Raw genomic sequence first — 121,823 nt, forward strand, 5'->3', positions numbered from 1 at the left:
GGGCCACCTCCTTAAGTACTCTGGGATGCAGACAATCAGGCCCCGGGGATTTATCGGCTTTCAATCCCATCAATTTCCCCAACACAATTTCCTGCCTAAAAAGGATATCCTTCAATTCCTCCTTCTCACTAGACCCTCGGTCCCCTAGTACATCCGGAAGGTCATTTGTGTCTTCCTTCGTGAACCAAAGTATTTGTTCAATTGGTCTGCCATTTCTTTGTTCCCCATTATTAATTGACCTGAGTCTGACTGCAAGGGACCTACGTTTGTCTTCACTAATCTTTTTCTCTTCACATATCTATAGAAGCTTTTGCAGTCAGTTTTTATGTTCCTGGCAAGCTTCCTCTCATACTCTATTTTCCCGCTCCTAATTAAACCCTCTGTCCTCCTCTGCTGAATTCTAAATTTCTCCCAGTCCCCAGGTTTGCTGCTTTTTCTGGCCAATTTATATGCCTCTTCCTTGGATCTAACACTTTCCTTAAATTCCCTTGTTAGCCACGGTTGAGCCATCTTCCCTGTTTTATTTTTACTCCAGACATGGATGTACAACTGTTGAAGTTCATCCATGTGATCTATAAATGTTTGCCATTGCCTAACCACTGTCAACCCTTTAAGTATCATTTGCCAGTCTATTCTAGCCAATTCGTGCCTCATGCCGTCGAAGTTAGCTTTCCTTAAGTTTAGGACCCCAGTTTCTGAATTAACTGTGTCATTCTCCATCTTAATAAAGAATTCTATCATGTTATGGTCACTCTTCCCCAAGAGGCCTCCAACAACAAGATTGCTAATTAGTCCCTTCTCATTACACATCACCCAGTCTAGGATGGCCAGCTCTCTAGTTGGTTCCTCGGCATATTGGTCGAGAAAACTATCCCTAATACACTCCAGGAAATCCTCCTCCACCGCATTGCTACCAGTTTGGTTAGCCCAATCTATATGTAAATTAAAGTTGCCCATGATAACTGCTGTACCTTTATTGCACACATCCCTTATTTCTTGTTTGATGCTGTCCCCAACCTCACTACTACTGTTTGCTGGCCTGTACACAACTCCCACCAATGTTTTCTGCCCTTTGGTATTCCGCAGCTCCACCCATATCAATTCCACATCATCCAAACCAATGTCTTTCCTTACTATTGCATTAATTTCCTCTCTAACCAGCAACCTCCTTTTCCTCTGGGTCTATCCTTCCTAAATGTTGAATTCCCCTGGATTTTGAGTTCCCAGCCTTGGTCACCCTGGAGCCATGTCTCTGTGATGCCAATTACATCATACCAATTAATTGCTATCTACGCAGTTAATTTGTCCACCTTATTCTGAATACTCCTCGCATTGAGGCACAGAGCCTTCAGGCTTGTCTTTTTAACATACCTTGCCCCTTTAGAATTTTGCTGTAATGTGGCCCTTTTTGCTTTTTGCCTTGGGATTCTCTGCCCTCCACTTTTACTATTCTCCTTTCTATCTTTTGCCTCTGTCTCCCTCTTGTTTCCCTCTGCCTCCCTGCATAGGTTCCCATCCCCCTGCCATATTAGTTTAACTCCTCCCCAACAGCACTAGCAAACACGGCCCCGAGGACATTGGTTCCGGTCCTGCCCAGGTGCAGACCGTCCGGTTTGTACAGGTCGCACCTCCCCCAGAACTGGTTCCAATGCCCCAGGAATTTGAATCCCTCCCTTCTGCACCACTGCTCAAGCCACGTATTCATCTGAGCTATTCTGCGATTCCTACTCTGATTAGCACGTGGCACTGGTAGCAATCCTGAGATTACTACTTTTGAAGTCCTACTTTTTAATTTAGCTCCTAGTTCCCTAAATTCGTTCACCCTCCCTTTTCAGAATGTCCTGCACCCGCTCCGAGACATCCTTGACCCTTGCACCAGGGTGGCAACATATCATCCTGGAGTCTCAGTTGCGGCCACAGAAACGCCTATCTATTCCCCTTACAATTAAATCCCCTATCACTATTGCTCTCCCACTCTTTTTCCTGTCCTCCTGTGCAGCAGAGCCACCCACGGTGCCATGAACTTGGCTGCTGCTGCCCTCCCCTGATGAGTCATCCCCCTCAACAGTACCCAAAGCTTCGTATCTGTTTTGCAGGGGGATGACCACAGGGGACCCCTGCACTACCTTCCTTGCACTGCTCTTTCTGTTGGTCACCCATTTACTATCTGGCTGTGTACTCTTTACCTGCGGTGAGACCAACTCGCTAAACGTGCTATTCACGTCATTCTCAGCATCGTGCATGCTCCAGAGTGAATCCACTCACTGCTCTAAAGTTGCAATGTGGTCGATCAGGAGCTGGAGGCGGGTACACTTCCCGCACACGTAGTCGTCAGGGACACCAGAAGCGTCCCTGAGTTCCCACATAGTACAGGAGGAGCATTATACGTGTCCGAGCTCTCCTGCCATGACCTAACCCTTAGATTAACTTAAATTGGCAACAACAATGCTGAATGTTACTTACTGATAAAGAAGGAAAAAGAAAAGCTACTTACCAATCACTTACCCCCTTGGCTGTGACATCACCTTTCAATTTCTTTCTACTTCTTTATTGCCTTCTCCCTGCTGCAGCTGCACAAGCTGGCCTTTATAGACCTCTCCGACCCCGGACTCTCGCCTCACTGATGCACCTCCCGACTCCTGATCTCGTGGCCTTTACAGGCCTCTCTGACCCCGGACTCTTGCCTCAGCGACGCACCTCCCAACTCCTGATCTCGCGGCCTTCCTAGGCTTCTCCAACCCCGGACCCTCGCCTCAGCGACGCCCAAGACTAACTGGAGACCAGCTCTGCTACACAGACTGAGCGCGCACACATATCCTGTATTCTGGTGATATAGAGCAGGGTGGTGATTGATGCTCTGAGGTCAGTGGAGCAGGTGATGGAAGATATAATAGGAATGCAGAGGAGGTTAGAGAATGTGACCCCAAGAAGCGAGTCGGGTGGAAGCTAGTTTGAAGAGATTTGAACAGGGAGTTTTAGGGAAGATGGACATAGTTGACAACACATTGGAGGACCTTAGAGTCAGAAAGGAGATTAAAGATGGGGCAATAGTTAGAGAGAACGTCTGGTGAATGGTTGGCTTTATGAGGAGAAGGATGATGATAATGATTTTGAAAATGAGAGGGGCGGTGTCAGATTAAAGGGAACCATTATAATGTTGGCAAGCATGAGGGCTAGGAGGGAGAAAATAATACTCTTAAATAACAAGGTCAAAAGTCAAATGGGAATGTGTTCTAAGACTAACACAAGTGAAGGGTTCTAATAATATCAAAAACTGAGATAGCTAAAGATTACCTTGAATAATTTAGAAGGTTAGCAAAACTCCAGTAGTTGTTGAGATCATTCTCATATGTTATACAATATTTATCTGGATGGTTCTTTTAAAGATAAATGTTGGGCTTCTCATTGTGTAAGTCACCTCATGACTTGTGTTGACCTTTTCTACATGTCAGTTGTTAGTGTTCCCGTATTTATTTCAGTAGTCAGTTTGAGGAGCCTATAAAAGTCCAACTGATATAGAAAGGGGATGGGGCGGGGGGTGAGCAATTATTGATTCAAATAAAACACTACTGCTATCAATGTCGAAATACAAAGAAGCAGTTTCACTGAATGTGTGACTTGGATGACATTATCTATATTATGTACGAGATCCTAACTGAACAAAATAAGAAAGTGTGTATGTTTTCTGTTAGGCTTAGTTTGCTGGAGTTATACACTATTTTGGATGATTATGGAAAAAACTTTCGGTGTTTCCGTGGGCGCTTTGAAAGTTAGTGCAATTCCACGTATATATCAATAAATTTGCTGACATGCTGTCCCTTTGTTCTCAGCCACCTCCCTGGTGCTGCAAGAAGACATCGGCAGGTAGGGAAATACCAGAGCCCATTCTTCCAGGGATACAGGTTGTGACCTGCGTTTTAAGGATAGTCATTCTTCGATCAAGTCACCTATTGGTGTTAATTGCCTCTTAAAAAAAATTCGGTCTCACAAAAGAATCTTTTCTCACCGCAACCTACGTGACGTTGAGAATCGTCTGGGCTTTGTGGATTGCCCCAAATTGAGCTTTTTGAAAGGAGGCTCCGGGCGTATTTCCGGTGGCCTGGAGGCGATGTGAGAGAGTAGATGAGCTGAAAACATCCTGTTACTGTCCAGCAGCATCCAGTGATCCTGCAGCCGGCACACCGAGCAGGATGGCATCGCTGTAGGACTACCAGCATTCAACGCAATGGCTGTGGACGGTAAGTCAGGCACAAAGAAAGGACGTAGCGCTCTTTCAAGGGATAATACTGTTTGTATTTTGATTTCCAAAGGAATTGTAACATTAATCTATGAGGATAAGCTGCTGTCACCGCTCAACCATTAGTGTCTCATTTATGGTGCCGGTTTGATACTGATTTTTTTTTGGTGCACAGATCGTGTACTCGCAATATTTGGAGACTAAAGTGTACGGCTGTTTCCAGCTGTTGCCGGTTTTGATTCATCAGGTCTCCTAACATAGTTTTAACATCAGAAAATACTATTAATAGATCCTGTAGTAAAGTGGTTATCCGGACAGGGTGGCATGAATATTGCTATACTGTATCGCCTTTTCTTCTGTTGTTTTCCGTAGCTGTAAAGCTTTTATCTTGGGTCCCTTTTGCTTGTGACGTTTATGTGTGATTCTGCTGTGATTTATTTGTTACAAATAGTACATTAATGCAAATGTTCAACATCAAGAGGTGGTTATCTGTAATCTCATCTATTTCTGTTTAAGGACCGACATCGCCTGTAAAATATAGAAATCGATCATATTTATTACTGTATTTTATATAGTTCCATTTGCTAATTTATGTACGACTTGAGATGATTAAAATGTATTTTGACTAAGTGCAAATGCGTATAGGAATGTTTAACCGGGCTTTAATAAACTCAAATTAACTAATACTGGAACCATTTGACCTCTTAAGGAAATCGCCCCCCCCCCCCCCGCCCCAAAAATAGGTAAATCTAAGGATCTTAAATGTTAATTTAACAGGGTATCAAACCGATATTGAACCTAAGGAAATGTGGTTGTTTGGCTCCTGGTTTCACTTTGTCCACTATGGGAAGGGAAATGATGTGGAGAGCCTTATCAATTCTATCAAAATGTTTCAGTGAGCTGAAATAATTGTAAGATTGAAGTTGCACACATTTCTAGCTGAACGTGCTGGCTTTTGAGTTCTGTGAAGGCAAGTAAGACTCAAAGTTAATATTGTAAAGCAGTTTTAAATTAAAATCGTGTTTAGACATTGCTGTACATTAAATTTTGCTTTTCAACATTTAGAATTTACAGATCAATTTTTTTGTAGGTATGATATTTTAGAACTTTGAATATATTGAAAGCATCAAATGATTGTGGGATTGTGGGTTAGTTAGTGGGATGAACTTTCATTATTCATCACATTGGATAATCTATAACTTAGTTTGAACTTAAATTACTTTGTGTATGTTTATTTATAGTAACTTATTTAAAAAGATTTTCCCTTGTATCTCACTATTTTCTTCAAATTATGTTTTAGATTACTTTTATGACAAGCTTGCAATCCCAGATCTTGTGTATACTAATACTAAGACCAAATGAAAAGATTGTGTTATTGTTTCTGCATGCATAGTTTTATCTTGCTTGTTTTAGAGTAATAGAAAAAAATGCTAGTTCGCTGGTGCAATCTTCATAACATCTCGAGGTAAATAAACGGATGAATCCACAGAGAAATCAGTCTATAGTAGATGAGCTCATTTATCCTTCCACTCTATCCCAAGACAGTGTTGGTGATTTAATAAGATTTGGATGATAGAATGAATCCATAATGAATTCCACATGAAGTACAGATAGCAGTTAACGAGGCACGCACATTGTGTTATTAATCAGGATATTGATGTACTATTTCAAACAAATTACACTTTTAAAGTTATATTTAAAGAAAATAAATTGGGTAAAGCAGAATTGAGATGAATTTTGGTACTATAATTTCCACTAACCGTCAGTCTTGATGACAAATGAATAAGTGAATATTGTGCCCCATCAGTTGAAAAGTTAGAATAATTATTAAAGTTAACTTTCTAAATTAAAATGTTGAAAATTAATGAATAGATTTCTATAAAAAGATACACATGTTTGCACATAAAATGTAGCTTCACGTGTGGGATAAAATGACTTAATAATCTGAGTCTGTTGCCATAATGAAGAATCTTATAAAGTCATTTGTCTTCTCAGCATTCATGAATAAAGGTAGTAAATGAGTCAAATGTAATAGAGAGGAATTGCTAGAGAAACTTACAGGGTAATTGAACTTGCTGGATGGATGTCCTGAAGTAGAAGGCGTGATTTGATTGGAAAGATGCAGGTTGGATTCCCATTGTTAATTGCTGAGTACAGACTGTTGCCAGGAGCCAAACCTAGACAAACATCTGTGAAATAAATTTTACTCAAAGGGATATGCGTTGCTTGCAATCGCTGATTCACAGCTGGAATATAAATGTAACCAGGTCAGGACCAAAAGACGAGGTGCTTGATGACCCAATCCAACTGCTTGGATATCCTTTCCCCAAATTTAAGTGGTGGTTTGGGGAGCCGGGGGAGGTGATGATGCATGTCATGTGACTTTAAACATTTTGAAAAGTCAAACTACAATTTTGGTTTAAGTCATATTAAACAGTCATGCTTTAGCAAGGTAGATGTTTTATTTGTGTTGTTTTATATTTCTTAAAATAATTGAGACAATAAAGGAAATAAAACAAAAGAAGCAGTGATGGTAAATTTACCAGTGTTTACTTGTAAATATAAAAACTGAAATAATGCTCAACACATACTCTAAAAACAGTGGATGTTCCTAACGCTCTCAAAGCTCGAATTTCTTTGGCTTTCAGTATGTAGAAAGATTGACAAAAAGGTAGTACCTTAGTTGATATTCCTTCATAGCAAGCCCAACTTAAATGGCATTTAATAAAAATAAAATGCCTGTTTTTTTCATTTTGCATACACTTGTGTACGCATAGTTTTGTTACAGGCATTCAAGTATTATACTCAGTTCTGTATGTATAAAGCTACTCTGGAAGTGAGAACATAAAGTGGGTGATTTGAGGGTGCCGTTCAATCACTTGTGTTATTGTGCTTAAGGCACTGAAGGTATCAATAATATTCCTTCATTTTAATATTGTTATCAATTTGCACCTACCCAAAGTGAAATGATCACAATAAAGGTAAACTGTTTGTTGCATTATATATTTAATTTAATCCATATATACTCTTAATGGACAGATTGCTGACCTATTTTCTAAAAGCTATTAAACAGCAATGCAGAAAATGAGAATACATCTCCCCATCCTTTCCTGTTAGAATGTGATATGAATATCAAAGGTGCACTTGACACAGAGTTATAATGTTTGAATTATGGAACAATCAGACCCATACCTATAACCCAGAAACATTTATTTCTTGGTCTTCACAAATTATACTGCCCATTTTCCTCGGGAAAAAGAGAGTGAATCCAATGCCCACTGACCATTAAAAGCGCGACTTGATAAAAGAATGAACAATGTATGAATACCAGAGAAAAAGGATTATGTAAATTGACTGAAAGTAATAGAACTGGTTAAGAGAGAGTAGAATTTTCTGAGCTTGATTGAACATCACTACTGTAAAATGAACAAGGACTTGGTACGAGCAGGCCTCCAGTAAGATCGAGAATGTGAATCTTTTAAAATTGTTCCCTAATAGCCTTCTCGTGCACATTTATGGGAAGTTGTTTCAAAACAACTCAAAAGGGTGTTGTCAGACATGCTAATTTCCTGGGATAGTGTGATCTGAGCTTTCCCTTTCAGTTACGTTTATACTGCAGCTACCGGCCTCAAGTCTGCGAGTTACAGCCAGGCAGTACCCTATTTACAAACTGCCTGGCTGGCTGGCCAATTGGCCTGTCCAGTGGTGTGCTGTATGTATATGTGGTTACAGAGCTCCTCGTCTAACAATGAAATTTTAATGTTTGAAGAGTACAAATAGGTGAGACTCTCTCTCCAAATGTTTAACATCAGCTAGTGGTCCAACAATCCCTCCAAGTGTTTTATAAACCAACGTTGACACTGCACTGGAGTTACACTCTATGAAGTGTCCAGTTAGAGTAGTGTGAGCTTTTTTTTCTCCATTTCCCACTCCTAGGGATTCTCACATTATTTCTCCCTGGAATCAGGATAGATCCCGATTCTGGATTAATGATGCAGATTTAGGCCCTGTTTTCGCCACCATCCTGCACCGTCATTTTGGCGTCCGCTGTTTTTTTTGAAACAGGCCCAAATCTGCAATTTTTGCCAAGGTTTCTGTTCCATCCTAAACTACTTACGGACGATTTTTTTAGTTCCCGATTTTTTGATGTCACTGGGGGTGCCAGCAGCACCATTTCTGGCCATTTCTGCAAGTTTGGCCAACTAGGATTTTTTCAAAAACGGCGCAGTGCACCATTCTGAAAAACCTTACCTGCACTTTAAAAAATTGGCACAGAGAAGAGAAAATCGGTGCAGAGAAGACGCCATTGTTTTAGTGAAGCTGAAGACACAGCACCGGGGCGGGGGGCCTTTTGGCTCAGGATAGGAGCGGCACTGGGGGCAGGGGGCCATTCCACCTGGGATAGGAGCAGGACCGGGGGCGGGGGGGCCATTCGGAATGGGATAATCAGAGGCACCGGGGGCAGGGGGCCATTCGGCCTGGGATAGGAGCAGCACCGGGGGCGGGGGACATACCATTCAGCCTGGGATAGTCAGAGGCACCCGGGGGGGAGGGGGGGGGGAGGTGGGTGGGGCGGGGGACCATTCGGCCTGGGATAATCAGAGGCACCGAGGGCGGGGGGCCATTCGGCCTGGGATAGTCAGAGGCACCGGGGGCAGAGAGCCATTCGGCTTGGGATAGTAGCGGCACTGGGGGCAGGGAGCCATTCGGCCTGGGATAATCAGAGGCACGGGGTGGGGGGCCATTCGTCCTGAGATAGCAGCGGCACCAGGGGCGGGGGCGGGGGGGGGGCATTCCGCATGGGCTAGTCAGAGACACCAGGGGCAGGGGGCCATTCGGCCTGGGATAGTCAGAGGCACGGGGGCAGGGGGCCATTCGGCCTGGGATAGTCAGAGGCACCGAGGGTGGGGGGCCATTCGGCCTGGGATAGTCAGAGACACCAGGGGCAGGGGGCCATTTGGCCTGGGATAGTCAGAGGCACCGGGGCAGGGGGCCATTCGGCCTGGGATAGTCAGAGGCACCGGGGGCGGGGGGGCCATTCGGCCTGGGATAGTCAGAGGCACTGGGGGAGGGGGGCCATTCGTCCTGGGATAGTCCGAGACACCGGGGGCAGGGGGCCATTCGGCCTGGGATAGTCAGAGGCACCGGGGGCAGGGGGCCATTTGTCCTGGGATAGTCATAGACACCGGGGGCAGGGGGCCATTCGGCCTGGGATAGTCAGAGGGGGGCCATTCGACCTGGGATAGTCAGAGACACCGGGGGCGGGGGGCCATTCGTCCTGGGATAGTCCGAGACACCGGGGGCAGGGGGCCATTCGGCCTGGGATAGTCAGAGGCACCGGGGGCGGGGGGTCCTTTGGCTCGGGATAGCAGCGGCGCCGGGGGTGGGGGTGCCATTCGGCCTGGGATAGTCAGAGTCTGAGTTAACAGCAGATGGAATGCCCTTTGACCATTGGTCGTAAAGGTTAATATAATAGTTCAATTAAAGCGTAATATGGGATTCTGTTTCAACACTGAATATTTGTTCTGTGTAACTTGTACGTTGTTTGTCATTTTTAAAGATCTACCTGTCATTAACTCATAGAACCAGTAGAATTGTTTAATTAAAATAAAGAGTAAAAGTAAGAATAGATCATAACTATTCGCACAATGATTAATATTGTGAGCTGGCTATAATTCATTCATGTCACTCATGAACTCACTGGCAATTTTCTTGGAGATATTTTCTCAATCCCATTGTAACAATGGGATTGCGGGAGGCATTCGGCCCGGGATAGCAGCGGCACTACAATTGCTGCTCTACAATTGCTGCATCTTATATGTTTCACTTTGCAGCCTCAGCCCTTCAGTGTGTCCCTGGCAACCTCAGCTTTTCGGCACAGACTTTAGCTCCACCCACAGAGCTTGAAGACAATCTGCGCCGCTCCAAAGTTTATTCTGGCAAAACTTGCAATTTTCTTTTTGGCGCAGTCAGCCACTAAAAAATCAGACGTACCTCTACAACTGTGCCAAAAATCGGCAATGTGGAAAATCGGCCCCTTCGTGTTTGTGTGAAGGAAACACTATTTACCTATGTTAAACTTGTCAGTATTAACATCACCTTGAACACAGTCATGTCGGTTACACCTCAGCAAATGCTAGACCCATAGAATTGCACATTGGCTACGGTGGAATTCTCTACCACAGAAAGTAGTTGAGGCCAATTCACTAAATATATTCAAAAGGGAGTTAGATGAAGTCCTTACTACTCGGGGGATCAAGGGTTATGGCGAGAAAGCAGGAAGGGGGTACTGAAGTTTTATGTTCAGCCATGAACTCATTGAATGGTGGTGCAGGCTAGAAGGGCTGAATGGCCTGCTCCTGCACCTATTTTCTATGTTTCTATGTTTCTATGTTTCGTAATTGCAGATTTTGCGATTGTTTGATTAGTTCGCATTTAATAAAATGTTATTCATTAAAAGACATTTCTAATATCTTTGAAGAAGGGTGGTATGATGACGTGGTTGCTTCATTGCATGTCTGTGTACACAGTATTATGCCTGTATAGCATTTCCATGGTGACAATACCCTTTAAAGATCCTTACAAAATAATAATAATGACCAAAGCAGCAATAATAATGAAGCAAAATTAATCATTCCCAATAGTAATTACCCCAAATGTAAAATTGCTAATTACAAATATTGAACAATTGAAATTTTGACCATACATGCCTTTACATTGCATCATCACTTATAAATAGCTGTTTAGGCTGTTGATGGGCTTTTCCCTTGTGCCACATTGAATTTTGCCAAGCCACTCACATTTTTCTGTTCGTCTCAATGTTATCCAATGTAATCTTTCATACAGAAAGAAGCCCAACATTTTAGCTGATGAATTTGCATCATTAGGTTTAATAATGGATGTATAAGTTGTCAGAATTTTAGAAAGATGCTATTAGGAACGTGAAACCTTATTATTTAACAAAAAGGTTGAACGTTTTTCTGTTGACAGTTAATTACATTGAACTTATAAATGTTTCCCGGTTACACAAAGCAAAATTGTTACTGTCCATTAAACAAGGTCATTATAGCAATCCAGTCAACCATTTTGGAAATCTAGCAATATTACTTGATGGGATGTCTGATATTTGCATAGTCAAATTTCATATTGCCAAACATAGATACATTTTCTAAACACATTCCAAACTTTACATATGTCAAATAGGCTTTGTTTAAAAAAATGAGGTTAGAAAACCCAATTACATCGAATACATATGACTAAATGGATTTTTTGCAGAACAGCATTTGGTTCTACTCTTTCATAAGGAAATTATATGTGGCTGCACAAAATATAAAGTTGCTGCTTAAAATCCTTCGAAATCCTACTTGTACATAATTGGAATCGACAAGATTAGACACAAGTTTTGTGATTGTCCTATTAGTTGGGTTTGATTTATCGTGCAAATTTTAATCTTAACTATATCCACTGTACAATATTTACATCTACTGAACATGTTGCATAAAACTCCAAAACACACGTAGAAAGCTGAAAACCTGCAGATGAAGGTCTAATGAAACTATTCAGTTGTGTTTTCATGGCCTATCTGCCAATAGCTAGGAGATCTGGGCCTAGAACTATGATGTCGCCTTGCCCATTTTTCAGGCACTAAATGGGTGCTTAAGCATCCAATATGGCAGGCAGGAAGCCCATAATCTGGAGGATCGTGGCCTGCCATATTGGTACAGGCAAAAAAATAGGCGCCCATTGCCTGGGCCTGAAACATGCCTTTTGCATATGCAAATAAGGGACCTAACACATCTGCAATATTCATTTGTCCTAAGGCAGTTAGCACTAGCACCAGCTGCAATAAAGAACAGGTCTACATGCAGCCTAACAGGCAGTTCTTAAAGGGAACACTGCAGGCCGCCACCAAAAAGGTAAGTTTGTTAAAAATTCTTAGCTGAATGTGGAGCCCTATTTGATCGGCGCCACTACCCTCCCTAATCCTAACCACCCTGCTCCCTCCATCCCTGACACCCACTCTCCCAATCCCAACCATTACTCCCTCTTTCCTGGTCGGCCCACCTTTCCTGACCTCCCCCCTCTCCCAGTCTCCTTTAAGGACTTACCTGAGGGCCACTGTTGGCAACATAGCGTCCCGACCTCTGAGGCCTCTTCTCCGGCGAGCTGCTGGGGACGCCAATTAGGTGATCGCAACTTGCCGGTTTGATGATAATGAGGCCTAAGGTCCTTTGGGTCTATCCATTCGGGTGCAAGGATTGTTTCCTGCATTCCCTTTCCCTGTGCAATAGTTTTTGAGTGCAAATGAATATTTACCCCCTGAACTCTTGACAGCTCCACTTGAATGTTGTTCATCAGCTATTATGTGACTGCCAAGATGGATTGTTGTCATTTTGCAGTAAATACTACAGTACTGCCAAGAACGATTGCTAGCATTGGGTTCCTGTAGCAACCAGTGAAAAAGTAGAAAGGACACACTGCAACCAACATGTCATTAACTTTGTTGAAGTTAGTTATCTGCTGTTATAATAATGTCTCCAATAGATGAACTACTTGGTGCCCCATAGTAGAGGAGTGACGCTTTTGGGTGAATAGGGAAGAATCAGCTCGAGGAGCCTATCCTACTAGAGTAGTTAAAGGAGTTTTTTTTCACGTGCATTGATTTTGTTTTTCTCTTCAAAAATAAAAATGAACTAGCTATACACTAAAAATGTGTTTGCTTTGACTTCTATCTGTTTAATTCTACAAGAGGATACCATTAGTAATAGTAGGTGTTCATGGTGTACGAAACAAATATACATTCAATATGTTCCTAGTGGCAATCTTAGCAATGCTTTGTACATAAAAATGATCATCGATTGTTGCGCATAAGATCCATGATGGCACTATAGTAGAGATGTATTGACTTGATAATTCTGTATAGATCGCTTGTCATCTGACTGATATGAGTGTACTGCAACTAATAAATTTGTACTATTATGAACAAGAATTTGCATAGCCCCAAACCTAAGCCAGTTTTCACAGATTTGATATTTTTCTCTGGTTCATTTTTAATGTTGATAATATGTATTTTGGAGCATTACCTCTTAGCTATATAATGATAAAGCTAATGGGAAACAGAGACAGATGACACGGCAAATGGGATCTTTTACTCCAATCTGATGCTAAATTGCTTGTTGTCAAAAATCAATTAAACCCATGGGGCTGTCATGACAGTGGAGTCAGGACCACACTTTGCTTGATTTTTTAATGAATATTCAATTTTCTCTCTTTACAAATAAATGGACTTCTTTCACTAATAGCTTTATAAATCATTTACTGTGCATATTCTATGTAACTTTCTTTTAAGTATTTAGGCAATGCAGATAATGTAAACTGAGCATTGTTTCTTCTGGAAGTACTTCAAATCAACAATACTGATGTGTAAATTCCATTTATGTTTTCAATAACTCCAGTAGCTTTTCTTCAGCTCTCCCATTATTTTGCGAGATATTTGACCTGTTTGGATTTTCAGAAAATATTTCAATAATTATATATATATATATATTTGAGATTGACCCTTCTGCAATTTTCTTCTCTCCTCTCCTCTCCTGAAGGCTACAGTTGTATGGATTCTACTAGCCCTCCGGTATTTCACCCAAGTGGCCATTTTTCACGTTTGAACTTAGATGATGAATGTTGGCAGTCTATGTGACAATGGAGCACATCATAGCCGAGCATAATCCTGTCCTCACTTAATGTTCACACATGTTCATTTCAGGAGTCACTGGATACCTGTTTTTCAATGTCTGGCCCAGGGAACTGAGGCCAACTGTAGTATCACTTCTGGCCTTAATGGCTGAGTGCTACAATAGGTAGTGCTATAGTAGCTTCATTTCAGTAGTTGAGTTGGAAATGTTTAGTTATTTAGTTGTTGATTGTGATACAATTGTTCTTTCTGTGCAAATGAATGCAGAAAAGGGTCAAATCTCCTCCTCATTGCTTTATCCATTTCCTTTCTCTTCAATTTTCAGCGGCTTCCCATTTCAGCTTTTGTCGAAATTCCCTGGATCAAAGCGTGTCAGCAGATGATTTAAACTGCAGGTTGCAAGATGATGCCGATAACCTCGCCTGGAATGATGGGAGAGGTCAAAGGACAGCTGGGGGCAGGAACATAAAGCTGTTACAACAGCCTGGAACAGAGCATTTTCAGGTAGTTGGAAGAATTTGCATGGTTCATTTGTTTCTTGTTTAACATATAAGATTGTCCAATGCATAATCTGCAGACTGATGCCCAACAGTCTACGAAGATAAATTTTTGATTTTAAAATTTTGTTTGATGCACAAGTTAATGAATAGGCTTGATAAAATACCTCAGAAATTAATCTTGTAAACAAATGGACCTGTCATTTGATAATGCTGAAAGGTCTGGTTCAGTCTGTTAGCAATACTGGTAACTCGGTTTTAAAGAGCAAATTTTAACTCCATCCATCTGGTCTAAACAGGGAGGTAGCAGCACTAACCAATGGAGGACCACTGGAGGTTGCTCAAAAATACTACTGCCTTCTTTCTCTATCTCATATAATCTATCTCTTCCCCATCTCTCTCACTCTTTCTCCAACTTTCACATTATCTAAATCTCCCTCTCACCCTTCCTGTTTCTATCTCCCATCCTTTCTTTTATTCCATACATTTCTTTATTTCTCCCAATCTAGCTCCCTCACTTTTTTAATGCATTTTATTCTCTATCCCTTCCTCATTATCCTGGACTGTGTTGTTTTTTTATCATTATTTCCTAACTCATCTCCAAATTTATGTCTTCAGCATCCCTTTTTGTTTATCCCCTTTTTGCACCACATCTTCCATTTAATTTCTCACTTTTTAATCCTACAGGCTTTTTGTACAAATCTAAAATATAGCAGCCTCTAACCAAATGTTGCAATTTAGCAATTACACTCTTTCTTTGATCTTCTAATCTACCTCTGATCAGATCCCATGTTGATCAGAGCCCAGCATATCGCAGGTGTGAGCTGTGATTGGCTATGTCCTATGTTAGTTGCTTAGGATGAATGGTAGCTATGCAAATGATTACAAGCCTTGTACCATTTGGCAACATGCAAATATTTTAGCTGGACTCCAGCGGGCTATCCATTGCCTAGATTTTGTAGACTGACAGGAAGAGATCCCTGCGCTTGGAACACCTTTACACTTGCCATGGGTGAACATAGTCTGCAAACAGCCGAATTCAGAAGTGACGTTAGATTTGGAGCTGGAATGCCATAACTAGACTGTTGAGGTCCACTTGAAACCCTGATGCATAGCAATTAAGACTGGGATGGACAGCACACATTTTCCTCCCTAACCTCATATACTAAGGTTTGTTGTCATGATCACAATTGGCTAACTCAGCACTGATTTCAGATTGAATCTGAGATCCTCCTGGTCTCTATGACTCAGTTAGTCATTGGATAATCTCACTGGTCCACTGAGAGATCCTGATATTCCACTTTTTAATGTTCTAAAGGCAGAGAGTAAAATTAGCCAATTTTTCTTATTTCCCAAACTTTTTTTTAACCAAAAAATCATTCACTTTCATAGAAGCTGTTTTTCTCAACTGGAGACAAATGGGCTTTTGAGATACAAGAAATAGCCTATTAAATTGAGTCTCTATGTATTTTTCTGGCTTGAACTCTTCTTTACTGCATGTCAGATGTGCCAAGTTACATTATAATAAACTTGCATAATTGCTGGAATTCTTTGAGAGCATTGAACTTTTAAACTTTATGTCAAAAGATTGTATTCATCCATCTATCTTAAACCACAATATTCATGTTGTTACAATGGTGCAAAGGCATTTAGATCAGTGAAAAATACAATGAGTTGTTGTTCACGGCAATCACTTGAGAGAAGTCATTTTACATAGGAACATGTAATGTGTTGACTCATATCAACTGGTGATATGGGCAAATATCTAAGTGTAATATCCAACTCTTAAATGTTTAGTCTATTTACATAGTCTTCAAACTATGTATTAAAGACAAAACTATCATAAGGAAAGGAAGAAAAATAACTTGCTTTTATATCGTGTCTTTTCATTGTTCCATCCCCGACATGCCACTCTCCCGATTGCAGCCAATATGCGCATAATGTTCCATAAACAATTCGCCAGGACACCAGGAGAATTTCCTGCCCTTCTTCAAATAGTGTCGTGGGATCTGTTATGCCCATCTGAACAGATAGATGAAGACAGGCCCTCGGTTTTATAGGCTCAATTTTCCCCAGTATCCTGCACCATTTTTTTGGCATGCGCCCCTTTCTTTGGCCTGAATTAAAATATCCAAGTTTCTCCAAAGTTTGTGCACCAGTGTAACTCAGTTAGTTATGATTTTTTGAGGTTAGTTTTTTTTTTGCGTCATAGGGGCCGGAACCTGATGTCTGCGCCAGTTTTTCAGATTTATGCAAATTTGGCCAACTTACATTTCTCCTAGGACGGTGTATGTGACCACTCCCAAAAAACCTTCTGGGCACTTAAGAAAAACCAATGCACATTAAAAAATTGGCGCAGAAAGACGCCATTGTTTTTATGTGAAATTTTTGAGGGAGTCAAGAAGACATTAAATATGCATCATGAAGCTTAATTTTTCAAACTTACAATGGAGAAAATGGAAGTCTAATGCAATTCTTTAATTTTAGAATTTTTCAAAGTGCCACGCCACCACCGAACTTCCCCTCACCGGGCTCGAGGGTCGGAACATCGGCCGGCAGAATCGCTCCTTCGCCTGGACAAAGGGGCTCGGGGCTCGGCTTCAAAAGAAGCCCGTTGGGGGGGGGAGGGGAGTGGAAGCTAAACTGAAGGCATGAGAAGCCTTACACTATGCAGCAGCTTCAAAAGAAGCCCAGGGAGAAGGGTGGATGACTGCCGAGCCCCTGTGTCAGGGCGAGGGAGCGATTCTGCCAGCCGACCCTTGGGCCTGGTGAGGAGACGTTCGGTCGGTGGTGGGATGGTGCTTTGAAAAAAATTTAAATTAAAGAATTGCATTAGACTTCATTGTCCCAAATGTTCTCAAGCTTCCCGTTCTAAGCAAGCCTATTGCAGATTGGGCAGACTAGGGTGTGGTCCATACTAGGGCATCGACCTTGAAGAGAGAGAGAGAGCAGAGAAGCTTTAACTCCCAGTCCTGCTGTTTTGAGCTTCTTGCAAAGATATAATTTAATTTGGGGGGCAATATTAACAAGGCCATACCTCGTGCAAGCCTTCTACATGATGGTGCTGCAGAGGAGATGATTGATTTGACGTCATCACATAAGGCACCTCAGAGCACGTAGGATGATGGACAGGAGGTCTGACCCACATCGGGTATATCAACAGTCGTTCATACCTGCACCTGAGTGATGCAGACTGTGCGAGAAGTTGTAATCGAGATCTGGGAGTTAGTAAAAGCAGACCTGCAACCTAGAAGTGTTGGAGGACTGCTTTGTCAATTGGTGAAAGTTACAGCTGCACTTTCATTCTATGTACCTGGATCATTCCAGGCCACAACTGAGGATGTGGGCGCTATTTCTCAACATGCAACACATATCTGCATTCGGCGGTGACTGCTGCACTATATGCCTGGAAGAATGACTGCATAAAGTTCCCCATGACCGTCCAGGCAAAGCGTGAAAGGGCTGTGGGCTTTTCTAGGATTGCTGGCTTTGCAAAGGTACAGGGCTGCATTGATTGTACCCACATTTCCTTGTAAGCAACTTTTGAGGATTCCGAGAAGTATAGGAACAGAAAAGTCTTCCACGCCATTAATGTGCAGCTCATGTGTGATGACATGCATCGCATCATGTCAGTTGATGCGAGATACCCTGGGAACACCCATGATACATTCATCCTATGTGCGAGCACTATATCTACCATGTTTCAGCAGCAGCCAGAAGGGCAGAGCTGGCTGCTGGATGACAAAGGGTACGGACTCGCCACCTGACTCATGACTCACCTACGCATAACCTGGACGGAAGAACATAAAAAAATAAGAAATAGGAGCAGGTGTAGGCCATATGGCCCCTCGAGCCTGCTCCACCATTTAATACGATCATGGCTGATCCAATCATGGACTCAGGTCCACTTTCCTGCCCGCTCCCCATAACCCCTTATTCCCATAACGGTAAAGAAACTGTCTATCTCTGTCTTAAATTTATTCAATGTCCCAGCTTCCACAGCTCTCTGAGGCAGTGAATTCCGTAGATTTACAACCCTCTGAGAGAAGAAATTCCTCCTCATCTCAGTTTTAAATGGGCGGCCCCTTATTCTAAGATTATGTCCCCTAGTTCTAGTCTCCCCTATTAGTGGAAACATCCTCTCTGCATCCACCTTGTCAAGCCCCCTCACAATCTGATGCGTTTCGATAAGATCACCTCTCATTCTTCTGAATTCCAATGAGTAGAGGTCCAACCTATTCCTCATAAGTCAACCCCCTCAGTTCCGGAATCAACCTAGCGAACCTTCTTTGAACTGCCTGCAAAGCAAGTATATCCTTTCGTAAATATGGAAACCAGAACTACACGCAGTATTCCAGGTGTGGCCTCACCAATACCCTGTAGAACTGTAGCAAGAATTCCCTGCTTTTATACTCCATCCCCTTTGCAATAAAGGCCAAGATTCCATTGACCTTCCTGAACACTTGCTGTACCTGCCTACTAACCTTTTGTGTTTCATGCACAAGTACCCCCAGGTCCTGCTGTATTGCAGCACTTTGCAATTTTTCTCCATTTAAATAATAACTTGCTCTTTGATTTTTTTCTGCCAAAGTGCATGACCTCAAACTTTCCAACATTATACTCCATCTGCCAAATTTTTGCCCATTCACTTAGCCTGTCTGTCCTTTTGCAGATTTTTTGTGTCCTCCTCACACATTGCTTTTCTTCTTATCTTTGTATCATCAGCTAACTTGGCTACGTTACACTCAGTCCCCTTCTTCTAAGTCATTAATATAGATTGTAAATAGTTCGGGTCCCAGCACTGATCCCTGTGGTACCCCACTAGTTACTGGTTGTTAACCCGAGAATGAACCATTTATCCTGACTCTCTATTTTCTGTTAGTTCGCCAATCCTCTATCCATGCTAATATATTACCTCCAACCCTTTTATCTTGTGCAGTAACCTTTTATGTGGCACCTTGTCAAATACCTTCTGGTAGTCCAAATACACCACATTCATTGGTTCCTCTTTATCCACCCTGTTCGTTACATCCTCAAAGAATTCCAGCAAATTTTTCAAACATGTCTTCCCCTTCATAAATCCATGCTGACTCAGCCTGACCGAATTACGCTTTTCCAAATGTCCTGCTGCTGCTTCTTTAATAATGGACTGCAACATTTTCCCAACCACAGATGTTAGGCTAACTGGTCTATAGTTTCCTGCTTTTTGCCTGCATCCTTTTTTAAATAGGGGCATTACATTTGCAGTTCTCCAATCTGCTGGGACCTCTCCAGAATCCAGGGAATTTTGGTAAATTACAACCAATGCATCAACTATCCCTGCCGTTACTGCCTGAAGCTCACCGGGAATACAACATGTCACACATTGCGATGCGCACCGTAAGAGAGAGGACCATTGGCATCTTGAAACAGCGTTTCCGATGCCTGGACCATTCTGGAGACTACTTGCAGTAACTCTGAGATTGTTGGTCAGTTCACTGTTGTCTGCTGCATGCTGCATAACTTAGCCATCATGAGGCAGCAGTAGCTGGTAGTAGAAGACCCACCTAAGGTGATAGTATGTGATGAGGAGGAGGAAGATGCAGATGCTGAGGAGAAGGAGGAAGAGGATGAGGAAGTCATGCAACTACCTGAACCCGGAGCATGACAGCGGAGGAGGGCGGGCCGTCGTGCCCCTTTAACGATTGCTCGAGCCTTGCGCCAGCAGCTCATCCGTGAACGCTTTGCTGCCTGAAGGCTCAGCGGCAACTATTCCAAATGGACCATGTTTACTGTTTGGACCTGTTCTGTAATGTTGTGTTGTGTTAATGGAACAAATAATGGAAATTATTGTTCTTTAGTTCAAAAGGTTGTGTTAATAATGGAACAAATAATGTAAATGATTCAGTTGTAATTTAAAATATATTTTATTCAAAAGTTGTTTGTATTTAATTTAACTTTAATAAAAATACTCTTGTATCAAAGTTTAAAGTTTTCAGTTATGATTACTTACAAACTTTAAGATTACTTACAAACTTTAAGATCACTTACAAACTCTAAGATCATATAAAAACTTTTAAGATCACTTACAAACTTTTAAACTTGTAAATTTACATAACTTACGAAAAACTTTTAATTTGGGAACAGTTTCAACAGTAACAATAATAATAACAACAACAACAGCAGCCAAGAAGGGCTGTACCCATCTCTCCTCCATCTTATTCTAAGACAGCCCGCTGCGCAGGCGGTGGCACAGCGTTTCTCGGGTTGGTACCAAGCTTATTCTTTCGAACATCTTTGGTAATGCACACTTCCTGATGGGGGGGTGTTATATATGTAAACCTGTAAATACCTTCTTTAACCACCAGAGGGCTCATCCCCTGGAGTCCCAAGGGATCCCACAATCCCTTAGGAGCACCTGTGCTTAAGGAGGCCTCAGAGGCTGGAGAGGCACTCTGGAGACCTGCAATAAAAGACTAAGGTCACACTTTACTTTGAGCTCACAGTATCTGGTCAGACTCTTTATTCAATACTTAACAACCGGCGACGAGATACAGATGATGAACCCCACCGCAATGATGCAGAGAACAGTGGACATCCTGGATAAATTTTCGGAGGGAGAAGATTGGGAAATCTTCGTGGAGTGACTCGACCAATACTTCGTGGCCAACGAGCTGGAAGGAGAACGCTGCAAAACGAAGGGCGATTCTCCTCACTGTTTGCGGAGCACCAACGTATGACCTCATGAAAAATCTGCTTGCTCCAGCAAAACCCACAGAGAAATCATACGATGATTTGTGCACACTGGTCCGGGAGCATCTAAACCCGAAGGAAAGCGTTCTGATGGCAAGGTACCGGTTCTACACGTACAAGAGGTCTAAAGGCCAGGAAGTGGCGAGATATGTCGCTGAGCTAAGACGCCTTGCACGACATTGCGAATTTGAAGGACATTTGGAGCACATACTCAGGGACTTCTTTGTACTTGGCATTGGCCATGAAGTAATGCTTTGCAAACGTTTGACTGTAGTGACCCCAACCTTGAGCAAAGCCATAGCGATAGCCCAGGCATTCATCGCCACCAGTGACGATACCAAACAAATCTCTCATCACACGAGTGCTGCTCCACGTACTGTGAACAAAGTAATGTTTTTTTCGAATTGTAACTTACAGGGCAGGCCCCACATGCCTGCAGTGGCACGTCCGCAGATGTCTCAGAGTCCACCATCAAGGGTGATGAATGCAAGTCCATTAACACCTTGTTGGCGCTGCGGGGTGATCATCGTTTCCATTCATGCCGCTTCAAAGGATACGTCTGCAAGGGCTATGGAACAATGGGACACCTCCAATGTATGCAATGTATGTGCAGGCGAACTGCAAACCCTGCTAATTCTGCAAACCACCATGTTGCAGAGGAGGACAGATCCACGGCGGATCACGATGAACCAGAGCCTCAGACCAAGGAGGCAGAGATATATGGGGTGCACACATTTATCACAAGGTGTTCCCCGATAATGCTGAAGGTTGAATTAAATGGACTCCCGGTGTCAATGGAGTCGGACACAGGCGCGCGCCAGTCCATTATGAGCAAAAAGACTTTCGATAAATTGTGGTGCAGCAAGGCCTCAAGGCCAGTCCTGACTCCCATTCGCACTAAACTGAGAACGTACACAAAGGAACTGATTCCCGTGCTACTGTAAAGGACTCCTACGATGGAGCAGTGCACAAGTTACCACTCTGGGTGGTACCGGGCGATGGCCCCAAGCTGCTCAGCACAAGCTGGCTGGGGAAGATACGCTGGAACTGGGACGGCGTCTGAGCGCTCTCGTCCATCGACGACACGTCCTAAACAAGTTCCCCTTGCAGTTCGAACCAGGCATCAGAAAGTTCCAAGGAGCAAAAGTGCAAATTCACCTAATTCCGGGGGCGCGGCCCATCCATCACAAGGTGAGAGCAGCACCGTACATGGTGAGAGAGAGGGTGGAGATTGAGCTGGACCAGCTGCAACGAGAGGGCATCATTTCGCCGATCGAATTCAATGAGTGGGCCAGTCCGATTGTTCCAGTCGTCAAAGGAGACGGCACCGTCAGAATCTGTGGTGTTTACAAAGTAACTATCAATCGTTTCTCCCTGCAGGATCAATACCCACTACCAAAGGCAGACAACCTATTTTCAACGCTGGCGGAAGGAAAGACGTTAACGAAGCTGGACTTGATCTCGGCCGACATGACGCAGGAGATGGAATAATCATTGAAGGGCCTCACCTGCATCAACACGCACAAAGGTCTCTTCATTTACTGCATATTCAATGAGCAAGCCTCAACTGCTTCCTTGGGCAGAGAATTCCACAGATTCACAACCCTCTGGGAGAAGAAATTCCTTCTCAACTCGGTTTTAAATTGGCTCCCCCGTATTTTGAGGCTGTGCTCCCTAGTTCTAGTCTCCCCTACCAGTGGAAACAACCTCTCTGCCTCTATCCTGTATATCCCCTTCATTATTTTAAACGTCTTCTGAACTCCTACAAGTAAAGACCCAGTCTACTCAATCTATCATCATAAGGTAACCCCCTCATCTCCGGAATCAGCCTGGTGAATCGTCTCTGTACCCCTTCCAAAGCTAGTATATCCTTCCTTAAGTAAGGTGACCAAAACTGCACGCAGAACTCTAGGTGCGGCCTCACCAATACTCTGTACAGTTGCAGCAGGACCTCCCTGCTTTTGTACTCCATCCCTCTCGCAATGAAGGCCAACATTCCATTCGCCTTCCTGATTACTTGCTGCACAAGGACCCCCAGGTCCCTCTGCACTGCAGCATGTTGTAATTTCTCCCCATTCAAATAATATTCTCTTTTACTGTTTTTTTTTCCAAGGTGGATGACCTCACATTTTCCGACATTGTATTCCATCTGCCAAACCTTAGCCAATTCGCTTAACCTATCTAAATCTCTTTGCAGCCTCTCTGTGTCCTCTACATAACCCGCTTTCCCACTAATCTTTGTGTCATTTGCAAATTTTGTTACATTACACTCTGTCCCCTCTTCCAGGTCATCTATGTATATTGTAAACAGTTGTGGTCCCAGCACCGATCCCTGTGGCACACCACTAACCACCGATTTCCAACCCGAAAAGGACCCATTTATCCCGACTCTCTACTTTCTGTTAGCCAGCCAATTCTCGATCCATGCTAATACATTTCCTCTGACTCCGCGTACTTTTATCTTCTGCAGTAACCTTTTGTGTGGCACCTTATCGATTGCCTTTTGGAAATCTAAATACACCACATCCATCGGTATACCTCTATCCACCATGCTCGTTATATCCTTAAAGAATTCCAGTAAATTAGTTAAACATGATTTCCCCTTCATGAATCCATGTTGCGTCTGCTTGATTGCACTATTCCTATCTAGATGTCCCGCTATTTCTTCCTTAATGATAGCTTCAAGCATTTTCCCCACTACAGATGTTAAACTAACCGGCCTATAGTTACCTGCCTTTTGTCTGCCCCCTTTTTTAAACAGAGGCGTTACATTAGCTGCTTTCCAATCCGATGGCACCTCCCCAGAGTCCAGAGAATTTTGGTAGATTACAACGAATGCATCTGCTATAACTTCCGCCATCTCTTTTAATACCCTGGGATGCATTTCATCAGGACCAGGGGACTTGTCTATCTTGAGTCCCAGTAGCCTGTCCAGCACTACCCCCCTAGTGATAGTGATTGTCTCAAGGTCCTCCCTTCCCACATTCCCGTGACCAGCAATTTTTGGCATGGTTTTTGTGTCTTCCACTGTGAAGACCGAAGCAAAATAATTGTTTAAGGTCTCAGCCATTTCTACATTTCCCATTATTAAATCCCCCTTCTCATCTTCTAAGGGACCAACATTTACTTTAGTCACTCTTTTCCGTTTTATATATCGGTAAAAGCTTTTACTATCTGTTTTTATGTTTTGCGAAAGTTTACATTCGTAATCTAGCTTCCCCTTCTTTATTGCTTTCTTAGTCATTCTTCGCTGTCGTTTAAAATTTTCCCAATCTTCTAGTTTCCCACTAACCTTGGCCACCTTATATGCATTGGTTTTTAATTTGATACTCTCCTTTATTTCCTTGGTTATCCACGGCTGGTTATCCCATCTCTTACCGCCCTTCTTTTTCACTGGAATATATTTTTGTTGAGCATTATGAAAGAGCTCCTTAAAAGTCCTCCACTGTTCCTCAATTATGCCACTGTTTAGTTTGTGTTCCCAGTCTACGTTAGCCAACTCTGCCCTCATCCCACTGTAGTCCCCTTTGTTTAAGCATAGTATGCTCATTTGAGACACTACTTCCTCACTCTCAATCTGTATTACAAATTCAACCATACTGTGATCACTCATTCTGAGAGGATCTTTTACTAGGAGATTGTTTATTATTCCTGTCTCATTACACAGGACGAGATCTAAGATAGCTTGCTCCCTTGTAGGTTCTGTAACATACTGTTCTAAGAAACAATCCCGTATGCATTCTATGAATTCCTCCTCAAGGCTACCCCATGCGATTTGATTTGACCAATCGATATGTAGGTTAAAATCCCCCATGATTACTGCCGTTCCTTTTTCACATGCCTCCATTATTCCCTTGATTATTGTCTGCCCCACCGTGAAGTTATTATTTGGGGGCCTATAAACTACGCCCACCAGTGACTTTTTTCCCTTACTATCTCTAATCTCCACCCACAATGATTCAACATTTTGTTCATTATCGTCAATATCGTCTCTCACAACTGCCCTGATATCATCCTTTATTAACAGAGCTACCCCACCTCCTTTCCCTTCTTGTCTATTTTTCCGAATTGTCAGATACCCCTGTATGTTTAATTCCCAGTCTTGGCCACCCTGCAACCACGTTTATGTAATGGCCACCAAATCATACCCATTTGTAATGATTTGTGCCATCAACTCATTTACTTTATTTCGAATGCTGCGTGCGTTTAGGTAGAGTGTTTTAATACTCGTTTTTAAACCATGATTTTTAGTTTTGACCCCTCCTGCTGCCCCTTTATATTCATACATATTGTCCCTTCCTATCACCTTGTGGTTTTACACTTACCCCAGTGCTACTCTTCTCTGTTGCCTCCTGCCTTTTGCATTCTTTCTTGTGGTTCTGTTCATCTGAGCTCTCACCCACTCTAACTAGCTCAAAGCCCTCTTCTGGGTTCCCATCCCCCTGCCAAGCTAGTTTAAAGCCCTCCCAACCGTACTATTAAAACCACCCGCGAGAACATTGGTCCCGTCTCTGTTGAGGTGTAACCTGTCCAACTTGTACAGGTCCCACCTTCCCCAGAAGCGGTCCCAATTGTTCAGGAAACTAAAGCCCTTCCTCCTACACCAACGGGAGAGTGGAGAGCACCAGTTCCAACTGTCACAGGACGGGAGAGTGGAGAGCACCAGTTCCAATTGTCGCAGGAGAGAGAGTGGAGAGCACCAGTTCCAACTATCACAGGACGGGAGAGTGGAGAGCACCAGTTCCAATTGTCGCAGGAGAGAGAGTGGAGAGCACCAGTTCCAACTGTCACAGGACGGGAGAGTGGAGAGCACCAGTTCCAACTATCACAGGACGGGAGAGTGGAGAGCACCAGTTCCAATTGTCGCAGGAGAGAGAGTGGGGAGCACCAGCTCCAACTCTCACAGGACGAAAGAGTGGAGAGCACCAACTCCAACTATCGCATCTTGGTTACAGGTCGGGACACCGTTGAGCATCTGCAGAACCTGGAGGAGGTTCTTAGTCGGCTTAATTGTGTGGGGCTCAGGTTAAAACGCTTGAAGTGCGTTTTCCTGGCACTTGAAGTGGAGTCCCTGGGGAGAAGAATCGCGGCAGATGGCATCAGGTCCACCGATTTGAAAATGGAGGCAATCGAGAACACACTGAGATCACAGAACGTGACAGAGCCGTGGTCGTTTCTAGGATTCCTGAACTACTTTGGTAATTTCTTACCGGGTCTCAGCACACTGTTAGAACCACTGCACGCTTTACTGCTTAAAGGAGACGAATGGGTATGGGGTAAAAGTCAAGAAAATGCCTTTGTAAAAGGTCGAAAACTGTTATGCTCAAACAAATTGCTTGTGTTGTATGATCCATGTAAGCATTTGGTACTAGCATGTGATGCATCGTCATACGGTGTCGGGTGTGTATTGCAACAAGCTAATGAATCTGGGAAATTGCAACCGGTTGCTTATGCATCCAGATGTCTGTCTAAGGCTGAGAGGGCCTACAGCATGATTGAAAAAGAAGCGTTAGCTTGTGTTTATGGGGTAAAGAAAATGCATCAGTACCTGTGTTGGCTCAAATTTGAATTGGACACCGACCATAAGCCATTGATAACCCTCTTTTCTGAAAGTAAAGGGATAAATACGAATGCACTGGCCCGCATCCAGAGATGGGCGCTCACGTTGTCCGCATATAACTATGCCATCCGCCACAGGTCAGGCACAGAAAACTATGCCAATGCTCTCAGAAGGCTACCATTCCCCACCATCGAGGTGGAGATGGCGCAGCCCGCAGATTTAGTTATGGTAATGGAAGCATTTGAGAGTGAGCAATCACCTGTTACCACCCGACAGATTAGAACCTGGACGAGCCAGGACCCCTTACTGTCCTTAGTAAAAAACTGTGTGCTTCACGGGAGATGGTCCAGTGTCCCGTTAGAAATGCAGGAAGAAATAAAGCCGTACCAGTGGCGCAAAGATGAAATGTCTATACAGGCAGACTGCCTTCTATGGGGCAATCGGGTGGTGGTATCAAAAAAGGGCAGGGACCTCCACAGGTGATCTCCACAGTAACCACCCAGGCATTGAAGTGATGAACATGATAACCAGATCCCACGTGTGGTGGCCCGGTATCGATGTAGACTTGGAGTCCTGCATGCACAAATGTAATACATGTTCACAGTTAAGCAATGCACCCAGAGAGGCGCCACTAAGCTTATGGTCTTGGCCCTCCAAACCGTGGTCTAGGGTCCATGTCGACTATGCAGGCCTATCCTTGGGGAAAATGTTCCTAGTTATTGTAGATGCGTACTCCAAATGGATTGAATGTGAGATAATGTCGGCAAGCATGTCCGCTGCCACCACTGAATGCCTGCGGGCCATGTTTGCCACGCACGGCCTGCCTGATGTCCTTGTGAGTGACAACGGGCCGTGTTTCACCAGTGCCGAGTTCAAAGAGTTCATGACCCGTAATGGGATCAAACATGTCACATCTGCCCCGTTCAAACCAGCATCCAATGGTCAGGCAGAGAGAGCAGTGCAAACAATCAAGCAGAGCTTGAAGAGGGTAACTGAAGGCTCACTGCAGACTCGCCTATCCTGAGTCCTGCTTGGTTACCGCACGAGACCCCATTCGCTCACTGGGATTCCACCCGCTGAACTATTCATGAAAAGGGCACTTAAGACAAGGCTCTTGTTAGTCCACCCTGATCTACACGAACAGGTAGAGAGCAGGCGGCTTCAACTAAGTACATATCATGATCACGCAAATGTGTCACGTGAAATTGAGATTAATGATCCTGTATTTGTATTGAACAATGGACAAGGTCCTAAGTAGTTTTCTGGCACTGTCGTGGCCAAACAGGGGAGTAGGGTGCTTCGGGTCAAACTTTCAAATGGACCCATCTACAGGAAACACTTGAACCAGTGGCAACCGACCCAGCGGTTGACCACGAAGCAGAACCCATCACCTGCAGCAGCCCAGCAGGACTCACCAAACAAGGTAGTCCAGCAAGGCCAGCTGCACAGCAGCCCAGTGAGGACCCAACAAATGACTCACCAAAACCAGCATTTGCACCGAGACGATCAACCAGAGAAAAAAAGGCCGCAGATCGATTTATCTTGCAAATAGTTACACTATTGACTTTGCGGGGGGCGGGGGGGGGTCGGGGCGGCGGAGTGTTGTTATATATGTAAACCTCTAAATACCTTGTTTAACCACCAGAGGGCTCATCCCTTCGAGTCCCAAGGGATCCCACAATCCCTTGGGAGCACCTGTCCTTAAGGAGGCCTCACAGGCTGGAGAGGAACTCTGGAGACCTGCAATAAAAGACTACGGTCACACTTTACTTTGAGCTCACAATATCTGGTCAGACTCTTTATTCAATACTTAACAGGGAGCATGGGCAGTCGGTAATGTGGAAGGCCTGACTTGGGCCTCTTCAGAGGCTGGTCTGGGGATTGGAGTAGGAGTGGCAGTTAATGTGTCAATGGCAGCGGGGTCTGAGCATGTTGCCTTATTGCAGCAGCTAACTCTGACATTCCCTCCCTCGTGTGCCCTGACAGTGTCTCATCTACCTGCAACATTCCCTCCCTTATGTTCACCGACAGTGTATCAGCTCCCTGTGAAATTCCCTCCCTCATGTGCACCGACATTGTATCAGCTGCCTGCGACATTCCCTCCCTCATGTGCCCAGACACCCTTCCCATTTCTCATGAGAGTATTGTTACTTCTCCCAACAGTCCCAATAACTCATCACCCACCCCACTGATAGGGTCCAGGAGTGATCATGTAAAATCATTGCCAACATCTGAAACACATTTATTAGATTTTGCACCTCAGGAGAGCGCTGTCGAGCTCTCCTTCCCCATCTCACCCTGGGTGTGGCTTGCTGCATCCCACTGGGACCTCTAGTCTCAGATGGTGGGGCCCTGGGTGTGCCTCGCTGCACCCCACTGGAATCCCCAGCCTCGGACTGTGAGAAACCATGGAATGTCCCAACACTCGTACCACTCAGGAAAGGGCCTGGCACCTCAATGGGCAGCACCTGCACCTCCTGCAGAGTGAGTACAACAGTGGGGTCTTTATCCATCCCCTCCCTCTGCGCCCTCCCCCTCACCCCCATGCTCTTGGTCTGGAAGGTGGGATTGGAAGATGTTCTCTTCAGGTTCGTCTGCGTCTGAATCTTTTTCTGCATCGGTTTCAGCTTCGTCAGGGTTGGCCTCAAGTTCTCCAAAATATAACAGAACAGATAAATGGTTTGCAGCAGAGGAGGGGGCAGGGTGGTTTGAGTAGGCTCACACAGCACAGGCAGCAGGCTGATTTCAAGGACCACAATGAATGATAACACATTGCATCAACCGAAGCGTAGCTGATGGAGACATCCCCATGAACCAAAGAATGGCTAGCCCGCGCAGTACTTAACATTTAGCAAAGCTGGACTGTTGAATTTGCAGGACTTACCCTCTCCCTCGAGTGTGGGCCCAGCTTTTGCAGTGATGGTTGCTTTTCTCGAGGCAGGACCCATCAAAGCAGCGACCCTGTCTTCCAAGGCTGTCAGTGGGTGCAGATTTGCCTCCTCCTGTTCGAGTTCTTTCCCTTTTGTTGTGTGCCACCTTCTCTGCAAAGATGAAAATATAACTTTTCATCTTTCTGCTGGGTGGGACATATAGATGATCACATTTACAATTGCAATTCCAGTGAATAAATGAAAATATTACACTAACTACTTGACCAAGGTCCTGCCACTTCTTTTTACACTGACCTCCAGACCTCGGGGTGGTCACCATTGCACAGTAATCTTCTGCAAGTTGGTTCCAGCGTTTCTTCATTTCTTTTGGTGAAACTTTTACGTGACCTCTGCTGGTGTCCAGCTCATGCCACCTGGCCTCAATTACAGTAACCAGTGCCTCCACTTCATCTTGTGAGAAATTCTTGGTCCTTGAGCCGCGTATGCATATTGCAGCACCAATTTTTTCCACTGAGAATTAGAGTTCTCACACACAATTGGCTCTTTAAAAATGGCTGAATGCAGATGGGGAGCTGTACTGGGCATGCGCGCCCATAGCACTCATATCAAAAAGGTAATTTTTTTTCGTGCATGCGCAGAAAGGGGGGACATCATTTTTTCGGTGCAGACATTAGGCTCCACTCCCCAAAGCTAAAGGACAGGCTGCACGGCACCAATTTCAAAAAATAGAACGGGGAAACTTGCAAGTTATTTTTTTGGAGTAGTCGGGTCCAAAAAGAAACGGGCATAACTCTTGCAATACGCCAAAAAACAGCATTGGGGAAAATTGAGCCCAATCTTTTATCTAAAAGACAGCACCTCTGCATTGCTTCAACAGTGCAGTGAGCCTAATTTATGTGGTCAAGTCCTAACTCAGATGCAAGGGTACTACCATGAAATTCCACAATTGAAGCTTAATGTTGATGTGAAGCTTATCTCTAGATACTCTAAACTGCTCAGCAATATCCAATGTTCAAGGACTGCAGCAGTTCAAGGAGAAGGCACATCCCCATTTTCGCAGGGCAACTATAAATGGCAATAAACATATGGCTTTGTCAACACTGCCTACATCCTGAGAACAAATTAAAAAAAATGTTAAGATGCTACAACTTGGCATGATGACACCACCAATGTTTGTTCAAGGAATCACAGTGTCCTTGAGTCAAGATTTACCAGGCGAATATATAGTAAAATGAGTTCACAGTTCACATAAAAGCTTCATACTGCAAACCTAATGCCATTTTTAGTGCAGGATAAACGAAGCATTTGTGTTCAGTAAATTATCCACACTGCAGTACCCTGTATATACTTAAGCATCTGCAAAAGCTAAGCATTACTACAGTAGAATTGACGTACTCTACCAGATTGCTATAGTTTCCCTGGCTGTGCCACCATCCGCAATCATCTGAAGCTACTGATCAGTGACGTTACAAAATAAATCCAGGCAAGTTTTAATTATTCTTTTAACTCTGACACAAAAGTTCCAAGCAGAGCTAATAATTAAAGCAATGAAGTATATAATGCTCAGGGTGAGGGATTATTATCTTCTTTGCTATGCTTTGATAGACTTTTTACATTACCGCTTTGAGTACTGTTGAGGGAGATGACTCATCAGGGGGGAACAGCAGCAGCCAAGTTCATGGCACCGTGGGTGGCTCTGCTGTACAGGAGGGCAGGAAAAAGAGTGGGAGAGCGATAGTGATAGGGGATTCAATTGTAAGGGGAATACATAGGCGTTTCTGCGGCCGCAACCAAGACACCAGGATGGTATGTTACCTCCTTGGTGCAAGGGTCAAGGATGTCTCGGAGCGGGTGCAGGACATTCTGAAAAGGGAGGGTGAACAGCCAGTTGTCGTGGTGCACATTGGTACCAACGATATAGGTAAAAAACGGGATGAGGTCCTACGAGACGATTTTAAGGAGCTAGGAGCTAAATTAAAAAGTAGAACCTCAAAAGTAGTAATCTCGGGATTGCTACCAGGGCCATGTGCTAGTCAGAGTAGGAATCGCAGGATAGCTCAGATGAATATGTGGCTTGAGCAGTGGTGCAGCAGGGAGGGATTCAAATTCCTGGGGCATTGGAACCGGATCTGGGGGAGGTAGGACCAGTACAAACCGGACGGTCTACACCTAGGCAGGACTGGAACCAATGTCCTAGGAGGAGTGTTTGCTCGTGCTGTTGGGGAGGAGTTAAACTAATATGGCAGGTGGATGGGAACCAATGCAGGGAGACAGAGGGAAACAAAATGGAGACAGAAGCAAAAGACTTAAAAGAGATGAGTAAAAGTGGAAGGCAGAGAAACCCAGGGCAAAAAACAAAAAGGGCCACTTTGCAGCAAAATTCTAAAGGGTCTAAATGTGTTAAAAAGGCAAGCCTGAAGGCTCTGTGCCTCAATGCGAGGAGTATTCGGAATAAGGTGGACGAATTAACTGTGCAGTTAATTAGCAGTTAATGGATACGATGTGGTTGGCATCACGGAGACATGGCTCCAGGGTGACCAAGACTGGGAACTCAACATCCAAGGGTATTCAACATGTCGGAAGGACAGACAGAAAGGAAAAGAAGGCGGGGTGGCATTGCTGGTTAAAGAGGAAATTAATGCAATTGTAAGGAAAGACATTAGCTTAGATGATGTGGAATCGGTATGGGTGGAGCTACGGAATACCAAGGGGCAGAAAACGCTAGTGGGAGTTGTGTACAGACCTCCAAACTGTAGTAGTGATGTTGGGGAGGGCATCAAACAGGAAATTAGGGGTGCATGCAATAAAGGTGCAGCAGTTATCATGGGTGACTTTAATATGCATATAGATTGGGCTAACCAAACCGGAAACAGTACGGTGGAGGATGATTTCCTGGAGTGCATAAGGGATGGTTTTCTAGACCAATATGTCGAGGAACCAACGAGGGGGGAGGCCATCTTAGACTGTGTGTTGTGTAATGAGAGAGGATTAATTAGCAATCTCGTTGTGTGAGGCCCCTTGGGGAAGAGTGACCATAATATGGTGGAATTCTACATTAGGATGGAGAATGAAACAGTTAATTCAGAGACCATGGTCCAGAACTTAAAGAAGGGTGACTTTGAAGGTATGAGGCATGAATTGGCTAGGATAGATTGGCGAATGATACTTAAGGGGTTGACAGTGGATGGGCAATTGCAGACATTTAGAGACCGCATGGATGAACTACAACAATTGTACATCCCTGTCTGGCGTAAAAATAAAAAAGGGAAGGTGGCTCAACCGTGGCTATCAAGGGAAATCAGGGATAGTATTAAAGCCAAGGAAGTGGCATACAAATTGGCCAGAAATAGCGGTGAACCCGGAGACTGGGAGAAATTTAGAACTCAGCAAAGGCGGACAAAGGGTTTGATTCGGGTAGGGAAAGTAGAGTACGAGAGGAAGCTTGCAGGGAACATTAAAATGGACTGCAAAAGCTTCTATAGATATGTAAAGAGAAAAAGATTAGTAAAGACAGACGTAGGTCCCCTGCAGTCATAATCAGGGGAAGTCACAACGGGGAACAAAGAAATGGCAGACCAATTGAATAAGTACTTTGGTTCGGTATTCACTAAGGAGGACACAAACAACCTTCCGGATATAAAAGGGGTCAGAGGGTCTGGTAAGAAGGAGGAACTGAGGGAAATCCTTATTAGTCGGGAAATTGTGTTGGGGAAATTGATGGGATTGAAGGCCAATAAATCCCCAGGGCCTGATGGTCTGCATCCCAGAATACTTAAGGAGGTGGCCTTGGAAATAGCGGATGCATTGACAGTCATTTTCCAACATTCCATAGACTCTGGATCAGTTCCTATGGAGTGGAGGGTAAACAATGTAACCCCACTTTTTAAAAAAGGAGGGAAAGAGAAAACAGGGAATTATAGATCGATCAGCCTGACATCGGTAGTGGGTAAAATGATGGAATCAATTATTAAGGATGTCATAGCAGCGCATTTGGAAAGAGGTGACATGATAGGTCCAAGTCAGCATGGATTTGTGAAAGGGAAATCATGCTTGACAAATCTTCTGGAATTTTTTGAGGATTTTTCCAGTAGATTGGACAAGGGAGAACCAGTTGATGTGGTGTATTTGGACTTTCAGAAGACTTTCGACAAGGTCCCACACAAAAGATTAGTGTGCAAAATTAAAGCACATGGCATTGGAGGTAATGTGCTGACGTGGATTGAGAACTGGTTGGCAGACAGGAAGCAAAGAGTAGGAGTAAATGTGTACTTTTCAGAATGGCAGGCAGTGATTAGTGGGGTACCGCAAGGTTCTGTGCTGGGGCCCCAGCTGTTTACATTGTACATTCATGATTTAGATGAGGGGATTAAATGTAGTATCTCCAAATTTGCGGGTGGCAGTGTGAGCTGCTAGGAGGATGCTATGAGGCTGCAGAGCGACTTGGATAGGTTAGGTGAGTGGGCAAATGCATGGCAGATGAAGTATAATGTGGATAAATGTGAGGTTATCCACTTTGGTGGTAAAAACAGAGAGACAGACTATTATCTGAATGGTGACAGATTAGGAAAAGGGGAGGTGCAAAGAGACCTGGGTGTCATGGTACATCAGTCATTGAAGGTTGGCATGCAGGTACAGCAGGCAGTTAAGAAAGCAAATGGCATGTTGGCCTTCATAGCGAGGGGATTTGAGTACAGGGGCAGGGAGGTGTTACTACAGTTGTACAGAGCCTTGGTGAGGCCACAACTGGAGTATTGTGTACAGTTTTGGTCTCCTAACTTGAGGAAGGATGTTCTTGCTGTTGAGGGAGTGCAGCGAAGGTTCACCAGACTGATTCCCGGGATGGCGGGACTGACATATCAAGAAAGACTGGATCAACTGGGCTTGTATTCACTGGAGTTCAGAAGAATGAGAGGGGATCTCATAGAAACGTTTAAAATTCTGACGGGTTTAGACCGGTTAGATGCAGGAAGAATGTTCCCAATATTGGGGAAGTCCAGAACCAGGGGTCACAGTCTAATGATAAGGGGTAAGCCATTTAGGACCGAGATGAGGAGAAACTTCTTCACCCAGAGAGTGGTGAACCTGTGGAATTCTCTACCACAGAAAGTTGTTGTGGCCAATTCACTAAATATATTCAAAAAGGAGTTAGATGTAGACCTTACTACTAGGAGGATCAAGGGGTATGGCGAGAAAGCAGGAAAGGGGTACTGAAGTTGCATGTTCAGCCATGAACTCATTGAATGGCGGTGCAGGCTAGAAGATCCGAATGGCCGACTCCTGCACCTATTTTCTATGTTTCTATGAATGGTGGTGCAGTCTCGAGGAGCCGAATGGCTTACTCCCGCACCTATTTTCTATGTTTCTATGTTTCTATGATGAGATGCCAAAAGATTTGGGCACATGTGTTCAATAATTTGTAATTGTGCACTTAATCTTGGGAGTGATATGGTCAAACCATTTTGTGTACAAGATAAATGATTATATGCAATTTGATTCCAAATTCCATCTTGTTCCTAACTGATTCATATTGATATGCATAATGCCATACTATGGTGGCAATTTAAACTTAACTGCCCATTGGGAAACTGGTAATGCTGGTTTTACACCCACCCAATGTTACTCTCCATTGAAGTCTAGTTGTTTACAGTGTTGCAGTGTTTTGTCTGGTTATATTATGTATTGCATATAGCATCATGTCAGTGCTTATTCGGTACAAGTTTATCATTCTCCTAGTAGCAATCTACACATTATGTTCTTATAACATTGTTCCTTTGGTTGATGGGATTTTGCCATTTTGCCATTAATGTTATGTTTGAACTGGGAATAATAAATGGATGGAAGCAGTTGCAAGAAATCTCAGCGATTCAGATTATATAATCATAACTTCTAAATTTTGGGGGAATTTCATATGTGTTATATATGTACACTATAGATATACTCTCTGTGTAGTCACTGTATAGTTGCATAAAATGGAGACTTGTTTACCGGAGGTACCATCAACAAGGTTTACACTGTATACACTATGCTGGCACCACCAGAAGGTGCTACTGGTGGAGGCCCAGCGGTCACCTGTATACCACAGGTACCCAGGTATAAAAGGGAGTCCACCATGTGGTATCCTCACTCTTGAGTTATATTAAATGGACTATAGTCACTACAGTTCAAGTACAATACTTTGCCTCGTGGAGTCATTATCAGAGCATCTAAAGACGTAACAATTGACGACGAGATTACGGACTTTCACGCAAAAATGGCTAACTTTGAGACGTTGCAGCAGTTCGCTGATGGAAATGATTGGGACACCTTTGTGGAGAGGCTCAACCATTTCTTCACAGCAAACGATCTGGCAGGTGATGATCCGACCTCGCTGGCTGATAAGTGCAGAGCTATCCTGCTCACCAGTTGTGGGCCACCGTCTATGGCCTCGTCAGGGACTTGCTGGCACCAGCGAAGACAATGACCAAAACGTACGAGGAGCTTGAAATGTTGATCCAAGAACAACTCAAACCCGAAGGGAGCATACTCAATGCCAGACACCGGTTTTACACCCACCGACGGCCCGAAGGCCAGGAAATCATGAAATATGCTGCAGACCTCAGGAGGCTGGCGGCACTGTGTGATTTCGGCTAACACCTCATCGAAGCCCTGCGGGATATCTTTGTCATCGGAATCGGCCACGAGGGCCTTCTTCACAGGCTACTATCTGCGGATACCACAGTCACACTGCAGAAGGCCATCACTATGACCTGCGGCTCTAGACGGATCACTCATCCTCAGGACTCAAACCCGGCAAGTACTGTACACAGACTGGCACCTTTTAGAGGCTGGGCTGTAGAATGTGAATCTCCTCAGGGAAGAGAGAACAGGCCCCCAAGTCCCTTAATTCTGAGTCCGCCGAGGGGGGCTAATCGGTTCGCACCATGCTGGTGTTGCGGAGGAAATCACCGGGCTCACCAGTGCCGCTTTAAGGACTACGTGTGCAAAGGCTGCAGCACAAAGGGCAACCTCCAACGAATGTTAAAAAGAAATAGGACTCACCATGTTGATGAAGATTTTGCAGAGGGCCATGAATCCAGCACGGATTATGAAGAGATGGTCAGAGAGGCAGCTCAGCCCCACGATGAGGTGTACGGGATGTTTACCTGCACCACAGAATGTTCCCCGTTGAGAATGGAAGTCGAGATAAACGGTGCTCCAGTCTTCATGGAGGTGGACACGGGTGCGAACCAGTCAGTAATGAACCAAGAAGCCTTTGAGAGGCTATGGGACAATCAAACTGAACGACCCGAGTTGGTCCCGGTTCAAGCAAAGCTGCTCACCTACACCAATGAACTTATCCCAGTCGTTGGTAGTGCGAATATTAAGGTACTCTATAATGACGTGATGCACAAGTTACCACTGTGGATTGTTGCAGGTGATGGACCAATGCTACTCGGAAGAAGGTGGATGGAGAAGATCCATTGGAGCTGGGAAGATTTAATCCCTCCAGCGATCGACGTCCCCCACATTCAGAGGCAAAGCAAGCCCCCGCCTGAGGTTGGATCCGGCACCAGAGAGCAGACCAGCACAGCACCCGAGGCACAGACCGCTCAGCATGACTGCGTGGAGATGATCCAGCTGAGACGACCCGAACGTACCTTCCAGGCTCCAGTGGCAGGACTCCGGAGGAAGTAAATCAGATCCAAAGGCAACTTCACAGCTTCGGTGGCAGAACCCGGGGAGAAGAGGATCACAGCAGCCGACATTGTGAATGGAAGAAAGATGGCACCCAAACCACGAGGTGAAGCGCTGAAGGAAAACATGGCGGTAGCCAGACCACGAGGTGCAGCGCTGATGGAGCAACGCAGGGTACCAAGCGAAGAAGAGGATTGGGGTAAAGATAGCAAGGCTCTCCTAAAGGAGGCTAGTAACCCACCACACTTAAAGGGGCAGTCCCACATTCTCACTCAATGTAATAACAACTGTGAGCTAAATGTAAAGCTTGTAATTGATGATTAGAGTTTTATACATGTAATAAGCAAAGAAAAGTCGGACGATTGCGATCGGAGCTACAGTTTATCTACAATAAGCAATGATACTTATGGGTGGAGATTAGAGATAGTAAGGGGAAAAAGTCACTGGTGGGCGTAGTTTATAGGCCCCCAAATAATAACTTCACGGTGGGGCGGACAATAATCAAGGGAATAATGGAGGCATGTGAAAAAGGAACGGCCGTAATCATGGGGGATTTTAACCTACATATCGATTGGTCAAATCAAATCGCACGGGGTAGCCTTGAGGGGGAATTCATAGAATGCATACGGGATTGTTTCTTAGAACAGTATGTTACAGAACCTACAAGGGAGCAAGCTATCTTAGATCTGGTCCTGTGAAATGAGACAGGAATAATAAACAATCTCCTAGTAAAAGATCCTCTCGGAATGAGTGATCACAGTATGGTTGAATTTGTAATACAGATTGAGGGTGAGGAAGTAGTGTCTCAAACGAGCGTACTATGCTTAAACAAAGGGGACTACAGTGGGATGAGGGCAGAGTTGGTTAAAGTAGACTGGGAACACAAACTAAACGGTGGCACAATTGAGGAATAGTGGAGGGCTTTTAAGGAGCTCTTTCATAGTGCTCAACAAAAATATATTCCAGTGAAAAAGAAGGGCGATAAGAGACGGGATAACCAGCCGTGGATAACCAAGGAAATAAAGGAGAGTATCAAATTAAAAACCAATGCGTATAAGGTGGCCAAGGTTAGTGGGAAAATAGAAGATTGGGAAAATTTTAAACGACACCAAAGAATGACTAAGAAAGCAATAAAGAAAGGAAAGATAGATTGCACAAAACATAAAAACAGATAGTAAAAGCTTTTACCGATATATAAAATGGAAAAGAGTGACTAAAGTAAATGTTGGTCTCTTCGAAGATGAGAAGGGGGATTTAATAATGGAAAATGTGGAAATGGCTGAGACCTTAAACAATTATTTTGCTTCGGTCTTCACAGTGGAAGACACAAAAACCATGCCAAAAATTGCTGGTCACGGGAATGTGGGAAGGGAGGACCTTGAGATAATTACTATCACTAGGGGGATAGTGCTGGACAGGCTAATGGATCTCAAGGTTGACAAGTCCCCTGGTCCTGATGAAATGCATCCCAGGGTATTAAAAGAGATGGCGGAAGTTATAGCAGATGCATTCGTTGTAATCTACCAAAATACTCTGGACTCTGGGGAGGTACCAGCGAATTGGAAAGCAGCTAATGTAACGCCTCTGTTTAAAAAAGGGGGCAGACAAAAGGCAGGTAACTATAGGCCGGTTAGTTTAACATCTGTAGTGGGGAAAATGCTTGAAGCTATCATTAAGGAAGCAATAGCGGGACATCTAGATAGGAATAGTGCAATTAAGCAGACGCAACATGGATTCATGAAGGGGAAATCATGTTTAACTAATTTACTGGAATTCTTTGAGGATATAACGAGCATGGTGGATAGAGGTGTACCGATGGATGTGGTGTATTTAGATTTCCAAAAGGCATTAGATAAGGTGCCACACAAAAGGTTACTGCAGAAGATAAAGGTGCGCGGAGTCAGAGGAAATGTATCAGCATGGATCAAGAATTGGCTGGCTAACAGAAAGCAGAGAATCGGGATAAATGGGTTCTTATCGGATTGGAAATCGGTGGTTAGTGGTGTGCCACAGGGATCGGTGCTGGGACCACAACTGTTTACAATATACATAGATGACCTGGAAGAGGGGACAGAGTGTAGTGTAACAAAATTTGCAGATGACACAAAGATTAGTGGGAAAGCGGGTTGTGTAGAGGACACAGAGAGGCTGCAAAGTGATTTGGATAGGTTAAGCGAATGGGCTAAGGTTTGGCAGATGGAATACAATGTCGGAAAATGTGAGGTCATCCACCTTGGAAAAAAAAAACAGTAAAAGGGAATATTATTTGAATGGGGAGAAATTACAACATGCTGCAGTGCAGAGGGACCTGGGGGTCAATCCGAAAAAGTTAGTTTGCAGGTGCAGCAGGTAATCAGGAAGGCAAATGGAATGTTGGCCTTCATTGCGAGAGGGATGGAGTACAAAAGCAGGGAGGTCCTGCTGCAACTGTACAGAGTATTTGTGAGGCCGCACCTGGAGTACTACGTGCAGTTTTGGTCACTTTACTTAAGGAAGGATATACTAACTTTGGAGGGGGTACAGAGACGATTCACTTGGCTGATTCCGGAGATGAGGGTTTACCTTATGATATAGATTGAGTAGACTGTGTCTTTACTCGTTGGATTTCAGAAGGATGAGGGATGATCTCATTGAAATATTTAAAATAATGAAGGGGATAGACAAGATAGAGGCAGAGAAGTTGTTTCCACTGGTCGGGGAGACTAGAACTAGGGGGCACAGCCTCAAAATACGGGGGAGCTAATTTAAAACTGAGTTGAGAAGGAATTTCTTCTCCCAGAGGGTTGTGAATCTGTGGAATTCTCTGCCCAAGGAAGCAGTTGAGGCTAGCTCATTGAATGTATTCAAATCACAGATAGATAGATTTTTAACCAATAAGGGAATTAAGGGTTACGGGGAACGGGCGGGTAAGTGGAGCTGAGTCCATGGCCAGATCAGCCATGATCTTGTTGAATGGCGGAGCAGGCTCGAGGGGCTAGATGGCCTACTCCTGTTCCTAATTCTTATGTTCTTACATTCTTATGTTAAACATTTTGCGATGCACGATTTCAACTGTATTCTGATTGTGTAGCGGGCAAACACCCATCGGAAGCGCACAGGTCCAGCAGGCTACCCGATGCTGTAGCCTGCGCCCCTGCGACCAGGGTGATGCACCACGGAGTGTGGCCAGAAGCAGCTAAAATAGACAAGCTGCAGAGCAAGTGATCTCAGGAGGGCAACAGCACCGGTATCGATACCCTGCCCCTGATTGGCTCCACTTCTCAGGCACCCGATGGCACCAACCGCCATAAGCCTGAAAGAGCAAACTGCGCTTAGGCGCAGCCCCCAGACCCCATCGTTGCCAAGGCTATGCCCAGGAGCGAGGGGTGACCCGAAGCAGCTCTCCCAATTGGGACCGGGACCAGCCAGGATCCCAAACCAAATAACGCCCAGGCAAGCGAGTTAGCAGTTCCCTGTGCACTGCTAGAGGACTGCTCCTCTGGGAGCAGCAGCGACCCGAGGCGCAAGGAGAGGACAGGGAGGTCACAGACATCTGTGAACCTTCCCGATGCTAGGAGCAACGACAAAGGCCCCGAGAGCGGGCAACTCGAGCCAACTAGCTTCCCACTGCCAGCACCGGGCAACGCGCCACCACCAGGCTGCCTGGAACTAGCTTGTCTTCATGCACCGCTGCTGACCCCAGCACTGATCCCAAAGATGTACCATCAATGTATCTCACCAGTCAAATGTACTTGCCTCACAAATGTACCACAAATGCAATGATGTAAATGCAAATTTCCTCTTCTGAACTTGAATGTATGTGAATGTATATGAATGTGATGAGCCACCGGCATGATCTACATGTCTGGGGGAAATGGATGTATGTAGCCATGGACACACACATGGATCACACCCAGAACTCACTGAAGTTCCACTGCATCATTGAACCATCCCAACTGGTGATCACTACCCAACATTGTGGCAAAAAGGACTTGGGGGTTAACAGGGAGAGAGCCAAGCCAAAGCACAGCCAAGGTACAAGGACTATTGGCATTTAAGTCTGGGGAGAGCCATAGTGCAAAGGTATTCGCACAAAAGACTTGAGGGAGAGTAATGTTATATATGTACACTATCGATATACTCTCTGTGTAGTCACTGTATAGTTGCATAAGATGGAGACTTGTTTACCGCAGGTACCATCAACAAGGTTCACACTGTATGCACTATGCTGGCACCACCAAAGGGTGCTACTGATGGAGGCCCAGGGGTCACCTGTACACCACAGGTACCCAGGTATAAAAGGGAGTCCACCATGTGATATCCTCACTCAGGAGTTATATTAAATGGACTAAGGTCACTACAGTTCAAGTGCAATACTTTGCCTCGTGGAGTAATTATCAGAGCATCTAAAGACATAACAATATGTAAGATTTTGGCAACTAGTCATCTTTCAATGAATACCGCAGCAGCGAGTTACTGTGCTGATGGTCTATTTCTGTATCAATGAAAAATGAGAGTTAATTTACATTTTGCACAGGAGACATGCTCAATCTCTTTTACAACACTGAGGTCTTTAGTGATGAAATGATACTCAACAGAGTGTTAATACCCCCACAATGTCGACTGCATGATTAAAGGCAGATATGCAACGAAATGGAAAATGGGCAAATGGTGTGTTATTTTCAACACTAAGAAAAGCTGGCAATAACTGTCAGATGATTGGCTGTGAAGTTGCTCACCAACCTTTGATCTATCAGGTAGCCAACCTCTCTCCAGTTATAAACATTGAGCTTTTAAAAACGTTTATTCGTTCATGGGATGTGGGCGTTTCTGGCAAGGCCAGCATTTATTACCCATCCTTAATTGCCCTTGAGAAGGTGGTGATGAGCCGGTTTCTTGAACCGCTGCAGTCCATGTGGTGAAAGTACTCCCACAGTACTGTTATGGAGGGAGTTCCAGGATTTTTACCCAACAATGATGAAGGAACAGTGATATACTTCCAAGTCAGGATGGTGTGTAACTTGGGGGGGAACTTGCAGGTGATGGTGTTCCCATGTGCATGTTGCTCTTGTCCTACTAGATGATAGAGGTCGCAGGTTTGAGAGGTGCTGCTGAAGAAGCCTTGGCGAGTTGCTGCAGTGCATCTTGTAGATGGCACACACTGCAGCCGCGGTGCACTGATGGTGGAGGGAATGCATGGTTAATGTGGTGGATGGGGTACAATCAAGCGGGCTGCTTTATCCTGGATGGTGTTGAGCTTCTTGAGTCTTGTTGGAGCTGCACTCATCCAGGCAAATGGAGAATATTCCATCACACTCCTTGTGCCTTGTAGTTGGTGGAAAGGCTTTGAGGAATCATGAGGTGAGACAAAGGCAGAATACCCAGCCTCTGTCCTGCTCTTGTTGCCACAGTATTTTTGTGGCTGGTCAAGTTGAGTTTCTGGTGACCCCCATCATGTTGATGGTGGGGGATTCAGTGATGGTAATGCCTTTAAATGTCAAGGGGTGGTGGTTAATCTCTCGCTTGTTGGAGATAGTCATTGCCTGGGACTTTTGTGGCGCGAATGTTACTTGCCACTTATCAACCCAAGTCTGACTATAGTATGGGTCTTGCTGCATGCGGGCATGGACTGCTTCATTATCTGAGGAGTTGCAAATGGCACTGAATCCTATGCAATCATCAGCGAACATCCCTACTTCTGACTTTATGATGGAGAGAAGGTCATTGATGAACCAGCTGAAGATGTTTGGACTGAGGACACTGCCCTGAGGAACTCTTGCAGTGATGTCTTGGGGCTGTGATAATTGACATCCAACAACCACACCCATCTTCCTTGGTGCTAGGTATGACTCCAGCCAGTGGAGAATTTCCTCCCTGATTCTCATTGACTTCAGTTTTACTCGGGCTCCTTAATGCCACACTCAATCAAATGCTGCCTTGATGTCAAGGGCAGTCACTCTTGCCTCGCTTCTGGAATTTAGCTCTTTTGTCCTTGTTCGGACCAAGGCTGTAATGAGGTCTGGAACTGAGAGGTCCACCAGAACCCAAACTGACCATCGGTGAGCAGGTTATTGGTGAGTAAGTGCCGCTTGATAGCACTGTCAACAACACCCTCCCTCACTTTGCTGATGATTGAGAGTAGACTGATCAGGTCGTCATTGGCTGGATTTTATTTGTCCTGCTTTTTGTAGACAGGACATACCTGGCAGGTTCTACATTGTCAGATAGATGCCAGTGTTGTAGCTGTACTGGAACAGCTTGGCTAGAGGCATGGCTAGTTCTGGAGCATGACAGCCGGCATGTTGTTGAGGCACATAGCTTTTGCTGTAGCTCCTGTACTTAGTAATAACACCTGGGGGTCGAAATTCACCCTCGCCGAGCCATATTCAGCTCAGGGGGGATTTGAGCAGTGCGTACTTCCGCCGGAAACGGCGGGTTGAAGCCGCAATAAAGGAAGGTTTCCCACGGTGAGGTAATCAGTGGGCGGGCCACTTGAAAGCGGCTACCACAGCAAATTTCACCTACAAAAATGTAGAACTTCTTCAGGCAGTGCTCCCGCGAGGTATTCGAGGCGGTGCTCGAACATGACATGGCTGGACGTTTGCCACGATCGGAGCCTTTTGGTAGGGAAATAGTCTTATATATTAGTGTTTTTATTTCAGATTCCATCATCTGCAGTATTTAGCTTTTCATATAGTTTTATTAATTATTCGTATTTTTATTTCAGATTCCACCGTGCACAGTATTTTGCTTTTTATATAGTTTTATTAATTATGAGTGTTGTTTTTCAGATTCCATCATCCACAGTATTTTGCTTTTGAAATTGTTTTATTAATTGTTTTGGCTCCATTATACCTGCTGAGTGCTGCTCAGAGTTTTTCACATACTTTTGTACAGCTTTCAGGTCTGACTCTTTAGTGGAGACCTGTGGGCTGCAGAGATCTGCTTGGCAGAGTTCACCCTGAGGATGGGAGGAGTGTTGGGAGGATGACACCTCGTACACCTGGTCAGAAGCAGGGCGGCACGCAGGAAAAGGCGTGGTTGACAGAATTGGGAGATAGAGTTTGTTAAATTGGAAAAAAATATTTAAACATAATGGAATCTTAAAAAAATTGTAATTATCACGAACTTGGAGGAAACTATTATATTACAGTATACCAGAAATAGGTTATTATAAAATATGATTTTAACAAGTATAGAAATAATAAGATTAGGTAGAGATTTATTGAGTCTTTCATTGCGATGTTGCAAAGCAATTAAAACAGATTACAGATTAATCACTGACAATTTAAACGTACACCTTCCATTAATTAACTTGGTCAATTTAAAGAACTTGCATTTATATAGTGCTTTTCACAAGCTCAGGAGCTCCCAAAGCGCTTTATAATCAATTAAATACTTTTGAAGTGCAGTCACTGTTGTGATGTAGGAAACACAGCAGCCAATTAGTGCACAGCAAGGTCCCACAAGCAGCAATGAAATAAGTGACCAGATTATCTGCTTTAGGTGTTGGTTGAGGGATAAATGTTGACCAGCACACTGGGAGAACTGCCTTGCTCTTCATCGAATAGTGCCATGGGATCTTTTACGGCCACCTGAGAAGGCAGACGATACCTCGGTTTAAAGTCTCATCCAAAAGACAACACTTCTGACAGTATGGTACTCCCTCTGTACTGCAATGAAGTACCAGCCTAGATTTGGTGCTCAAGTGTCAGGAGTGAGGTTTGAACCCACAATCTTCTGACTCAAAGGTAAGAGTGCTATGACTGAGTCAAGGCTGACACACCAATTAATAATTTAAATACAGCTATAGTTTGCTAATGTGATTCTTAGCAAGTGTTCATGGATAAGCATTGGCATGAGAGCTGGAGACACTGTACCACCCAAGATTGAGCTAGCATGGCGCTGTCAGCTATGAGTTTATTTAACTAGTTATTTTAAAAACCTATATCGAATTTAAAAATTAATATTTAATTTTATTGAAACTGTGTAACACAAGTTGAATCGTCGATGCCCAATTCAATCTCAATTTCTAATAATAGTCAATCCATTCAGCAGCAGAAACAATATCAGATTGTTCTGACTTTGTCTTTGGCTTTACCTGTGTAATGTACTTGTTCTACTTGCTTGGGCAGCATAAGTGAGTTTAAAAAAAAATAATACTGTTTCACTTGTGTCAGCCGAATTACATGGACTACATGTAATAGGGTGTCCCAGCTTTTTCTATAATTCAGATAGGTATGACTGCATGCATGGCACTTACACAATGCATTCTGTACATTCTTGTATCCTGGCAGTGGTGCAATGATTTCTGAGGAAGACAAAGCAACTACTTATGTGCTGGCTGCGCACACACGAAAACTTACTTGTGGTGCTGCAGTGCACATCAGGATGTTGTGATGTTGTGATGTTATGACATGCATTAGATTCCGGCCTATTGTCAGCTTCAGCTGTTTACCAAATCCTACCAAGTGTTGCCCCACAGCTGGACCACTACTTTGGGTGGGTCTTTATGCAGAGAGTGCAGCTGAAGTGTTTTGGGGATTCATGATCTTTGACTTTATATTATGATCTTCATGACAGATTTATATTCCTATGGATCTAAGTTCAGCACAAAAATTGCTGCGTGAGTAGGACATACATCAGCAAATTCACCTGAATGTGTAGCTTCATTAACTTTACATTGCCTGTGAATACTACTGCATGATACCCCATACATAATGGCCCAGATTTTGCTGAAAAAATAAAGGTACATGAACGATGCACACCATTATTAATGTGCAAATGAGCCAGCAAATTATGGCAAGGAGGAGGTACTCTGTGAATTGTGAATCACTACAAATTGCTGGATGATTTGCATCAGCTTCGCGAAAACAGCACCTCCCTGAGATTTTCATGAAATTGCTGTATTTGCACATTAATTGCTGATTAAATGCATCACAGTAAGTTAAGTCTAGCAATTAACACTGACAGTACCCTTTTAACAACGTGATAATTGTTAATGACTGCCGATCAACCTCTCTTGCCCAGAAAGTGAATAGTTATACATGTGGAGTCTCACTCCTTCAACCTGAGAATTGTTTTAGGAGATTTTAAAAATGGCAAATGAAAACATTTTTTAAAATCTTACTTTTCCTTTCTGTCTCTTTTTCCACTCTCTCTCAATCCAATCTTTCTTTCCCTCTCTTTATTTCTCTTTCTATACCTGATTTGACATTGAATTCACTCGCTTCTCTTTTCTTCCTCTGTGTTTTTCTCAATCCTTTAATCTCATTGATTAAGGAGATACACAGTTTGTCGCATTGTTCACAGATGCCCTGTTGCCATTATCACCTCACACTTCCAGCAACTTTGTGGGCAACATTTTTAAAAAATCTAAACATAAGTCTAACTTACGGGGCATGCCACAAGATGCCCCACTCCAGCAAAATTTAGACCCTTCTTGCGCAGAACTTTGATGTCTAAATACTCGGCTCATAGATTCAAATGCTCAAAAAACCCTTGTTTGGGTTAGCTGCTAACATCTGCAATGTCTGCCTTAACCAATGAATGTGGTGCATTTGGATTTCCAGAAGGCATTCGATAAGGTGCCACATAAAAGATTACTGCACAAGATAAAAGTTCATGGGGTTGGGGGTAATATATGAGCATGGATAGAGGATTGGCTAACTAACAGAAAACAGAGAGTCGGGATAAATGGGTCATTTTCCGGTTGGCAAACAGTAGCTAGTAGGGTGCCGCTATATTAATGACTTAGATGAAGTGACAAAGTGTAATATAGCCAAGTTTGTTGATGATACAAAGATGGGTGGGAAAGCAAATTGTGAGGAGGACACAACAAATCTGCAAAGGGATATAGACAGGCTAAGTGAGTGGGCAAAAATTTGGCAGATGGAGTATAATGTGGGAAAATGTGGGGTTATCCACTTTGGCAGAAAAAATAGAAAAGCAAATTATAATTTAAATGGAGAAAAATTGCAAAGTGTTGCAGTAGAGAGGGACAACACAAAAAGTTAGCATGCAGGTACAGCAAGTAATCGGGAAGGAAAATGGAATGTTGGCCTTTATTGCAAGGGGATAGAGTATAAAACAGAGAAGTCCTGCTACAACTGTACAGGATATTGGTGAGTCCACACCTAGAGTACTGCGTACAGTTTTGGTCTCCGTATTTAAAGAAGGATATACTTGCATTGGAGGCTGTTCAGAGAAGGTTCACTAAATTGATTCCGGAGATGAGGAGGTTGACTTATGAGGATAGGTTGAGCAGGTTGGGCCTATACTCATTGGAGTTCAGAAGATGGAGAGGTGATCTTATCGAAACATATAAGATAATGAGGGGGCTCGACAAGGTGGATGCAGAGAAGATATTTCCACTCATAGGGGAAGCTAAAACTAGGGGACAGAGTCTCAGAATAAGCGGCCGCCTATTTAAAACTGAGATGAGGAGGAATTTCTTCTCTCTAAGGGTTGTAAATCTATTTAATTCTCTGCCCCAGAGAGCTGTGGAGGCTGGGTCATTGAATATATTTAAGGTGGTGATAGATAGATTTTTGAGCGATAAGGGAGTAAAGGGTTATAGGGAGCGGGCAGGGAAGTGGAGTTGAGTCCATGATCAGAATGGCGGAGCAGGCTCAAGGGCCCAGGTGGCCTACTCCTGCTCCTATTTCTTATGTTCTTATGTTAACAGGACAACTTCAGCTTTTAAGCATCTCTATGGACACAATTAATACATTGATAAATCTTCCATGAGAGTGCTGCAGTTAATTTTCACACATTCTCACTCCCACATCAACAGTCCAGCTCAGATTGGCAAAAATAGAAGCCTTCAAGCCAACTGTAGTTAATACCAGGATTCAGACTTCAGCTTTCAAAATATGTATGTTTTGAATCAGAAGCCATTATAAATACCATTTTTTTAATCATGAATATTATAGAATCTATACAGAATCTACATTTAACACTTAAAACTTTTGCAATCAACTCTTTTTCTTTTTAGTTCAAAATTTAAAAATATAAAATCATGTTACAACAATTTGGTAAAATATAGTATTTTACACAAAAATAGTTTTGCTAACCTACATTGAATCCTTTCTTCTTTTCAGTTAGAATTAGCAGCACATTCATAGAATCATACAATGTTACAGCACAGGAGCTTGGCCCATTAAATGTGTTCCAATGTTTTCCTCCACATGAGCCATTTCGTCTAATCCCATGCTCCTGATTGCTCCTCATACCCTTTCATATTTCTATTTTTCAAGCATCTGATTCCCTTTTAAAAGAATTTATGGAGTCAACTTCAACAATTTTTTGTGGCAGAGAATTTTGCAACCACCCTCTCGATAAATAAATGTTCTAACCTCCCCAATTAGCTCTTTGTGATTATATTACATTTTCACCCACTCATTAATGTCTTGTCAATCAATGGAAACAATTTATCATAGTTTACATCTTCTGAGTGTTCAAAGGGGCTTGCTGAAGCGCAGCCCCAAGGGAATGGCAGTGGCTCCATTGAGCACCAACCTGCTGTCCTCTCTCAGAATGCCAGCATTTGTCCTCCCATCCCTGCCACGCCGCCAGTGCACTTGCTGTTGCCAGTCAGCCAACCAGCCCAGACGACTGCCGCCCATGCTGAGATGGTGCAGTCCACAGCCGGGCCTTCTTGGCCCAGAGCTTCTCGAGGTCGTCCTCCAAGGCCATCTGCTTTCTCCTCCACTGAAAGTCAGCAGCCTTTCACCAGACATGCTGCAGCCACTGAGGTAGCACTGCATAGGAGCACGAGGACAGGTAAAGATATACGGAAGACAGGCACTAAGCGAATGCACAAAGGTGATTAGTTTACATTTGTATGCAATAAGGCATGATTTCATTTATAAATTTTGTAATGGAATAATAATTTTGTGGCTTTTATTTTTGCATTGTGGCCAAGCAGATGCTGTGATGTTCAGTGACAGAGGGAAGGTAAGGTGTGGGACTGTTGGTGAATGGGGAAATGGGGTTACGGTTACTGGCATGGCACATGAATTAGTTATTCATGGACAGCCTGGCCAGAAAGTTTGCCACCTCCCTTCCTCTTCCTCCTGCTCTTCCTCCTGCTCCTCAGCTGCTCACCGTATGGTTGGTGGCAAGGGCTGTGCCTCATGATGGCGAGGTTGTGCAGCATGCAGTAGACCACCATAACTCTTGACAGCCACTCTGCCAAGTACTGCAGGGCTCCTCCAGAGTGGTACAGGCAGTGGAAGCGTTGTTTCAGCATGCCAATGATGTGCTCTATCACATTTCATGTGGCAGCATTGCTTTCATTATATGTATGCTGCCCACGTGTGTGCAGGTTGCGTCAGAGTCATGAGCTAGGTCGTCAGCGGATAGCCCTTGTTGCCCAGTAGCCACCCTGTGGTTTGTCATGGTGGCTCCAATGCAACTGGCACAGTGGACTGCCGTAGAATGAAGGCATCATGACTGTTGCCAGGATACTGGATATTGGCCTGCATGATTTGCTGTCCATAGTCACACACCAGCTGAGGGAGTGGAATCCCTTTTGGTTCCGGTATATGGCAGACTTGACATGTGGCGCCTGCTAAGCGATGTGCCTGGAGTCAATGGCACCCTGTACCATGGGGAAGCCTGCAATCCTAGCAAAACCACGTGCTTGCTCCTCCTGCTGGTCTCTGACGAGAGTGAATGAAATATATTTTCCTATCTTGAATAGAGAGGCTCAGTGATCTCCCTTATGCAACAATGGATGGCCAACTGTGAAATGTTGCAAATATCTCCAACTGCAGCCTGGAAGGATCCAGATGCATTAAAGTTCATGGCCACGATCACCTTCACAGCCAATGACACTGCGACCCTTGCACTGCTCCGAGGTTGCAGTTGTGGCTGCAGCCGGTGGCAGATTACAGTGAGGACATCCTGATTGAAGTGCAGACATCTCACACTTTGTTCCTTGATGAGGTTCAGGTAGGAAAATTGCTCCCTGAACACCCTGGGCGGATATGGCCACCTGCTGAGAAGCTTTCTCCCTCTCCTCCTCCTCCCTCTTCTAGCAACATGGCCTTCTCTGTATGGTCTCTGCTCATTATCCCAGGCATGCTGTATTCCAAGGGGAATGCCTGCTAGTGCACCCATGTCTTGGAGCAACTGGTTTGTGCAGAACCCTTGAAGTCAGAAAAATGTCTATTAACCTATAAGTAGTTGATGATCCCTTTAAATAGTGCTGGTGGGGGTGTCCTTCCTGCTGCTTAACATGTGCAAGGTTAAGAGAGGGTGTCAGCTGAAGCATTAAGCTCCAAAATGGCACCGCTGGAGTCAAATCAGCGTTGCACGCTGATCGGCTTAATGATCTGCCTGCTCTGCATACTTCTGGTGGGTGTTAGTTGTGCGTGTACATGCCAGAAGTGTGCCCTCGTGCATTGGATGCCATTATGATACCCAAACGGCAACTGTACCACCCAAACACCGGGCACTACCGAGCTCAATTTGTGTCCCATTTGCCTCTATGACAAAGACAATCAAAACCAAAAATAAAGCCTGAAATCGCGATCCCCATGAGCACATACGTGCGTTCCGGGTTTAGGTATGCGGAGCGCATGCAGCTAAACCCAGAACGCGATCTCTTGACAGATCCACCACATCCAAAACTAAAGAGCCTCTGCGGGCGGGGATTTAGGCTATTTGCCCAACTCCTGCCCAGCGAATGTTATGCCTGCTTTTTTTTTTATCAGCGTAAGACTTTAAAGTGCAGAAAAATAAATTTATTTTTAAAAAAATAATTTAAACATTTAAAATCCTGTTTATTTTTAGACCCTTTAAAATATGTAAATTTATTTTGCAAAAAATAAAATTTTTGCTTTAGATAATTAATTAAATTCCATTTCTATTAATTTGAAATATGTGATTGTTTTATTTTAGTTATTTTCAGTGTTTCTGTGTTTTTGAGGATATTCCCATTCATATCTATGTGAGTTCTATATATACGGAATTACCATAAGTATGAATGGGGATCCCCCTACTCTGATGGGGTGGGCCGGCCCACGTGATCCCAGTGATGCGTACAAAACCCTTACGCTCCAGGGATACGTGTGCGTCCATGAAGGCCTTCGTGTAGGCCCAGGACCGCAAGCCTCCGAACCTCCGGGGCCACCAGAAATATTGAGGGTCAGAGGTTTTGCCTGCGGGAAGCTTCCAACTGCAAATTCTGGGCCAATGTGTTTAAAAAAAGCAGTAGCTTAAGTCATCTTCATTCTGTTAATTAGAAATTCAAGTGGGAGGGCAACATTTAGGATAAAAATGTAATTAACTACAAACCCATTGCTTATGACATTTTTGGTGTAATATGCTTACTACAGTGCTGATACATTTGAATAGACACAGAGTAGTTTCACATTCAGAAGGAAATTTATGAACTGTTTAAAGCCATTTCATTTGATCAGTTTTTCTTTAAGTTAAAAATATAGTAATAAATTAACCAGAGAATATCTGAGTTTTACCATCTGTATTGTGATAGATCAGCACTCTTTTTATTTTGGGTTTTACTATTGATCAATGCTGCGAATGAGATCTTTGCTGCCTGTGTGTCGCTTGACTTTGAATGCAGGCTTTGTTTGATCTGCAATATCTGTTGTAGACTCCGGCTACTGTTTGAAAATGAAAAGTGGAGCTGATTCAGCACTGCTGGAGGACGAGAAAATGAGCCTCAGATCTCCAGTCCTGATAGAAAGAATGTCAGGTTAATGGTGCGTTGGGACAGGTTTTAAATCCAAGTTTTTCAAGTCATTTTCTTTTTATTTGCTAGTTGAGTAGTAAAATTAAACCTAGAGCAGCAGTGGCGGGATTTCTTCAGCAGGAATGAAACTATAAGAAAGCCTTTTAGATATAATCATTACAATTTTCAGCAGCGACTTTGAGTTAATTTTCTTCAGATTTTGACATTGCTTATATCTTTTCACAATAACTGGAAAAGAACTGCTGACTTTCTTGGAAACCCTACTCCTTCCTTTGTTCATCACTCTCACAGACAAGTGAGACAAATTTGGAAGTATACTGCAAGAATACAGATATCAATTATTTGTCATTTCCTATTGCACTTTCTAGGGTAACATTTTATTAAGTAGGGGTGTTGATCATTTCAATAGTTGAGCAAATCATATGCACATGACACATTTATTCTCTGTTCTTATTGATTATGAGATCCCTTTTCATTTTTGCCTTTCCCTCTTTACTCTGCTATCTCTCTTTCGCTCAGAGATCACCAACGTGATACTTTCCCTGTCAATGCTACCTTCCTCAATCCCTCCCTTTAAAGCCTAACTTTGTGCACTTCATCCCCTCCAACTGATGTCCAAACTTATTTTCCTCTCAAGTGCTCCAACATGCCATCACCACCCAACTTCATGACTGTTATGTATGTAAACCTGTAATTACCATGTCGAACCACCAGAGAACTTATCCCCTGGAGTCCGAAGGGATCCCACAATCCCTTGGGAGCACCTGTATATAAGGACGCCTCACAGGCTGGAGAGGCACTCTGAGATCTGTAGTAAAGGACTACGGTCACACTTACATTAAGCTTGCAGTATCTAGTCTGATTATTTATCCAAGACATTACAACTGGCGACGAGATGCAGATGACGAACCCCAACGCAACAATGCAGGGAACTGTGGGCATCCTGGAGAAATTTTCAGAGGGAGATGATTGGAAAACCTTTGTGGAGCGACTTGACCAATACTTCGTGGCCAACAAGCTGCCAAACGAAGGGCGATCCTCCTTACTGTTTGCGGGGCATCAACGTATGGCCTCATGAAAAACCTGCTCGCTCCAGCAAAACCCACAGACAAGTCGTACGATGAGTTGTGCACACTGGTCCGGGAGCATCTAAACCTGAAGGAAATGATGGCTAGATATCGGTTCTACACGTAAAAGAGGTCTGAAGGCCAGGAAGTGGCGAGCTACGTCATCGAGCTAAGGCACCTTGCAGGACATTGCGAATTTGAAGGATACTTGAAGCATATGCTCAGGGACTTCTTTGTACTTGGCATTGGCCATGAAGTAATACTTCGCAAACTTTTGACTGTAGAGACCCCAACCTTGAGTAAAGCCATAGCGATAGTCAAGGCGTTTATCTCCACCAGTGACAATACCAAACAAATTTCCCAGCACACTAGTGCTGCTGCAAGTACTGTGAACAAAGTAACATTGTTTTCGAATCAAAACGTACATGGCAGGACTTACACGCTTACATGATTCAGAGTCCGCCATCAAGGGTGGTGAATACAAGGCAATGAACACCTTGTTGGCGCTACAGGGGCAATCATCGCTTCCATTCATGCAGCTTCAAAGGATACGTTTGCAAGGGCTGTGGAACAATGGGACACCTCCAACGTATGTGCAGGCGAGCTGCAAACCCTGCTAATCCTGCAAACCACCATGTTGCAGAAGAGGACAGATCCATGGTGGATCATGACAAACCAGAGCCTCAGACCGAGGAGGCAGAGGTACATGGGGTGCACACATTTACCACAAAGTGTCCCCCGATAATGCTGAAGGTTGAATTAAATGGACTCCCGGTGTCCATGGAGCTGGACACGGGCACAAGCCAGTCCATAATGAATAAAAAGACTTTTGATAAGTTGTAGTGCAATAAGGCTTCAAGGCCAGTCCTGACTTCCATTCGTACCAAACTTAGAAAGTACACAAAGGAACTGATTCCCGTAATTGGCAGTACTACCGTAAAGGACTCCTACGATGGAGCGGTGCATGATTTACCACTCTGGGTGGTACCGGGCGATGGCCCCACGCTGTTTGGCAGGAGCTGGCTGGGAAAGATACGCTGGAACTGGGACGACATCCGAGCGCTTTCATCCATCGACAACACCTCATGTGCCCAGCACCGAAGCAAGTTCCCCTCATTTTTCGAACCAGGCATCGGGAAGTTCCAAGGAGCAGAAGTGCAGATCCATTTGATTCTGGGGGCGTGACCCATCCATCACAAGGCGAGAGTGATACCTTACATGATGAGAGAGAGGGTGGAGATCGATCTAGACAGGCTGCAACGAGAGGGCATCATTTCGCCGAACGAATTCAATGAGTGGGCCAGTAGACAAGAGAGACGGCACCGTCAGAATCTGTAGTGATTACAAAGTAACTATTAATCGTTTCTCACTGCAGGATCAATACCCGCTACCAAAGACAGACGACCTATTTGCGACGCTGGCGGGAGGAAAGCCGTTCACGAAGCTGGACTTGACCTCGGCCTACATGACGCAGGAGCTGGAGGAATCTTTGAAAGGCCTCACCTACATCAACACGCACAAAGGTCTTTTCGTTTACAACAGATGCTCATTTGGGTTTTGATAGCCCGCGGCGATATTCCAGAGGAACATGGAACACGTATTACACTGATTTCTGCCCTGGTCCAAGTTTTTAACGATATCCTGTGTTGGTACAACTGTAGTGTGATAACCCTACAGTCCTCCTTAACCTATTTCTCTATGTAACCTTCAATATGATTGGCTTCTCTATCACCTCTTTTTTGTGGTACCACTCCTATCTGTTGCAACATAGCTAACACATCTCCTTCAATGACTTCTCCTCCCATGCACATACAGTCAATTCCGATCAGTGGCTTGGGCAGGATTTTTGTTTGGGAGATGTTTGGATATGAGCTTGACAGACCAAATAAACCTACTTTGAAAGATCTATTTTTGAAATATAAATTTCACAACAATGTTCAAATAGAAACATTATTACCTCTATTAATCCAACAATTCAAATAAAGGTAATAAAAAGAAAAAAGTCTTGTCGAACAAAAACTCTTAACGCACTAAGTTCAAATGCTGATTGTGTCACTAATCTATCAATAATTTCACTACTATTCACTGCAATATCATAGAAACATAGAAACACAGGAGTAGGCCATTCAGCCCCTTAAGCCTGTTCCACCATTGAATTAGATCACAGCTTAATTCTATTTCCCCACCTTGGTTCCGAATTCCTTAATACCCATGTTTAACAAAAATCTATCAATCTCTGAACATAAGTCCATAACATATCCCAGTGAACATTTAGAAGCATGAGCCCAATTAAGCAGTTTTCACTGTTCAAATTGCAGAATGGACTATCTCTTGAAGAACCTCTGTTCCTTCTGTGATCTGTTCTGAATTAGGCTCATTTTACTTTTTGATTTTTGACAGCCTTTACATCGCCTTTAGAGTCATAAGGTTTTGGGTTGAAGTCGTGCTCCACAATTTGAGCATATAATCTAGGCTGACATTTCACGGGAGTGTTACCATGTCAGACGTGTAAACTCTCGAATAAGACTTTAAACCATACCCCACCTACCTGTTCAGGTGATTCAACTTGGATGTATAGATCACAAAAGATTATTTGAAAATGAGCAGGGAGTTCACCCAGTCCCTGGCCAATGTTTCTCCCTCAACCATCTCCACCAAAAGCAGACTAACTGGTTATTCATCTCATTTGCTAATTGTGGGACATTGTTATGTGCAGATTTGTTATCATGTTTAGTTATGTAACAGATTAAAAAGTAATTCATTGGATATATATTTTTTTTAATTAATGCCCATCCCTAATTTCCCTTGAGAAGGTGGTGGTGAGCTGCCTTCTTGAACCGCTGCAGTTCTTGTGGTGAAGGTCGTCCCACAGTGCTGTTAGGGAGGGACCAGGACTTTGACCCAGTGACGATGAAAGAATGACAATATATTTCCCAGTCAGGATGGTGTATAACTTAGAGGAGAACTTGCAGGTGATAGTGCCCCATGCGCCTGCTGCCCTTGTCATTCTAGGTATAGAAGTTGGGGGTTTGGGAGGTGCTGCCAAAGAAGCCTTGGCGAGTTGCTGCAGTGCACACTGCAGCCACGGTGTGCTAGTGGTGGAGGGAGTGAATGTTGAAGGTGGTGGATGGGGTGCCAATCAAGCGGGCTGCTTTATCCTGGATGGTGTTGTGCTCCTTGACTGTTGTTGGAGCTGCACTCATCCAGGCAAATGGAGAGTATTCCATCACACACCTACTTGTGCCTTGTAGATGGTGGAAAGACTTTGGGGAGTCAGGAGGTGAGGCACTTGCCGCAGAATACCCAGCCTCTAACGCGCTCATGTTGCTATAGTATTTATGTGGCTGGTCCAGTTATGTTTCTGGTCAGTGGTGACCCCCAGGATGTTGATGGTGGGGGATTCGGCGATGGTAATGCCATTGAATATCAAGGGGAGGTGGTTAGGCTCTTGCTTGATGGAGATGGTTATTGTCTGGCATGTGTGTGGTGCGAATGTTACTTGCCACTTACCAGCCCAAACCTGAATGTCGTCCAGATCTTGCTGCATGAGGGCATGGGCTGCTTCATTATCTGACGAGTTGCAAATGGAACTGAGGATGTCCTGAGGACAAAAGGCACTATATAGATACCAGTCTGTCCTTCTGTCTGTTCCAGCAGATGTCAGTGTACAAATGATGATACATTTTAGTAACAGAATCTCATGACCTTATGGTATTCCCACAGGAAGGCAGAAGTTGTTGTTAAGAGTCTAAACTGTAAAGACTATATTGGAAGCTAAAATACAATCCTGCTTAGTGAAAAACTGTCAAAGACAATTTCATCAAACACTGAAAATAAGTTAATAGCCTTGCATTAAAATAATTTGGAAAGTGATAAACCTAGGCTGTTCTTAATTTCACCTTGTCCCATTCACATCATGTTACCTGACATTTATGGAAGCTTTTTTTTTACATTATAGTCTTGAAATACAGGCTGAATCTCTCGAAAACAATACTATTTGTAACATGTGAGAAGAATGTCTAAAGGCAGAAGCTGAGTTTGGCTCGAAAAGTTAATTGTATTGCATAATCAGCAAGTAGTATAATTTAATAAATAAATGATTATATAGACTATCATCACTGCACACTCTTTATACAGTCCCACACAAGGTGATCATTAATATGCCATATGGTTAGAAATTCCTCCATGTGGCACATTTATCCCACAGTATAACTTGCCCCATAGGATACATATAATGCACAAAGGAATTTCTAGCCATAATATGTAAATGAACACTGCTGCATTTGTGGGGAGTGTTCAGAGTCAGCAGGTAGGGATAAAAATGGCTGTCTCTCTCCTATTGATGTTGCTCACTGGACTGTTTGCCCAATCAGTTGTTGGACTGACCCATACCATGGCTGCTCCATGGGTACCAACTGAAATAATGTCATTTAAAAGAAAATAACTGTGCCAGCACAAGAGATCTAGAATGGCACCAGCAATTAGCAGCTGCTTTTATTTCTTGGCATACAGAATTTTAGAGGTACATTTGTTTTTTGTATCAGGATACTGAATTAGCATCGGCCTCAGATCAAGGACCGAAATAGAATTCAATCAACTTGGAGTGCAGGCAGAGTTGCCAAATTCAGAACAGTTAACTGTTTGAAGCTGACATTAGCTTTGGCAAAATTAGCATGCTGCCTCCTTACTACGATGAAAAGGTCATAAGCCACAAGCCCTCAATTGTTGCTCTTCTCGTCAAGAGTTTAGACCAGAGACTTCAGAGCAAAGGAAGGAAAAAAGATTGTTTTAATGATGTAACATTAAGGGTCACCAATAAATTGAATTTTAATCCCAATCAAGTAAACGTTGCTGAATAAAATCACCTTGACTGTCGCCTCTAATTGGCAATCTTGTTGCTGCATACTCTGAGATTGAAACTACACGGGCTAGAAAATGAGTGGAAAACCCAGCATGGTTTCTGACTAATCCCACACCTCATTTCAGCTCATTCACATCTAAAGTGTGGAGAACAATCAGCTCTGTTATCACTTTCAGAAAAAAATGTACTGTGGCTACTCACTGTGAGACTGTCTGATCTGTTATTGACTCTGCTATAATGTACAAACAGAAAATCCATATAAAGCAGCTCTCCTATATACCCTTTGCTCTAACCTGCTTTTCATATGGTTCTCAGAGATAGCTTCATGGAAATGGCTAACTATTGAAGGCATAGGTGCTTTTTCTTTTTTTGATTCTATATTTGCTCCTAACCACAATGTCATCTGTTTTGACTTAAATTGACTGTAGATTTTAGTTGGAAAGCCAGACTAAACTATTGGCAGGAATGATGTATCAATGTTCTGGTTCACTACAGAAGAAAACAAATTAATTTACACTGCAAAAATATGTTTAGGGTCTAAAACCGCTCGCTGAAACTTTCAGCAATTTCAGATATTAATGAATTAATATACTCTGAAATAGATTTTTTCATTGCTTACTACTGATACCAGTGCATTAGACATTGACAATTTAATTATATGAAATATTCTTAGCCTCTGCTGGTAATGTAACAACACAACTTAGTGGAATAAATTTCCCCATGGATTGAGATGGTGCATCGATATCTGAGTTTCAGGTTTCTATTATTAACTATGATGGAATATTACCTTTTCTGCCTTTTCTCCTTTTAGTCTCCAATGTTACTGAAGTTCACGCTGCATTTAAACTATGAAGGTTTTATGCAAATTTGGCATCTTTTCGGTTAACAGATTGCAATTTTATATGCTATAGGTAATTTGTCAACAGCAAAACACAATGCAATATACCCTTATTTGCTCCCTGATGGATCAGTCAGCAGTTTAGCCATACTGACCAGAAAGGTTCTAGATTCCATTTCCTGTCTGTGAAGAGTTAGCTGATTGTAGCCAGGACTCTACAATTGGCTTTTGCATCCCTGGGATTAAGAAGGGGAAAATCGGGCAGAGTTTCTACTCCCGATTACTAGTCATCAACCCCTACTGTAAATGCATGTGCTTGCTCTTCGGATGAGAATAGGGTTGGGTCAGTTGTCAAGCTGGACTCACTGCTGAGGCTCATGTATTAATAATGGCCACTGAGGTGAGGTACCATCATCATCATCATAGGCAGTCCCTCGAAATGAGGATGACTTGCTTCCACGGCAAAAATGGATGAGTTCACAGGTGTTTCAATGATATTCCGGATCCCGAACTACATCCTGAAGGGTGGAAGATGCCTGTGCGTGGATTTTTTTAACGTGGAGTGATCGTTGCACCCCAGCCACCACACAGACTTGACAGAGCTAGGTCTTGGTCCAGTGGTAACGATTAACCAAGGCGACTGGAGACCAGTTCTGCTGCACAGATCTAGTGCACACACATATCGCAGTGTGGGCTGGCCTGTACTGCCCCTGGGCCCTCGCCTCTACTGGGCCTCGAACCTTCGCATCTCCTGGGCCCTGATCACATTCCTCTACGAACTCTTGCCGCTCCTTCGTCCTGACCTCGCCACTCCTGCTGCACCTGCCCACACTGCAATCAGCCATCGCCCTCCTGCAGTAGCATGCGCTGCTCCCTGCAGTGGCAGAGAGCAACCAGCAACAGGACGGGAGAGGAAAAACGTAGCGAGAGCTTTAATCGTGTTGGGAAATGTAACACTTGCATCTAGTGACTCCATCAAGCTCTGTCTGGATTGAGACCATATAAACCAACTTCAGTAAGAAACTTTACCAATGATTATAGAGAGACTTTCATCAGATCTGTCTGAGCTCTATTTGAACCTCAGTCCCAGAAGTGAAATTACCATATTCAAGTTCACTGTGCGACCCAACCTCAGTAATGTATTCTTAATCTGTTGTGAGCACATATTTCCAGCACTTTCTGTGAATAGTAAATTCTCCTGTAAAAGAGGCAATGTTATAAAAGCATTTATATGAATATTTTAACTCTTCGTTTCTGGCTTTTGGTCACCTGTCGATATTTTCCAGCACGTATCCTTAATGAATTTGGAGTTATGAACAAATCAATGAGAAGAAAAAGAAGATTGTTCTGAGAACATGGGTAATTTTCTTGTCACCACCACAGAGGACATCAGCAATATCAGTTAATCAGTAGTTCACAGATTGTTTTCGCCGGGGCAAATCATTTCATCGTATTCCCCAATGGACAACCAGTAACAGAATAAGAGTGCTCTTTGTTGCATGGCAGGATTCTTCAAAACCCATTCTTCAAAGAGCTTTTTTGGAGATTGTAGGGCTGGTGTATGGGGGAGGGACAATGGGGTTGATGGTATGTTGAAGTCACTCCATGACAGTAGAGGACAGGCTGAATGTCTTTGCATTCGTGGGGTAGAAATTGCCTCCAGCCCGAAACGGGACGCTCCCACCCTGTTTTGATATTTTTTTACCGCAGCTGCGGTCAGGTCGTCTCTTGCACGACATTTGGCTCTTTGTTTTTTTTTGTTTTGATCCAGAAGTCGATCATAATGGGGGCGGTGACAGCACCTGAGGGGCAAAAACATGGCGGTGACAGGAACTGAGGGGCGAAAGTTGGGGGGGGGGTGCGGAGTCACCGCCGCGATGACGTCATCATGGCACCACGTAACCACAGCTCTCCCCTTCACTTAAAGGGGAGAGCCTCCGTACTTTTAAAACTTCGGCCCACTGGGCCACCAGGGAGGGTTTTGGCCGGGTCAGTGGCCTGGCATCCAAGAGGAGATGACAGGTTACCTGTTGACAGCTCGGCCGAACCCGGGGGCATATTTGTCGGGCCGACATGGAAGTCAGCCCACAAAATAACAAACATGGTGACAGCGGCAGTGAGCCCTCCCCTTTAAGGAAAGCCACACCACCACTGCAGAAGGCCACAGCCTCACTGGATCATCGGGAAAAAGCTTGTTTTGGGACCGCTGGGTGGGCTGAAGATTTTCGGAGAAATGTTGCCATCAGGGGCGGGGGTGGGGTGGGGTGCGGGGTGGTAGATTGGCAATGCGCATAGTGATGGCGTGCTTAACACCGATCTGCAGCAGTGGAGTGGTATGTGGGGGATCGGGGAACCGCCGGGAAAACCCAGGACAGCAATTGGGCTATCAGTGGCCATTTTACGAAAAGTCGGCAGTCACTCCACTCTGCAGCATGGCCGCCGATTTTCAGGGGTAACAGGCCTCAAGGAAAGGGGCAATTTCGGCCCCCATGTGTTCGTATGCATCTATGTGGCCTTACAGACACTTGCACACAATTTTATTGTCTTTGTGAACTGCAAGGCTTTCACCCCATCAACACGCAGGTTATCTGTGATCATCAAAGTAGCAAGTGAATACCTATTTCTACACAGCAGTCACGACACCTTCAGTTTAAGCCAATTCACCATGTTGGGATGACTTAAACAAGAAGGCAGGCGGCAAGGATGGAGACGAAGGCTACCAGCTTCATTACTGGCTCATGACACAATTGAGACAACCATGAAAAGCAGCTGTGTACAGATACAGTGAGGACCATGTGCCATAGGATCATTTTCCAACACACTGCATACATACATGATATAGCACCACTTCAAAGGTCAGGCAGTGTAGCCTTGTCAAGATCTCCAAGATAATTGAAAATGGAGGAGGAGGAGCATTTGAAGCCAAGAGCAGAGCAAGATAACCAGAGTTGTTATGATCTGAAATGCATTGCCTGACAGGGTAGTTGAAGCAGATTCAATACTAACTTTCAAAAAGGAATTGGATACATACTTGTAAAGTTAAAATTTGTAAGGCTATGGGGAAAGAGCAAGCGAGTGGAACTAATTGGATAGCTCTTTCAAAGAGCCAGCATAGGCCTGATGGACTGAATGGCTTCCTTCTCAGCTGTCTGATTCTATGATTCTATGGAGTCAGATTTATAAGTACTGCCAGTAAGTGCAAATAACCTCAAGAAGGAATTTGTAAATACAATGGCATTATCGGCAGAAGAGGTTCAACATTAAAACAAAGAAATCAAGGGGCCGAACTTGCCCCCTCTATAAGCTCCATTACCGCCTTTAAGATCTGGGGCAGATGGATGTGTCGACCTGTCCGAAATTGCCCCCAGGCCGGAAGTGGTGGGAACGGGTTTCCGCACCGCCCATTTTCCCGCCGGGTCTGACAGGCGTCGACCCCTTACCAATCGGCGGCGACCCGCTTTCCGACCCCCGCGGGAAATTGTCCCATGTGGAATTGCCCCAACGGGAGCGGTGGCGCTGCCGGTCGGTACGACTGACAGCTTTTCCCAGCGGGGATCTGTCTGTGGCTCTGCCCTTAATGAGGAGGTTGCGCTGCCGGCGACTCCATTTTATTTTTATTGTCGGCCGACTGCCAGGTTGGGCTAACATTTATGCCCGCGGGTTTGGCTGGGCCGTCAACAGGCAGCCTGGCACCCCCTCTTGGGTGCCAGGCTGCTGGCCCGGCCGAAGCCCTCCCTGGTGGCCCAGTGGACCTAACGAAAGACTTTGCAGAGTTCGAAGTGGCCCTCCCCTTTTCTGAAGGGGAGAGACATTGTGACGCGTCAACACCACATGGCACATTTGCAGCCCATAGATTAGGGCGGGGAAAAACTTAAAGAAACGGTAAGTGTGCCCATTTGGGGCGGAGGGCAATTTCAGCCACAAAGGACCTGTATCAGAAAGGTTTCAATCAGGAAATTGCTTTGAAACGCAACACTTAAACAGTAACAGCCAAAGGAATAATGAGCAGAACTACCTCATCCCATAGGCTTCCTGCAGAAATAGATCCTAGAGGTATTTGAATTGGATTGCATGGTGGCATTAATGTTAAAAAGACCCTGCCACAATCTCTCCTGATGCAGTTCTGGAGTTTATATCAATCCTTCCTTAAAAAATATGCAAGGCAGCAAAAAACAAAGGAAGATATGATGACAGAATAATGCGGTTTCCACATGTACAGACATGTTTTCTTCAATCGAGATGCTCCTCTAAGTAAACAGGATTCACTGGAAAATAAAAGGGGCGTAGGACATCTGTTCTCTTGACAAAAGATAAAAGCATTCATAACACAAATTAGCAAGAGAAGAGAAACTGGAAAGAGACATATAGATCAGCTGTAGAGAATGGAGACATAGAATCTGAAAATAAAGAGCAAATTGATAAGCAGACAAATGTTTACAGCTGGTGTCCTGGGCAATATTTATCCCTCAACCAATATAATTAAAAAAAAAGATTATATGGTCATTTATCTCGTTGCTGTTTGTGAGATCTTGCTGTGCGCAAATTGGCTGCCGTGTTTCCTTGCAGTACAACAGTGACTACACTTCAAGGATACTTCATTGGCTGCAATGGGCTTTGGGATGTCCTGAGGTTGTGAAAGGTGCGATATGTGCACGTTCTTTCTTTTCATTCTACAGCTGTTTTTATACTGTAGGTCGGGTCTTTGAAGAGTCTTCTTCTAAACCGGCTCCACCGTGGGGCTCGCTATTCTGTGCACGTGCAGACTGGCTGTGACATTTTTGCCAGTGCATCATGCTGGCACTACCAAAATGTGCTGGACTGCTGGAACAACGTTTTCCCTGTTCCCAGGAAGCCTGGCGGCAGTCAGGGAGACCCAGTTTAGAAAACTGGTCTTCTGGGCCACTGGTATTTACATTTAAAAATAAAGCTAGCCATCTTCCTGTTGTATCATCATTGTGTAAGGCCTGTGCCAAGGGAACTCTTACCAGAAGAACTCATTGAAAAACCTGCAATATATCTGGGAAGAGTTAAAGAGAAAATCATAGAATGCGCATAAATACATCATTTAAACCGTTGGTTCTGTCCTGATTTGTTTTAAGATATGAGCCACCTTGTCTCATCCCAATCTCTTGCTTGCTCCCCATACCCTTTAATATTCCTCTGTTTCAAGCATCTGTTTAAACTCTGTTTAAAATAATTTCTGGATTCTATTTCAGCAATGGTTTGTGCCGGAGAATTCCACATTCTAACTAAAGCCTGTTGTCATTTCCCAATGTGACCATATCCTTATATTTTTCCCATTCACTTTTATTTTTCAGAACACTTTTTAACCCCCTGTGTTTAAATCCTCTCCCAAATACCCTCTACATCCTCTCTGCAAGGACATTGGTTCCAATTCATTTTAGATGAAGCTCATCCTATCTTAATAGTTTTCCAGTCTTTTTATGTTTAGAATAAATGTAATTGTGGTACAATGTCTTTTTCCTACAACGGACAGTCGAAATTATATAATGGAAAAAAACATCAGAAACCTGGGATTCAAACTGCCCCCGCCTACATTGCTTCTAGTGTGCCAAATATTGTACATGCACAGACCCTGCCAGATAGCTTGGCATGCAAAATGCCGTAGGCAAAACAATCAAAATGATAAACTGTTGAATGATACTGATTGGCTCAAATATCACTAACTGGGGAGGGAAAAGCTATTACAAGGCTCTACAAAATCAACCAAATTGTTCAACTTCTTCAAAGTTATTTTGGTAGCCATATTGTTTTCTAGCCCATTGAATTATGTACCTTCAAATAAGTTCATTTATAACATATAATAAATAGATATAATAAATAAATTCAAAAAACTCGCTAAATTTTCCCATCTTATACAATGATTTTCTGCACCAACTATCCCGTGCATAGACCATCCATCATCTCTCTCTCTCTGGGGCTTGAGTTCTTCTCTGCTATCTTCTAGCCATTATTTCCTGAACACAAACCCGGTGTCCCTAAATGCTGCATTTGGGGCCTATGTGCCTTCTCAGACTATCTGTGCTTTGCACATGTTGGATCCAGGCTCGGCTTTCCTAATTCTATTTTTTTCTATTTGTGTTTTGTTTTCCTGCTCACTCCCAGCCTCACTCATGTTTTCATTGCTGTTTATTCCTGGGCTTTTGCTCTTTGTATATAATATAAATATTCACAGCTAAACAGTCCAATACAATATTAAGAGGGGAAAAACATTTCTCAATTGGAATCTAATGAGAGAAGCATTTTTAAGCAAAATTCCCCAATGTCCATTGTCCCTGAAGTTGGAATCGCATACTTATAAACCTCATCTAGGGAAGGCATTAAAATACAAAGGCGCATCATCCTTTGGCAATTGATTAATGGGATGCATTCAAAGTTACAGGACATGAAACAAACTGCCAGGTTGTTAATCCTGTGAAAGCAGATGAAAATTGTAGCCCAGAATCAAGGGATTTAAGGAGAACTGTTTATCTTGCAGACAATTTGACAAACATGGAGCAAAGATCACCTGTGTCCATGGAATAGAGCAATGTTTTATCTCTAAGGTCCACAGCCCTGACAATATTGGGTCATAAAGATAATGAGGAGAATTTTAACTCTTCCTGTGGGGTTGGATCAGAGTGAATGAGCAGTTAATGGAACGGCTTCATTTCCTGCTCCGTTTCTGCCGATTTTTTTATTTTAGCGCTGCTGGTTTTAGTGACAGATGATGCACCCACCTGACTCAGGAGAGGCGCAAGCAAAAATGCTAATCACGGTCCTATTATGTCAACATGACGTTTTAACTGGGTCATGAGTGGGCAAGCAGCTTGGCAGCTGGTGGGAAGGAAGAAGAGGCCCTCCAGGTAAATGCAGCTTTCTCTGCCAAAGACTTTCCACTGCTCTTCCCACAAAACCCTCCCCTAACCCCTTCCTTGCCACTTACCTGTAATCCGATGGGGGGCTCGCGGCCGTCCGATCTTCACCTGTTGGCAGCCACTCTGCACCCTCTGCGTTTCATACTCACCCTGCCGCTACCCACCTGATACCCGCTCCGAGTTAAAATCAACCCCTAAATAGCCATTGCTGCTCCTCACGTAAAGTGTTGACATCCAGCTTGCCCCAGTCCAAGTGTTGAGAACATAATCCAAGCTGATACTTCATTGCAATATGAAGGAGAGCTGTTTTGCTGGAGGAGCATCTTTTGGATCAGGTGTTAAATCGAGGCACTGTTTGCTGGTTTAGGTAAAGGTTAAAGATTCCTCGGTATGATTTGAAGTTCTCCGAGGTAGTTCTCCATATCCTGGCCAATATTTCTGCCTCAACCTACATTGTCGCAGAATTTAGCTATGCATTTATCTCATTTTTGGTGGATCTTGCTGAGTCCATAATGGCTACTGAGTTTATCCATATAGCAATATTAATTGTGTATTGTAATGCCTTGAGATGTTTATGGGAGACACAAGATGCTATGTAAATGTAAGTTTGCTCTTTATAAAAACACCAGCTTCTCTGCTCTCATTCTGGATCAATATGTGATGTCTGGGAATTAAGTAATTTTCAGACAATGCAATGATGTTTCACATGACTTCCTGGAATCACAGCAGTGAAACTGAGCATTATATAAAAACTAGCCTAGGAAAAACCAGAAGGAAATCAAGTGAGAACAAGGAAAGAGTAAAAATAAAACTGACGGGAAAATTAACGAATGCTTGATACTGTAGTAAAACTTGCGACCTAAGGAACAAAGTTGAGAAAAAAGATTGCAAGCTGTTACCTCGGGAACTTTGTTACCAAGGCAGTACCTCACTTCGAACTGTGACAGACTTCCCTAAACTAAACACTTTAACCAACTAATTCTATTTTATCAATAACGTTTTATTAATAATAAACCATAAGTGTAACGGAACATTTATTAATTGTTATCGCATAATACTCCTGTGAAGCCTCTTGGGACATTTCACTACATTAAAGGCACTATAAATACAAGTTGTTATTAATTTAAAATCACAAGTTAATATTATATGCCATGGTAACAAGCTAGCTTGGCTATTATATTATTCTTTCATGCTATTATGTTATTTTTTCAAATTAAAAATATTGGCCCCAAGTTTCCACACGATAAAAAACGGGCGCCCCTCCGAGCTGGGCGCCCGTTTTTCACGCCGAAAACGGCGCCGGAAAGAAAACGCGCGATTCTGGAGCGCCCTGCAGCTCCATGTCTGCTTGGCGCGGCGCCCAGGGGGGCGGAGCCTACACTCGCGCCGATTTTGTAAGTGGAAGGGGGCGGGTACCATTTAAATTACTTTTTTTCCTGCCAGCAACCCTGCGCGTGTGCGTTGGAGCGTTCGCGCACGCGCAGTGTGAAGGAAACATTGGCACTCGGCCATTTTTTTGGCACTCGCCCAGTTCTTTGTAGCTGTTTAATTTTTGAACATTTTTTAATAAAAGCACATTGCCATCAGCACATCAGCACTGAGGCTTCTTGCAGCAGTGAGAAGGCTGCAGGAAGCCTCAGAAAGTTGAGGCAGTCGTTTCCCGACGGCCTCCCCTGCCGTCGGGAATGGCTGCTCAACTTGTGAGGCTTCCTGCAGCCTTCTCACTGTCTCCTTCCCCCCCCCCCCCGCCCGCCGTCGGGAACGGCTTCCTCCTCCCCCCCCCCCCACGGGAACGAACGGCTGCCTCAACTTGTGAGGCTGACTGCAGCATTCTCCCTGGCTGAAGCACTTTCACACAGGTAGGAAGATGGTTTATTTAATCTTTTCTTTGCTTATAAATGTTTATTCAGGTTGGATTTATTTGTATAATATTTGTATAAGTATAAATAAGGATTTATTATAGAATTTAATGACTTCCCTCCCCCGCCCCCCCCCCCCCTCCCCACCTCGTTCTGGACGCCTAATATGTAACCTGCACCTGATTTTTTAATGTGTAGACAAGGTTTTTTCAGTTCTACAAAAATCTTCACTTGCTCCATTCTAAGTTAGTTTGGAGTACGTTTTCACTGTGGAAACTTTGAAATCAGGCGTCAGTGGCCGGACACGCCCCCTTTTGAAGAAAAAATTCTGTTCCAAAGTGAAACTGTTCTAACTGACTAGAACTGCAGAAAAAAAAAATGTGGAGAATTGCGATTTCTAAGATAGTCCGTTCTCCACCAGTTGCTCCTAAAAATCAAGCGCAAATCATGTGGAAACTTGGGCCCATTATGTTATTCTTACAAACTAAAACTGGAGGCAAGTGGAGGATTTGAGATTGAATTTTGTCACGTTAATTTATGTGGTCATGTTTAGCATGTGTCTCACCTGTCCAAAAGGTTACCAGCCAGCATTGTTTTACAGCATAACTAATGCACATAGTACATAAATATGGTAGAACTAAGGATCTATTTGAACTGCACTTGGACAAGGTAGAGATTATTGAGTGAATTTCTGAAATGGTTTGGAGCGATAAATGAAATTGTTGATAAGTAAAAAGGATCTTATTCGCCAATGTTTTCCCATTTGTCTCCCTGCCACATATAACAAAAAGAGCAGGTATCGACTCAGAAGTACCTACAGCAGGATGGTTGTAATCAGAAACTTGAGGCATGGGGAAAAGACCCCCATCTGTCTGATTTGTGATGCTCTTGATTTTTAATCACTGAAAAATTGGGAGTGCTGCAAATTAGGCATGCTGACCTCCACACCCAGTAGTCTAATCTGCACATCTACCAAGTAAGGTTCTGCACCTGGAATGGGGTCGTGCAAGATTTACTCTATTTATGTAGAATAATTTAAACCCTAAGGTCATTTATGTAGAATAGGAGCAGGGAGATCTTACTGCAGTTGTAAGGGCCTTAGTGAGGCCTCACCTGGAATATTGTGTTCAATTTTGGTCTCCTAATCTGAGGAAGGATGTTCTTGCTATTGAGGGAGTGCAGCGAAGGTTCACCAGACTCATTCCAGGGATGGCTGGACTGTCATATGAGGAGAGACTGGATCAACTGGGCCTTTATTCACTGGAGTTTAGAAGGATGAGAAGGGATCTCATAGAAACATACAAGATTCTGACGGGACTGGACAGGTTAGATGCCGGAAGAATGTTTCCGATGTTGGGAAAGTCCAGAACCAGGGGACATAATCTTCGGATAAAGGGTAGGCCATTTAGGACTGAGATAAGGAGAAACTTCTTCACTCAGAGAGTTGTCAACTTGTGGAATTACCTGCTGCAGAGAGTTGTTGATGCCAGTTCATTGGATATATTCAAGAGGGAGTTAGATATGGCCCTTACGGCTAAAGAGATCAAGGGGTATGGAGAGAAAGCAGGAAAGGGGTACTGAGGAAATGATCAGCCATGATCTTATTGAATGGCGGTGCAGGCTCGAAGGGCCAAATGGTCTGCTCCTGCACCTATTTTCTATGTTTCTATGCTTCTATAATTTCATGTGTTTCATTTTATTTTGCAGGTCGGATCCGGTGATGGGTACTGTAGTTTTCACACAAGTCCGACGTTCACAAGACACACCAAGCCTGTGGTACTGTGGACCCAGCAAGATGTTTGCAAATGGCTAAAGAAACACTGTCCCCACAATTATCTGACCTATGTGGAGGCTTTCTCACATCATGCTATAACAGGTACAGCCCAGGAACTGATCACAGGAGGAGACAGATTATTTTACAGCTTCCTTATTAGCATTTTCTGCAATTAAGTTTTCAAGTTAAATAGAGATTTGTAAAACTCATTGCTTGTACAACCATATTTTCAGAGATATTTCAAAACTCTTACATGAAGTACTAACATTCTATCAAACTGTACTCCTGGAAAGGAAGGAGCCATACTAGCAACAGGGTGAGAGTATTATATTCACGGGGCCCGAACCTGGTCAGAGTACAGCCCACAGCCGCCGAGGTACCGCCCAAAAAAATGTTTTCTGAGAGATTCCTCACGTACCCCCCATCTGCTGCCCAGGTTCCACCCGGCAGGAGTTTCCTCCGTGAAGTACCGCTGGGCAATTTCCTGCTGCTCGCCCATCCTAGAGGCTCCAAAAATAGTATTTTCCTCATGCAAGATCCTCTAAGATTGTGCTCCCGCCCGCCATAATGGCCGCTGGCAAAAAGATGTTGTGAGCTGGCTGTGAATCGGGCAGCAGGGAGAATTGCTCAGAGTGCTGCAGCGCTGCACATCCTGGGTAGCATCCATTATCACAGGCTCAGAATTAGTTATCTGATCGACCTTAACCTGCACAGAATGAGTTCAGACATATAAATGAAAAGTACTCCGTTGAAGGGAAGGTGTGGTGGAGGAAGCAGCAATAAGTTCTGAAACACAGTCAAGGCTCCATGGAGATGCGCTATAAGGGTTTTTAGACATTGCCGGCAGAACAGAATTATTGACAGAATGTGAGTACGAGCATGGTATGAGCTAATATCAAACTATATAGGCAATAACAAAATCATGTAATGCTCTGTGAGGTGGCAGGATGTGATAGTGAGAACAGCATGAGCTCAAGTATATAAGACGGAAAAAGATATATAATGGACTACAAGGTCACTGAGGAACATAGCATATCAGGGGTGGGACTCTGCGATGTTGGACCTAAGAAAATGTGGACTGAAATCCAAGCCTTAATGTGTGTCCTCCAAGTTGTGCAACTCTCTCATTCAATGGCAGCCTTCCTGCATTGGTCACCCTTACTTGTTGTAGTGCAATCACCTGATGACAAGACCCATTAAACAGTCGCATCATATGTGGACAGCAAGATATTCCTCAGACAGCAGTACACCTGAAGGAGATTTGTCTGTTTCTCAATAGGTACCCCAGATGATGTAAAAGTGAGACACTGACCAAGAGTAGGTGAACAAGGAATAGTGCAGCATGCCCAAGTGACAGAACATGTAAACAATTGAATCCAACATATGTACATTATCTCAGAAACCACTCAAGTCACATTCATAATGATCCATGTGAAACAATAGCTACAAGTTAATGAAGAGTAAACAACATCTTCACCACCAACACCCAACCCTCTACCCACTACCACCACCTCTCTTTCTTCCCCTCGATGTGAGGCCCATCATGCTCTTTATGGGTCCTCCTTCACCACGGTGACCCGCACCCCTGCCCCTCACCACCTCAGCTCCATGACGTTGTGCAGGAGGGCAGCCGGAGTGCTGCTGCCGTGTTCGTCCTGGAGAGAAGGTAGGGGGCAATATGGAAGCCATTGGCATCTCTGGCTCCTTGGGATGGGGGGTTGCGTGACATGTCCTGAAAGCATCGATTGCCGCTTGGTGTCTACAGAGTCGGTGTTGCACTCCACCGCACTAATGAGCCGTGACATACTGGCAGTACGGTGCTGAGCGATGCTGGCAGCTATCCCAGCCATGGTCTGCAGCTCATCTCGAGCTAGGTCAACGCTCGTCTTCGACAGCTGGACCATTTCCTGAATTCCTGCAGCAGTCCTCCATCCTTATCGGATTGTTGCATCATCCTGGTGCTTGCGACTTGGTGGATTTTCCGGCATGGCCACCACTTGTTCCTGCTTTGCCCGACTCGAATCCCAAAAAGTCGGACCCCAACACCAATATTGGATGAACAGGTGGAACACATGTCAGGAGGCTAGAGTCCTCTTCCGCCTCCTCGAATGCAAGTGTTCGAAGACTGGCACTTCTCCCTCCTCTTCCTCCTGATCTTCTTGTCTCTGGATGGCGGAGGTGGCTGCGATGGATCTGGATGGTTTTGGGGGAGGTTGGAGGAAGGAGTTGGCGTTTTGGTCTGCTGACAATGTTGAGGTGGAAGGCGTAGGTGTCACACACTGCCTTTGGATGACAGAGTTGGATGGGGTGCATTGCTCGGTGCTGTCCAAATCAACATCTGCAAGTAGAGGACAACATTTCAGTGTATAGCTAGGGACTGGGGTTGCTCAAGCTGGCGTGGGGCATAACATTTTACATTCTTACTTCACGGGGCCTGAAATTCCGATGCCCCGGGTCCTTACGAAGTTTCTACGGACCCGGGAAGGCATCAGAAAAGCCGGTTTTCAGCGCGCAATGCGCACGCGCTGAAAACCGACTTTTCCAATCTGTCAAGTTTCTGGCTTGACAGATCTCATGCATATTGGGAGCGAGGACACTTGCAGGGCAAGATTTCCGATATTTTGCCCAGCAAATGTCCTCAAAAATCTTGCGCCTGAAAAAGCAGGTGTATAGCCTACTTTTACAGGCGCAAGTGTTTAAAAATACACAAAAATATTTTAAAATAAAGTTATAAAAACACATTTTGTTGTTTAAAAACCCTCCCCACAATGGTAAGTTTATTTTAAGGCATAATTAAAAAAACTTTTTAAAAAGTCAGGAAAATATATTTTTTTATAAGAACTTTAATTTAAATGAATTTTATGGAGTGTATTTTTCTATTTTTTATTTGTGTGTTTGGGGGAAGGTTTCTCATTCATAATAATGGGAACTCCAACTTATGGAGTTCCTATTATTATGAATGAGAAAATACTGTACCTTGATTGGCTGTCCAGAGCCATGTGACTCCAGCTCCAGCATACGGACGTACCAACGTGCACGCGCTCCGATGCGTGGGAGTAAAGGCCTCAGGATTGGAAGTTCAAGCGGGCGCAGCAGGAACAAGTAGGTGCACATCTTTTTTAACTTTTTCAGTCGATTGCTTGCGGGAAGACCTCGATCGGAATTTCAGGCCCTCAAGGACTTTGATCGCTACCTGAGCACACCATTACTGTGCGTTAAAAGGCATTTGACTTAACATTGTATGACCTTGCATGAGATGAGCGTAACGCACACCGGAGATTAGTATGAGCTTACCATGCTCTAGCATGGGATCTGCAGCACCCTTTGTGGTGGCACGGAGGTGGTCACCCACCAACGCCAAGGCACACTCCTCTAGGCTGGTCAACTCAATGACGTCTGGCGGGCTCCCTCCTGTGCCACTCAGGCTTGATGAGTTGGCTGCTCTTTTCTTCTGCAGAAAGAAAATTGCAGCCTTTACCCGTTTTGCTTATGCAACACACACACACACACAGACTCACCTGCCACAGAACCTTTTGGAGTAGTACGGGAGTGCAACAATAAATGTTTACTCTTGCTGAAGCCACCACATCATTCCATCATTTCTGACACTGGTCTCCATCCTGCACAATGTTGTCCACTAAGGACACGGCCTCACCAATCTCCCTCCAAATGCGTCTATATTGGGGTGGTGGAGGCTTGCCATGACCATCTTGGGTGAGGACTTTATAATGGCGCTCCACCTCACATACAAGTAACTCCAGCTCTTCCTGATTAAACCAGGGAGCTCTAGGCTTCCCTCCATCAGACTTCTTGGAAGCTTTTTTTTCCCCTCATTATAATGATGATGATTTTGTTTCTCTCTCTCCAAATATGACCTCTCTGTAACTGGCGGGAGCAAGTGAGTGCACAGCTTTTATGAGCATGCGCAGCTGTGCAATCAGCCCCAATCGCGGCAAAAGTGATGTCATTGCCCACAAGAAACAAAAAAAATAATCCTAAATCTCGCATATGCACGGTGCAAGGCCTCCGATGTTTGCCGAGTCGAGAGGCCTGCACCTACCGCCCACTGCTGCCGGCGCCCGCTCCCGCCCGCTGCCTGCCGCTCCGGCTGCCACCGACAGAACCCCGGCAAAACTCCCGCCCCAGCGGCAATGGGTGGCAAAAACTAGAGTTCTGCCCGGGGGCCACCGAGAAATGGATGGACCGCTCCTGCCTGCTGCCACCAACAGAACCGCGGCAAAACTCCCGCCTGACTGGCCCCAGCGGCAATGGGCGGCAAAAATTGGAGTCCCGTCCGGGGACCACCAAGAAATGGGCGGACCTTAGCTCTGACCAAGTTCGGGCCCATGGTGTCTAACAACATGCTATAACTTAACCTGTGCATTGAAGTGCGGCCTGATGGCAATGACTAGTTGTGGCTAATGTCCTTCTCTAACAGAGCAAACAATTCACCAATCCGACAACCTCTAACAAAATTACAAAACTCTCAGAAAATTTCCACAGAGTTTAGGAAAATACCTATATAAAGTGAATACTTCATGGAAATGGAAATGGAACGGTATTGATGCACCAAGTGAAAATTAAATACTTATTCACATGATAAGCCAAGAAATTACTTTTTCGATATTTCCAGGCTCCATTGCTGATACAGCGCCAATGTTGCGGATTCAGTTCCTGGTTCATGCATAGTCCAGGAATTCCTTCCTTTATAGTGGGCACATTTTAGTTAGATCTGCCTTTGCACGCTCCTCAATCCAGCGAACTTGTTTTCTTGTTTGCTACCATGATCTATAAATGTGGTTGGTTACATTTACTCAAGTAGCCATCTCCTAATATGTATGCTGCATGTTGACTTGGGTCCCCAAAATTGCCACCTCTCTCAGCTGCACCTCTATCAGGAGCACATCCAGACTCTAGTTCTACGCTTTGCTCTCGGGTACATAGACATCTCCAGAACAGTGTGCCACCTGCTTGAAAAATGAACAATTGCGGCAGTTCCATTTTCTGTTCATCTGCCACCATAGTGAGAAAGCTTTTTTATATCAGATGATCTCACCAAATCTGGTAGAAGTGCACGAGTAATGTAATCATACATTTTCTCTGCTATAAGGGAATCAGATCTTTACTGTCACAGTCATGTTGCTGTGAAGCAGAAATCACTGACAAATCTAAAGTTATATTTTAATACACCTTTCCTTTATGTCCTAAAAAATCTAGGCTGAGAAATTGGCCTCCTTAGAGCCTCCTGTCATTGCCTCCGGAGGACCAAAAACGGGGCGCTAATGACTTACCAATCAGGCGCAGCGAAATGAACGACTCCCCGCTTATTTGGGCGAGAGGTTTGCAGTGGCGGTAACACTTTGCGCCATCATCTCCTGCGCCCAGAGATCGTGACGTCATTGCCGTCTGCATCGCCCCGTTAGCGCCCCGGACCCGAACTTTGACTCCGCCCCCTGCAGCATCATCGGGCGAAAACACCCACAGCTGCAGGAGGCGTTGTTCGGGAGGCTGGGAGCTTTGGGGGCAGAAGCTAAAGGGGAGCTTGCTGAGGAAAGTAGGAAATTGTTGAAACGGTTACTTGCAATTTTTTTGCTTCCTCTTAGGCCGCGATCAATGAGTCCGGCACTCTGCTGGAGTGCATGGAGCTGATCGGGCTGGATCACAACTGCTGTTGGGGACCAGCTAGCTGGTCTCAATGCAGAGCCTGCAGCGATGGCCCTTCCCTTTAAGGGAGGGAAGGAGCTTCAGATCACGACAGCGCTGCATGTGCCATTGTGCAGCGCTGGACCATTACTGCCCCACCTGCTACCTTTAGTTCCACTTCCTTCCTGCAGCGCAAACACCAAATTTAGAAAAAGCTGGGAACCATTAGCGCATGGCACTAAGTTTCCCAGCTTTCAAAAGTTAACACCCCAAACGGGGCGATACTGAACTTCTCCCCCCTATTGTTATATGGTATTGCTGTTTAAAACCTAACATTACTTTTTAAAAATGTTGATGATGTACTTTTCCCAAACTGTAGAAAGCAGAAAGTATTGCTAATTATGCAAAAAATGTTTTAAAGCTGATTGGTCTTGTGCAATATTTATTATGATAATCACCCTTGCTGCAATGTTCAGTGAACAGTTCTCAATTTCCATTCTGGTGCAGATGTACAAGTTCTTTGTTTTTAGCCAAGTGAATTATTGACCTGTTACTAATCCACTGTTAAATGAATAAGGATTTAATTTTCCCACATTTCATTTAAAACCTTTCTAATCACATTCAGAGTTCCCAATCCACACAACAAAGTATTTTTGCACATCATCCAAGAGAACAGTAAATAAGCCACAGGATTAGTCTTCAAATGTCAAGTCTTCTATTTAAACACTTAAGGGATTCACTTGATGCACAAGACTGAGCTGTGAAATGCTCCATGCTTGTGCCTGGAGATCTATTTCTTCAGCTGCACTAAATATGACTGAATCCTTCCCTTCAGGTCACAAATGTCAGACTCACAGCCAGGCAGCAAAGATCAGATTGTGCAGGCGACTGATCCGTGATTGGCAGTTATACTATGACTGTAGCAGAACTGGAGTGAGTGCAGCATGATGCTGAGCAGCAAAGAGTAAAAATTAAATTTCTAAAATTGAAATTGAATTGTTATCCAAGCTTTATTTTTCCTTGCTGGCTCTGTTTTCCCTCTTTGTGCACGTTCTCAACTAGTTCTGTTTCCATCACAGCACGGACACATTTATCTCTAAGCTCTAGATTTTTCTCCTGACTCTGCTCTGTGTCTCCAAGTTCTGTCTTTCCTTCCCATATCAACTGCAATCTTCAGGGGGGCTGCAGCTACTGCGCCTGGCATTTTGTGGAAGGATGTCTGAATAATGAATGTAGCAGCAGCAGAGGGTATTGCTAAGTAAATCGTTTTTTTTGGACGATACTTTTATGATTGAAGAGAAGGTTGAGGTTTTCTGAATATCTGACAAATTTACTAGTTTCAGACCATGAGACCAGATTTCAACATGTGGACCCTGATTAACAAAAGTATAAAAGGCAAATTCACAAAGGATATCAGGAACCATGTTTTCACACAGTAATTTACATCTGGAAGGGTAGTTGCTACAAATTCAGCTCTGCCTAGATATGATCGTGGGTTCAGCAGTGCTGGTCACTCTAGTAAATGGTCCAAGCATCAGGTGTTCAGGAGTGTGCCCCTAATACCCAGGGGCTGAAATTGCCCTCCACCCCAAACGGGGCGCACCTACCGTTTTTTTAGTTGATTCACTGCCCTCATTGATGCGGCGGTGTTTCGTGCAGTTTTGCCCTCTTTTTCCCTCCACCAGTGTCGGGGCGGTGAAGTGCGGTGGAGCGGAAGTCGTGGATGAGCGGGGCGGGCGGATGCCAGCGGTCTCATAAGTGCTGCGCTGACCATGTCAGCGCGATGCTTATGATGCATCATAATGTCCCTCCCGTTCAGTTAAAGGGGAGGGCCGCTGCTAGCTCTGCAGCCACTTCAGTGGCAAACACTGGGCCACCAGGGAGGGCTTCGGCTGGGCCAATGGCCCGGCACCTAAGAGGGGATGCCGGGCTGCCTGTTGGTGGCCCAACCGAACCCGTGGACACCATTGTCAGGATGACCTGGCAGTCAGCCGACAATTAAAATAATATGGCGACCGTGGCAGCGTGCCCTCCCCTTTAAGGGCATTTATTAATGACTTGGAAGAAGGGACTGATTGTAACGTAGTCAAGTTTGCCGACGATACAAAGATGGAGGGAAAAGCAATGTGTGAGGAGGACACACAAAATCTGCAAAAGGACATAGTCAGGCTACGTGAGTGGGCAAAAATTTGGCAGATGGCGTATACTGTTGGAAAGTGTGAGAAAAAAAATCAAAGAGCAAGTTATTATTTAAATGGAGAAAGATTGCAAAGTGCTGCAGTACAGCGGGACCTGGGAGTACTTGTGCATGAAACACAGAAGGATAGTATGCAGGTACAGCAAGTGATCAGGAAGGCCAATGGTATCTTGGCCTTTATTGCCAAGGGGATGGAGTATAAAAGCAGGGAAGTCTTGCTACAGTTGTACAGAGTATTGGTGAGGCCAAACCTGGAATACTGCGTGCAGTTTTGGTTTCCATATTTACGAAAGGATATACTTGTTTTGGAGGCAGTTCAGAGAAGGTTCACAAGGTTGATTCCAGAGATGAGAGGTTGACTTATGAGGAAAGGTTGAGTAGGTTGGGCTTCTACTCATTGGAATTCAGAAGAATGAGAGATGATCTTATCGAAATGTATAAGATTATGAGGGGGCTTGACAAGGTGGATGCAGAAAGGATGTTTCCGCTGATAGGGTAGACTAGAACTAGAGGGCATAATCTTAGAATAAGGGGCTGCCCATTTAAAACTGAGATGAGGAGAAATTTCTTCTCTCAGAGGGTTGTGGATCTGTGGAATTCGCTGCCTCAGAGAGCTGTGGAAGCTGGGACATTGAATAAATTTAAGACAGAAACAGACAGTTTCTTAAACGATAAGGGAATATGGGGTTATGGAGAGTGGACAGGGAAATGGACCTGAGTCCATGATCGGATCAGCCATGATCGTATTAAATGGCGGAGCAGGCTCGAGGGGCCGTATGGCTTTCTGCTCCTATTTCTTATGTTCTTATGCGCCACCCACCAACACACAGCTTCCCGCAGGGGAAAGCTGTCAGTGGCACTTACCGTCAGCGCTCCGCCCCCGCGGGACAATTTCCCATGAGGCAACTTCCCACGGGGCAACTTCCCATGCGGGGCAGAAAGGGGGTCAGCAGCATGGGTGGCGCGGAAACCCGTTCCTGCCGCTCCCAGCCCGGAGGCAATTTCTGATGGGTCGGCCCATCCGTCTGCCTATCAGTAAGGCCTATCCGCGCTCAGCTGCAGCTGCTGAGACAAAGAGAATAAGGAGCTTAAGGAGGGGGCAATTTCGGCCCCCAATATCGAATCATATGATAGTGTAACCTGGGACATAGCAATAGTACCCGACATCACCAGAACTGTGCCTGTGCAGGTAATTCATTTCGTTGGCAGCAGTCACATCTTTTGCAATAGTGTAAAAGGGGTGATATCGGATTGGCGAGCTGTTATACACCTCTCCCGAATTTTGATTCTATTGAAGTCACTTTTCCAATCTTCAGCAGGTAGACTGAAAACACTTCAGTGAGATGAGGCCAGATGTGAGTTATTAATCTGCTTAATTTTATAGACAGCAAATCAATATACAAATTAAGTGCTTTAATTGAATCTCACTTTGTTCATTAACTTCATTTTCCCCTGCATACCAAAGAAACATTGCTCCATGTTAGCGGCCGAACTTCATTTTTTTTCCTGGTCAAAACCTTTTTGGTTTTAACTGACTGAGTTTACAACGAGTAAGTTTTCACTTGCTAAGCTCGTCTCCCTCCCTAAAGCTAACTTGATTGACTGACCTTTACATGTTTTCTTCGGTTCATTTTTCTCACTGTGCTCACAGGAAGTGGAAGTGCTGTTCCTCACCCTCGACTACTTCTCCTTCAGGACTTACACGTAGGCCTGTCAATAAAAGCGACTATCTCTCATTCTCCCGTCCCTCCTTGAGGTGCCTAGAAATCATCTTCTGTTATTCTCAAAATGAATAAGGCCATCCTGACTTAGAGTCTGGAATGAGTCAATTGGCTCTATCTCAGTTCGAAATGGACTGTGTGCATTAACAATTCCACAAAGTATTTCACCTAGTTTTAATACACATCTTCAATCTCTGACTCATGGACATATAGGTTTCTCTTTGTCTCAACAGCTGCAGCATAGCGCTGTAAAGATAATTTTATACCCACGTGAACCCACTTTGATTTAAAACACATCACATTTCCAAATCCTTTCTGTGCACAATGGTCAATAATTCCTAAAACCCAATCGGCGTGTGCACAAATTCTCCAATCATTCAAGAGGCAGTTCGATGCTGTGATGGTTGGCCTAAAGGTTTCCATGAGGGATGAGCTAAGTGGGCCGAATGGTCATCCTTAGCTCAATATTTATGTTTGTGATCTTTCTATTCCTTTATGCTAATCTTTAAAAAAAAGTCCCACAATGATAGCGCTGTTTTTGGGATAGTTGATACTGGGCCAGAAATTCCTCTGGTGATCTTCCCGCGGGCAATTGCCTCCTCGCTGGAGATTTTTTACAAAAGTACTGGTGGTCTAGAAGGCGCCCTGTATTCCGATGGGGAGGCCTTCTCTCCTCGCGCTGCAAAGCGCGCTCCAGCCCAGAGGGTTCCGATGCAGAAGATGCAGTCACGTGCGACTGCTCAGCCAATCAGGTAGGTAGTTCACAGGTTCCCATTAATATCACTTAGACTCGCATAATTACGAGTTCTCAGTGCTATTAATGGGGAAATAAAACACACACTAATAAAAAAAAAACAGACCTCACATAATTAAAATTAATTGAAACTAAAGTTAATAAGTGCCTTAGAAAAAAACAATATATTTCCGATTTTTTTAAAGTTTTGTAATTCGGGTTAAAAATAAACTTACCTTAGTGGGCAGAGTTTTTAAACAATAGAATGTGTTTATTTTATTTAATTTGATGTGTTTATGTGTGTTTTTAAATACTTGCGCCTGTAGAAGGGCTATGCGCCAGCTTTTTCAGGTGCAAGATTTTTGAGGACATTTGGCAGGTAAGATATGCATAAATCCCACAATGTTGCCCGTTCAAATGTCCTGGCTCCCGATCTGTCATCCTCGCTCCCGATCTGTCTAGGATCTGTCAAGCTCCAGCTTGACAGATTGGAAAAGCCGGTTTTCAGCGCATGCGCATTGTGTGCTGAAAACCGTTTTTTCCGATGCCTTCCCGGGTCCGTAGAAACTTCGTATGGGCCTGGGACGTCGCAATTTTTGGACCACTGTCTTTTTGAAGTTAGCTTAGTGGTCCCCAGGAGCTTCTAGTAGTCGGAAAGAATTCTGGGAATGGCTCAGTATTTGCAGGGCATGCCCAAGAGTGGGGCAATATTTTCAGGAGATCACCACACAGGAACCAATTTTTAAGGAACAAATAGGCAATTTAGTGCGGAAAGCGTTAATATACTGTTGATTTGCCATTGAGGGCAGACCCACATGGGGCAGCACACACCTGAGAATTGTAAATTTAGCAAAACATCAAATTATAAACCAGTGTATTAGTGATCATTCTATATCCAAACCTTTCCTCAATGGCCCTCTGTGCGGAACAAGATATACTGGTGTAGGTTTTTCAAATTCATGCTTCTGATTCAGAGATCACCAGTTGTGAATTCAAGTGTGAAAATCAGGGCATGCTTACTCTTATGCCTGAAATTTCAATATGCACTCCTGTCACGTGTGTGCTAGAAACATTAATTTATAAATTACTCATCGAGTTAGATTGATTTGGCCCAGCTGTATAGCTGAGCTAGATGGGCTGTATAGCTTCACTCCTCTATCTTTGAGAATATCCCCTCATTACCCTAAGAATGCTACAGCCAGTTACAGCACCCCATCCAGCTATTTCAGCACAGACCATGGATAAAACCTGAGACTTTCTGATCAGTATGACTCAGTACCGCAACATGAAACATTAATTGAATAAGCCATTGGGGAGTTTGAGGGATTTTTCCTTCATTGTAAATAGTCCTGTATCTCCCACCATTCCACATATAAATTTCAATGATCTTTTTTACTAGTATATATTTTAAATTGTACTAATTTATATAATATATACGGATTGTATTTTGAATGTCTTATTATATCCATAGGTCCCAGTGCTCACTAATTTTGTATTAGAAAAATGTTAATAAAAAAAAATGTATTTAACAGAAAATATTTTCCATTAGTATTACAGATGAATAAAATACATTGTTCTGGGCTTTACAAGGTAATAGATGTATGGTTTATATGATGTCATAAGAACATAAGAAATAGGAGCAGGGGTAGGCCATACGGCCCCTCGAGCCTGCTCCGCCATTTAATACGATTATGGCTGATCCGATCATGGACTCAGGTCCACTTCCCTGCCCGCTCTCAATAACCCCTTATTCCCTTATCGTTTAAGAAACTGTCTATTTCTGTCTTAAATTTATTCAATGTCCCAGCTTCCACAGCTCTCTGAGGCAGCGAATTCCACAGATCCACAACCCTCTGAGAGAAGAAATTTCTCCTCATCTCAGTTTTAAATGGGCAGCCTCTTATTCTAAGATTATGCCCTCTAGTTCTAGTCTTCCCCATCAGTGGAAACATCCTCTCTGCATCCACCTTGTCAAGCCCCCTCATCATCTTATACATTTCGATAAGATCACCTCTCATTCTTCTGAACTCCAATGAGTAGAGGCCCAACCTACTCAACCTTTCCTCATAAGTCAACCCCCTCATCTCTGGAATCAACCTTGTGAACCTTCTCTGAACTGCCTCTAAAACAAGTATATCCTTTCATAAATATGGAAACCAAAACTGCATGCAGTATTCCAGGTTTGGCCTCACCAATACCCTGTACAACTGTAGCAAGACTTCCCTGCTTTTATACTCCATCCCCTTGGCAATAAAGGCCAAGATTCCATTGGCCTTCCTGATCACTTGCTGTACCTGCATACTAACCGTTTGTGTTTCATGCACAAGTACCCCCGGGTCCCGCTTTACTGCAGCACTTTGCAATCTTTCTCCATTTAAATAATAACTTGCTCTTTGATTTTTTTCTGCCAAAATGCATGACCTCACACTTTCCAACATTATACTCCGTCTGCCAAATGTTTGCCCACTCACGTAGCCTGTCTGTGTCCTTTTGCAGATTTTGTGTGTCCTCCTCACACATTCCTCCCATCTTTGTATCATCGGCAAACTTGGCTACATTACACTCAGTCCCTTCCTCCAAGTCGTTAATATAGATTGTAAATAGTTGGGGTCCCAGCACTGATCCCTGCGGCACCCCACTGGTTACTGATTGCCAACCCGAGAATGAACCATTTATCCCTACTCTCTGTTTTCTGTTCTTTAGCCAATCCTCTATCCATGTTAATATATTATCCACAATCTCATGAACTTTTATCTTGTGCAGTAACCTTTTATGTGGCACCTTGTCAAATGCCTTCTGGAAGTCCAAATATACCACATCCACTGGTTCCCCTGTTCGTTACATCCTCAAAGAATTCTAGAAAATTTGTCAAACATGACTTCCTCTTCATAAATCCATGCTGACTCTGCCTGACTGAATTTTGCTTTGCCAAATGTCCTGCTACTGCTTCTTTAATAATGGACTCCAACATCTTCCCAACCACAGATGTTAGGCTACTGATCTATATTTTTCTGCTTTTTGTCTGCCTCCTTTTTTAATATAAATCAGTTTCTACATACTGTACGTATTTCCAAAGTTTCTTGTTAAAAATGAAGTTAAGGGCAAGATTCTGTAGGTTGTTGAGGTCATTATACATATATATTATTTGCTTTTCTCCCAAGAGATGACATCATGCTCAGGAAATCCTTACTCTCTCCATTTTGCTGTCATCTGATAGGTGATTATTATCCTTCTGAGTATAACACATCCTTTATATGTGAAGCCAGAGGCACAGCAGCACAAATCCAGTAATAGTCTATATAGCTTTCTAAGGGTACAGCTATATTGCAGATCAGTTCCTGACTGGCGTTAACTGCAATTCCCCTGCTCAGGAGAGTGCTTTGTGCATGTGTGATTCAAGACCATATGCAGAGTTGTCCGCCAGTAAAAATTTAAATGTTTTGAGAGTCTGTGCTGTGGTTTCTGCACTTTCTAAACATTTAAATAAATTCTGGGTTGTTTTACAAAATTCCTCAGAAGTTCCAAGAGACCCGTCTCCTCTTGGGTACTTTTTAAACCAGGTCTGACACCATACTGGAGTTATACTGCATGCTGCCTCACACCGCTCAGCCCCAAAATTGGGTTGAGCCCCGATTCTAGAGTTATACTTTAACTTTAGCTGCAAAGGGGAAGCCACTTTACAACAACCCTAAAGTTTCAGTCTAAATACAAACTCTGCAGCTAGAATTTCCTGTGGGTCAGTGGGCGGGGTCGATGGCGGGTCGGGTGGGAAAGTTTTTTACACAGTTTTGGGATTCCACTATCAACCCGCCACCATGTGCCTTTCCCAATGTCGGGTCTGTCAGTGCTGAGCAGACATGACAGGCAGTGGTAGGCAACCCAATTAATCACATTAACATCTCGTTGACAGATCATTAACAGGCTTTTTTAACTTACATTTTCACTAACTTCATGGCCAGGCGAACCACATTGTACGACTGTCAACCTGAGGCAGGAGTTCAGTGGCCTTTGCGCCAGCTGATTACTTGACAGCTTCAAATGTACAGTAAAAGCTCCAATCTGGCAGATCTTCACTTTCCTCAGCCACAAGCTGGTTCTCAGTCCATTTCCAGCACAGATTCTACAGGCTTTGTACTTTCCATCCATCAAGTACAATGAGTATCACCTCATTGGAAGAACTCTCTCACCATTGAGAGGTCGCTTCTGTCATCTCTACCTCACCTGCCATCTATTCCATTAACATGGGTGCCCTTTGTATTGTCTCACCTTGATCCTCAGAATCTAACCACGATCAACCCCAAAACCAGCAGCACCAACAACACCAACCTTCTCCGCAATCATCTGCTGCTGCACAGGACACAGGGCATCAGCACCCGAGCTCATTGCTGCCCAGGAGGCCAAGGATGGCCTCACCATGGCCAGATTTACTTCACTTGATGCTGTACACCCTGGCTGATATATGATGCGCCAGGTTGGCACCACCCCACATCAAGTATCCCAACAATGTCCAAGCCATTCCTTTCAAACTCATCACCATTGCGGGGTGTACCCTTATGTCTCACTATTCATTGCAACTCACCCGTTCAAGAATGGAAAGTGTTGAAAATAAAGGTTTTAATGTTTCACAGCACATTAACAGAACCTTTACATGAACATTGGATAAAACACCGAAGAGCCTACTCTTGTGTGTTGTTAGTTGGTATGATTGCACCGGGATGAGGGTGAGTGTGAGGGGTGGTTAGTGAGATGGGGAGGTGATAATATAGATCAAGAGAGAAGGATGGGTGGAGGTGCAAGGAAAGTTGGTGTGAGTAAGGATGTGCAGGGGTAGGGGTGTGATGAGAGGCACAGCAGGATGAAGGTGAGTGTAGCTTTGTACTAAGGTTTTGTGATCTAATGATATAATTGAAAGGTTTGCGGCAGTACGCCTAGGTCCTCCTGACAACGTCCCTGATTGTGCCTTCCTCTGCAATGTGCATCCAGTCTGTGTTGGTGTCCTGAGGAGATCTGTTCTGCCCATTGGAAGGGAAGTGGACCACCCTCCTTGCTCTGACCCCCTCCATACACAAATGGAGGGAGTCATGGGCGAACCTGGGTGGAGCCCTGTACCTCTGTGCAGTAAATGTCAGTGTTTGCAGCACTTCAATGCTGCAGAACACTGACAGCACAAATGTCAAAATAAAGTTGGCTATGGTCCTTTTAAGGAAACCGGCTGATGACGCGTCATGAATGATGTCACCAGACCCGCTTCCTCTAATTGAACCGGGAAACATGCTGGGCGGGCTTAACTAGCCCTATCTAGGGAAATTCATTTTAGACTACAGGATAGAGCTAGCAGCAGGGTCAGGACCCATCACCGACGTCGCCTGCCACGGACCTGCCGAGGTGAGCAAAATCCTGTCCTGTGTAGCTCTTTCTAGTAAGATCATGTGTTCATCCTTGTATTCAGTTTTACTTCAGTGGAGTAGTACTTATAAGAACATACAATACATCACCCCTTGCTTCTGTCAACTTTTATCTTCATATTGGTTATAGCTTAACATTAGGATAGGAGCTATTTGGATGCAAGATTACATAATTGCATAAAATTTGCAGCACAGAAACAACTGGTCTATGCAGATAATTATGCTCCTCACAAGCCTCCTCCCATCCTACTTCATCTAACCCTATCAGCATAACCGTCTATTCCCATTTCCTTTTTATACTAATCTAGCTTCCTCTTAAATGCATCTGTACTATTGGCCTTGTGATACAAGTTCCACATTCTAATCACTCTGGGTAGAAAAGTTTTTCCTGAAATCCTTCCTGGATTTATTAGTGACCATCTTGTAGTTATGATTGTATGTAGATTGTGTTTTGCATGTAGAGGTGTGGGAGGCTGGTGGATATTTTCTTCAAGGTATTATACAAGTAGATATGGGAGAATGTGAGTCAATTTTCATAAAGGTGGGGCACCCAGACCACTTACAGGAACGACTGATGTGACTGAAGCTGGCGAACCCAAATTTATATCAGAAGGTGACTTCTTGTACTTTGTCCATTATAGGACAGGTCTTGTGAAATTGAATATTTTCATGTCTTTTTGCAAAATATATTTTGAATGACTTTATTTTGCTGACTATGATATTGATAAGTCGTTCTAGATAAATGGATATATTTCCACGTTTGAACCTTGCTAGAACACAATCTTACTTGCAGCACCTCTAGGTCAGGTAAGAAGTAACCTAATAGAAATATTAGGCAGCCATCACACCAACCCAACATTCAATCTGATATAGATCTTCCGCTGCTCCACTTAACTTACTAGAAATTCTCGACAAGCTCAGCCAAGGGAGCTGACTTTTGGCCACTATATCTGGATTATTTTTAACCACAACTAACCAGAGGTGCTTTGGGATTATTATTTCACTTTGGATTTAACTGGCCTCAAAATGTCTCACCTTGGAAATAATTTGTTGTAAAATATTGGAAATAAAACCTCTCAAATTACAGCAGATAATAATATTTCCTGTAATTTCGTATGTAGTTAATAATATTTGAAGAGAAATCAAAATGTTATCTAAAAGTTACTTTATGAGGCATGGAATAATGAGCGACTGAACAACAAACCAAATATGTGAACTGATTTGCATCCTAGAATGGATTAATTTTTATTCTAGCGCTCATTAATGGCAAGTTTGTATTGACAAGAGTGTATAGATGTCAGTATAAGTCACTGCAAGGACATGCTCTGTCATTTTGAAAGAAATTGAATTGAATTGATTCCTGTCTTCTTCACTAGATTAAAAATGCCGCAAGGCAAGGACAGTATGTCTGAGTGAATAAGTAGCTAATGAAACAACAGAACACTCGCTCATGTCAGAGCTATTATCCATGATGTCGTGATGGTTTTATGCACTTATTGAATAATTACTTCATTTAGGCTTACAAATATAGTATTTTCTTGTTGGACAGTTATTGTATTAGTGAGCTGATTGTCTTTTACAGAATTCCCATAGTTCCTGCAGTACATAATAGATTGTCAGTATTAAGCAAATAAGGCTTATTCCAGTGAAACCATAAAATTTTCTAAGTTACAATATAATGTCTCATTTTCTTGGTTTCCTGTAATTGGTAAAAATTGGAAGTAATAATAAAGGGAAGTCTACAAATGCCAGATCTTTAAAAATGGATTCTCTCCTCAGGCCGGGCACTACTCAGGCTAAATAGTGAAAAGCTGGAACGGATGGGAATAGTGCAAGAAGGCCAAAGGCAGGAGGTACTTCAGCAGGTTCTCCAGCTGCAGGTACGAGAGGAAGTGAGAAACCTACAATTACTTAGACAAGGTAAGGTTGGTTCTGGGGTGTAAACATAACCATCTTTACATTTTCGCATTCAGTTTTTGCAATGATCTTAGTGAGATCCCCAGCAGACTTGAGGGCCAATGATTCTGCTACATAATCACTCTTGGTTGCTTGGGCATGAGATTCAAATACAAGCAATATTTTCAATTTACATTATACAAGAAGCTTGAAATTAATGTTGTCTATCTTAGCTGATGAATGCTTGTGTAACATTCCTCTCCACTATTTTAACTAAGGTGTTAACTCATGTAATGAATGGATTAGTCCTCTGTTAAAATAGCAAACAAATGAAGGTCTTATGAATAGGTTAAATGTTTTTCAATTAATATCATCGATAGTAGTTTTGTGCCTGAGATCTTAATAACCCTTCTGAATTTTAATTGAGAAGCATAATAATGATTATGGAGATTTATTCAGATTATAGCAATAATTATTCTGGGCTGATTTACAAGTATACAGTGCATCTGCTGTCTCAATGTAAAACTAAAAAAAAAACAATGAATGGAACAATAAATCTTTTGGTGTTTTCACGGGATTAATTGGTGTATCAGTTTATGGAACACTATTGTGAAAAGTCTGTGAAAGTGATCAGGTTCCATTTAAAGTAGATTTTACAGTTTATAAAGCAAACATTGAAAACAATGCAATTGTTTGTAGGACAAAATTATCCATAGGTAGGAACCACTCCAAAAAAGATATATTGGTACAGAATATGGGGATTATAAAATCTGAAATGTTTCAGTTCCTGTAAGGATACTTTAATTCACAGAATTGTTAATTTTCTGTCAGGATCCCAATTTTCAGCAGCATTATCTGTACGCTTCAATCAACAAACTGTTAATACACTGGGTATACAGCAAATTCACATACCTTTCAAGGACCTGTACATGATTAAATATCGTCACCCAGCTTTGATTTATACAAGAGTTTTTGTTTAATGTTATTCCTAAATTGCTCTCTTTGGGCCATAGATGGCCAATGAGCTCCAACTATCTAGCTCACAAAACCCTGGTGACTCCATTCCTATTTGTTCATATACTTCATATGCCATTTGCATTTCCCAGTACAAGACAAAACAAGTATAATAAACTACAGTATTAAAAACAATGAAAGAATATTGCATACATAGAATATTTAAAATATGAAATTAATGAAAACAGGAAAGCAGCAATCAGTTTAGAAAGGAATTACGTAAAATTGAATCATTTATTTTCAATTTAATTTATATATCTTGATATTATATATATCCAAAAGTATTAATTAAGATCATACAGTACTGAAAAATTCCTTGAGTAAGATCATGTGAAAAGATCAACTGGATTGAAATTGTGCCATATGACATTAGTAATTAATGCATTTGTATAATTTTCTTCCCGTTTGCCTTTGTTAAAATAAGACAGTAAAATTTCATACTAATTACTAATATCGCCCACCATCATGTCAACCCCAACGTACATTAAATGTAAAGTACTTGTGCATGGGTTTTCAAATCCATTTTCTAATAATTGCAAGTTTAATGTTCAACACAAGATGCCTTGGATATTAACTTTATGTAAGGAGCTCTAGTCTTTGTTACTGCCAATTTAAAAAGGCATGTTTTTTTAGGAGTTTTCAGCTCTATTTTTAGTGTAAAAAATGGGAGAACATCAGGAAAAAAATCTGGGTACATTGGGATAAAATCACTTAAAATAAGTATTTATTTTGATCATTGTTAAAGTGCGGAAAAATGAACTTCCACATTGGTACAGTGGGCATTGCCATGAGCACATCAAATGACCATTTTGAGTGACAACACTTGAGGGTACACTAATATCAGTACTGGAGAATCGATCAACATGTGTTGTTCTATGAAAATAAGGAAACATATTTGGAGAGGTATTTTCATGGAAATTGCAGTAAATATACATCACACTGACTTTTCTAAGCAAAACACACATGAACAATTTGACTTTCATTGATGCAATAAACAATGCAATTGGACGATTTGGGAATTACCAAGCCCACGTTTCCCTGATGTAGTATGCAGAGGATAGCTAATGAAGATGAAGGTAAGATTGTTGTTGTTGAAATGCCACTTCATGTGGCAGTTGTAAGTGCTATTAAACTAACCTTCTCTCACAGAAGGGTACCAATCATGAGTGATCTTGGAAGTGAAAATATAATACTGGTGCATCAAGGATGCCCCTCTAGGGTTGGGATAATGCAATTGTTGAGGCAGAGGAAAGACACCATTACCCTTCTACACCTAAACTGTGCCAACCATAATCTTGGGGATCTTGACGCTAACATGGCTGCAAAAAGTACGGGAGTCTTCCACTAGTGTTAGTGCTTATCATAAGCACAATATACACAAAGTAGAATGGCATTGACAGACAGGCTGACTCAGATTTTTTTTAAACTACAAGTAGATCTCTTATGGTGTTGACTCCCCATGTACAACACCAGGGGCTAGATTTTACACTTTTTTTGCATGCATAAGGCCCACGTAACGTCCATTTTACTGCTGAAATGAGGTAAGAAAAGAGCTTGCATTCATGTTGCACTTCAGTCACGTCCTCACGCACATCCCACGTCGCTTTACATTGGATTCATGTCTTGAAAGTGGTCTTGTTTGTGGGTGTGTGTGGTGGTGGTGAGGGGAAACACAGTAAAGTCCCACAAGCAGTGACTGACTGTCCAGACCAGGCAAATCTGTTGGGCTGGAGGGAGAGTGTTAACAGGCACATCCTGCTCTTTTTCAAACCGTGCCAAGCGCTCTTCAATGTCCTTCCTGAGCAAAAGAACCTGCATTTTATACAACACCTTTCATCATAGGCGGCCCCTCAAACCAGGATGACTTGCTTCCACAAGAGTTCACAGATGTTTCAATAAAGCACCCCATGTCGAGGAACCAACCAGAGAGCTGGCCATCCTAGACTGGGTGATGTGTAATGAGAAGGGACTAATTAGCAGTCTTGTTGTGCGAGGCCCCTTGGGGAAGAGTGACCATAATATGGTAGAATTCTTTATTAAAATGGAGAATGACAAACTTAATTCAGAAACTAAGGTTCTGAACTTAAGGAAAGGTAACTTTGATGGTATGAGGTGTGAATTGGCTAGATTAGACTGACAAATTATATTTAAAGGGTTGACGGTGGATAGGCAATGGCAAACCTTTAAAGATCATATGGACGAACTTCAGCAATTGTACATCCCTGTCTGGAGTAAAAATAAAACGGGGAAGGTGGCTCAACCGTGGCTAACAAAGGAAATTAAGGATAGTATTAATTCCAAAGAAGAGGCATACAAATTAGCTAGAAAAAGCAGCAAACCGGAGAACTGGGAGAATTTTAGAATTCAGCAGAGGAGGACAAAGGGTTTAATTAAGAGGAGGAAAATAGAGTATGAGAGGAAGCTTGCCGGAAACATAAAAACTGACTGCAAAAGCTTCTATAGATATGTGAAGAGAAAAAGATTAGTGAAGACAAACGTAGGTCCCTTGCAGTCGGATTCGAGTGAATTTATAATGGGGAACAAAGAAATGGCAGACCAATTGAACACGTACTTTGGTTCTGTCTTCACAAAAGAAGGCACAAATAACCTTCCGGATGTACTAGGAGACCGAGGGTCTAGTGAGAAGGAGGAACTGAAGGATATCCTTATTAAGCGGGAAATTGTGTTAGGGAAATTGACGGGATTGAAGGCCAATAATTCCCCAGGGCCTGATAGTCTGCATCCCAGAGTACTTAAGGAAGTGACCCAAGAAATAGTGGATGCATTGGTGATAATTTTCTAACAGTCTATCAACTCTGGATCCGTTCCTATCGACTGGAGGGTTGCTAATGTAACACCACTTTTTAAAAAAGGAGGACGAGAGAGAAAGGGTAATTATAGACCTGTTAACCTGACATCGGTGGTGGGGAAAATGTTGGAATCAATCATTAAGGATGAAATAGCAGCGCATTTGGAGAGCAGTGATAGGATTGGTCCAAGTCAGCATGGATTTATGAAAGGGAAATCATGCTTGACAAATCTTCTGGAATTTTTTGAGGATGTAACTAGTAGAGTGGACAAGGGAGAACCAATGGATGTGGTGTACTTGGACTTTCAAAAGGCTTTTGACAAGGTCCCACACAGGAGATTGATCAAAGCACATGGTATTGGGGGTAATGTACTGACGTGGATAGAGAACTGGTTGGCAGACAGGAAGCAGAGACTCGGGATTAATGGGTCCTTTTCAGAATGGCAGGCAGTGACTCGTGGAGTGCCGCAGGGCTCAGTGCTGGGACCCCAGCTCTTTACAATATATATTAATGATTTAGATGAAGGAATTGAGTGTAATATCTCCAAGTTTGCAGATGACACTAAACTGGGTGGCGGTGTGAGGAGGATGCTAAGAGGCTGCAGGGTGACTTGGACAGGTTAGACGAGTGGGAAAATACATGGCAGATGCAATATAATGTGGATAAATGTGAGGTTATCCACTTTGGGGGCAAAAACACGAAGGCAGAATATTATCTGAATGGTGATAGATTAGGAAAAGGGGAGGTGCAGCGAGACCTGGGTGTCATGGTTCATCAGTCATTGAAAGTTGGCATGCAGGTACAGCAGGCGGTGAAGAAGGCAAATGGTATGTTGGCTTTCATAACAAGGGGATTTGAGTATCGGAGCAGCGAAGTTTTGCTGCAGTTGTACAGGGCCTTGGTGAGGTCCCACCTGGAATATTGTGTTCAGTTTTGGTCTCCTAATCTGAGGAAGGACGTTCTTGCTATTGACGGAGTGCAGCGAAGATTCACCAGACTGATTCTAGGGATGGCTGGACTGACATATGAGGAGAGACTGGATCAACTGGGCCTTTATACACTGGAGTTTAGAAGGATGAGAGGGGATCTCATAGAAACATATAAGATTCTGACTGGACTGGACAGGCTAGATGTGGGAAGAATGTTCCCGATGTTGGGGAAGTCCAGAACCAGGGGACACAGTCTTAGGATAAAGGGCAGGCCGTTTAGGACTGAGATGAGGAGAAACTTCTTCACTCAGAGAGTTGTTGACCTGTGGAATTCTCTGCTGCAGAGAGTTGTTGATGCCAGTTCATTGGATATATTCAAGAGGGAGTTAGATATGGCCCTTATGGCTAAAGGGATCAAGGGGTATGGAGAGAAAGCAGGAAAGGGGTACTGCGGGAATGATCAGCCATGATCTTATTGAATGGTGGTGCAGGCTCGAAGGGCCGAATGACCTACTCCTGCACCTATTTTCTATGTTTCTATAACGCCCAGATATCGCCTATTTAGCCACAAAATGGAAACTGACACCCATTTTTCGGACACTTATCGCCGAGCGTTACTTTCCCCATGTGCGTAACGCCGGGAGAAAATAATACCGCCCGCCCACTTTTTTTGGGCGCAATCATCAGAATGGGCGAAACCAATGCCCATAATATTGCCCAGCATTACTTTCCACACGTAATTAATGCCGAGATTCAATAATACCGACCGCCCACTTTTTTTTGTCATAAAGATCACATTTGCAGAAACGAACGCCCAGGAGATCACCCAGCATCACTTTCACCACCTCGCACACATCTCGCCCACAATGTCGCTCGCCCAAAACACCGCTCAGAAAAAGTGGAACTGTTCTGAATGAATCACAGCGGTGTGGGCGCCATTTTTAAAATCGCCGGTCGCTTCATTCAAAACTTCAACTTCGGGGGAGTTTGGATTGACTCTGGAGTTCATCTCATGTTCTTCTCAGGTGAAGTGACCATCTCAACCGACATATTTTCAGACCCTGGACTATTGGAGTTTACTGTAGATGGGGCCAGCCATTTCTCAGCCTGCATCGATTAATACGCAGATGCTGCAGAGTGCAAATGGCTCAATTGGGCACATCATTATGTGCCCAATTTAAGACGTGCCAGAATGAGGAGGAGGTCCAGACCATATACACACCGCACTTACAGGGAGAAGAGGTCTTACCTCGACATGTCCGAGCACATCTGCCTTCAGAGACTGCGCTTCCACAAGGTGATGATTAATGAAATATATGAGCTCATTAGGCCACATATGCAGCCTGCCATCAGGACATCAGTGTCGGTCGAGGTCAAGGTCACCGCGGCACTGTCTTTCTACGTGTCCGGTTCCTTTCGGGCCTCTGCGGTCAAGATTTCCCCTCTGTCTCACCATGCCACACAACGCTGCATTAGACAGGTCACGGAGGCCCTGTACACATGTAGGATGGATTTTATCAGCTTCCCCATGACCACGGAGGCTCAGACTGACAAGACTGGAGCATTCTGCCGTATTGCTAAGTTCCCCAGGTTAGAGGGAGCAATACAGCGCACTCACATTGCCATGCGGGCACCTTCTCAGGACCCAGAGCTTTTTTGGAACAGAAAAGGCTTTTCCTCCCTGTAGGTCCAACTAGTTGTCGACCACAACCAGATCATAAGGCAGTGAATGCCAAATGTCCGGGCAGCTTTGATGAGGCTTACATCCTGCGTGAGAGCGCTGTCTCTGACATGTTTAAGAGTCAGCCACAAGGACAATGCTGGATGCTTGGTGACAACCGATATGGCCTAGTCACCTGGCTGATGACACCCCTGCATGACACCACACCGAGGCCGAGAAGCGATACAACCAGAGCCACAGAGACACATGCAATGTGGTCTATAAAACAATAACTGTGCTTAAGCAGTGCTTTAGATGCCTGGAGCACTCAGGCGGGGAGCTACACTACAACCCTGAGCAAGTAGTTAAATTCGTGGTCGTCTGCTCCATGCTGCACAACCTTGATATCAGGAGGGGACAAGAATTGCCAAAAGGGACTGATGGTCCACCTCAGGAGAGAGTTGAAGGGGAGGATGAGGGGCTGGATGCTGGATGCTGGATGAGGGGCCAGACAATCAGGCTGGCTATGCAACCATGCCCACGCCACCCTCCAGACCGCAGGAAAGGGCTCGTGGTGGCTACATAGCTACAAGACTCTTACGTCAGGAGTTCATAACTGAACGATTTGCCTGAAAGAATGTTACTGTGAGTGGCAACGCTGACAGACTGCTGCCTGTGTGCAGCTCAGACATCAATGGTGAGCATCACCTTGGTGCCAGTTAAAGTTTAAGTTGATTGAAACATAGAAACATAGAAAATAGGTGCAGGAGTAGGCCATTCAGCCCTTCAAGCCTGCACCGCCATTCAATAAGATCATGGCTGATCATTCCTTCAGTACCCCTTTCCTGCTTTCTCTCCATACCCCTTGATCCCCTTAACCGTAAGGGCCATATCTAACTCCCTCTTGAATATATCCAATGAACTGGCATCAACAACTCTCTGCGGCAGGGAATTCCACAGGTCAACAACTCTCTGAGTGAAGAAGTTTCTCCTCATCTCAGTCCTAAATGGCCTACCCCTTATCCTAAGACTGTGTCCCCTGGTTCTGGACTTCCCCAACATCGAGAACATTCTTCCCGCATCTAACCTGTCCAGTCCCGTCAGAATCTTATATGTTTCTATGAGATCCCCTCTCATCTTTCTAAACGCCAGTGAATAAAGGCCCAGTTGATCCAGTCTCTCCTCATATGACAGCCCAGCCATCCCTGGAATCAGTCTGGTGAACCTTCGCTGCACTCCTTCAATAGCAAGAACGTCCTTCCTCAGACTAGGAGACCAAAACTGAACACAATATTCCAGGTGAGGCCTCACTAAGGCCCTGTATAACTGCAGTAAGACCACCCTGCTACTATATTCAAATCCCCTAGCTATGAAGGCCAACATACCATTTGCTTTCTTTACCGCCTGCTGTACCTGCGTGCCCACTTTCAGTGACTGATGAACCATGACACCCAGGTCTCGTTGCACCTCCCCTTTTTCTAGTCTGCCGCCATTCAGATAATATTCTGCCTTCGTGTTTTTTCCCCCAAAATGGATAACCTCACATTTATCTATATTATACTGCATCTGCCATGTATTTGCCCACTCACCTAATCTGTCCAAGTCACCCTGCAGCCTCTTAGCGTCCTCCTCACAGCTCACACCACCACCCAGTTTAGTGTCATCCGCAAACTTGGAGATATTACACTCTGTTCCTTCATCCAAATCGTTAATGTATATTGTAAAGAGCTGGGGTCCCAGCACTGAGCCCTGCAGTACCCCACTAGTAACTGCCTGCCATTCTGAAAAGGACCCGTTTATCCCTACTCTCTGCTTCCTGTCTGCCAATCAGCTCTCTATCCACATCAGTACATTACCCCCAATACCATGCGCTTTGATTTTGTACACCAATCTCTTGTGCGGGACCTTGTCAAAAGCCTTTTGAAAGTCCAAATACACCACATCCACTGGTTCTCCCTTGTCCACTCTACTAGTTACATCCTCAAAAAATTCCAGAAGATTCGTCAAGCATGATTTCCCTTTCATAAATCCATGCTGACTCGGTCCGATCCTGTCACTGCTTTCCAAATGGGCTGCTATTTCATCATTAATGATTGATTCCAACATTTTCCCCACTACTGATGTCAGGCTAACAGGTCTATAATTACCCGCTTTCTCTCTTCCTTCTTTTTAAAAAGTGAAGTTAAGTTTTATTTAACCTTTTCATGTTAAGGAATCACCAGTGTGTAACGGTCTAGCTATCTGACCATTGGTCTGAAATCATAAGTATTATGGGCAAAAACACCCAACCACTGCCAACACCCCACTTTTTCCACCATTGACATCAATCAAATGGCCAACATGTCCAGCAACACAGAATAAAAATGCAAAGCATGATGGTGGCCCCCTCCCCCCATACATTACAACAAAGTGCATAACAAAGCCATCACTTGTGCACATGCACCTCACTTTCCTTCCCCCCTCCCCTTCTTCTCCCCACCTCTACCCCTTTCCCTCCTCGTTCCACACCGCCTGGCCGAAGAGCTCCTCAGGCGGTGCCTCATTGGTGGGGATGAAGGCAGAGGCGGTGGTTGGACGGGTACAGGAGCGGGGGGTGCTGAGGGGGGAACATTCTCGGATCCAGAAGCAGGATCTTGGTCCTGCCTCTCATCTGTCGTTCGCAGCGGTGGTGCGGAACCTAGGGGTGGAGTGCCGCGCTCTGGGACTACTGGGAGGCCTGTGCCAGCAGTGTTCCTGGCTATCGCCTCCTGGGCCTCCACTATCCGCGGAACATAATCAGTCATGGTGGCCAGCTGTCGGGATATGCCCCCCTATGCATCGAGGATCTGCTCAGCAATGTCTAGTCCTCCTGGACAACTGTACTATCTCTCCGCTCTCATGTGGCGTTCGTCGACCAGACCTGCCGCATCCACGAAACTTCCGCGAGGTCGGCGCTGTGGTGAAGTGCTTGGGCCCGGTACCTCCAGAGTGGAGGCGGGAATGACCAGGGGAGCACTAGATGGCCTTGGGGTAGAATGGCTTCTGGAGCGTGATGATGCAGGTTCCTCGAAGGATCGTCCGGCGAGTACGACCCCGCACCCCCACTTTCTGACCTCTGTGGTCTTGCCTGGAGCCGTGCTGCTGGCTGAGCTGCAAAACACAAATTAGGTTATTAGAGGAGAAGGGAGTGCTAGGGTCATAAGGTGATTCCAGTGCTACACACAGCAGATGCACGACAAAAGCACCACCGCTATCAAAATCATCACAGACATCCAATTCATGACCATCGACACATTGTGCATTGCAGTGATTTTCATTAAGCCAGTATTATTTATAGGGCAATTTTAGAAATCATCTATTATGTATGATTGTTTGGATATGAGTGGGTGTGGCACCTATCGAATTTACATCATGCAATGGTGTAAACTTTACTCACGTCGCATCACTTCAGAGTCTGCAGATGCTTGCATGGCCGTCCAGGGGTGCTTCCCCACGAGTGTGAGCACCCGCTCCTCTATCTCAGTGATGTCGCTGGGAACTGGTGGCCCCCCACCCATTCGCCTCTGCATGGACCTCATCGTCGATAGCTTCTTCTGTAAAAGGTGACAGGATGACATGGCATGAGATCATTGCGTGATATCATTGCTAGGTACTGTCACAGAGACTGATACAACACATAACCGACAGATGTAATCATGATTATTATGATAATTATCATTTTTTATCTAAAGACGTGCACCGTGACCGCATGCTTTGACTACAACATTCCCAGTAAAAGTGAAAGATCTCATATCTGATGATAGTCACTCAAGACTCTTACAAATCAAATTATATAAATACATAAGTACATGTAAATAAATGCAATACTTACTCTTGCAGATCCGACAAGGTCGTTCCATCGTTTGCGGCATTGGTTGCCCTCACGCACCTCATTGGTCGCCGACGAGACCACCTCTGCTATCTCGGCCCATATCTTTTGGTAGGCCTTTGGGCCCTACTCATGCCCTCCCTGGGTCAAATCACCCCAGCGTAATCGACCTCTTGCAGGAGGGAGGCATTTGCCTCGTCCGAGAACCTCCTCGCTCTTTTGCGCCCTCCAATGTGCTCCTCTCCCAGCTCACTGCTCTTGCCAACGTCAGACTCCACAGCGTGCTGTGTCACCTCCTCCTCTCCTCCATTATAGGCACCAAATTCGGGCAAATATCTGGCTGGTAACAGTAAATTTTTTTGCCTAATTTACATAAAGATCAAAACTCTTCCTCCTTCCTCCTTCCTCCCAAAGCAGCCTCACCACACCCACACACGCTTTCACTCCCTCTCAGCTCCCTCTCTATCTGTCTTCTCTTCTGCGCATGTCATGATGACCCTTGACCTCCTGAATCGCGGGAATCGAGCGTTGCTAAGGACTAAGACACTTTACGGCAGAAGGTCACAAAGATTTAATGCTCATGCCCATTTCATATCGCTCGTGGTAACGCCCAATTTCAAAAATGGAGACTAGGTGCTTTGAGAATGAGCAACAAGCCGGCGATCTGAAAACCAATTTTTACTGCCCACGCCGGAAATACCGCCTATTTTTGGCCGATCTGCACAAAAGTGTAAAATCTAGCCCCACGTGTAGTCTTCAGGCTGAGAGATGGGGGGATAATTGAACCATGACTGGAGAAGGACTGAAACACTGGAGATGAGAAAATACCAGAGGAGGAAGGTAGAATAGGGGGAGGGGGCGGGGGGTAGAGATGAGTTGCTGAATAGCAGGAAGGAATTAGAGTTTGGGGAATAAGTGGGAAGATAGAGTAGGGTTAAAGGCTAGGGAAGCAGAAAGGAAAACCAGGGTTAGAGGCTAGGATGGAGTGAGAGGAAAGTAGACCAGGGTTAAAGGTTGGGCAGGCTGGGCAAAAGTAGTGCAGGGTTTGAAGCTGGGGTGGGACGGTAGAATAAGTAGAAGTTGGGCAGAAAAGTTTACATTTTTTTTACCTTGATGTGGTGCTCCTCCTGGCTCCAGAGCAGTACTGTTGACCTGGGCTCATCATCTCTCCCTTTTGCCTCAACCTCCCACCCCCACCGATCTGGCTGAATGTTGTGAATAATCTGACTGACAAGCTCATCAGGATGCTCAATTGGCTTCCACAGCTCGCCAGTTTTATGAAAATAAAGCCAGAGGCCCAATTTGGAGCAAGCCTCAGATTGACATTTTTGGACCTTAAAATTCCATTTTGATTCATTCAGTTGAGACAAATTGGTGGCATTCTGCATAATCGTGCACCTGGCTCTGCACTTCTTGAGTGACCAGTTCAGAGTTGCGGTCCAGTTATCATTGACCTGATAACACACCATTGGGTAAGTTCAGTGATCCTACACACCCAGCAGTGAGCAGCGCTTGAAGGGAACATGAGTCAGAGAAGTGGCACTGCGGTGTTGTAACCCTGTCTTAGTGCGTAGCTCCCTACGGGTAATGCAGGATCGCTGAACTTACCCTTATGTTCAACCCTCGAGTTTGTTCAGTGCTTTAGTAAATGTGTTTTAAAAGACTTACTTGAATTATGGGGACATTAATAATTCAGTTTTATGCAGAAAGTACATTTCCTGAAAGTATGCTTCTGGCACAATGGCTTGCATTTGTGGAGAATGTGTATGATTTCCCTGTGTGCCATATTGTTGGGTGAGGCTCCATGCCAGGAGCAGGCATTTGTAAAATTTAACTTACAGGCTTTCCGCTTTCAGTTAGTGATATTTTGTGGCAGAACAAAAGATTCAACAGTCTGGCATGTCCAAAATGAATACCCCTAATCGTCTGCATAACGTTGGCAGAAAATCTGCAGAAATGCCGTACATTTATAAGAACATAAGCATTAGGAGCAGGAGTAGGCCTTTCGACCCCTGGAGCTTGCTCCACCATTCAATAAGATCATGGCTGATCTTCTACCTCAACTCCGCTTTTCTAGCCTGGCTAGCCCTGTAGGAATGTTGTATGCTTCAATGAGATCACCTCTCATTCTTCTCGAGAATATAGAAGGCAGGGAAATGCTTTAGTTGTGGAGAGGAAGGGACTGACAGGACGGCTGGAAAGTAGTACTTTTTGCTGACTTATCCACTGCTGTAAATGAAGGCACAACATGGGTCAATAAACCTCACTTGTTTTAAGATTAGTCTGCATGTCTAATTGACCACTAAGTCCTGTGCCTGCATCAGCTTGTTACACTAGGTTCTCCGAAAAAAAAGCTTTGAACTGCGTATTCTTTCTGATTGTTGAAGGATAATCTCACATATGAGGAAAATGGACAACTGAAATCATGAGAAACAACCACAAAATTAATTCAGCAGGTTTGTAACTGCAGAGTATGTTTTATGAATGCAGCTCTGTTACAGAGCCTTGTCTGCTTGGGGGATATCTTGAGAAATCATTTCCCGCCTCCAATCAATGGCAGGCTCTGTACCATGAGCATGTAATCACAAGACACAGACGTAGCCTTGCCACAGTTCAATCTCAGGATGTTACACAAAGACCAGTTTGCAGCATGTAATCTGATATGAAATCAAATGTCATCTTTAACTGATTTTTACTTTGCAGGTTTCTTATTGGCAAGAATAATTGCAAGTCTTCTTTTAAGAACAGCAGTAGCTTTTTAAATTTCTGTTTTGCCAAATATTCAGGCGCTGCATCCTGTATGCTCCCGACATAGGATCAGTCTATGCAGGACTGTGGAATCATTTATGTTGAGTGGACCTTATAAACTTATATGGGTGTACCAAGTGCAATGAGGGCATGAAGGGGTAGAATTTCCAAGTGGATCCTCCTGGTCGTCTACATAACGTTGGCAGAAAATCTGCAGAAATACCGGCAGATCTTCCGCAGAAGGTACAGTGGATGATTGGGAAATCCTTGTAGAAATTCAACGTGAGATGTTGAAATTGACATGTTCGGTGCAGGTTGGCAAGAGCCAAGGCTTACTGACCCCCAAGTATGCACAGGGTGTTTAACCAGATAAATCTATACAGAACACTGATAAGCTTCCCATTTCTTGTACAGTGTTATCTTGGAACCAAATGGGGAAAATTCCATTGACGCATGCACTCCTCCATTCATGATCCATGCTAGCTGGTCAATCATCAACAGTGCCCTGGGGCACTATGGACCTTCCTGGTTCTGATATCAGATTATAGACTTTGCTGTGAAGGATTGACTTGGTTCAGAACTATCATCACTAGATTTGTCAACTTGGAGTTGCTTGAATCTCAAAAAGACCTTGCTTACTTCCCTCCTCTCTTTGCTCCCCAAGAAGCATTGTCATTAGTTGATGTAATGTATGCACTTGTGAAAATGCTCACATGGTGGTGCAATGGTAAGCATGGTTGACTTCCAAGCAGTTGACCTGGATTCAATTCCTAGCCATCCCACCTCTTACTTTCTATTTGAGGATAAATTGATCCTCTGATAACTTTGGTTGTAAGCAGTTCTTATAATTGCATCTCTTGGCTTTCGTGCTCCCCCACCTTTAATCAGGGGGTACTTGTTTAAAGTTTGCAACAAAATAGTTGTAGAGTTGTTGCCATCAACTGGTCCAGGCAGTCAAGGGGGTCGTTCAGCCTGATTGCCTGCCTCTTTGTTCACCGGTACACTTGCGGCCTTCCACGAGAGGTGGGCGCCGGAGGGACTGGAGTGCATCATCAACCCCGGCAACCAAATTTTAATTTGAACCAGTTGACTGTCCGAAGTTTAATTTGTTTAATTGTGTCGGTTTTAGTGCCCCCGCCGCCCCCCCCCCCTTAAACAGGGAGCACTTGATTATTTGATTTACAGATGCAACTTTAAAATTGTTGTAGAGTTGTTGCATTGTGAGTGGCTTAGCCAGTCATGTGATGTTCACAAGACTCAATAAAACCCCAGTCATCCATGATGAGGTATGCAGTTCTGAGCCTAGTGTATGAACTGATAAAGTGTAGTATGATTGTTAAACCTTTGTTAATAATGTGTTAAATAATGTGTTGCTATGAATTCTCAAGCGAAGAACCCATGAAGCAAATATATTACAGTTGGTCATTAAACAAATAACAAAGAAAGCTTCAGCCCTCACTATAGAGACACCAAGTATCAAAGTTCTTCATAAGTGGCATAGTAAGCTTCACAACTCACTATATAATCCTTGCACCATAGCATGGACACGTACCATGCCTCATCAAAGAGTAATTCCATCTTGGAAGGTGCAAAGCTTCAGCAGCATCCAGTTGCCTCTCTGTATCCCAGTCGGCACTGAACCCAGGATATATAATTATTGTTGGTGCACTAATTAGCAGTAAAGTAGTCTATATGTTTTTACTGGAATCAGTGTATGATTTACAATTAATCAAAAAGGCTAATGGAATGTTAGCCTTTGTAACTAGAGGCTAGAAAGGATGGACATCTTGCTCCAGCTATACAGAGCCCTGGTTAGACCACATCTGGAGTACTGTGTGCAGTTCTCGGCACCCGATTTTAAAAAGGATATATTGGCCTCGGAAGGAGTGCAGTGCAGATACACCAGAATGTTACTAGCGTTCCAAGAGTTAGATTATGAGGAGAGTTTACATAAACTGGGCTTATATTCCCTGGAATATAGACGGTGAGGTTTTTAGGATTTTGAAAGGAACTGATAGGGTAGATAGAGAGAAACCATTACACTGGTGGGGGAGTTTAGGACAAGGGGTCATAACCTTAAAATCAGAGCCAGGCCATTCAGGAGAGAAGTTAGGAAACATTTCTTCATGCAAAGGATGGTAGACGTGTGGAACTCTGCCACAAAAAGCAGTAGATGCTAATTCAATTAATAATTTTAAATCTGAAATCAATAGATTTTTGCGAGACAAGGATATAAAAGGATATGGGTGGATGGAATTGAGATACATCCGTGATCTCATTGAATGGCGAAACAGGCTCAAGACTCTGAATGGCTTATATACGACATATAAGCTAATTTAAAAGTACTTAAAATATAAAAATATTAACAGCTCCACTATGCCTATAATTTTTAGAGTTAGCAAAGTATTTCAATTACTTTTTTTAATGACTGGAATCGCATTCAGTACAGCCAAACAAAAAGGTGTTAATCTGGTTATTTAGAAATAATTAACAGTTTAGCTACGAACACCAACGGTAAATCCTAGATTTGTAAATTTAAACACGTTTCTTTTTTTATTACCAGTGCTTTATTTTAACCAGATATCAAAACTAGCTAAATAAAAATAAATAACCTGATCAGATTTTCAGCATACTGAACTGACAGGTTGTGAGTAATGATAGAGAGCTCCACAAAATTATATGCTACAGCAAACTGCACAACACACATCAAAGTTCAGTCATTGCACCTTCTAAGGTGACTGTTGCACTGATTTATTCTATAAATCATGGCCAAAACTGAAAGCTCTCAGAAGGCTATGCTTTGCTTTTACATAATATCCCTGGGACTTGAAACTTAATAGCACCATCTGAAGAGTTAAGACGGGTTGAAATAAGTAGTGTCTTCTTTGATTTTTTTTTGGAGTTGTCAATAACACTGGTTCAGAATTTTAAACCTAGTAAAAGATTCCCCAAGGTATTCTTCATGGTGTGTTTGAAGATTGGCTGTTTTATAACAGACCATGTACCATGTAATGCACATTCCACTTTATGCTATGATTAAATAGAAGCTAATTACTGTTGCTGAAGAAACTTTGTAGATTGGGAGCTACTTGTAAATCTCAAACTCTAGGTCAGGAGAAACCAGAAGGAAAAGACTACATCAGAACACAGGCACAGGAAAAGGCTCTTCAGCCCCTCAAGCCTGCTCAGCCATTCAGTTAGGTTATGGCTGATCTGTAACTCAACCTCATTGATGTGCCTTTACTCCATATCCCTGATACTCTTACCGAACAAAAATCTATCAATCTCAGTCTTGAAAATGTAAATTGACCCAGCATCCACAACCCTTTGGCGGAGAGATTTCCACCATCATTTGTGTAAAAAGGTGCTTTTTGATTTCACTCCTAATTTGTAAACATAAGGAGGTACAGGTATTTTATTTTATATGAAAAATAAAAGTTGCAACAATAATCTACATCTGAGCCTGATCCTACCCTTACCTCATTTCCACTGAAGCAGAATTTAATAAATGGTGATCAGGATCATTTTCCCCAATTTAGCCAATGGGCACTGAGATCAATTGTAGTGACACAGCGCTGCTCTGAGTTCAGCGAACTCAACACACACGAAGCACCAAACTTGAAAACATCCTAATCTTAGCTACTCACTGTTTTCATTTGAGGGAGCAAGATTGCACATGTTTATGTTCAAATATTTGTCTTCATTTTTCAGAATCTGAAGGTACTTTCAATTAGTAATTAGATACTGCAGTGCTGTGCACCATGAAAGCAATTGTGCCATGGGGTGCAGGGCAATCTGGAATTGGTAGAGCAGGCCCTGTGCCCATTGCCTACTGGGCCGTAATTCTGTGCATCACCTGAATAGCATGACATCGCATATTATGTTTGAGAGCGTTTGTACCCATCTCATGCTTTAGCCTTATTTAAAGCCCAGATTTAATGCAAAAGTTGTTTGCTACACTTACAGTACCTTTTTTTCAGTAGGCATTTTCTCCATATTTTGGAAATGTTTAATATTTTACTGAGAAATTTTGGAGGGCCATTTATTTTAGAAATGCCTCAAAATATTTTATTTCTGAAGCGAATCATCAGGCCGCAGGCCATATCTGCCAATCTTGGCATACCGACGTGCTAGTGATCAAAGACAACTGTTTCAGCTTACTCCAAGTTGGCACATAGCCAGCTATGGAGATATTCCATCTGTAACACAGATACCCGCAGCTAAGGTGTAACATAAATTTTCCATGGGCATTAGTTAGTAAGATCACCACTGCCTTCAATTGTTATGTCTATTTTTTTAATTATTCGTTCCTGGGATGTGGGCGTCGCTGGCAAGGCCAGCGTTTGTTGCCCATCCCTAATTGCTCTTGAGAAGATGGTGGTGAGCCACCTTCTTGAACCGCTGCAGTCCATGTGTTGAAGGTACTCCGACAAGGCTGTTAGGAAGGGAGTTCCAGGATTTTGACACAGTGATGAGGAAGGAACGGTGATATACTTCCAAGTCAGGATGGTGTGTGACTTGGAGGGGAACATGGAAGTGTTCCCATTCATCTGCTGCCTTTGTCCTTCTAGGAGGTAGAGGTTGTGCTTTTGGGAAGTGCTGATGAAAACGCCTTGGTAAGTTACTGCAGTGCATTTTGCAGATGGTACACACTGCAACCACGGTACATGATGATGGAGGGAGTGAATGGTTAAGGTGGTGGATGGGGTCCCAATCAAGTGGGCTGCTTTGTCCTGGATGGTGTTGAAAGAGTATTCCATCATGTAATGTCTGTAAGCTTGTAATGTTTGTAGCTCCACACTGTGGATGTGGGCGTATTGTTAACTGCAACTGCAGATTTAATAATAAACATGACCAGGCAGATTCTGGAGGCTTTCGAGAGAGCTGCCTGCCATGTTAGGAGCTGTGTGTGCTGTGCTTTGTGAATATATCACATTTGGCAGCGAGATGGGATTTTTCGGATGATTTAAAGCTTAAATTTTGTTGGGGGAGGATTCAGCCAGCCGACAGAGAGACTTTGGAAAAAAGATACAAAATCCGAGGTAAAATACAGCACACGGTGTGAACAGCTAGAGATTAAAATGGCAGGTGTAATCGGATATTTGGGGGGATATAGACACGACCGGGAACGTTTTAAAGCGTATGTGGATCGGCTAGAAATGTGTTTCGCTGCAAATAACATAATCGAAGTTCCAGTCAATGCAGTCCAGAACCGGGCTGTGTTGGAATGTAAGAAAGCAATCTTCTTATCGGAGGCGGGTCCGACATTGTACAAAACCCTTGTAAATCTGCTTGTGCCTGACGAGCCAAAGGACACAGCGTTTAAAGAGATTTTAATGAAGCTGGAGCAGCACTATAAACCCAAACCGTTAGAAATTGCTGAAAGTTATCGTTTTGGGTTTCGGAATCAAAAGGCTGAAGAAAGTATCAGTGATTACATCGTAGCATTAAAAAAGCTATCGATGCACTGTAATTTTGGAAACTTTCAAAACTGAGCATTACGGGATCGTTTTGTTTGTGGGATGATCAGAAGGAAGTTATTGACGACGGATGACTTGACTTTTGAGATTGCTTGTCAGACAGCGAGGTCGATGGGCATGGCCAAACAATATTCCAGAGAATTAAATAATGATTACGGTCATCAGTCAACCGAGGTAAGTCACCTGCAGGTTCAAAGTAAAAGATGGTGGGGGCCCAAAGTCTCAGAAACTGGAAATTCTAACAGAGCGTCGAAGTTGTGCTATAGGTGCCTGGGACAACACATTGCTCAAAGTTGTCCATACGTGAAGGCAGAGTGTTTCTTCTGCAAAGACTGGGCATCTTGCGAAGGCATGCCGACTGAAGGGTAAACTAGCTTTAAAAGCTATGAGTCCAGCATTCAAAGCTATGAGTAAAAATCCAAAGAGACTACATAGCATGGAAGAACAACAACAGGACGAGGAGATGTTGAGAGTTACACGTCATCAGGAGCACGAGGTTGATGGACAGCGATTCGGAAAGCATCAAAATCCACATAGATGTTGCGGGATTCAAGATACCAATGGAAATTGACATGGGTGCATCCGTGAGTGTAGTACCGAGACAAATTGCGTGATGTTCAACTGGAGAAATCCAAGATAGAGCTGCGAGGCTACTCAGGAGAGAAAATTCCTGTGGTAGGTCATATCACCATACCGGTAAAACATAAAGATCAATTTCAGAACTTGCCTCTAATAGTAGTGAAAGGAGATAAGTCTGCCTTACTAGGAGGAAATTGGTTGAGCTCACTGAAGCTGGATTGGAGTAAGATTTTCTGTATGGAAGCGAGATTTTCATCAACGGATGAGGTTATCAAGAAGTATTTGAAGGTGTTCTGCGAATCGGGCAGCCCGACCCAAGGCTTCAAGGCGAGTGTCAGGGTACAGAAGAACGCTAGATCGGTTTACTACAAGCCACGTTCCGTACCATATGCACTCAAGGAGAAAGTTGAGCAAGAGCTCAAAAGAATAGAGACTGAGAACATTATTTGTAAGATAGATCGATGTAATTGGGCTACACCCATTGTTGTTGTACCTAAGTCCGATGGTAAGGTAAGATTGTATGGTGATTATAAAGTAACTGTAAACCAGGTTCTAGAGGGTAATGTCCCCAATACATTGCCAAATATAGAAGATTTGTTCACAACACTGACAGGTGGTCAGATCTTCTCAAAACTGGATCTTACGAATGCCTACTTACAGCTTGAACTAGATGAGGAGTCCAAGCCATGTTTGACTGTAAATACTCATCTAGGCCTATATCAATTTAATAGGCTACCGTTTGGAGTGTCTTCCGCCCCTGCCATATTCCAAGGGGTGATGAACCAGATTTTGCAAGGTATTGAGGGGGTAGTATTTTATTTGGATGACATACTAATTTCAGCACCAAATAGGCAAATTCAGAATAACATATTGAATGAAGTCCTCAAATGGCTAGAGAAGCACAGAGTACGAGTGTCTGCTCGTAAGTGTGAGTTATTTAAAAACTCAGTGGAGTACTTAGGGTACAGAGTAGACAAAGATGGTTTACATCCAACCATGGAAAAATTGGATGCAATTAGAAATACACCACTCCCAGGAAGTCACTGAACTTCATTCATTCTTGGGTCTTTTGAACTATTATGGGAAGTTCCTACCAAATTTGGCTACAGTATTACTTCCACTGAATGAACTTTTGAAAAAACAGGTCCATTGGAAGTGGTCAAAAGAATGTGATACAGCATCCAAATTGGTAGAGAGTACCATGTTAGTTCACTATGACATATCTAAGGAGATTAAGCTAGCATGTGATGCCTCTCCATATGGAGTTGGGGCAGTGATCTCTCATGTATCACGTAGTGGGGAGGAGAGACCAATTGCTTTTGCTTCACGGACTCTCAGTGCCAGTGAGAGTAATTATGCACAAATTAAAAGGGAAGCTTTGGCATTAATTTTTGGGGTCAAGAAGTTTCACAAATACTTGTATGGTCATAAGTTTACCATCGTTATGGACCATAAACCCCTAACAGCAATCCTCCATCCAAAGTCCCCAGTTTCAACATTAACTGCAGCCCGAATGCAGAGATGGGCTTTGATTTTGTCAGCATATACATATGATATTGAATACAGACGATCAGCTGATCACAGTAATGCTGATGCAATGTCTAGATTGCTTTCCCCATTACAAGTTACACCCGATAGGGAAGAAGTGTTTTATTTTTCATACATTGATGAACTGCCAGTCACAGCTGAAGAGATTGGTAGAGCAACCAAACGTGACCCAGTGATGTCAAAGGTGTATGAGTATATTGCAAATGGATGGCCAAACCAGGTAACAGACAAAGATACACATCCATTCTTCATTCGTAGGAATGAATTCTCAGTCGATAAAGATTGTATCATATGGGATGCAAGAGTGGTTATACCAAATAAATTCAGGTCCAAATTATTAGGAGACCTCCATGACCAGCACCTGGGGATATGCTTGACCAAGAGTTTTGCACGCAGTTATTTATGGTGGCCAAGTCTTGATAAAGATATAGAGTACATTGTGAGTCAGTGTACGACATGTCAATCGGTAAGCAAACAACCACCACCAGTACCATTACAGCCATGGAAATGGCCTCCCAGGATATGGCAAAGGCTACATATTGATTTTGCTGAGTTAGAAGGGCAACAATTGTTCATTGTGATTGATAGCTATTCGAAGTGGGTTGAGGTGTTTCCAATGTGGAAAATAACAAGTAAAACATTGCACATTTTACAAAAATTATTTTCTTCATTTGGCCTCCCTGAAGAGATTGTTTCAGATAATGGACCACAATTTCATTCAGAAGAATTTGCACAATTCACGAGCAAAAATGGTGTGAAACATACCAAGGTTGCATCATACTATCCTGCTTTGAATGGTGCAGCAGAGCGCACTGTACAAATTGTAAAACGTGCCCTCATAAAACAAATGTTAGATCTAAATCCAAGGAAACGACAGTTGTCATTGGATCACAAATTGGCTAATTTTTTTATTACATTTCGAAATACTCCTCATACAACTACTGATAGAACACCAGCAGAGTTGTTTCTCAATGACAGCCACGAACCAGATTCTCATTGTTAAAACCAAATTTGGCACAGTCCGTAGAAGAGACACAATTAAGACAGAAAGAGAATCATGATAGAGGTAGAGTAAAAGAGAGAAGTGTGAAATTAAACCAGAAGGTGAGAGTGAAGAACCATCACCATAAATGGTTAAAGTGGTGAAGATATGTGGTCCTTGCACATATTTGGTAAAGATGTTTGATAATGGACAGGTTAGGTTTGTTCATATTGACCATATTTTACCTACAGACATGGAAGGAGTTGAAGGTGGGAATGATTCAATTATTTCTGACTCATCAGATAGTTTTGATACACCAGTAGCAAATCCTAAATCTAATGTACTGGAAACAAATCCAGGAAAGAATCCGAATGAAAGTCTGAGTCCGAATCAGGAAAACAAAGAGCCTGAAGTTAGAGTGAGTTCAAATGAAAATCAAGGAAATTCCGTGGAGGGAAACGTTCCTCAGGATGAACCTCGAATGAGTTTAGATTCAACACCATGCTTGGAAGGTTCTGTTCGAGAGCGAAAGTATCCTCTTCGAAACAGAAAACTAGCGGTAAAGTTAAATTTGTAAATATGGAAAAAAAATAAGTCCACATCCTATGTTATGTATAAATATGAAAGTTATGTATGGTGTTTGTTATAATAACTTTTTCATTAAGGAGGGAGAAGTGTAATATCTGTAAGCTTGTAATGTTTGTAGCTCCACACTGTGGATGTGGACGTATTGCGTACTGCAAGTGCAGATTTAATAATAAACAGAACCAGGCAGATTCCGGAGGCTTCCGAGAGAGCTGCCTGCCATGTTAGGAGCTGTGTGTGATGTGCTCTGTGAATATATCACACATCACACTCCTGACTTGTGCCTTGTAGATGGTGGAAAGGCTTTGGGGAGTCAGGAGGTGACATACCTGCCACAGAATACCCAGCCTCTGACCTGCTCTTGTTGCCACAGTTTTTATGTGGCTGGTCCAATTAAGTTTCTGGTCAATGGTGATTCCCCAGGATGTTGATGGTGGGGGATTCGGCGATGGTAATGCCACTGAATGTTAGAGTCTCACTTGTTGGAGAAAGTCATTGTATGGCATGAATGTTACTTGCCACTTATCAGCCCAAGCTTGAATGTCATCCAGGTCTAGCTGCATGTGGGCATGGATTGCTCCATTATCTGAGGAGTTGCGAATGGCTGAAGATGGTTGGGCCTAGTACATTGCCCTGAGGAACTCCTGCAGTGATGTCCTGGGACTGCGATGATTGACCTTCAACCACCATAACCATCTTCCTTTATGCTAAGTATGACTCCAGCCAGTGGAGAGTTTTCCCCCAATTCCCATTGACCTCAGTTTTACTAGGGTTCCTTGGTGCCACCCAAGCAGTAAAGACGAAAACTTACTCCACATATTTTGAGTAAATCATTGCAGCTGGTGAAGTTACCATTCTAGACACCACGGACATAGAAACCAGAATTTGCAACTGAGTCCTTTGAGGGGTCACCACAACTGGTATATATCAAGAAATGGAAATCAATTGACTGGAATTTTCCCCTAAAAAAATGGGTTGGTTTAGAGCTTGGGGGCAGTTAAATTGTTAAAAATGGGATTCCCAACCTGATCTCGCTTCCAATCCGCCCACAGGGGCGGGGGGAGGGGCGGGGGTGCGGGTGACCAACTTGCTCCCACGCGCTGTACCTTAATTTAACTATTGAAGCTGGAAGCTGCAGACCCCACCATGAGGCCTCTGATCATCTTCCCAGGCTTCCCACCGCCCCCCCAACACCCCATCGCCCCGCCTCCCCCCCAAGGCTTTCGATCCCCACCATGAGGCCCACCCCATAACCACCCCAGTGATGGTGGTGAGGCCGGTCACAATACTCCGGTGGCCGGCCCCGATCCGCTTTCTCCCCTCCCCCCCACCCCACTGAACCCCCTGTGATCCCCAATCCCACTCTCCTGATCCCTGACCTAGCCCATGTCGATCCCCAATCCCCAACCATGCCGAATCCGCGATCTCTCCCCCACCCACGATCCCCCACCATGTCGCCCCCATGATCCCCCACCACGATCCCCCACCATGTTGACCCCGCGATCCCTGACCATACCGAACTCGTGATCCCTCTCAATCTGGCTGGCTGTGGGCAGTGATAAGAGGCCTCACATGCAAATCAGGCCCTGCCGTTAAACTCGGCGGTGCCTGCGCGAAATCAGCCTCGGAGGCCCCCTCGCTCCCAACCACCTGCCCTTGAGAAAATTCAGCCATTGTTTTAGTATAAAGCTGTCATGTATTTAACCGTCATTGTAACCCATGTATAAACTGACCTAAGTTGTACACTGTGAGAACATTGACCACTAGGTGGTGAACTTGTGGGAGACACTCCTAACTTGGACTTTCAGGTGTAAAAGGGGAAGCTCCACCCACCTTCATCACTTCAGTGCTGGCTAATAAAGGTTACTGGTCGCAGAGTGACCTTCTCTCAAGTATGGGCCTCGTGTGCATTTATACTGTATAGTAAGGTCATATCATTGGCGACGAGCAACTGGGATTTAAACCATGCGAGCATGGCCACTAGCAGAACAGACAAGAGGTATTGTGTTCGTGATGATTGGGACGATTTTATTGAGAGACTACAGCAAAGTTTCGTCACTAAGGAATGGCTGGGACAGGATTCGGCCGAAAAACGCAGGGCTCATCTCCTGATGGTTTGTGGATCCAGGATGTACTCCCTGATGAAGGACCTTCTAGCGCCAGAGAAGCCGGCGGACAAGTCTTTTGAAGAGCTCAGTAAGTTGATCGGGGAACACTTTAAACCGGCGAGCAGCATGCACATGGCGAGACACCAGTTTTACATGCACCGGCGGCGAGAAGGACAAAGCGTTCCAGACTTCATGGCAGACTTCCGGCAACTGGCAAGCCTATGTAAGTTCCCAGATGCATGCAGAGCGGAGATGCTGCGAGACTTTTTATTGAGGGCATCAGGCACGCTGGGGCTTTCAGGAAACTGATTGAGACCAAAGACTTTACCCTGGAAACGGAGGCTTTGATGGCCCAGACATTTATCTCAGGGGAGGAAGAGACCAGAATGATGTTTGACAAAAATCTTGGTTTAAATGCAGCAAATGGACAGGGAATCAACATTGTTAATGCAGCACACAGTTCTCCAGGCAGACAGAGGCAAGCGGACATGCCCAAGCATGTAGTCGAACCCAAAGGGGGAATTCAACAGAGACAATGGCTAGCTGAACGGCGATTCATGCCATTGCAAGTAATGGGGCCATCAACACCTGCGCTTAAGGACAGTTACAGAGACAGTCAGAGACGATCGACTGGTAATGGACCTTTTGTTTCCAACAATGGCTCATATTGGAGGTGTGGAGGCAAACACACAGCCAGAGTTTGCAGGTATCAGCAATATACCTGCAGAAACTGCAACGTCAGTGGTCACTTGGCGCGTATGTGCAGGAAGCCTGCAGCCAGGTTGATGTACAAGGAGGACGGGGACGATGTAAGCCCTACGAGGCCATATGGACATTGGGGGAAATCGCTGGAAGCTGAAGTTCAGTGAGTTCATGTGGAGCACATAATACAGTTCATACACCAGGACGCCACCGATAATGATGAAAGTGCTCCTCAATGGCATCCCAGTATCAATGGAGCTAGACACGGGGTCCAGCCAGTCCCTGATGAGTATCAAACAGCTCGACAAGTTGTGGGCGTCCAAGGCCAGGAGGCCAAAATTATTGCCGATTGACGCACAGCTACGGACATATACAAAAGAGATCATTCCGGTGTTAGGCAGCACCACAGTAGTGGTGACCCACAAAGATTCGGAGAATAGGTTGCCACTCTGGATTGTCCTGGGGGATGGTCCCGCATTGCTGGGGAGGAGTTGGCTTGCTGTCATGAACTGGAAATGGGGCGATGTCAATGCAATTTCTTCTGTGGAGCGAATATCATGCTCACAGGTTCCTGGACAAATTTGACTCACCATTTCAACCCGGCATTGGCACTTTCATGGGGACCAAGGTAGTGATTCACATAAACCCGGACACCAGGCCAGTACACCACAAGGCCAGAGCGGTGCCACACGTGATGCGGGAAAAGATAGAAGGCGAATTGGACTGCCTGCTGAGGGAAGGCATCATCTCGCCAGTCAAATTCAGTGACTGGGCGAGCCCGATTGTGCCAGTGCTCAAGGCGGATGGGTCGGTCAGGATATGTGGTGATTACAAGGCCACCATCAATCGGGTGTCTCCAAGACCAGTACCCGCTACTGAGAGTGGAGGACCTCTTTGCGATGCTATCCGGTGGCAAACATTTTTCAAAATTGGACCTCACCTCAGCTTACATGACCCAGGAGCTGGCAAGTGAGTCGAAGAAGCTGACCACCATCACGACACACAAAGGGTTGTTTGAGTACAACAGATGTTCGTTTGGGATTCGTTCGGCCGCCGCGATCTTTCAACGAAATATGGAAAGCCTCCTCAAGTCGATTCCAAGGACAGTGGTTTTTGAAGACGACATCCTCATCACGGGTTGTGATACTGAAGAACACCTCCGCAACCTGGAGGATGTGCTACGCAGACTGGACAGGGTAGGTCTGCGACTGAAAAAGGCGAAGTGCGTCTTCCTAGCTCCAGAGGTAGAATTCCTGGGGATGAGGGTAGCAGCAGACGGGATCAGACCTACCGCGTCCAAAACAGAAGCGATCCAGAGAGCACCCAGACCCCATAACGCAATGGAGCTGCGTTTGTTCCTGGGGCTCCTGAACTATTTTGGTAACTTTCTTCCCAAATTGAGCATGCTGTTAGAGCCGCTACATGTGCTCCTACGCAAAGGTCGTGAATGAGTCTGGGGGGACAGCCAGGAAAGGGCTTTTGATAGAGCACGAAATTTGTAATGCTCCAACAATCTATTAACGCTATATGACCCATGTATGAAACTCGTTTTAACGTGCGATGCGTCGTCCAATGGGGTCGGGTGTGTGTTGCAGCATGTTAATGCCAAGGGTCAGTTACAGCCGGTAGCTTATGCCTCCAGAAGTCTGACCCAGGCAGAATGGGGCTACGGGATGGTAGAAAATGAAGCGCTTGCATGTGTATATGCTGTAAAAAAAATGCACCAGTACGCTTGGCAGGAAATTTGAGCTGGAGACAGATCACAAACCCCTAACGTCCCTTTTGGCCGACAACAAGGCCATAATGCAAATGCATCGGCCCACATACAGAGATGGGCATTCACGTTAGCCGTCTATGACTATACAATTCGGCACAGACCGGACAGGGAAAACTGCGCCGATGCACTCAGCAGGCTCCCACAAGCCACCACCGAGGGGGCAACCGAGCATGCTACTGAGATAGTCATGGCTGTTGAAGCTTTCGAAAGCGACTGCTCACCCGTGACAGCGCGTCAGATTAAAGTCTGGACAAATAGAGTCTGGGGCATGCCCTGAGGAATTCAAACCATTTCACAGATGCAAGGATGAACTCTCGATTCAGGCCGATTGCCTACTTTGGGTAAACCGAGTAGTCATGCCCCAGATCGGCAGAGAGGTGTTCATCAGAGAACTCCACAATGAGCAACCGAGCATTGTCATGATGAAGGCAATTGCCAGGTCACACGTTTGGTGGCCAGGGATAGATGCAGACCTGGAACTTTGTGTTCGCAGGTGCAACACGTGTGCCCAGCTGGGCAATGCACCCAGCAAAGCACCCCTTAGCCCCTGGTCCTGGCCCTCCAAGCCATGGTCACGCATCCATATGGACTACGCAGGTCCTTGATGGGAAAAATGGTTTTGGTTGTAGTAGATGCCTACTCCAAATGGATCGAGTGTCACATTCTCAATTCAAGCACATCCTCTGCCACGGTAGAAAGTCTACGGGCAATGTTCGCCGCCCATGGTCTACCGGATGTCTTGGTCAGCGACAATGGCCCGTGCTTTACAAGCATTGAATTCCAGGACTTCATGGCTGAAAATGGTATCAACCATGTTAGAACGGCACTGTTCAAGCCGGCCTCAAACGGCCAGGCGGAACGAGCAGTGCAGATAATCAAACAGGGGATGCTCAGAATCTCAGGGGGTTCCCTACAAAGCCGCTTATCATGCCTCCTGTTGGCCAATAGATCCCAACCACACTCGCTCACAGGGGTCCCACCCGCAGAGCTGCTAATGAAAAGGACACTCAAAACCAGGTTATCCCTTATACACCCCACCATGAAAGAAATTGTTGAGAGCAGGCGCCAGTCACAATGTGACTACCATGACGGGAATGCGAGGGCACGATGTATTGATGTCAATGACCCTGTCTTTGTCCTCAACTACGCTGCAGGGCCTAAATGGCTCTCAGGCACTGTGATTGCCAAAGAGGGGAATAGGATTCTGGTAGTTAAACTCACCAATGGACAAATCTGCCGCAAACACGTGGATCAAACAAAAAGGAGGTTCAGCAACCCCATAGAAGAAGCAGAGGAAGAACATGATGTAGAGTTTACTCCTCCACAGGTGACCGAACACCGGAACCAAGTGGAGGAGAGCCCAGACACTGTGGGCAGTCCGGACAGGCCTGAGGCACCGCAAACAGCAGACACTCAGGCCAGCGCCCAACAACTGGAGCCCCAACTCAGGCGCTCTACAAGGGTGAGTAAGTCGCCAGAGAGACTGAACCTGTGATCCTAATAAGACTTTGGGGGGGGGAGGTGATGTCATGTATTTAACCGTCATTGTAACCCATGTATAAACTGACCTAAGTTGTACACTGTGAGAACATTGACCACTAGGTGGTGAACTTGTGGGAGACACTCTTAACCTGGACTTTCAGGTATAAAAGGGGAAGCTCCACCCATCTTCATCACTTCAGTGCTGGCTAATAAAGGTTACTGGTCACAGAGTATGGGCCTCGTGTGCATTTATACTGTATAGTAAGGTCATATCAAAAGCAATGTTATTTTTCTTACTCCAGATGTGAGATATAAATTAGAAACAGTAAAAATGAGATGCGTTTTGATTCAACAAGCCCTCTGAAAAAAGCCACATTCATATTTCAATGAGTTGTTTGGCATCATTATGGAATTTACTGCTGTAATTAATGTACAAAACCTATAGACCCCTGCAAAGCACTTTTGAGTTAAAGGGCAAATGATATTGGGCTGCCTGTCAAACAGATGGCTTTATAGCTGGTGCCGTTGCATTTGATTATTTGTCGTAGGGTTTTCACATTTGTGTCACCACCATGCGTGACATTGCGAGTTTTTAAAACCGGTCATCTCCAACAATTTGAGTATCAAAAACTACAAATGGTAAATTTTGTGAGACCCTATAGAATTAACGATTTAAAACCTGGAAACAGCGCAAGTCAGGCATTCTGACCCGGACATTTGATTCGCTGATCCAGACTCACTTTGAATTGAGTCTTGAAAATTCAACCTAAAACCTAATTCTTCATCTCACTCCATCTCTATCTCCTACTCTTCTGTGTGAATCTTGCTCATTCTGTTTCTCTCCTGCTTTTCTTTCCCTCTATCTCTATGACCATGGGCCCACGTTTCCACCGACCCTTAGAACGGCGCACCTCCGTGAGGTCCGCCGACTTTTTAAAACAGAAACGGCGCCTATTATTTACCTTCGTATTCTCCACGCAGTCCGATCAATCCAGGCTCTTGGTGCAGCGCAGCAGAACGCATGGGGGGGTGGAGCCAGGTCCCGGCACTGAAAACAGTGCCGAGACCTCTGCACATGCGCGCTAGAGTGTGTGCGCATGTGCAGTAGTTCCTCCCCCCAGATTCTGTGTGCGTGTCCTGCAGGCTGTGTGGGAGGGGCCCGAAGCACGCTGCCCCTAGCTCTGGCCAAATGGGCTCCCCCGATGCCGCGTTCATGTGAGCAGGCCCCCAATGGCCCTAGCAGCATTATTTCAGTGGTTGTGCTTATGTGTGGGCGCACGCTTTGATTTAAAGTATCTTGAATATTTTATGACAAGATTGAGATCTTTACAGCATAACTCACTGAAGGCATTATTGTCAACCAGCAAGTCAAAGGCAGGAGATGCTCGGCAACAGGGTTTAATGTGCGTGTGGGACACATGAAGCATTCAGAGAGCGAGGACGGCTTCATGCAACGTGTGAAAGTGAGGGAACAGGCCAAGGGGACCAGATGGGAACCTGGCTGGAGCTGAATTACCAAGCTGGCTGAGGCCAGAAAATCAAACTTTGGATGAACCAAGGCAAACAACCAACAGCTGCTGGCACCAATCAAATATTGGTTCGTGGCATTATTTTGTTGACCAAATCGAATACATTTCATGTGTGTGTATGTGTCTCTCTCTCTCTATCTCAAAAAATCCCCTCTCCTTCCCCCTCCCCACCATCCCCACTCCCCCCCCCCACTCCCCACTCTTCCCCCCAACTCCTCTCCCCACCCCTCACTGTCAGAAACACAGAGAGACACTGACAGAAACAGAGAGAGAGGCTGACAGAAACACCTACCCTTTACATAAAGGTAGGACTTCTATTTTTTATTTGTTATTGATTGGTTGCTTATTACGTTGGTCTTGGTGCTTTAGGTGCAGGGTTCCTTCTATTTTTTATTTGTTAATTAATTGTTTATTACTTTTTGTGCTTTGTTTAGTGCTTTGTAAGTCTTGGTGCTTTCCTTGTATTTTTTATTTGTTATTGAATGCTTATTTTTGTGCTTTGTTTAGTGCTTGATGCTTTAAATATACTTATGCTTCTTTAATGTTGTTTTGATGGTGTTTAGTGCTTTGGAAAATCCTCTAACTTCCCCCCTCCCCACCCCCATCTCTGGCTACCTGCGCCTGATTTCTAAAATGTCCGCAAGGTTTTTCTGAGCCTACAAAAGTGGACACATATGCTAGCCTAAGTTAGTTTGGAGTAACTATTGTCTGTCTAAATTTGCTTAAAAGGCCAAAACAGGCGTAAGTGGCTGGTAACGCCCCAGTTTGAAAAAAAAAACTGAACTAAAAAGAAACTGAACTCACTGAAACTGGAACAAACTAAGTGTGGAGAATTGTGATTTTTAAGATACTCCAAAAAAAAAACTAGTTGCTCCACAAAAATAGGAGCAACTCCTGTGGAAACTTGGCCCCCATATTTCTCTCATTCTAGTATTGGGCCTCTCTCTCTCTCTCTCGTCTGTCTCTCTGTGTCGGCCCCTCTCTTTTTGTCTTTCACTTTAACACTCTCTCACTTTCTCTTCCTCTCTGTCCTTGTTCACTCATACACCCGTTCCCACTCTCCTTCCCTATTTTTTCTCTGTCTAAATGCAAAAATGATCTTGTTGCAGAAGGATAGTCAGGCTAGAAGTGTAGGGATTGATTCCATGTAAACCACACAAGTGGTCATGTATTATGTGGCTAGCATAAATCAGTTAGATCTGTGGGAATACAATATACAACTATGGACAAAATCTTTTAGTTATGTTCTTTACTTCTGAAACCTTCAGAAGTAAAGAACATAAAGATCAGATTGCAGAAATAGTTGTGATTTAAATAATTAAATTGACCGTAGAGTCTTTATACCGTAGAGATGACAACTTTGTTACAGCTAATGCTGCCATAACGTTTATGGTCAGCCACTTACCTGCTCTGAATACATCTACTGGCAAAGCTCCTGTGAGATTACTCAGCATCAATCTAAGAATTTAAGTGACTACTACAGAACCTAGAAGTTGCTTCCATTACACCTGCTGTCGTGGAAAGGTTGTGCATTTCATTGTTGGAATGATTGATGGGAAAGACTGTTCTGTGTGACTGGGTCTGTCTCTTGGACAACAACAATGTCTGCAGGTACTGCAACTGTGACAGTGCCAATGCTAAAGAAGCTGACAAAAACGCTGCCAGTGAAGCAGCAGTTAGTGCTGGGAAATTAGGCACCTGATTCACAGTCATCTGTCTCTGCCATGCCCAACACCAACAGCCTATAGGCAGTGGTGAAGTAAGCACTGGTTAGACACAGGCCTCCCATCAACAGAGATTAGAGGGGTAATTTTCCATTTTGACACCATAATTGCAAAGTAGCACATGGCAGGTGTGCATATTGGGCACAGAGGATTGTACACCTGTTACATGGCATTAATGGATAGAAAAATAATTGGGTTGCATGACAGGCATGATTATTGACCATAGAATCTTCATACCGTAGCGATGACAACTTTGTTGCAGCTAATGCTGCCATAACGTTTATGGTCAGCCACTCACCTGATTATTGTGATGTATGCTCCCAGCTCTGAGAGTGCTGTTGTGTGCCAGGAGTTCACTTTATTTATCACCTGTCCTCTGCCAAGGCATTTCCAGAAGCTGGATTAATTTCTTCAAAACTCTTGCCTCATCTTGGTAATGACACACTGGGCACTCCCTGCTTTCTGAGGAGCATTTACACTGCTGCAACATGAACAGCTGATTACCCAGAGTTCACCTTGTATTTTGTTGGTTGAATCTTCTTGATTCTTTCAGATGGCTAGAGTTAAAATTTAAAAATGAAGGGTGAAGAAAGTGCTTTGTGGTATGTTACTGACTGTGCATTATGTTTATTAATGATGGCCTGTTACTGTGCGTTGTAAAAGCGGATGTGTGACTGTCTCACTTTCTAGTCTGCGATTAGTCATTTCAGAATGTGCTGAATGTGAATGATGGTGCTGGAGCTGAATGCAAACTATGTAGAGCTGACTAGAGAGGAATCATGATATTGATTTTTTTGTTTAGGTTTAAAAAAGCACAGTCATTATGTTGCCTCTGTTTTTCCCCTTCCGCAAGTTTCAGTGGATCAAGAGCACAGTTCCTTGTTCTATGTGCATAAATAGTGATGCTGATTCCTAACCTGGATTCGTGGGATAGGCAACATTGAATCCTGAAAGCCTACGATCAGAACAGGCATGAGGAACCACAAACTCCACCCCTGATGACTGTGGTAAATGCATTGCCTGGTGGTTTGTACCCCGATCTGTGCTGAGTTAGGTGATCCCCCCAAAGGTGCTGCAATTGGCCTCAAACTAGGGAGAGCTAAGATTTCCACTCCTGATTGCTACCCCATGACCATTGCTAGAAACTGAATATGTGTTGATGTTGGGTGAGGACAGGGTCAGGGTTGGATAATGCAATCCTGTGCTCAGATAGCCTGAAAATACTCGACCTAGGTTCATACCTGAAGGACAGCCATTGGGAAAGTTCCAAATACCTTTGGAACCATACTCCGGCATGAATCGTTCAGGTCGGAAAAAAGCTGGAGATGATTGGAAGTAAAATGAGACATAGGTGATCAGAATACAGCCAACTATGTGCCTCAGTAGTCACATCACAATGTGCAACTGATTCCCTATTCAGCGAACTTGCACACTAACTGAACAAATACAAGAATTAAATAGAAATTTATGCCATATCGCTGTTCATTCATTCTCTGTTTCTTTCTTTTCAGCTTCATTTGATAATGGCTCCTAGCTGGCACCTCCTTTGACAGCTTGCTGTGACAGAGTGGACCTTCAATACCACTGGGATGAATCTGTGGGATGTAGATATGAAACTGGAGAATCGTGCAGTGAATTAATGTGACCACTCTACAGCAGAGGAACTCCACTCGAGGCTGAATTGCAAAACTTCATCATAATTTACTTAATCAGCTTTCAGGCAAAAGAAGGAACACTAAAACATTTATTTTATAGTTTTGTAAATTAAATATACAAATCAAGTTGGTGGTAGTGGTGATGAAAGGTGCTGCAGTTTACTATTTTGTTCTGTTCCATTCTGCACCTACTGATGCTAATGGTTTGCTATCACTAGGAAATAGCAGGGAATTCATTATTGATAGTGCAACACATGGAACTGAAAGTGCTCCTGACATGTATGCTTAGAGCCTTTAGGTCTGCTCCAGGGTTCCTATTGACTTACATCGTTATGCGAGTTATTTCAATATTACCACCGCATCTTTAACTTTTCATGGTATAAAATGCTGACCAGCGAAAAGAAACCCTAATGAAAAATCTCAAAATCTCATTGTAAAATAAAAGCTTCTTTGCTGCCACATTTCACTATGGCAGCAATTGACTCCTCAAGATTAAACCAAATACAAACTAGTTCAGCTCAGCTGTAACAAAATGGTTCGCTGAAATACAATTATTCCTGATGTGTATGTAAGAAGTGAAGCTCCATTTCAGATATAAAGTGACCATGGTACAGTCTGGTTGTGTCCTGTAGCTAACAGGAATGAAGGCTTTCATTAAGTATCATTGAGAGATTCAAAAACAATAAGCATTTTATGACTGAACAAACTGCTTTCCATTGATTGGTTAATGAACTAAATAATGGAGATTTAGGACTCAGAATTTCTCCAAAAGCAAATAGTAATTTATTTGCAACAGGTGTGTTATTTACACATTTACATTGTTTGTCAATATGGAGGAAGAATTATCTTTCTGTGTGTGTGTATATATATATATGTGTGTGTGTGTGTGTAAATAATTATTATACAAGTCACTTATGGAAGAGATTTCACAATGGGAAAATTCAACAAAAAAAGGGAAATTTCAGTACAATGCCCAGCTTTAAGATAGCTTTTTTATAAATCCCATCAAGAATCACTTTGTGAAACATCTGATATTTTTACAGTTGTCTCTGGCTGTACCTTATGTTTATAGCACTCATTATATATAAAAGAAAAACTCCCAGCTGTGGCGCTGAATAGTTGTGCTGTAGACATATGACTGAGATACTGACAGTACAGATTTCAAAGTCCTGTATTTTTCCCCATTGCTGCAGGTTATTTATAAAAAATATATATCTTGTATCATAGCTAAATCTGTAATATAGCTTGTATTGCTCAAGTAAGGTAAATCTTGAAAATGACTGTACTAACGTCATTGTAAACGATGAACACTGTTAAAACAAATACCATTCACTGTGTGCTGCAGGTGCTGGCACTGCTTGAGGAGCAGCTGATTCTACATGCACTTAGGGGTAATCCCATAATCCTGCACTCCCAGCAGCACAGCCACACTCAGAGGGAGTGTTGGTTAGAGATGAGACTCCAACATCCATCCTTGCAAGCGTGACTTCCAGCTGAGGCCATGGAATTAACCCTTATGTGACTATAGTGGTCAGAAGTATCTTTACTTTCATGACGTGCACAAAATTGGTCTGATTTTGTTCCGTTTCAGTTGATATAAAGCAATCTTCTGTTGCTACTTGTACAGAGTTCAATAGGCATGCTGCTGTTGGCAACACCCCAGGTATTTTACCCTCTGTATTGTTTAAGTGATAGTTATTATGCAGCTTTATGGTAATGTTTTCATGCTAAATTCCTTTACACTAAATATAGCATGCTACAGATCAGTCACTTCCTGCTGACCCAGGCACACATCTAGAACTAAAACCAGTG

General features: G+C 43.9%; 1 protein-coding gene across 1 annotated transcript; it reads left to right on the forward strand.

The window, feature by feature from the left end:
* The first annotated feature begins 11,997 nt into the window (after positions 1–11,997).
* Positions 11,998–119,890, forward strand: samd10b (sterile alpha motif domain containing 10b). Its single transcript, XM_070894885.1, has 6 exons — positions 11,998–12,153; positions 14,193–14,429; positions 69,191–69,359; positions 86,736–86,876; positions 103,572–103,580; positions 119,868–119,890. The coding sequence occupies exons 1-6, from the start codon at positions 11,998–12,000 to the stop codon at positions 119,888–119,890; spliced, it is 735 nt and encodes a 244-aa protein (XP_070750986.1).
* Positions 119,891–121,823: the final 1,933 nt, after the last annotated feature.

This window comes from Pristiophorus japonicus, chromosome 12 (assembly GCF_044704955.1).
Source record: "Pristiophorus japonicus isolate sPriJap1 chromosome 12, sPriJap1.hap1, whole genome shotgun sequence".
NCBI lineage: Eukaryota > Metazoa > Chordata > Chondrichthyes > Pristiophoridae > Pristiophorus > Pristiophorus japonicus.

Bases quoted from the DNA above. Each gene is read 5' to 3' on its own strand.
- samd10b (XM_070894885.1), top strand. From the start codon at position 11,998: ATGCCTTTTGCATATGCAAATAAGGGACCTAACACATCTGCAATATTC. The intron at 12,154-14,192 runs GTAAGTTTGTTA...AAATGAATGCAG, and splicing joins TGCAGGCCGCCACCAAAAAG to AAAAGGGTCAAATCTCCTCC. The intron at 14,430-69,190 runs GTAGTTGGAAGA...TTTATTTTGCAG, and splicing joins CTGGAACAGAGCATTTTCAG to GTCGGATCCGGTGATGGGTA.